The sequence below is a fragment of the Dunckerocampus dactyliophorus genome, chromosome 1 (genome assembly GCF_027744805.1).
Source record: "Dunckerocampus dactyliophorus isolate RoL2022-P2 chromosome 1, RoL_Ddac_1.1, whole genome shotgun sequence".
Taxonomy (NCBI): domain Eukaryota; kingdom Metazoa; phylum Chordata; class Actinopteri; order Syngnathiformes; family Syngnathidae; genus Dunckerocampus; species Dunckerocampus dactyliophorus.
Window position 1 is genome coordinate 37,958,594 of NC_072819.1, and position 144,179 is coordinate 38,102,772.

Below are 144,179 nucleotides of genomic sequence, written 5' to 3' on the forward strand. Positions count from 1 at the left end.
ATGAAGAGTTAATAGGCCTGCTTAATTCTACACCACCCACAGAACACTACCTCTTTTAGAAGAGTCTAACCACGACGACGATTTGTCCTTTTTTTCAATATCTCCTCCTCCAACTCCACCACAACGACGTATGCTCAACCACTTCTCTTCAAAGGTAAAAAACATTTATCATTACGTATTATTATATCATTTTTATTATTGTTTTTTCATTAATTATCCTCGTTTAATATTACTACTGAATTCAAACGCTTATTTACATACATACACTTACACTATACTGTATATGTATACACGTACATGTAGTACCTATATAATTGGTAGTATTACCTTTTCCCCGACTTAAGAACAATTTGATATAAGAACGGTCGTATGGAACCAATTGCGTTCGTAAGTTGGGGACCTAGTGTATATGTATAGATAATATATCATCTAAATCAGGGTTCTCAAACTCAATTTCACTGGGGGCCAGTGGAGGTAGAGTCTGGGTGAGGCTGGGCCGCATCAAGTACTGTATTGGGAGTAGGGCTGGGAATCTCAGGGTACCTCACACCAACTACATGAAGGTCAGCCATTTGACGCACTACTAATTTTTGTTATTGTTTCACAATGAAAAGAAATTCGGACCACCAGAAGTTATTAATCTGCAATGCACAACTGCAATGCACAACAAAACAATAAAAACGCACGTACAGTATTTTCATGGGCAGTAATTTGTGGGTTTGTTCTTTACATGTGGAAAAACAAAGAAACATCCTTATTTGTTTTTCAGAGTAAATTAGGAGATTAATACTTTTCATTAGACAAGGGAAATATCCCCAGAACAAATCTGCTGGAGAATTCGGAATTAGTTGTGCGTTATACACTCAAATTTGCATTGATTACCATGATGCATATTTACAGTACACCTAACAGACTGATGTGCTGCGTTTCGTTCGGTCACACAACCTGTGGATTTGGCTTTTTGAAGAGCTTTGCAGGAGCTACAACAGAACACCAGCATCATGTTTCCAGGGGAATAAAAGTGTCCCACAGGTCCAAGTTTAAGTCTTCTCTGATGACCACTGCAAGCAAGCCTCATGCTCTTGCTTTGTTCCTTGCGTATTCCGTATAGGCGTCAGTCGTCTGAATGATGTAACTCCTGACCGTTGACCTTCTGTCCTCTGAGTTTGAGGCAGCTGCGTCTGCAGTTTGAGGGTTAACTGCCGTGCCAGCCACACCGACATCCCGTTTGACACAAGTCTGTGCCAACAGTGCCACCATAATCTACTACTTGTCCTTCTCATGCCTCCAAGCTCCTGAATGAGACCACTGAAGTCCTGAGGTATGCAGTAGCGAGGAACATCTCGGAAGACCTTTGGGATGTCCCTGCTGTGGATGTGGCCCTGGAAGTACACAAATGCAGCTTCTTCACCTTTGCGCTCACGTAGCGCCCCCTCCAGGCAGTCAAGAGCGGCTGTGAACACTGGTTCTATCACTGCAGACGGCTCGTACTGCATTCCCCAGTCTATGTCCTTGCATGTTCTCACACAATCCTCTTTCTTCAGTTTTCCCAGTGGTCCTGCATTGTGTTTGGAGTCATCTTCCATCACCTCTGTCATGTTCTCACATCTCACCCCATCTTTGCAACGTCTTGTACGCTCCCGCCACTTCTTATACGTCCTCTCGGCCTCAGGACTCCAGATGATTAACACTTTTCCTTGTGCCTCGCACACTGCCTCCCACTGCCCGTACAGCCAAGGAAGCGGGCCCAGATCTGCCACAGTCGTCCCAGTGCCTGCATGTCTTTGTGAGCTTTGGGCACACAGGGCCATGTGGACCGTGGCACTCAGATCCTCCCGAAGCAGAGAAGCCAGGGCGCACACAGCAGATATGTGTGCCGAGTGATCCGATGAGCACACCAGCAACACTGGCTTCTGGACATACAGCCAATCTACAAATGTAAAAAGAGGGTGAGATTATACTACAAAACAATCACATTTACTATTAGACAAGTGAAAAGTAGAAATACAGTATACTTCAATTCAAGTAATTACGGATAAACCACTGATAACTTTATTTAGCTATAAAAACAAAACCTAATAGAAGTTATGTAAGCAAGGAGCAATTCAATCCAATAAGATAATGATAATAATGATTTCACCAACCTGTAGCTCCCCTCTTGGTGAGAGAGCGGATGAAAAGTCTCAAAAATGCAACAATGCCAAGAAGAATCAAAGCTGCCACAGCTTGCACACCCCATCGGATGCGATCATCTGCACGATTAAGAGGAGGAGGGTGCTTGCATTTATTTACATGAGATGATACAGTTACACATTCTTGTGGTTAGAATTTGAATCTTCAGCATACTCACAGCGTGGACAAAAAATTCTGCGTCCCCTGTGGGCGGGATCTGACTGCCACACCTACATCATTTTAATGAACGTGAAGAAGAAAACAGCACCATTGTCAAGAAATGATCTTTGCACAGCAGTAAGAGTTGATAAAAGCTACTGTACCTGCACACATGGTCTCTCAGCAATCACTTGAAGAGGAACGCTTATTTTGGTTTCCAAAGCTGCTTCCTGAGTGTTAAAACAGAAGTAAACAATGTTTCTTTTCTGTACCGTTAAGGCCCTGTCCACAAGGAAACAATCCTGGGATTTTTATTTTGGCGGGTTGAAAAAAATGTGCTTATACACTGTGCCAGATTAGTAAATAGTTGCAACCAGAAGGGAACGGATCACTGGACGAAAACAATGTAATACACAAGGCACACCAACATGTGGTGCTGTAAACAGACACGCAGACGGAACCACGTGACACACCAAACTACAGAAGAAGAAAAAACGCATAAGTCCGTCATCTTCCGCTTTCCAGGGCTCGTCTAGACCTATGACAAAGTGGGATTACTTCTGCGAGTCATTTTGGAGTATGAGACAACAAAAGATCAGGAGAATGTCGAGAGTAGTGAGTCATGCCAGTCGAAATATTTGGATATTACGTTAAAGTTCACTTCTGGTCATGTGACACTGACGGGTCGGTGAAGTCATTGTTTTCTGAAAGAAGCGGGTTGGTTGTCTACACAAAAATGACGAGCCGGCGTTTTCAGATTTTCAGAATAACATTTCAGCTCAGCAGAGAGCCATTTCAGTGTGGATGAAACGATAAAATACTTTGCAGTTTTGACCTGAAAACGTTTTCTTAATGAACCAAGTTGCTCGTTTGGTCAGCAATTACCGCTCTCGCTGAGCAGACATGGCCTCTGGGTGCACATTCCCTCTTGGTCAGGATGCAGAGCTGAGCTGAGAATGTGGCCGGGACAGTAGGATTGATATGCACAAACAGGGTGTGCTGGTGTGGTTCGATATAAGCCTGCCATGAGGACATATCTGCAACACAGGAAGGTATTCAAACTCATCATGGCGCAGCTTGTATCAACATCGAAGACCTTTGCGTTCAACTCACCAGCCTGGAAGGGGCAGGAGATGTTGTGGCTGCCTTTTAGAGAAAACTGCAAACATAAAAGTCAGTTATAATCAATGTGCAGGTTAGAGAGATGGCAGCCATTGCTCTTTGCTTGGGGGGGAGACAAAATGTAGGACTGGACATACAGACTATTTATTTAACTGAGAAACAAAACAATGCAGAAGATACATTTTGAAACATTTTATAACTCTGCATGCATGACCTAAGCATGATGCTTTTAACTGTTGAAGTTTTTCCAACAAATTGAAACAAAAACTAAAAATGCTAAAAGGTACACGGCACTTGTAGCTGCTACTACCAATCATTCATGTTGACGTGTCGTTATCAGTGATGGGCGGTACATTTGGTACTTGGGCCTTCAGTAGGGAATTGACCAGCCAGAATTTTTATTGGCAGACACTGTGAAGGCTAGTATTGCTAAATACTGATAATAATAATATATATTGTAATTTACCCTGGCTAGGATTGAAACCATTGTCCCCTGTGCCAAGTGCCGATGTTGTTACCCACTATGCCAATCAGACGATTTCAAAAATAAACTCTTATGTTATACGTAAGTGTCAGGTAGAATATGTAAGTTCCTTATTGGCTGAAGTCCAGCAGTAACGGTTCCAGTTTGTAGCTGAACAATGCCATCTCACTGCTTTTGCCTGATCTATTTGTCTTTGGCTATTTACGTGATATTTATAACAATTGGAAAAAAAAAACAACGTTATGCATATACAGTGGTGTGAAAAAGTTATTTGCCCCGTTTGTGATTTCTTATTTTTTTGCATGTTTGTCACACTTAAATGTTTGAGGCTTTTTTCAAAATTTTAATATTAGTCAATGACAACACAAGTGAACACAACATGCAGTTTTCAATGAAACTTTTTATGATTACGGGAGAAAAAAAATCCAAACCTCCATGGACCTTTGTGAAAAAGTGATCGCCCCCACAGTTAAAACATAACTGAGATTAATTGAGATCTATCAGTCTGAAAGTTACAAAACCATTTCTAAAGCTTTGGGAGTCCAGCAAACCACAGTGAGAGCCAATATCCACAAATGGTGAAAACATGGAAGGGTGGTGAACCTTCCCAGTGGCCAGAGTGGCCAGCCAACCAAAATTACCCCAAGAGCAGAGCAACAGCTATCCAGGAGGTCACAAAAGACCCCACAACAACATCCAAAGAACTGCAGGCCTCACTTAGCTCAGTTAAGGTCAATGTTCATGACTCCACCATAAGAAAGACACTGGGCAAAAACGGTCATCGAAGATGAAAACCACTGCTGAACAAAAACAACATTAAGGCTCATCTCAATTTTGCCAGAAAACATCTTGATGATCCCCAAGACCTTTGGGAAAATACTCTGTGGTCTGACGAGACAAAAGTTGAACTTTTTGGAAAGTGTGTGTCCCATTACATCTGGCATAAAAGAAACGCCGCATTTCAGAAAAAGAACATTATAACAACAGTAAAATGTGGTCGTGGTAGTGTGATTTGCTGCTTCAGGACCTAGAAGACTTAAAGACTATAAATGGAACCATGAATTCCAAAAAATCCTAAAGGAGAATGTCCGGCCATCTGTTTGTGACCTTAAGCTGAAACAAATTTGGATTCTGCAGCAGGACAATGATCCAAAACACACCAGCAAGTCCACGTCTGAATGGCTGAAGAAAAACAAAATGAAGACTTTGGAGTGTCCTAGTCAAATCTGACCTGAATCCTATTGAGATGCTGTGGCATGACCTTAAAAAGGCGCTTCATGCTTGAAAACCTTCCAATGTGGCTGAATGACAACAATTCTGCAAAGATGAGTGGGCCAAAATTCCTCCACAGCGCTGTAAGAGACTCAAATTATCGCAAACGCATATTTGCAGTTGGTGCTTTTAAGGGTAGCCCAGCCAGTTATTAGGTTTAGGCGGCAATCACGTTTTCACACAAAGCCATGTAGGTTGGATCTTTTTCCTCTCTTAAGAATAAAAAGTTTCATTTAAAAACTGCATTTTGTTTTCAGTTGTGTTGTCATTGACTAATATTTAAATTTGTTTGATGATCTGAAACATTTAAGTGTGACAAACATGCAAAAAAAACACTTTTTCACACCATTGTATTTAAAGACAAATCTTATCAACACGTATCGTATCAACACAGTATCGCTGGGATGTTGTTGATTTTATTTCTGCAATGACCCACGTTCCACAGATGGCCCCTGCGTCACAATTTGGACACCAATGTGTGTTTCCATCAAGAAGCGAGGTGCTGCCAGGCGACGCAGGAGTGTGTCAAAACTCTGCATTCTTGGCTCTGTCGTTGGTCAGGGGCTGGGTTGCATTGTGGAGTGTTTATGCAGCTTCAGACTGGCATTGCACTGTGGTACGGATGTGGCGATCCACTCCTGTTTGCTCGCGCAGTGGATACTTCGCCTTTACTGATCTCTTGCATTTAATTATCAAATAAATGCATGACGCAATAAACATGTCCTGTCTTTCACTTGTAATGCGCACTCCTACTCTCTAAATATAGCGTCCATGTTGCTAAATTGTCAACACAGATCTCTTACACATATCAGATGTGTTATGAAGCAGAGTTATGGTCCACAGTACCATTATAAATGAAGCAAGACACCCACGTAACCCTTTATCTTCCAATACATCGTCACTGATACGCCTGACTTTCATTTCTCCTCCTAACTTGGAGCACTAGTAACTAAGCGTCTGTGTAGGCTCTCAGTCGTACAGGAGTTGTCCATCGAGGGAAAGGCTTCTTGAGACGTCATCTGTACTTCTGTGAAGAAGGTGTCGGACGTTTCGCTCCTCATCCGAAGAGCTTCGTCAGCGACGAAGTACAGATGACGTCTCAAGAAGCCTTTCCCCCACTAGTAACTAACTTCCACTGGTGATCGCTGGTGCTTGTAAAGTTGGCACTCAGCCAAATGATCAAAAGTGCAGACAAGTTTGATCAGACAAATCTTAGGTAACTTTGATCAAATGTAGAATTAGTCCAGCTTCTGCTTGGTATTAACATGGCGAGAGCTGTTCAACTCCGATGGAAAAAACAGCCAGCCACACATCCCTCGTCGACGCTGGGAACACCGAGATAAATTGAATTGCTAGGCTTATAGTGTGCGTAAAGCACTTAATGTGTGGTTCCAATCCTGCCCGTGCACGGCCACTTACATATTACGTGCATTATTACTCATAGTAATGATGCCATAGTTCACAGTCTGATGGGCTTCTGGCTGCCCGGTTCTTGCGAGACAGCTCTTCTCTAAACAAAAAATCTTGTCACGTTTTAAGATCTTGTGACACCCCGAGTAGTTACACTAGGGAGGGCTTAGAAAGAATGTGTGTATTATAATAGATTCTGTGAATCGTTAGTAATTATTAGCAAAGAAGGCATGAGAAGCCAGGCTTCCCATGTACTTCATCACTCTGGACTTTGCTGAATCTTTTGTTATGACCATATATTCATTATTCATTAACGTCTTACACCACTACGTGGAATGAGTTTCTGCACATATCTTTGCATTTTCCTCTACTGGACCCTTACCTTCACACACATTTGAGGGTGTCTGTCCACATCAGATGTGTCAAATATCTGCAAGGACACGGAATCAGGTTATTGATTACATCATTAGACATATGTCCCCAACTGAGCTCTGTGAAAAGTACCAGTTTCTGCCCATCTTCGTTCCCTTCCAGTGTGGAGTTCGGTAAGGGGGAGCAGAGATGTTCGTGATGCCTCCAACAGAGGGAGGCAAAGAGCTTTAAGTCTCTAGCTGGACACGGAGCGCTCCAAGTGAAACTGGACTCAAACAACTGCACTTCAGAGGAGAGCCAAACATCTTGTGCATCTACTGGCGCATGTAAAGCATACAGTATGTTTGGATTACAATGAAGGAGACATGTTAACAAGATAATTGTACATGGATCTTTTTGTACATAAAATTGATAGAATGCACAAGAAGCAAATGAAGCATGATATGCATGTGTAACAGGGTAAATTAAGTCATCGTAAATATGCTACATAAATGTTTGATATAATTACACAAAATGTATGTTCAAGTAATACCTGATGTGTTTGTATTGTCATGTTATTCATGTGGAACGTCAATAACGTCTGTCGCTGTGTACCCCCTACTGCTCTAAATAGTGTGACACCTTTCATTATAAGTTAGAGCCACGCCTTTGTACTTCCCTTTTGGTTCGTGATCTCCAAGTGAAAGGTAGGCGTCCGTATGGCTCCCGAAATTTGTGTTTTAATTTAATTTAGAACTTAATTTCTTATCCTTTTCTTCTCTTGTGTTGTAATCTGTGTAGGGGGCACGTTATTCGGCCACATTGCGACTGCATATGTGTGTTTTACTTCTCAGGTATGCCATGTTTGACCTCGCTTTGTGTGTACGCCCTTTTTGTTCGTGATCTCGAATTGAGAGGGGGCACGTTATTCGGCCACATTGTGGCTGCATATGTGTGTTTTACTTCTCAGAGTAAAACGAAGTGCAACTCCGCAGCAACCCTGTGTCTGTCGTCACTCCATCAGCCACAACGCAGAGAGACAAACACCACCGGTTACACATGTCTATGTACAGTCGTCCCTCTCCACTTTGCGGTTCAAATTTTGTGGCTCCCCTCTATGAAATTTATTTAAGATAAATCAATTACACATTATCGCAGTTTCGTGGTTGACTGCAGCCTATTAGTAAAAGAAATATGCATGTTAACGCAAATTTTACGTATTGTTGGCCTAAACTAAACATTTTCAAGCATACAAATGGCTAAATAAATGAAAATACAAATATAAGGCATTCAGAAGACCCATTGAAAGACTTGATGTGTAGTATTCTACACCGGTCACTTGGTATCAGTAATGTTATATTGACGAGATAAAAGCCACAGCAGGACATATGCTGTTCAGAAAACTCTCCCAATGCTAACATGTGAGTCTATGTGATGTATGTAGTCTTATTTCCTGTTATTATGACTACTATATTGGGTAATATGTGTGTAAAGGTGACTATATGGGTGTTATTTCATGTATTAGAGGGCTCTAATAATGTTAAAACCTGTATTTAGAAGGTTGTAAACAGGTTTTCTAGGCTCTATGAAAATATTCCATTAATAAATAAGGATTTTTACTTTGTGGAAATTCACTTCTGGGTTCTGGGAACCAGTTAACTGCGATAAATGAGGGATTACTGTATATAATTTGGTACATAAATCACCATCCATCAGTGATCCAGTTAACCATGAAATATTGTGCCAGAACTATTCAACAGGGCTTTTTGGATTTGTGTTTAATAAAATATAAAAAATATGCAAAGTTCCCTAATTGGAGATGTCTCACTGAGCCTCTTACTCACCTGCCACAGTATTATTGTGAAAAGGGCACTCTGTTTTCCGCACAGCATCTGTGTGTGTGTAATATACCTGCCAACACAAGACAAGACATTCAGAAGCATGAAGAGCAGACTCACATATCACTACATTACCAAATATGTAAAGCATGACATACTTGTACACAGAGACATGGAAGCAGGTAAGGGAATTTTACAAGAGCAGAGTGGGATTGAGCTGGATCAATCTGAAAAAAAAAGACATACAGCATATAAAACAAATAATTTTTTGTAAGGATATGTGGAGAATTGTAATTGTGTCACGGACTCTTACAGTAGTTGGATTGGAACGTGACCCTTGACCGCAGAAGTATGCACTCAGATTATAGCACCAATTTGCATAGACTTTATCCTCAGATTTGACTGTTATAGCGAAGGATTTAGATGCATTGTCTATGGACCAATGAAAGTTTGGCACGGGAGCTAGAAAAAAATCACACAGAAGATTTAGGATATTTAAAAAACAGCAAAAAAAAAACCCAGGGGAGACACTTCTCATGGTTAGCAGACAGTATTAGAAGTAATTTTAAAAAAAGTCAGTCTTGCTACCTGGTATGGTGTAAGTGACGCTGCAGTTCATTAATGTTGTGCTGTAGGAAACAGTGATAGGATGTTGCACGTCAGCCTTCACACAGTCATAAACAAGCTCCCACTGGAACAAACCAAACATCTTTTTAACATTCAGCAACAATGATTAAAATGATTAAAGGTGTCTCTCAAACAGGCAAATGGAAATTATTATTATTTTTTATTTTTGCCCTGTCCAGCCTTTCGGGCAAGTAGTATTGTTGATCTACCAATGCCCTTCCCTGCTATACAGATTTGCTCTGCAAAGTGTAATATTTCTTTAAAATGTAATAGTTCTTCGGTTGCATAATTGGTGTTTAACTTTGATGTTTTAATATGCTTTGTATTAGGGGCAGCCGGACCAGGAGGGGATAGAGAAGGAGAGAAAAAGGAGACAGAGGGAGGATTGCGGGGACAAAAGCAACAAGAGATTCATGATGAGATCGAGAATCTTAGGGAGGAAAAGAGAGCACTTCATGGCACAGTAAAGGGATAACACTGCTCTGTCTGAAGCTCTCAAGGAAGATGAATAAGCATAGAAGATAAATCTTTGAGCAAATGAAGAATACAATCGATGGGATGGATCAGAACACAGAAATGAAGGATGTGATTGTGACTGGGCTCAGAATTCCACCAGGCCTTACGCCAGGGCAGTTGAAAGCCGAGGCGAACCAAATGAAATGGATGTCGCCTCAACGAAGCAACAAGTTGACAACTTTCCAGAAAATGTTCAATGTTCCTCACTGACATGACAGAAGAGGAAATTATTGATATTGTGAATATAATAAAAACTGTGAATAAATGCAAAAATGAAAATAGCAAAAGAAGTAGCAATCTACAAGACTGACGGACACCTGCTCATAAACTACAGACCAGTTTCCTTACTTCCTCAGTTTTCCAAAATCGTTGAAAAATGATTAATACCAGGTTAGAAAAATTTATAGATATAAGCCAACTACTCACAGACAGCCAATACCGATAGAGAACAAACATTTCAACATCAATGGCACTAATTGAAATAACTGAGGAAATTACCAATGCAGTGTGCACCCAAAGTATTTATGGATCTAACAAAAGCATTTGATACAATTAATCATAACATCTTAATTAACAAATTAGAACCCTATGGCATCAGAGGGTTGGTCTTGAACTGGGTGAAAAGCTACTTAACAAATACAAAGCAATATGTGAAGCTAGGAGAATATACGTACATCTGCATGCGGTCAACGATCAGGGCCGTTTCTAGCTTTGTGGGGGCCCAAAGCAAGATGCTGTTTGTAGGCCCCTAATTTGTCAATCTACAATGAAGAGATTCCTAACCCTTAGATGGTCCACTAAGATGCCATAACCTATGAATGTTTCAATGGAGTATTATCACTGCGGCTGTTGCTATTATCTTGTCATTTCCATTATGGTCTTTGTGGCAGTCTTGTTTTGTTATTGCCATTGTAATTGTTGCTGCTGATGTTGTTGTCTCTCTCTTTATTGTCCCCCTCTGGTCTCCGCACTCCCCCTCTGTCTTATTGTCTCTTCTTCTCCATCCCCTCCTGCTCCGGTTCGGCCGCTCCAAATTTGCATTACAATAAACATCAAAGAAGTCAAATAATTATCTACATAACAGAGGGAAGAGTATCTTACACTTTTCCCTTGCAGAGCAAACTTGTTTAGAATGTAAGGGCATTTAGATCAACAATACTATCTGCCCCAATGACTGGACAGGACAAAAAAGAAAAAAAAAAAAAGATGCCATAATCTATTAGACTTCATGGGCAAAACAGGCTGCAGTTCCAATGCAACATTTTAATTATAATACAATTGTAATACAATTAAAAACAACAATCCTTAATGAATATGAATCCTGCACAAATAAAACACATTTTCAGCATTCATAAATTTTTTTACTTTAAATAAAAAAATACTTGGGATGTGAACAATAAACTGATGTGACCGGATATCCGGTTTGAGGAGCGAACTTTAGATGAATTGACTGTGGAGACATGCACCAGGTATCGCGAGAGAAGCAATCGGTTGACAGTGTCTAATAAACAACGCGAGAGCCTGGGCTGCCGGCGAAAGGATTGTCGCGCACACTCCATAACTTGCCACGGCTAAGACGAGAATGCTAAACGTCTTTGAACGTCAAAGTTTGGAACGTCTTTGGATTAATTTCAAGAAGGGTGCAAAACTTGACCAGCCAGACCAACAGAGGCGTATGGTAACTTTTCTGCTTTGTAACCTGATTGCTTTGAAATGTTGTACCAGGAGAGTTGAAAGCACTATGCTCAATCTAAAATGTTGTCCGATTACCATTGTTATGACATTTTGAGATGTTCCAAGCTAACACAGCATTTTCATGGCACCCATGTGACAAATACTTCTATTTACTTATCTGTGCTTGGAAGAGATGTGTCATTACTTAAGGGGCTCTGCAATATTTATTTATTTTGTATTATTAATTGGACTGAAGGTTAAGACTTGTGTTTTTTCATTGTTATATTTTATATAGACAGATTGATGTTTATTGTCATTGCACACAGTATACGACAAAACTCAGTTTCATGGCTCCACTTCCATTTCTAGCTACTTTAAAACATGTTAAAACTTAAATGTTTCAAATCCAAAACAGGTATAAAAATATTGATATAAAATGTAGAATGTAAAATATTGATCCCATCAAAGAAAAAGATGCTCATTAAGCAAGTCTTTCTTTGGTCCGTGTCTAAGCATGCTTGGGGGTATGATGTTGTGCTACTGCCCATTGGCCTAGATTGCTTGTGTAAAAGAGATTTTTTTAAAGGTCAAATGGTGTGAAGGTGAGTGAAGTGAGAAATGAGAAGAAAGTGTGATGGGTGACTGGGAAACTGCAGGTCCGACACTGTGACCAGCAGTATGATCACAGTGTGCTCTCTCCTGTTCCGCTTACCCTGTGCACGTCCGACTTTCAGCACAATTCTGAGCTCTGCCATGTACAGATGCACGTGGGCGACACGGCCATCGTAGGATATATTAGGAATGGACAGGAGGAGTACAGAAAACTGATCCAGGACTTTGTCAACCGGTGCGACAAAAAACACCTGTACCTCAACACCACCAGGACCAGGGAAATGGTGGTTGAATTTAGGAAAAACAGGACACACCCAGAACCTGTTCTCATTAAAGGTGATCGTGTGGCGGTGGTTCACACCTATAAATACCTGGGAGTGCAACAGGATGACTGGACTGGCAACGTAGATGCTCTGTGGAAGAAAGGGCAGAGCCATCTGTACTCCCTCAGAAGGCTGCCGTCCTTCAACGTATGCAAGAAGCTGCTGCAGATCTACCTAACTGTGGTAGCTAGTGCCCTCCTGTATGCAGTAATGTGCTGGGGGAGCAGCCTCATGAAGGACGCCACACGCATGGACAAACTGGTGAGGAAGATGGACAGCCTGACATCTGTGGTGGAGCAAAGGACACTGAGGAGTCTCCTTTGCATCATGGACAACCACCATCATCCAATGCACAGCATCATCTCCCAACAGAAGAGCAGTTTCTGTGGCAGATTACTATCACTGCCCTGCACCAGTGAAAGACTGAGCAGATCATTCCTCCTCCATGCCATGCAGCTTTTCAACACAACAGAGGGGGAGCGAAAAATACACACACAGGACTGGACTTATTACATTATTCCGTATTATTATTATTATTATTATGTAATATTAATTATTATTAAGGCTGTCAAAAATAGCGCGTTAACAGCGGTAACAAATTTATTTCCTGAATTACTTACATTTTTTACTGTAATTAACGCATACGCCTTACGGCAAGCCACATCTGGCTGTTATGACGACAGACGGCAGCACAGTGTAGTTCCCCACAGAGTCTAAACGCTCTTTTATAACTTTAATGTAACCTGAACATATCAACAGCGGTGCAACATATATGCATTTCCAACTCACAAACGCGTCTTTTGTCCCTTTCGTCATCAGAACAACACTTCCTCATTGTCACTACACTACCGTGTATCCGAGCTACTGCAGTCTGAACGGTGAAGTCGCATATATCCGAGCTATAAGTCATCGAAAGGCGTGTTTTGTTGTGCTTACCGAGACTTGAATAATTGTACTCAATGTAGGCAAAAGTTATTCTTGTCATACGAAAATTATTTCAAATAAGTGTCAGTGAGGCCATCCAAAAAGAGTCGGCATGGCGAATACAAACAGATGGCGTAGACATGGACAGGGTAAACGAAAGGGGAATGATGACGGGCGGGCAGGGGCGCTGCACCTTGACACACCCCACCCGTGCATGCGATGGTATGGAAGTGTCTAAGCCACCAGAGAGATCTTACCAAGGTTAAGCTATTGTTGCTGCGTGGAAGATGGTTTTGGGTGACCTCATTACACGGGACTCGGATTTCACCATTCTTTTTAGCGCCCTACGACAGAGAGAAAACACAGATCATCTCATTGTTTATTGACACAAGAGTGGAAAAAAGTGGGGGTAAAAAAATCCAACACAAACCTGTTTTTTGTATTTCAAGACAGGCCGGATGATCTCTTTTCCCAACGAACGGACTTCAATGGTTGGAGCATGACTAAACACTGGAAGAATGGCAACTTTAATCACACAAGCAACACAAAAATGACTAAGATGATGACAAACTGAGTGAACATAAAATACATATTAAATAAAATGTCTAATTTGTACTTCACTTAAAAGGGCTTTAAAAAGGGCTCATGACATGAAAAAAAGTTTGAAAAAATACACACAAAAAAATGAAAGTACTCATTTAACCCTCCCGTTTTTGTCATACTACGGTCATAGATAAATGAACAACTATGAAATATGAGTAAAAGGAAGTTGTGATTTTGACACAGCCATGAACTTATAGCAAAGGCAAGGAAGTGACATATTCAGTAGAAAAAATTCTGTAGAAATTTTGAATGGGCCTGCTGACTGACCTCGACACTGGGATCGATTTCCCCACTGTATCGGTAATATCAGCATTGGGATCGTTTCACCCACCTCTTCCTATGGTTTGAAATGACTCCCTGCAGGATGGAAAATGGACCAAGTTCCTCATTACTTGTAATTACTCTATCAAAGTCATTTTATCGACAGACAGCATGACTGTAGCACCCTGCTAATTTTACTTCACTGTGTTCATTATAAAGTTCAATACTCAATGAGAAATAAGTTTGTTTCATTAAAAAATATTGTAGTGTATAAAAGGGGTCACCAACCACCGGGCCGGGGCCCAGTACTGGTTCATGGGTGGGGCCGAACTGGGCCGAGGAAACCTTTCAGGCACAATGATGTAAAAAAAAACACACACACATACATTTGTAAATAACTAAATACAATTTTAAGTAAATGCATATAAATTTTGGAAATGTGGGCCATTATTTTATATAAAAAAATAATATAGTTTGAAGTTTTTGCATATTTATGTTGTTTGTTGCGAGTGTCCCACTTTTTTTGACAGTCCTCGAACGCACCATTGTACGTGCGCTAGCCTTCTCCCACTCTGCACAGATTGTCAACTATACTGTATTTTTATCGTTTTTTTTCACTTCATATTTGCTCCCAAATGCTGATACTCTGTGGGAATATATACAGGTAAAGTATGATGACGTTATCAGGCTCCTAATAGCGCAGGCTCACAACAAAGAAGAATTTAACGCTAGAAGCTTCAGTATTCAGTATTGGCCAATTTATTATAAAATCCACTTCAGCATTTTTTCTGGTGGGTGGGCCTTGTTGCGTGGAGTAAAACAAAGAGATAAGATGAAAGAGATGATGTTTATTTCATGATGAAGTGAAGAAAAGGTTAAAGACTATAGTATGTGTGTTGTAAATTCCCCTCGTTATACTTTGACATTTAATGCAGGCACCGTTCAGGGTGGACTTCAAGTTGTTTACAGCAGGCACCTTGCAGGACAGCTAAGGGTTCTTAGATAGGACCAGTAGCCAGGACCAGATGTAGCTGTCTGGTGTCCGGTGGGTTGAATGCTCTGTTGAGCCGAGATAGCGTCTATTTCCCCTAATGCCGGTTAAGGCACATTCGCTATGGAGCCGGGTCCCTCTGGTGAACAGAGGCAGCCCAATGAATCACTGCAGCGCCCCGGCAGCCGTGGCTAATAAAATTGCTACTCGTATGGGTACATTTCTTACGTAACTTTTGAGTGTTGAAGGGATTGTTCGGATTTCTTCTGTTTATAACTAACAGAAATTCATCCAGAACTGGACCATAACAACTGAGAAAGCGTTGGGAGCCAGGGACAACTTCCGTGTAGCAACTTCTGGTGTAAACGTCACTTGGTCCTCTTCCTCCAGTCACGGAAGAAGTGCCAAAAAGCCATGACTTTCAATGTTATTTTTCACAGCGAAAATAATTTGATTAACATGTGTTGTTATGTCATGAGCCCTTTAAAGGGTAGTGTTCATTATTACTGCATGAGAGATTATTGTATTACTTAGAATTGTTAATTATTATATATAATTTCATATATATAATGTATAATACAATTTATATTAACCATCCATCCATTTTCTGTGCAGCTTGTCCCCACTAGGGTCAGTGAGGTATGCTGGAGCCTAATATATATTATTTATATCCATAATTAATATAATTTATATTAATGTTATATATATAATTCATATTTTTTTGGGTCACATGACAAAACAGTCTTTCACTGAGCAGTGAAATGAGATGATTTCACTTAATTGTGTGATGTCTATGTAGAAAAGTAATGCATATAAAAAAGTTGATCATGGAGAGCGCTACTACAACAAAGTTGTTCTGCCTCAACGGTAACATCAACAAAAAAGTAATACTGGATGAAAACAAGCTGCAAGCTTCTCGCCATTTTTGCATTAAATGTCATATTTTAAAATATGAGATTACTTTGCAACAAGTACGCCTTGTGTTGTGGGTGCAGTTTGACTCATACCTTCATCTTTTATCCCGACATGGACGATGACACATTTGGCATGAGAGTCCCGACGGGTGGTCTTCACAGGGCAGAAGTCCTTCCCATAAGCTGGGCACACAGAGAAAGTCATGTAAGGGGAGATCATCATCACCAGCATACAGTGGTATAATTAGCACACATCTTGAGCTAATTTGAAAAGACTCACCATTTTGATCTGCCCTCTAAAGTGGAGTTGGAGAAAAAGAAACAAAAAGAGGTTAGCCAAAGTGCTGCATTATTTTGACCAAAGGTTTAACTGCTGCATCGAGTACATTGTATATGACTCAAATATCACTACACCATGTAGGCATTAGTTCACATCACAGTGCTCATTGTTAACCACTTACTGTAGTGTAATTGACCATACCAGATTAGCGAACATATGCTACATGGTATGATTGGACATGCTTAACAAGTCACATTCAGAACCATCACGTGGTTACATTTGCATAGTTCAACAAGTCTGAAAAGGAGTAGGAAGAATCAGTGGAGCCCACGGATCACCCGGGGTACTCCAACCAATGGAAGAGACGTATGGCACACACCTCTAAAAATAGCATGGTACTTATCTAACGGGGTCAATTAAGTCATCGTAATATATATATATACACATATATATATACATATATATATATATGTATGTCAGAACGAGGACATGAAAATAAATGGTTTAGTGGCGTGCTAAACAACAAAAAGCGGCGTGATCCAGCCAGATGAAGGCATGTCAAAGTCCACTCTTGAGTGACACTTACCTGGCATGAGAAACTCCTTCCGTCCAGAAGAAGCGGTGACACCACCACCACGGCGACAATCCCCAGCCACAACGTGTACTTGGAAGTTTGCATTGTAAACCTTAAATAAATCAAACTAAGATGACGATGACGTCGCTTGGTCAATCTTGCTTGATCGTTGGTGTCTGCAATTCGAGATCGTAATCGTTATGGGGGAGAAGGGAGAAACGTGTTCGTTTCAGTAAATAGGTACCGCCTATCATGCCAACATGCACGCACACTCTAATCTGATTTTGGAACACACACGAAGTACCGCGCTCAGTGTTAATAAATACATACGTAAACCAACAAACACCTTTTATTTATTATACAAGTTGCTACATTTTGAAGATGTCTCATTATAGATCAATATTATATACAGATAATATTGCTAATGTATTTCTCAATCTCACAACATCACCAGGTTTATTTCACGTAATTAGCTAAATATTTTGTTTATGAGCATGCATAAGTGGTACAGTTATGTAGAGTTTAGAGTAGAAAGCCAAAACAGGCCATTAGGTCACTTCCTGTGTTGACCGGTTTTGTGCAGGAAACAAGCCTCACCAGCATGCACCACATTCCAGGCTGCAGGTATGTTTTGAAGTTTGCCATGTCAGTGAAAAATAAATAGATTTGGTAAATGTGTATGTGTAAAAACGTGTATTTAAACCAATGAAAATGTGGGGGGCAAAAACTGAAGTTATCCAAGCACACCATCAGGAAACGTGAACATGAAACGTTAAGTGTTGTGACAGTGGACCAACTTGTAAAACCAGTGTGTATAGTGAGTGTATTCTGATGAAAATACTGTACAGTGAGTAGAGTACAGTATGTCATTACCTGTTAACCTGAAGGCGGAACCAGGAAAAACACTGAAAAAGGTTGACTCACAAAGCAGACCACATGTTTAAAAAGTCATTCATTTATTGTTTTTTTATTAAACTTCTATTCTTATGCAATCTGTGTTCATATAAAAGTTCTAAAGTGATCAGCCCAGGACGAGGACATGGCGCATCTCAGTTTGGTCACTGACCTGTGCGACATTACAAAAGCCTAAAAACAGGAGGCGTCGTGATTACAAGTGACATCCATGATTACAAGTAACAGACAAAATAAAAAAACAACAGTAAGAAAGTGTTGAAGCCAGCTTGGGTCGGGGAGATGTTGTAAAAGGAACAGTACACAATAAATAACATGAAATTCACCCACAATTTAGGCTGCAATAGTCTCTTAGTTCTCTGCAAGGGACTGGACATTTAGCACCAGGCCTGTTTGTGGGATAGGAGGGTGATGAACGTGAACATGTGCTCGGGTGATGGCAGCTATTCCAGTGTGTGCACTTCTTGTACACTCTATGCATTTACTTTTCAACCATTTTTAACTCTGTTTTCTGTAAACCACTAGCTCATCTTTTTTTTTTTTTAATCAACATTTTGATCCACATTCATGGGTTACTGTCATTCATGATTCTGCATATTTTATCATTTTTCATGATTATTAGTTATTCTCTTAAATACATTTATTTCACATATCAGATTAAACACAGCTTGGTGATACTTGACACCAGCTCATGGGTTCCATGATGAAGTGGGGAATTCTAGTGGCACACGCACACGCACACACAGTCCACTCTACCGATCCTAGTCACTGTCGCTGGTCTCACTGCTTGGGTCTCCTTGTACTTTGCTGCGGTGTTGCATCGCCCGGTGGTAGGCAACCTGTACGGACTTGCGGATGTTTGATTTCCTGCCCTCTAGCATCTTCTCCTTATCCAGCTCCTGGTCCACCCCGAGTGGTACCAACTTGGAGCGCGGTAGCCACTGCCTGCATGCACACAAACACATATATGTATTAGAAATGTCAATTTCGGTTCATATTTGCAATATGCAATGTAAGTTATAGAAAAAGTGCCATATTACTCTAAATATGTTATCTGAACCAAAGTAATTTGAAAATCATGACCAACTAAAATAACATGTTCTCCTACTATCAACTGTAAGACAGGTTTGTCTTGAGAAATTAACAAGAAATAATCCAATTCAAGTATGGTGGCAATGATGCTATTTGGAAAGCTGCACATTTTGATGTGGCACAAACATCTGCATAAGAACAAAGTATGAAACTCTGGACTAATACATTTAGTGAGATTATAAACGGGCTCATCAGCACTGCCCTGCATATGGGTTGCGTGTGATACTGTATTGAAAAGAAAGCACTTTACTCCCCGCTTGCAGCACTTTATAGTCATTTCAAATTGGCATGTTTATAATCCGAAGGTGAAACTTGAGAAATAATTCCAAAATGTGCACGTACTGAGCTAGCAAGGTTGTAGCTATATCATGCTCTGCTCGGGAATGCACATGTTGGAATCCATGCATTTGCACTTTCAGTTTCGAGTTGCCATGAAAATCTGCAAGTAGGTGGACTGACAAGTTTTCAGCGAATCAGAGCTCCCCCTTTATAGATGCCTCCTGCAGCTGCCATTCCTATGCAGAGTTCACTTCAATTCAGTCAATGCTTCAAAACAAGCAGCAAGTACCACCACCAGTAAGGACGTTTTCCAGCGTGGCGTGTCCAGGTCAAAAGACATACAATCCCTGTATTTTAGCCATGCAAAAATCTAACACTGTGCGTGTGCGCTCAATTAGGAGAATCCATGGGGACGTCCGTAAAAAAGCTATTTTTTTTCCATTTGATCGGGTGTATTTTCATTCTTGTACAGAAAAGTTAAGTCCAACTTTAAGCCTTTCAAACTCATGGATCGGAGCTTCAGGACGAGATAAAATGTATGTAGGATATAAATGAACTTTAATATCTATCTGCAGATGAAATTTAATTAAAATCTGTTAATTTTCCCCCGGAATTACTGTGCACATGCAATTAGTAGTGTGGCGTGGAAACGAATACAGCATGCTCCTGCTGCATTATTATACTTGATTTTCTTCCCTGGACTTTTTGATGATCAAAAAAAATGTAAATGGCTACTCTGTTGGCTTTTAAAACAAATGTCACAGCCTAAGTTATGATATATTTTGTAGTACAATTGTACTTGCCAAGGTCCGTGGGTCGATCACAGCTTTTGTCTTAACTCAGTGTTAAAGCAATGGGGACCAAGGGCACTATTTTCCGGTATGAAATGTACTTTAACGTCTTTAATACTTGTGGTAGAGAAAATCAAATTAAAGTTCAAGTCATGTTTTATCAGACAGCAGTAATCACAGACTTGACTTTCCATATTTCTAAATTTTGTAACATTCCTCACATATGTGCACTGCAAAACAGTGTATTCTTGCTGGTTGCTGCACCATTCAACTCACGGCCCTTGCGGCACATAGGTTCAAAACAGATATATTTTGGCGGCCCTCTTGGGGGCACCCGCAACTCATTAGTTAGGAATCACTGCTCTAAAGTGTATCCAAGTTTCATTTAATAGTACTGTGATATAGATATGGATATAGATATAATGTAATAAAAATGGTTTCAGAACAAATTAAGTTTCCAGCAATCGGTCATTATGACAGGTTGGTTGTTCCCCCTCCTCTTCAGTTCCGAAAAACACCTTTGGCCTATTTCTGTGAAATGTTCTTTCATTATTTACTCAGTTTCCGTTGAACCACAGCCACAAAGTGAGACAAGTGTGCTCACTCAGGAAAATCACTACGCCAACTGAAAAGCACTTAATGAGGGCAGCGTGGCTCAGGTGCTAAGTTGGAAGATTGCTCGTTTGACTCCTGGTTCCTCATCAAGTCCTATACTGCAGTTAACTTCAGCGACATACTGATGCTGTGTGTGAATGAAAAGGTGAAATACAGTTAAAAATTAAGACACCACGTGTACAGTAACTCTTCTACTCCTCACAAAAAGGGTGAACATTTGTCAATACATGCATCCAGACTGTGTTGCCTGTGCTATGGTCCATCTATCCATTTTCTATGCCGGCTTTCCTCGCTAGGGTCGCGGGGGTGTGCTGGAGCCTATCCCAGCTGACTTTGGGTGCAAGGCGGGGTGCACCCTGGACTGGTCGCCAGCAAATTGCAGGGTAGAAATAGCAACCATTCACACTCACATTCATACCTATGGACAATTTAGAGTCTCCAATGAACCCAGTGCTTCTCAATTAGTGGGGCGGGTGAACTGTCAGGGGGGTACTTTCAATATTAGTGCAGACCTGCCAACATGTATGAATTCGTCGTAGTATGAGGGGTGGGGGGTATTTTTCTCCCTCATGACAGAAAATAATTGGGAACCACAGAATTATCCCAACTTGCATATTTTTGGAATGTGGGAGGAAACCGGAGTACTGGTGCTGTGCTTTTTCTGACTAACACATCACATGGCGGTTTATTAAACTCCAAAGTTTGACCTGAAAATTCATACGTCATATATATATATATATATACACACTGTACACATATACACACACACACACACACACACACGCGAGCACACACATATATACTTGCACACATATATAGTAGGAGGTAGATATTTGGGACATGGTCATTTTAAAAGTAGCTCGCAGGCTGAAAAAGTGTAAACACCCCTGAACTAGACCCTATACAGCAGGGGTCACAAACTCAATTTCATTGGGGGCCAGTGGAGGTAGAGTCTGGGTGAGGCTGGGCCGCATCAAGTATTCAGAGTAGGGCTGGGAATCTCAGCGTACCTCACGATACGATACAATTCACAATACATGACTCACAATGACGCTAAAGAGCCATCCCTCCCCCGGTCCATGTGATAACACCACTGTTAGTGCAGTGTTGGTGTTTATTTGCCCCTGTAAGTATGGAAGTAACACTGAGCTTGCCCAGATGTTGCGGGCTGCAGTTACACTACACTTTGATGTCCAGTCGCGGGCCGCAAGATACGATTTGGTGCGCCGCAAATGGTCCGCAGGCCACGAGTTTGAGACCCCTGTTAGAGTTTGCCTATAATAAGTAAAGAGGTGCTAATGATGCTGCACTGACTGTGCTCGAAGCAATCTCAGGGCAGCTTTCACTTGCTAAAGCATAAGCGAGGATTCTGTTTGTAGATTTCAGTGCATCTTTTAACTAAACGAGATTGCACATTTTTTATAAAGGCTGGTAGATTTAAATATTAAAAAGGGCCTGATGCTCTGGATCAGAGACTTTCTGTCTTGCCGTCCTCAAAGGGTTTGTGCTAACAACATCCTGTCGGGAGAGCTCGTCATAAGATCTGGCTGCGTTGGTAGTGTCTTTTCACCTTTGTTTTTTTCGCTCTTTACAAATGAATATTTACTAACTTACTTACTTAAAGATAATAATTTTAAACTGATTAAATACACGGACGACATGGCCTTAGTCGGCTAGCTACATAAATCAGAACTTTCTGGTAAGGCCTCCTATGTTTCCCATACAAAAGGCCCTTGAAACACGGTGTCTGGACAGACAGAAATTAATGTGTCGAAAACAAAGGAGCTTACGATTTACAAAATGCAAGAACTGACAACAGACCCAGTTTCGCTAGATGGCCAGCCTGGTGAAACACGAAGCGTTTAAAAAGATACAGTCGTTGATAGTCATGTGAGCTTCCCTGAAAACACACATTTTATCTTTAGGAAATACTCAAATGGTCTCAGCCTTCTGAGAAGATTAAGCAGTCTTGGTGTCAGACCACAGATTTCAGAGCTTGTGCATTCTGAACACAGAGTATATTCTATTCTATTCTATTGAGTCAGGTGGGACTTAGCAACTACTCCACTTATGTCACCATAAATACTGTATATTGAGAGAGACCATTCAACAAGAGACAAACACAGACAGTGTGTCAATGCAAACCACTAACCAGGTTCTTTTATTGTCAAAGAAGAGGACCAGGAACAAGTGCTCCCTGGCTTCCTGGGTCATTTGCTCGCCAAGTTTAAGAACATCCAATGGGGGGACAGGGATGGGGACACCCCGATGGAACACCCCCTCCCTGGGCATTTTCGGATCAATGATCTGCAAACAAACATCACACTGTTTAACCCACAGACCACCAAGTGTCAAATGTTCTATTTGATTGACCGTGGACTCACCAGAGCAGGATACGAAGGGTAACCTCTGCACTTGGCCCACACCAAGTCTAGAGCCTCCAAAGAAGAATAATCATCTGAGGTCATCCAGCATCCTGACCTGGCTCGGCCACGAACCACTGATCGCAAGGGACACAACAGCACGGTCACCACCAAGCCACCTTAAGATTTGTCTTTAACAATGGTTGTGTTCTCAAAACCAAACCGGTCGAACTCACAGTGTGAAACTCCCCGTGACCCTCCGACTGAGTATGACTCATTTTCAGTGCCGGACGTCTCCTCGCTGCTGTCCTCTTGGAAGGCGGAGCGAGAGAATGAGGCCTTTCCTCTGCCTTGCTTTGAGGGGGTCGTACTGTAAGGGAAAAGTATGAATGAGTGTTTAACTATATACATATGTTGTATGATATGTCTACAGTCATATTTACTTAGCCAATCAACATGTTATTAATCACTGTGTAACGTAACTGACCAGAGAGATAAGACATATCACCTGGTACGGTCAGAGGCAGCGCTGCTGCTGCTACTGGTGGTGGACTCTGAGTCTGAGCTGGAACGTGGAAGACGGGTGTCATTTCTATATACACGAAAGCTTTCAGTCACGGGCTGGTTTCGTCCGTCAAAACCGTTACTTGGCAAACCTGTGTATTACACACACATAGCAAGGTGAAGGAGTATGTAAAATTGGTGTTAATACATATGTATACTTCTGATCAACTTTTAACACCAGTTGAAAAATTGCAAGAACTTAAATTTTGCACTATTGCAGCTTAAGGAGGTTCTAAGTAGAGCTTCAAAATGCAAAAGGAAGAAATGGGAGATTTTGAGTAAGCAAGTTATTACATACAACCATTATACTGAAATAGGCTGTTCATCAGCTGATCAAAAGTTTAATACCATAGCTTTAAAAAATTGATAAACACGCACCGGAAGCGCCTGTCTGCCCTGTTGGCGCCTGCTGATTGTGTTTGCAGATAAAAGTGCGCCAACGGTCTTGTGTTGACTTTCACTGTGTTTCTTATTATCAAGAGAATGAAAAGTAAATGTGTAGTCATTTGATGACAGCTTGTCACATGCTAAGCCTATCTATGTGAGCGTCTGTGATCGCTCGCGTTTCAAACTCATTCGACTCTCTGGCATCTTTGTCAACACATTTTGCATGGCTCACTGCCTCTCTGGCGGGAACTAGCTAGCTCGTTTTTGTCTCATGAACGACCTACAAGTGGTTATCACGTTCATGCCAACTTACTTTTTGAAAGTGACGCTTAACAATCTTGCTCTCTTGTTGTCATTATAATGTGTGTCGAAGTTGTTCAGCATAAGCACACAAGTCCAACTTTAAGATAGCGATGCTATCATAGGGGTCTGCAACAGGTAGCTTGTATGCTAGCAGTAGTTCACCAGCTGATGAGTAGTTGATTAGTTCAAAGAATATTTGCTTCACCTCTTAGTATTTTTTTTTTATAAGTGTTCTATTCAGACAACACCTATATTGAATGACAAATGAGCACACTGAGTGAAGATGTGTTTTGTAAATAAAGTACAATTTAAATGTTGGCCGTCACATAAAACAAATAGCTAACGTCTACTTTCTGTTTGTCAAAGTAGCTTAAATAGTGCTGGAGGTTGGATACACCTGTGCTATCTATCATAACCTTGGGCTCTGAATATATACTGTTTATACAGGACACATTTCTATAACACAAATATTGAAACTGTCAATTTTGTTAAGTGTTATTTTGAACTAAAAATGTAATTTCCCCATGTATTCGTATTACTCTAAAACAGGCATCAAATGAACACTAGGTTTGTGTCAAATAGTACAAAATGTTGTACTTTCGTACTATTGGACTACATAGCTCGGGTAACAAAAAGAGGCTCACAATTTTAGACTCTCTAAGTCAGGGGTCAACAACCTGTCGATTGTGAGCTACTAGTCAATCTTTGGGACATTGCCAGTCGATCGCGAGAATATTAGAAAAAAAAGAGAGAGAGAGACAGTGCAGCAATGTGCCTGAGAACACAACAGCAATTATTGCACCTTAATATGGCTGAAAATCTGCCTTTGCTACCTTAAAATTAAGGCACAACTACAACTCCACAGACGTGCACCTCCAAAAAACCTTCGAGCTGCGGCTTGTTAGGCCTGATTATTGTAATGCATTGACCAGTCTCTCTCTCCTCAACCTTGATCACTCGCTCATGACACTGAGTCAACAAGCCGAGTTGTAGCTGTAGCTGACGCCACAAGCCCGAACCCCAACGAACAGCCAAAAAAGTAGGGGTGGCCAAAGTGTGGCTCGAGGGTCATCCGTGGCCCGTGGCTCAATTGTCATTGTATCAAAGAACAAACAAAATTTAAACAACGGCAAAAATGGTAAAAATAGAGCAAAAGGCACAATGAAAAAAGGCTGAAATGTTAATGCTAACAACCAATAATTAGCAATGTTACAAAACCCTTATTTTATCGATGAAAAAAAAATCTGACAGAGCGTGCGAGCTCTGTAAGGAGAGTCTGTGCGGAAGTTCTTAAAAATGCAATTTTTCAGATGATATCGGGTGTATTTTCATTCATATACATGTTTGTTAGGTAGATTACTTCTTCATCTTCAATTTTGTATCGGAGTGTTGGACCACATCTAGTCAAATTAGTTCTTGGAAAATTAAGTACAATTTTAAGCCTTTCAAACTCATGGGCCGGAGCTATAGAACAAGATAAAAAGGTACATGGGATATTAATTGACCTTAAGATCTATCTGCAGACAAACTTTTTGATGATCAAAAAAATGTAAATGGATACTCTGTTGACTTTTAAAAACAGATTTTCACAGCTTAAGTTATTATATATTTTGTAGTGCGGTTGTACTTGCCAAGGTCCGTGGGGACCAAAGGCAGTATTTGCCAGTACAAAATCTGCTCTAACTTCTTTAATGTTTGGGGTAGAGAAGTGAATGGGTTATCAAAGTAATGTTCAAGTCATGCTTTAGAAAACAGAATTAATCACAAACTTGATTTTACAAATTCAAGCCTATCCCAGCTGACTTCGGGCGAGAGGCGGTGTACACCCTGGACTGGTCGCCAGCCAATTGCAGTACATAATTTAAATATATATTGCAGAGACCAGGGATCGTAGGCTCAAAAAGGCTGGTGACCACCGCTCTAAGTGCTCTCAGCAACTTTGCTATTAAATTAACAATTTTTCAATGTTTTCAGTTCATGTTCTGCTGGTTGAAAAACGTTAAATAAATAAGTTAATACATGAATAAGTAATAAAAATTGTTACCGGTATTGGTCATATTAAAAAAAATTTGCAGACGCAGCAGTGGCATGACACAGCAGCAGCAATCCAATGCAGCCCACCGCCACAGCTTCAGAAAACCCCAAGGGAACCCTTGGAAGCTCAAGTTCAACCCATTTAAACATCCCAACAACCAGCTGAAATAAAAGATATGTAGGACGAATACCTATCTATTTATCAGTGCTCACGCAAAACTTTTACAAAATTTTTACCGTACAAAATACACATTTGTGAACCAGAATTGCTCACTTACTGTAAAATTAATTAACCAATTAATCATGCTCAATATTTAACGTTATTGAAGATTAAGTGTGCAGGAGCAGGGGGTACATGGCTTCAAGTCAAATGTCTAAAGCGGTATGCGACTGAAAGTTTGGGAACCACTGTTTTAGAAGTTTTAAATGTCCAACCACAGCAGCAATGGCTCGCTTGCGAGAGGACTTGTTTATGCAGCTCAGCAATAAGACTACGTTCAAAGGGAGAAAGCTTTTTTCCCTTTGTCATCAAGAGATCATTACAGTGTGAATACCTGACAGACAATGACATTCAGTCCACATTTTTGCAAAGATTTAGGATTTTAAATGCTGTGGTCTTAAACTTTTGATCAACTGATGAACAGCCTATTTCACTTTAATGGTTGTTTGCAAAAAATTGCTTACTCAGATTTGGTTTTTGTCTCAGTCCCATTTCTTCTTTTTGCATTTTGAAGCTCTACTTAAGATCCTCCTTAAGATCCAACAGTGCAAAATGCAAATTCTTGTACTGGTCTTAAAATTTTGAATCAGGAGTGTGTGTACAGTACCTGGCAGTAGGTCGTCGCTGTCACTGTCAGAGCTGGAGCTAGAGTGGGGGCTGCGCGGACGTTTCCTCTGTCTACTTGGTGACAGCATGGGCAACTGAGGCGGCCCGATCGGGCTGGGGGTTACTCCTGTTGTGGCGTAGCTAGTGTCTCGGTTTTTTGGAGGTCGCCCCGGCCTTTTTGGAGGTCCAGCCATTTTTGGGTTCTTCTTGGAGAAGAGAACAGATGTCCGGCGACCCACTTCTGGAGCCAAGGCAGACGAGGACACACTCAGATCTTAGGGGGTTAAAAAATAAAAACACAGACCTTTAATGATATATACTGAACACAGACACACAGGCACAAAAACAATTAAGTGCCATAGACTGACCTTTTCCACCAAGCTCCTGACTGCTGCTTTCTTCTCCTTCATCATGGTGTCCTGCAGATGTGTGATGGGAGTGGGAACCCCGATCACCTCCTCCTACTGATTCGCGGGACCCCAAGCCCTCTCGCTGGTGGGCCAGCTTCCTCTTAATGACGCTGAGCTCCTTCCTTAAAGCTTTGGCTCTGCGAGACTGGCCAATGCTGTGTTTCCCTGATATGACCTCCTCAAGACGCGCCTGCACGTAATGCAACTGCTCCTCCAATGGTAGGCGACGCCTGTTCTCTGGCAGGAGAAGTTCTGTGGGACACGCGGGGAAAGAAAACGCACAGTTAATGAAGCAAAAGTGATGTGATGTGTCTGTTGGAGGATCATAGCATTTTTTTCTTTGGCAACCAAAAAGTGAAAGACTCCACTCACCATCTTCATTCGACGACAATTGCCAGTCTGTCTCTCTTTCTCTGTTTCGCTCCCGTTCCCTGTCTTGTTCACGCCGAGTGTCTGGGCTTGGCTCTCGTGGAAGGTGCATACCAGTCTCGTAGTCAAAGCCGATACGCTCCGCTTGCCGCCTGGCAATTCTGATGACCGTTCCTCCCATTTCTCTGAGCCGCAGGGCAGCACGGTAGAAAACAGTGTCCTTGGCGTTGTACTTGAGGCAGTTGTTGACTATGAGGCCAAAGTCGGCCTCAAATGCCTCAAAAGTGAGGTAGCGGTGGGACTCTAGAAGGTTCCACATAGTCTGGAAGTCCATGGGAGTGTCAATATGGTCCAGGTAGTCTGGCACCTGCAGCCACCATGGATGAAAGTCACAAAGCAAATCACACTATTATTGACAAATTTGCATAAATAAAATGCAGGCACATCTTAGATTTAGTACTATTAGTATTAAACTGAAAAAAAAAAATGAAATTTACTTGTGACTTAAGTTCTAATGTGTGATTGGAGGTTAAAAGTCTACCTCTTAAGTTGTTTTCAATCAACTATTATACCTATACAGTATTCAGGCAAGTTTACATTTTTGCTTAGTGGGGTGAGACACTTTTTGGACGGGTGTTGGAATGGTCAGCTAAGGTTGAGGGGGATTGGTTAAGGAGGTGCAAATGTCATTCCTTCCCTGGGCTCTTACAATCAACAGTAAGCAATTAATTTTCAGTGGAAACTACACCTGCGCCGATTTCCTCTTTTTTTTTTTTTTTTTTTTAAAAACACATGAAACCAATTTTATCCCCCGATATGCTCTACCTCCAAAAAAGTCTGAAAGTCAGTCACCATCCCCTTCTGCTCTGCCAGACTGACGGCTAGCAATCGAGCTAAGGCTAAAGCTTAAGCTCGACGAAGAAGAGCCAGGCAGTGGCCCGCTGTTCGTCCTTATGAGCAGTGTTAAGTTAAGTGTTAAGGAGTTAAGCATCTACGGGGAAAATTATGGCGTTCAAGGCATCGGAAGACCAGACATTTTCGGTCACTGTGCACTTTATTTTTGGGATGAGGCTCAAATACGGTCTGCAATGCAACCGGTTGTGCAGGTTTTGTTTGTTTGTAAAATGTGAAAAATAAAAGACTAAAAGGAACTGATATAATTTAGTAGTTTGGGCAGGGGTTTTGTAAAACTTTTCATTCGTTCAAGTCATTGAACTTTGCATTGCTTCTGGGGTATTGTTTAATGCTTTTCAAATAATAAGAGGGGAACACTGAAATTTGATGCTGTCGGTTATTTAAAAAAATAATAAAAAATAAAAAATCCATATCAGCCAAAATCGGAATTAGCAGGTTAAGCTTTTTAAAGATCGGTCAAAAAAATTGTAATCGATGCACCTCTTATGGAAATCTATTTAGTTGTTTCATTTTCCAATAGACAGAAATATTGAGATGAATACGGACCATTACACAATGGTATAACATACAAAAATTTGTTTGAGTAGACAGTTCAGTGTACCTCTGCAAGGGGCACGGGCTCGGTGAAGAAGTTGTTAGTGTCTCTTTCCTGTAACTGCTCCAATGTACTCCTCAGAAGCACCAGAAGGGGCGTCAGCTGTATCTCTAGCGCCATCTGCTGCACTTTGATCTGAATACAGAGATTAATCCAAAAATGCTGCTATTTCTAGGCGTCTGTTAAAAGCACAAGAGGCATGCATGTCATATTCATACAATCCCACTAGAGTGGTTGTGTTGCAGTGTTAGGAATTGTGGTCTCAAACTTCTGTCTCACCGTTTCCCTCTTGAGTTTTTCTCTCTTGCGGATGAGTTCCACTAGCAGCCTGGCTCTCTCCAAGTCGTGTCTTAGTCTCTGCCATGCCTTCAGTTGCTCCTTCAAAGCACTTTGTTTCTCTTCACTGTCCCTCTGTAGCATCAGAATCAAGTGCAAACACATGAGGGGTCGTAATGACAGGAAAGACTGCAGTGAATAATGAAAATACTTCACCACTCTTCTACACAACATACCACAGGAACTTGGGCTGAAGGCTGCGGTGGGAGGGGGTCAACATGTCGTTGCGACTGCAAGTGGGTTTGAAGACGTCGGAGAAGAGGCACGCCATTGCGGCTTTGCCTCTTTAGTGTCCAGTAGCTGTGAAGTCGCTGCATAAACTGGCTCTTCCTGGGTACTGTTAAGTTACTGGTGATTTTGCTTAGCCTAAATGAAAAAAAAAACATAATTTAACTTAACTTAAATTTAATGTGAGGTGTAGGTCTATGCGTGTTACTGCAACATTTACCTATGGGGTGGTATACAGGGCACAGACACTACTGGAGCAGCCGCTCTCCTCTCAGCCAAGATCTTCCTCGCTCTCTTCATCTTCAGCCTGGACTTAGCCTTGGCCCTCTTGGCCCGCTCTGAGCTCCAGCCTCTGGAGTCCTCATCATGGCCGATGCTGGGCTCGTCGTCCTCCTCTAGTTCTCCTTCACTTTGAGATGACGCCATGCTAGCACCACCGACTCCTCCCAAAGGTCGGGCTGATCCTGGGGGAGTGTGGATGTCACAGTAAGCTGTCTTACGGACGCTGAATGAGGTTCCATTTGCCCCAGTCTCTCTGACAGGCTCCATTTTCATGTAGAGGCCCGCTTGCTGCGCGCACGTGACGTGGAAGGCGGTGTAACAGTTGGCTTTGTGACACTGAATGCAGGCCCCTGAGCCCCGCTGCTTGCAGATGTAGCAGGTTAGCTTCCAGCGTGCAGGAGGGATGTGCTCAATGCTGTCTATCGGCTCCAGAAAGACTGTGTTAGCAAAGCAGACCTGAGGAGCAGCAAAGTTAACTTTATTACTAGACTGTGATAAACAATAGAGGTTACTGCATTGAAACGAAGTATAGTGGTTGGGTATCACCTTCTGTAATTTATACATATGGCAAAGACAGCTGAGTGAGTAAAGCAACAACTAGTATTTTTCAGGGGTACAGTACTGTCTCAGCTCAGTTTGGGTGGTTTCCTTCAAAAAAGTACCACAGGAAAATACAAAAAGCACGCCACATTGAATGCATCAGTGGGGACAGAACACAATAACAAAAGAATGAGGGAATACTCTAGTCACTTCTGAGAGTATGGTTCTTAGTTACAAGAAGGAGATTCATTTGACTTGAGAGATTGAAGGTTACAAATAAAATGAGCGTTGCAGCAATGTGGCGCAACAGTGTACAGTATTCCCTCGCTCAATCGCGGTTCACCTTTCGCAGATTCGCTGTTTTGTCATTTTTTTAGTGCTTTTTTTTTTTTTTATTACAGTGTATGAACACTGTTACAGGCCGAGCCTGGCCTTTTAAGAAGAATTGCATTGTGGGAAGTTGAGTGTCTCTCTCTTCCCTCGCTCGTCTGCCTGCGCTGCCCATTGTTTTCTACGTCCTGATTCCCTGACAGTGGTCTACAGTCAATCTCCTTTGTGCCGCCCTGCATGTCTCCTGTGCCAGCACTAGCTTGTTAGCTTGTAAACGAATCTTTGGTTCGAAGGACTGCAGCAATATGTTTTGACAAGAATACAAAAATGCTACGTTGGCCACAGAGTCAGGAGATTGAGAAGCTCTGAAGATCTCTGGTTCAAATCTACATCGGGCATCTCTGTGTGGAGTTTGCATGTCCTCCCCGTGCCTGTGTAGGATTTCTCCGGGTACTCCGGTTTCCTCCCACATTCCAAAAACATGCATGTTAGGTTAACTGGAGAAAATAAAAACTTAAAATGCACTGTTCCTGTTAAAGCATTTCACTGGTTGTTAAGAACCAAAAATGGTCATTTGTTGAATTTGCAGCATGAGGAGGTCATATTTACTGAAAGGAAAAACTATTTCAATCACAAACATTTTAACTGGCCAAGTTACATGTTAACATACGACCCATTCTTTGATATAGCTTTCACAATTCTTACATTAAACTTGTGAGTTTTTGGAGCGTTTCTACTTGAATTTCTTTGCAAGATGTCAGAATAGCCTCCCACAGCTACAGTAGGTACGGTTCTTCATATCGTTGCATGGAAGAAAGTGGTCAGTCAGAAACTCTACATACTTTGCTGAGGTCATTTTCACACTTTCAATGACCATAAAAGGCATAATATATGCTCATCTGTCAACGGCATTTCACACGGGACTGTTTTGTAAACATGGGCCAATACGAAGCTGGACTACCTGCCAAACTGTTGTTGAAGTCCGATGCCTTTCCAACGTTACTTGGTCGTGTTGAAGAGTCAGAACAGCAAACTGTAAGTAACAATTTATCAGTGTTGTAACTGTGTTTATTTTGTGCAAGTAATCGGACAAAAGGGTTTCGGCGGCTGTCCGGAAGTCCTAAGGAACGCTTGGGAGTGTGACCAATCACAGCGAATGGGCTCGGCGGGAGGCATACCTCAAGGAGGGCTGGGGGTGGAGTAAATTACACAGACCGTTTGGACGGGAGGCAGGAAACACTGCAGGAAGAGGTGCAGATTCTTGAACATCTAGAAAGCTTTCTGTGCAGGTTATCGTGTGTAGCTGCTCTGTAGGAGTCCAGAACTTAATACAAAGGCCTGAAAATTTGTATAATAGGTCCCCTTTAAGTAGTTTTCTTTTAATTGGTCTTACCTGGCACTAATTATGACAGTTGTCCGAGATTGATATCAGTAATCCATCCATGAATTTCATTGTTTATGATACTAAAATCCTGTTTGCATAATAATTTGGGGTACAGTGTATGTATCGTGCACTTTTTGTACCATTACTGTATGATCCGTGTAGAAGAAAGAAGAAAAGTCTGAAAAAGACAGGTCATCTTATATGCGGGCTATAGATTTATGCAACCAAACCACCACATGATTTCTCCAGAAAGGAAGTCAAAGCTTTTCTCCTGGCATTCACTGCCCGAGTGACCTGGAGAGATGCGTCTCAACAGAGACCAAGTCAAAGAAAGGGTTTTAAAGGTGGACAATTTAGCAAACAACAGAAAGAGTTGCTAATTTATTATTATTTTTATGGTGATCAGTCAAGCAGAAGCATCAAACAACTGTCGAGCAAATAAAAAATATGAGATCCCTTTAATAGCAATCTACCTGCTGTTATTTTACGGATATTAAAATCAATACGGTTCTCATTCATGCATGCATGAACCTTAAATTCTTGAGACTATGTAAGCATCAATTAAATACGTCAGAGCTGCATCACAACACCATGCAGTTTAAACAACAAAAAGGGGTTGCTTTGCCGTGCTGGCACAACGCACAATTCAGATGACCGGCGTATTTCGGGTGGCAATTATATTGAGCTGTATCGAAGAGTGCAGCAGATGAACACAGCCCAAAACAGAACTGCAGATGGGAACAATATGTCCTTACCTCTGGAATCCAGAGGGCGCACACGACGTGAGCCCAGCGTGCGTCATCTGTCTGTTTGAACGCTCCTCCTTTGTTGGGGCAGAGAGCACAGTCCACCGCTCGACTTGGGGACTGCAGGCAGCGACGACATAACCACTGGCCCTCTGGGATGTATGGCACTCCATAGCACTCTTGGTGTACGGCCAGGTTACACATGTCACAAAAGAGGATCACATTGCTGTTCTGACACTCTCCATCATTACAGATGCAGCATACAGCGTCCTCATCAATAAGGGTACTGGGGTCTGCCTAGAAAGAGAAGAGTGGGATATTTTATTCATATATTACATTTTCTAATTCTAACTTACACTCTGTCACAATGTTTTAACAATAAGTACCTTGTTATGGCTCTCAAAGTAAGATTCTTTTTCTAGACGGTCCATGAGGTACTCAAAGACCTCCTGAGGGATGGGCGTCACGCCGTCAAGCCGCCGTTTGTCATTCATGATGTCGAGCCAGATGTAGTCCTCTTCATCGATGTCATACTCCACTTCCTCATCGAGCTCCTCTACAGACTTGTCGATGTACCTGGACAGGAGGAAATTATATACACATTAAACAAAAGTAATTCATTACAAGTGAGGGATTGTCGCGAGTCAATAACAGACGAGTAGAAACTGGGGTTCAAATCATTTCCTGCACAATGATGTATTCATTAAACTTCGGCTTCATTTATCTTTCCACTGTATTGATGATAACTGTATGAGCAGTGAGTGATTTTTTTTAATAACTTGAAGTTTTATGGAAGCACTTGGAAGACAAAATAAATATACTGATTCTGATCATTTGTATTTCTTTGTATGAAGATATAGGTTAGAATTCCAGACTAGGTCAATAAGCACAGCACCAATAGTCTAGTAAATACACACAATCCGTCTCACCTGTAGTAAGACGATGGCCGAGCAGGGGCATCGGGTCTCTCTTGGTCCAGTTCTCTAAACACTGCCTCAGGCAGTTTGACAGCAGGCCCTGACTGAGTGCTGTGTTGATGAGAAGAGCCATCCTTCTTCTTTTCTTTACTTTTATGCTTCCCAGACTTCGGTGTGGCTTTGCCCCCATTAGATGACGGCATATCGGGCCTGTCCTTGCCAGTACCTCCTACTTCGCTACCTCCAGCTCCGCCATCGCTACCGTTACACACCCCTCCAGCACTACCACCTGTGACAGAGGGTGGGCAATCCTCTGCATCACTGTCCTCCTCTGACACTACGTCAATGTTCTCAAAAATGCTAATACGGTGAATGCGTCCTTGAATCTCCAGCTCCACCATTCGCTGCGCCTGGGCATATGTCATTGTGTCCCTGCTAGGGGAATGTGAAAGCTCGGACCGATTGGGGCTACAAGGTGTATTTCCACCATGCCCCTGCCCTCCTCCGTTACCGCCACCATCGTCCATATCCATTGACCCAGCTAGTGATGCACGCGGAGGCCGTCCCTTACGTTTCTTCTGGGGCATGGCCTGTGCAGGAGGCGGGTTGTCGTGGTCATAGTGGTAAAGGTGGTACTCAATGCCACTGTAGCTCTTGTAGACCTTGCGACAGCTCTCCACAGGACACTCATAAGGTGGCTTGGTGGCCCGCAGGTTGTGACAGAAGGTCTTTACGTCAAAGTCCAGGCCCATATTGCCAACAGCCGAGGCTGGGTCAGATGCTGTTGTAGTTTACATCTGAAACAAGGGAAAATAAAGGATAAAGAATACAGAGAGAGTTCAAGCTTCTATGTGACAAGTCCTGTTTGCACACAGTGCACCTGCTATCGTGCAGTCACATGACTAACAAATTCCCCAAACAAAACAAAACGTTCTATACTGCACTGATGCCTGCTCATTTTATACCAGTGTTATAACATTTATCGACCACTAATCTAACTAGTTGAACCTCAGTTTCATACAGCGTAACAGCACTTTGGACAAAATATGCATACTGAAACTTCCCCAGCTAACCAAAACATTATAATGTAGCTAACGTTAGCTTAGCACCGTGCAGCTATTTCTACTCACAATGCAGCTAACACACACACAGCACAAATGTTAACCACCCCTCCAAAGTGCAACACTAGGGATGACAAAAAAGCGAGCTAACCACATAGCTTACTTATTTGATCATCGTGTAGGAGGCTCTCTGCCTGTAGCAAAGCGAAAGCTACACGCTAGCTGCATTGGCGATACATAAGTTAGCTAAAGAACAAGCTATCGCTGTAACGTTGCAGGTTATGTTACTACCTTTGATTTTAAGTCTGTTACTATAATCTACATTTGCTAAAGGCTCACTGCAAGTTGACGCTAGTTCAGCTGGTTATTAAACCCGACGCTTGTGTTTCCCTCCACAACGACCTCACCCTCTGAATCTGTCACTTAGCATGAAAATTACAACAATATGGGTTACTTGACTAATAAAGGCCTCTAATCAAATTGGGACAAATCTGTGGTCTTATGTGGTGAGGGGGGGAAATGCACCGACGAAAGGACGAAAACTGCTACACGCTTGTCTTGATATAGAGGTTGAAGATAAAGGTTCCTACTTTATGTTAGAATATATAAAAAGTGCAATACAATCAGCATAATAATGCCCATCCCTCTTTGCTTGCTAACTTGAGCCAATCTCCCCTAAAACGAGCCGTCAAACACCACATTACTGTACTAATAAACACTTACTACTCCACGTTCCTCAAGATTGGCCGCTTCGGAAGCCTCACATCGGATCGGAAGGGTCGCAAATCGACATGAATTGGTTAGATAGTCCCGGATGAAGCCATGTGAGGGGAGGAGACAGTGAATTGTTTTATTAAATATAATGCCCCGATTATTTCATTGTGGAATAATTCGGGCATTCGGTCGAACAAAAGGCGCTACCATAGCTATAAAGCTACGCCTTGAACGCGGGTTGGCACATTCGACACACAAAGAAGGAGCCTCCAGAGGTCGCGGCTTTGTTACTAAAATACGTCCTGCGTGTTCTTGAAACCAGTTTCGTAGATACGTATTGTTTTGCCTTTACGACTTTAATACATTTTTTTTAATTCTTTGAAAATATTTTCCTAATTTTAATTCCAAGCGAATCTGTCGCCGTGTTTACACAATTCGGCGTCTCGCTTATTTTTAAGGAATCGGTGCTTTTTTTGTCTTACATAAATGTCAAAATATGAATGTGTTCGGGAGACATAGATTTAAAATGAAAATAATGAAACCTGAAGATCAGACTGAAAATAATATTTATTTATCTCTCACACAGTCATACAGTGCAGCAGGGTGAGTGATGCAGTAGGGAAAGTGGCAGGCGAAGCAATCCCACTCACTTTCAATACAAGTTTCTCCACAATCTGAGCATAGTCACTGCAAGGGAATGTTGGTCAGAGACATGCAGGAAGGAAAAAAGTCAGAACTGGCACTTCAGCCTTTTGATCTCTGCCACCAAATGAATTGGTCAACAATAAGTACCCTTACTCTTCTCAAAACAACAAAACACCAGATACAAATGCCAGAGAACAGAAATCTCTTACAACTGGAATAATTTCCCCAAAGCAGAGGATTCTGCATAATGTACTATAAAAAGTTCAATTCAAACTGAATTGATGGTATACTATACATCAAACCAACCTCTCCACAATGCATACACAAAATATACAGTTTACACTTAACACAAACCTGTACAATTCACAGCTTGGAAGGACCAGGGTCCTGAAACCTTTCGTGTGTTGTGGAAATGTGATGCCACAATAAATTAACTGCTTGCTCTCGGTTTTGTCAAAAATCAAATGCTGACCACACTTTGGTGACTTAAAGAGATTACAGACAGTGAAAGCCACTGCATACACTCAAGAAAATACATCAACATAAAATACAATTATGGGACTCTACATGTTGTGCAAATCTCCCTTATTAGCTGTCATTTCAAACTTGCAATATCTGAAAATTGAAAAATGCTTTATGCAACTGAAACCCTTCCATCCATTTTCGCCAGCCGATCGCAGGGCACATACTGTATAAACAAACCATTCACACTCACATTCATCCCCATGGGCAATTTAGAGTCACCAATTAACCTAACATGCATATTTTTGGAATGTGGGAGGCAACCGGTGTACCCGGAGAAAGCCCACGCACGACGGGGAGAACATGCAAACTCCACACAGAGATGCCAAACGGAGAATCACGCCCAGAGTTTCCCGATCTCCTGACTGTGTGGCTAACATGCTAAGCACTAGGCCACTGTGCAGCCTGCAACTGAAACCAACTAACAAAACGTCAAAGGCAATTGTCCCTTGTGATTTCAATTTAAGGACTTTGTTTTTAGTACCATCTAACGGCAATAAAAGGCTTCAGTGTTCAGTGGTATCCCTCACACAATAGCAGCATCAAAAATCAAATAACTTAAAAACGTCCAGTTAACTGGTGATTGCACACTACACGTGACGCTGGGTACTAGATACATTTAGCAGTACGGAATTGAGAGTTTCATGTTAATACTTCATTCCAGCATTTCGCTTACTACTCCAGTTATGCACATTAGATAAGGCTTGTGGCAATGCCACAATCAAAGCTTTGTGAAAAGATTAAATTGCACTTTAAAGCCTCAAGCCTTCACATATTAATTGCTACATTCTGACCACAACTTAACCAGAGGCAGTTACTTAGAAAGAACTATGTACATCATTTATGGCTCTGGACACTGCCTTCTCTCACAACACAAGGCTACAACACTTCCTAATCTTGTGCTGTGTCCAACAGAACCATTTGACCTGAAAGAGGGGGTTTCATCTGCTGGCGTAATTCATCTTTCTTCTGTCATTAGTAACAAATGAACCATTTTCCTTTACAAGGCAACAGTGCATTTTGGAAAGTAAAAAAAAAAAAAAGTTAATTTTATTATGAGAATATGAGCATGTGTTAATAGTGCAGTGCTACAATGGCATAATTAAACCAAAAAGACGTCCGTGAGGCATAAAAAAAAAAAAAGACGACTCAAGCGACGCATCAAAAAAAAAAAAGAAAAAGAAAAAAGAGACGTGTATGCAGACAAGCTGTTTCACAGAAGAAAATGTTCAAGGCACTACATTCCATCAATGATAATACTGTTGTTCGGGTAAATGATTTGTTAGGGCCCAACTAGTATTTGAAATCCAAAGTAGTGTTTAAAGTGTACATTTGTGTTTAGTCTAAACAAATAAAAGTGCAGTAATGCTGAAAATGTTGTAATATAAGACAAATGACCAGATTTCAGTTGGTGAGCATTAGTCTTCATACATAACGTACGCACACAATCTTAAACCAAAATAAAGAATATCAGAATATCAAACTTCCTTTCCTTACCTACAAGCTCATAATAAGTGCATGTGCAGCTGTGGTGACTCAGCAAAAATACAAGTGGACTATCCATTCACAACAACTGCAGGTTTTAGGTAGTCCTGGTAAATTTTGGACAGAGGCCATTCTCAGTGTTGCACATCTCCAGAGGGGAGGCTTGGATTCCAGGTTTTGCTGTGGTGGCAAAGGGGCTCAGTGAAACAACAGAGCCTGGCACGCCAGGCCATTGCTGAGTGTAACGAGGACCAGGAACCGCCCCATCATACGAGCATGCTGGCAAAAAGTACCCAGGGGGCAACGCTAGAGGAGAATTGAGACCTTGGCTTGTTGTGGTACTTGGGTGCACAGCAGTTGTCAGGGGGAAGGCGAGAGGCAACCTGCTGGGACCAGGATGGCATTTCATCTAGAAATGAATTTTTCGACACGATAGATCATGAACCAGTGACTAAACATTGTATTAAATGACACACCCCAATTCCAAATACCTTATATTTAGCTGCTCCCATGGACACAGCTTTGCCTTTCAGGTCTTGTAAGCGCCTCTGTTGTTTGATCTGGTTCAAGGAAGGGGATGGCTGATGGGACGCCGCTATAGTCTCCTTTGCCCAGTCATCTACCAATTTGTGCAAGTCGTCTGTAAACGTGTTTCTCTTATTGTTGCTGTTGTTAGTCTGGACCTGAGCAAGCCGACCGATTGACTGAGGAGATGGTGATGTTGTGGCCGAGGCGTGTGACGGCTGTGTTGGAACTGTGGCAGCACTGAAAGAGGACCCTGAAAAGACAAAAAAAGGTCTGCTAAATCTGCTCGGTTGAAAACCTAAAGATCAATCATCTGGCTGATGTATGGCACAATTTGAGGGAGATTTAATCAGGACCAAAATGAAATTAAATTGGACTTATAGCCAATTCACAGTGATACAATTTGCCAACATATCAGCCAAAGGATTACAATATGACTGCGACAAGTTAGTATAAAATGTCTGATATGCAAGCAATGACAAATTAGAATTAGAAACACAGTCATGCAAAACAAATAACATCTGTCAAATGAACCATCTGGAGAGCACCAACTACTATCACATTTTGAAGTGCTGAGAAATAAAGAGAAACACAAGTGCACAAAATAACAAATGAAGACGGAAAGACTATAAGAAAGTAAATAAGATAGTTACTACTACTGCGCTCTTTGCCTAGACAAAGTCGTTTCAGAGTGGACCCTATAAAGAGGTAAAACAGCACAAGACACAAACAGTTAGGCCAAAGACACCGCACAGGGCATAAATGTGGACAAGCTGCTTCAACAGCACATTCAGCTATGAAAACAATCAGTGGGAGAAAGAGAAAGAGCAAAGGAAGGAAAGGTGTTTTTAAATTTGTAAGACTGGAGGGAAGGGCGGAAGTGTGTTTTTTGTTTTTTATTTGCATTAGCTACATTTTGGCGGGCAACTTACAAATCAAAGTGGTCTTTTGGATAAATAATGTAAAACGTGTTCACTATTGTCTGTATTTCCCTATGTAAGAGGGCCGTGTTGGACACTTTGTGCTCAGAAGAAAAAATATCAGTGTTCTCTCAGAAAGGAAGACTGGAGCCTTGGTGAGCCTGAATTCAAAACAATTTCTTTGTCAGTGTGACAATGCCTCTTCAACCAAAATCAATCAAATTTCAAAATGAAAGAGCACACGGATAACTACTTTGAACTCAAGGTAAAAACATGCAAGTAAATTAAGAGAAAAAAAGAAGAAACAAAGTGATACTGATGATACAGCCCTTCGTTTGGCGGTGCAAGTCTCCCACAGTGCCCTGCTTGGCGCCTGCATCATGCACATCTTCTCCGTCCAAACATGAGGGACAGAGAGGGTTCTCTTCTAACACAGCAAAGGGGAGGGCTGAGCTTTGTGTTAGTGTTCACATGATGACTGAACTGGGGGATGTTATATAATTCAAATTAAAAGTGAAAGGAAGTCCATAACGAATAAAAGCGAAGATAAAGATTGTGTCGATCTTTTGCTCACAAATACACACACACACACACACACACGCAATCTCGTTTGTTAAAAAATAGAACCAAAGCCCCATGTTTGGAGAGATCTAGCTGCACTGTGTTTGTTGGGTTACTTTTTTTTTTTTTTAAGCCAGAAGCACTGCATGAAGCATCCTTAGGTATGAGGATGGATGCTATACTCAGAAAAAGTATGGTGATGAACGTGACTGTGGTTGTGTGAAAAGTAAATGACTGGAAAAGGTAATAGCTAACAATAATTACTACCAGCCTGGGATTTTGTGGCCACACAAAGATTTGCACATCCTAGAAACGTTTCCTTTTCATTCTTTATGCTATCATTTACAACTGGATTATCTGGGCATGGAATAATGAATTGAATATGTACACTAAAATCAACTATACTATGTTTCTATTAGCAATGAATCCGAGCGCAGAAAGATTTTAGGCAAGTGAACTATTATTTCTCTCAAACCTTTTAGTATTATACTGTAGAAGAATAGCGCTAAATCATCATCATCATCGCTGGACACACATAGTGACTGGAAATTCTATCATATTGTTGCAATGTAACCAAATATAATTCTCACAACCCTGACGGAGAGTATTTGCATGGTGCAGAGAGATTGCTATCATATGCTATGATGTATTAGAACTAGCCTGACTTGGCAACAGCTAAATATTTAAACTTTACTCAAAACAGCAATTGTCCTTTTTCAGTAACATTCTCATTGCATGAGACGGGAGGGGGGAGCGGTCAAAACAATCATGATAGATTACGCATTTTGATGTAGTTTTAAGCATGTGAAATAGGACTAAAACAGTAATACAGTGGTGTGAAAAAGTGTTTGCCTTCTTTGTTATGTCTTTTTTTTTTTGCATATTTGTCACACTTGAATGTTTCAGGTCATCAAAGAAATCTCAATATTAGTCAATGACAACACAACTGAAGACAAAATTCATTTTTTAAATGAAACTTGTTCATATTAAGGGAGAAAAAAATCCAAACCTACATGGCCCTGTGTGAAAAAGTGATTGCCACTAAAACCTAATAACTGGTTGGGCCACCCTTAGCAGCAACAACTGCAATCAAGCGTTTGTGATAACTTGCAATGAGTCTCTTACAGAGCTGTGGAGGAATTTTGGCCCACTCATCTTTGCAGAATTGTTGTAATTCAGCCACATTGGAGGGTTTTCAAGCATGAACCGCCTTTTTAAGGTTATGCCACAGCATCTCAATAGGATTCAGGTCAGGACTTTGACTAGGCCACTACAAAGTCTTCATTTTGTTTTTCTTCAGCCATTCAGAGGTAGACTTGCTGGTGTGTTTTGGATCACTGTCCTGCTGTAGTCCCCAATTTCATTTCAGCTTGAGGTCACAAACAGATGGCTGGAGATTCTACTTCAGGATATTTTGGTAGACAGCAGCATTCATGGTTCCATTTATCACAGCAAGTCCTCCAGATCCTGAAGCAGCAAAACAGCCCCAGACCAACCCACTACCGCCACCATATTTTCTTAAATGCGGCATTACTTTAACGCCAGATGTAATGGGACAAAAAAGTCTAACTTTTGTCTCATCAGAGTATTTTCCCAAAGGTCTTGGGGATCATCAAGATGTTTTCTGGCAAAGTTAATGTTCTTTTTGTTTAGCAGTGGTTTTTGTTTGGGAGCTCTGCCATGCAGGCCGTTTTTGCCCAATGTCTGGTGGAGTCATGAACACTGACCTTAACTGAGGCAAGTGAGGCTGGCAGTACTTTGGATGTTGTTGTGGGGTCTTTTGTGACCTCTTGGATGAGTCGTCGCTGCGCTCTGGGGGTAATTTTCGCTGGCCAGCCACTCCTGGGAAGGTTCTCCACTGTTCCATGTTTTCGCCATTTGTGGATAATGGCTCTCACTGTGGTTTGCTGGAGTTCCAAATCTTAAAAAGTGGCTTTATAACCTTTTCCAGACTCATAGATCTCAATTACTTTCTCTCTGGCAGAGGGCAATCACTTTTTCACAAAGGGATATGTAGGTTTGGATTTCTTTTGTCCCTTAATAATAAAAGGTTTAATTTAAAAACTGCATTTTGTGTTCAGTTGTGTTGTCATTGACTGAATATTTTAATTTCTTCGATGATCTGACACATGTAATTGTGACAAATGTGCAAAAAATCAGGAAGGGGGCAAACACTTTCACACCACTGTATGTACTTTAAAATCAAATTAATTAATCAATAATAAGTTTCAAAGTGCCCCTGGAAATCAAAATCCTATTTGACCACTACTTTAAAATGAAAAGGAAACATTTTCTGGCGGCTGACTATAAATTCTGGGATATTTAGCTAATGTGATCTATGCAAAATAATTTGATTCTGGTGCATTACTGGTGTAAAAGACATAAACATCAATATGATTAAAAGGTCTGATAAAGGTCTGGCAATAGCAATGAAGATAATTTAACTATGTTAAAAGACACCTGGTTGACAGTGAGTCATGTTAAATAAAGATTATGACAATGACAGAGCGAGAAAATAGAAAGGAACAAATACAAACAGATGGACAGAGACACAGGTCCACTGAGGAATCTAGTGCGTGGTTTGCTACTAGATTTATAGGTGACTCTCTCTGATGTTTGGTGGTAAACCGTCCAGCCTGTAAAAATGAATATAGGAGGGAAGAAGAGAGAAGAGAAGAAACAAGAGTGACACTTTGAAAAAAAGGGCACAAAGATAAGAGATGAGAAACCCCCACAATTAAAAGCACTTGCAAATGCTGCCGACAAGGAATAAACAATAGTGATGAATGGAAACGACAACTACTAGCCTGAGTGATGTCCTTTGTGGCACAACTATATACAAGAAATTCATACAGCCTACTTTTCCCAGGAACACACATAAGTTCAAAACGCTTTGTGAAACATGTTGAAGTGCCCCAATTTATCAAATGACATCAGTGTGTAGACGTTATATTATGGGATGCATGCAAAACCTCAATTTAGTTACCACATGCAAACAAGGGTCGACACACTTTCAACTTAACTAACCACATTTTCTCTCATGCGCAATCAATAAGCTCTGTCATATAAAGAATTCATACTTTACTGTGCTTCCATGTGAAGCAGTGAACATGTCTGAACTTCTTTAAGTCAAGTCAGAACCGGCTGGCCCAGTAGGCAATATAGGCAAATGCTAACGGCGCCACATAATCAAGTAAAATGTAACCTTCAATATCATTACTGTATATTAAAACTAGTTATTACTATTAACTTTTAGTGTTAAAAAAAGTTTTTATTTATTTTTTGCATAGTAAATGAGTCTTAAGTGTTCAAGTTATTCTTTACAAGCTGTGGGTATTTAAATTGCTTGATGTTGATTGTGGTACTTAGAATGTACTAGTATTATACAGTATTATTATTATTATTTATTTACAGGATTTTTATTTTGAGGTAAGGGTATCTATATTGGATTTCTTTTTTTTTTTAATTTGTGATTTGTTAAGCATGTAAATTGGGTGACATGTTATCTCATAAATTAAATACAATGCTACTCGAGTTCTTATGTAGGCGTATGTAAATTGCTGATGGAGCGGAGCGCAATGCGTAATCTCGCCTGAGCGCCAGTTGGGTAGGGCCAGCTCTGAATCAAGTCCTCCTTAGATGCTCCTCCTCATAACATGTGGTCCTGGTATAGACAACGCTAAAGCTCTTTAATATTGCTCAGTGTTCTGCAGATGTTGCATATGTAAAGTTATACTGTAGTTATACAGTATGTAATCTGTGTAGGCTCTCAGTCGTACAGGAGTTGTCCATCGAGGGAAAGAGGTGTAAAGGAAGCTATTTTTGTCAAACAACAGAACCCATCATTGAATCGGAATGGTGGTTTGAGGTTTAATTTGGACCCTGTGTTCAGCAGGTTACTGAGACCAAAACCCACAGCTCTTAGTCTTGCAAATGAGGTGGAGCCAGGGCCGAGCCAGAACAATAGATGCTAACGAGCCAGTATCAGAGTCGTTCACACCCAACTCAGGGAGTGACACTTCCCTTTTATCGGAGGTGCTAATGGCAGGAGAGGATTAGACCACAACTCCTCCCAGGCTTAGTGTAAGGAACCAATAGGAGGAGGGTGTTGGCACACCAATTCCGCCCACTCTTACTGTATTTAAGGCCTAGGCTACCAGCACTTATTAGTTTGCTGACAAAGCTCTTTGGATGAGGAGCGAAACGTCCGACACCTTCTTCACAGAAGTACAGATGACGTCTCAAGAAGCCTTTCCCTCTACAGTATGTAATATTTTCTGTAGACATCACATATGCTCCTATAATGTGTACCTTGACTTGCCAAGTTTGTCATCCCGTCAATGTGTTGCCCAGTGCAAATGTTGTCCGAGGAGAAAGAGCCTTTCAAAGAACAGGGTTGCTGCGTGTGGACCTGCTCTGGGACTCTGCTGCGCAGTTTGCCAGAGCTGGAGCTGCCACTGGAGTGTGCAGAACCGTCAGACAGAATCGAACTTTTAGCGGGGGACCCAGACGAACTGCCAGTACTTTCACCTTGATGCAAAAAAATAAACTGATGACAAAAGTGTGCGACATAAAAATTACTGGGTAACATGATTGTGTTATCTCTGAACCTGATGCCAATGCAATGCACATGAATCATCACATGGACCCACGTATCATCACTGCTAAACCCACACACCTTTTCTCTCCACTGTGGTGGTGGTGTTGGTGAGATTGCTTTTGAGCTGCTGCACCATTGGATTGAGCAATTTTCCAGGCTTTAGTTTGTGTTTACTGGCTCTTCGTCTTCGTCCACTGGGAGGAGCAGCATGAAGTAGGCCAACATTGGGGGGCAGAGATTTTCCCAGCTCTTTGTACAGACGTTCAATTTCACTTCTCTGAAACGCTTGCAGTTCCGAGATCTCTTTCATGTGTCTAAAATGTAAAAACAGTTTGATATGAATTCACCATATTTCCATATGACAGAAATAACAGGTGTCAAAATTTCACATACAGTTTCTATTGTGATGCAATCAGACATGGGCTTGCATCTTGACAACCCAGATTATTAGCTTTTCTGTTCTGTCGTATGTACCAAGAACATTGACTACATTGATGTTGCTGTGGGTGAGTGCTTGTGTGTGTCAGTTACTTTACTTTTCTCTCAGCTTCTGTAGTTCTTTCCTCACGTCGGCATCCTCAAACTCAGAGTCATTGTCGCTACTCATGTAGGATGAATGGGCATGTCCTGTAGAAGGTGAAGGAGCGTGACCATTCATTTCCAGTGGCTGTCGGCTCGGTGATTCAGTACTCAGCTCGCTTTTGCTCCGACCAGAGCGTTTCAGAAAGGCTACCGCCCTCTTCATGAGGTCACTTCCATTGTGCTCGGAAAAAGCATGAGCTGGGGTTTTAACATGGGCTACGGGAGGAGCTTTGCTGCTGCTACTGTCCTCATCTGCAGAATCAGAGCAGAGGTGTGACGAGTGGTGGTAGTGATGATGGGTTGGGGTGCCTATGGTCATGGCCCGTGGTATATGTTGCGGTGTGACATCAGTGCTGGACACCGGTGTAGCCTGGAAGAGGTTTGGTGGGGCAGAGAAGCGGTTACTAATTTGGGGTCTGGAAGCACTAGTACTTTTATCGGTTGCAGCTGTCAAAGAGGATCTTCCGGCACTAACATAGTCTTTGTTATTTCTATCTGGTCCATGGCTGTGGGACCTTTGAGCACCACTAGAGTGCGTTGGGGAGAAGCAGGTGCTGCTGCTAGTCTTGCTTTTTTCCACATGGCAAATTACATTTGGTGATGTGGGTCTTACCTGGAAGAAAAAAAATTCCAAACCATCAGTACATTGTCAATGAACATGTTGAGCTAATGAAAGGTTCAACCAAACATAACGCTGCATTATAAATGAGCAGATATACTGTACTCATCAAGAGAGTTGAGATAAATGAATTCTTACTTCAAAACAGCTTTTGAAGTTATATGGACCAGAACTCACAGCCACATCTCTTCTGTTTGAATTAGAAGCTACAGAAGTAGAAAGAAACAATACATTGTAACAACATTGAGACATAAACCTATTACACAAAACATTCATGACCTACCTGCCAAAACGGAGTCACTTTGTGCACCCACACAGTCTGGGCTTTCAGGAATCTGAGGCTAAGAGAAACACAGATGTACATGTAAGCCCAAAGAAAGTCAAAAAGTGTCCCCTTGCAGTAGACAAACCAATCATTCCACAAGTCTGTAATGCCATCATACTCATACATAAATCACACAAAAAAATGCCCATATGTACACTAGGGCCCTGTCCACACGGGAACGTTCCTGGGATAATTTTTTTTTTTTTTTTTAGCAGATATCACATATCATATCATATCACATTTTTATGCCAATATCGAGTCGATAATTATTGGTGGCCGATACTATCGGACATTCCCTCATGAAAAACGTGTACAGTACACAAGCAGAGCTGTTTTAAAGTCTATTCTCTGAGCGACAGGTAGCCAGTGCGAGACCTGAGTACTGGAATAATATGGTCATCTAGACTTACGACGAAGTGGAATTACTTCTACGAGACACCAAAATACCCAGAGAATGTTGACTGGGGTGAGTCATGTCTGTCAAAATATTCAGATATGTTGGTTTGTCGACAAAGCTCACGTCTGGTCACATGATGGCGACAGATCGATGACATCATCGTTTCTGAAAAACAGCAGTTCGGCCATCTACACAAAAACAAGAAGCCGGTGTTTTCAGATTTTCCCACTCCGGAGGCCGTTTAAAAAAAAAAATGTTTCAGGGCATCCAGAACGGCATTTCTGTGGATGAGAGGCTAAAACAATAAAATACTTTGCCATTTTGACCTGAAAACGTTTCTGTGTGGATAGCCCCTAACACACTCACAATTTCAGTGTTTACCAATGGTTCCCCCTGTTTCTTGGCAAGTGACCCCTCACTGCTCTGGCCATCTGAGACAGATGTTGAGCTGATCGCTTCTGTGCTGGAAGTATGAGGGTCAGACAGCGCACTAGAAGGCTGGGAGGGAGCGTGTTCCTGGTACAATAGGTTCCTCAGCTTCTCATCCAAAGTCTTAATGGTGCGATCAACAAACTCCACCCGGCGTGGTCCCTCACTGTCTGACTCTCCAGGCCCCGCACCTGCTGGCTGTGGATGGCCTAATGAGCCAACCTGATGCGCTGGACTCTGGGGTTGGGAGGTGACTGACGCCGGTGCTATGGGTGTGGGATAGGGTTGCTGGAGGACCACAGACTGATGAGTGGTCAGCTGTAAGGGTAGGTCACCAGTAGGACTGGACTGATTGCCATGACCAGTGTGTGTGGCCAAAACAGCTACTTTATCAATAGCAGTCACATCCGGAGAGACTGGTGGCACAAAAGCACAGCATGGGATGTCAGTTACTATAGACACAGCAGAGATGCAAGGTTCATCAACAGGAAGGGTGTCACTTTGGCTAACAGCCACAGCACTGGGTTTTGTTTTAATGGCAGTGGACTCTGGCGGAAGGACTTGGGCTACGCCAGTGTTTTGGTCTTGAAGCTGCACTGACGTGGACAGAGGGCCTTGTGAAGATAAAGACTTATGAGCAGTAGAACATGGAGGTGTGTTGCTGATCGGTTTTCCAGACAGTGTGGCAGACTTTCCAGATTCTGTAAAATGTAAAAACCAACAGTTAATCAAGAACTGAAAAGATTGGGAGCAGTTAAGGCCATAGAAAAGTGGAACTGAATCCTTTGTGCTCGTCAGTATTACATCATTTCTTGTCTTCACCCATAAAGCTCTCTCAGCTAGAGTATAAAGCTTGTCTTCTTTATTGCCATGAACCACTGCAGAGGCTCTCTATTATATAACTGACCTCCCCAGAAGAAACACAAAATTGCCGCATCTGTCCTCTAACAGGAAGAACAATAGAGCACACATTGCTTCAATTTGTAGAACCGATGACGAGATCTCACGAGATTAAAACGTGACGAGATTTCTCGTTCGGAGAAAAGCTGTAGCGTGACAACAGGGCAGCCAGAATCCAAGCGAGACTCAACTATGGCATCGATACTATAAATGATAATATAGTAATATGGAAGTGTCAGTGTGCAAGGCATTATTGGACGCGCACACTAACTCATTCAATACTAAAGACGTAGATATACGTTTTTATAAACCCAAAGGCCCAATCCCAACATCGTATTTATACGTGTTTTACGTTTTTTTTGCGCGAGAGGCTGATGTAGGTGATAATGCAACTCCCCACCAATGTATTATGCGTCATAGCAATTTAAATGCCATAAACACAGCCACTAGGTTTGATAAGAGCTTGGCAGGGACCAGGAGAAGGACAAGACAAACACATGACAGGAAGAGCAAGTCAGAGCGTGTGGATTAGTGTAGTGTGCAGAAGGTTACGCATTGTAGGTAAAGTTTAAGGCATGCACGCACACACATAGTTCATGTACAAATGTGAAAATTGTACATATTTCATGGTGTTATATTTGTAAATTGCTATTTTGACGTTTACAAAAAACAATTTTTTGTATTGTTTATGTTGTAGTATAGTTGTTTAGATATTTGAGCAGTCATAAAAGCAAAAAATATTTGAGTCAAAGTGAAAGTTGTGCTTGAAATGTATATTTTCACAAAAAGCTTGTTTTCTCCTTTTTCTAGTCGGCAGCTGATATTTTCCTGAACCTTGCCCATGTTCTACTGCTGATTACAAAAGAACAGAAAAAGGTAGAAACAAACCTTTTTTTTCCTGATGAAAGACGGAAGTCTAATCTTTCTTTTGGTAGGTTCCATTTTTATATAGCCATAGAACACAATATTCTGTGTGCCTTGAAAGATCAGTCAAAATAGTCTAAAATGGCCAGTACTGAAGGAGTTTGAAAAATGGCTGGGATTTAATTATTATAAGTGTTTTAGGCACACCTTGCAATCCAACCAACCTATGTGTTTCAGCGTCAACATCAGCGAGCGATGAGTGGCTGTTTTTTTCCATCTGAGTTACACAGCTGCTTGCTACTTGTTGATGTTCAAGGAGAAGCTGTAGTAATTCTACATTTGATCAAATTTTAATTCAGATTTGTCAGATCAACCCACGTAGATGTTTGGACTTGTCTGCATCTTTAATCTCAGAGCAGCTCTATTGACAATCATTGCATTTGGGTCAACTCCAACTTTCTAGTACCGGCACTCACCGGTTCTGTTTCATAACGCACCTCATACATAGAAGAGATCCGTGTTGACAATTTAGCAACATAGTCACTGTATTCTACCAGTAAGGTTGCGCATATAAGTGTTTATTGCGTCATGCATTTATTCGGTAATCAGATACAAGCCATCAACAAAGGTGAAGAATCTGCCGAGCAGGCGAGTAAGCGTGAGCTCCACCTTCCGTAACACCGAGAAACGCACGTCTGAAAGCTGTAAAAAAACCAAACAAAAACAAAACCAAAAAAAAAAAAAAAAAAAAACTCCAGAATGCAACAAAGCCCTTGACAAACAGTGCCACGAAAGTAGAGTTTGGACACAATCCTCCGTTGCCTTGCTGCACCACGCCTTCCTGGCAAAACACAAATGGGTGTCCAAAGGGTGCCGCAGGGCCAATCAAGGAATGTGGCTCATTGCAGAAATTACAAAAAAAAAAAGTGGAAAAATAGAGCAAAAATGCATACTATAACTAAAAAACCTAAAATGTTGATAGAAATAACAAATATTTGTCTTTAAATGCATGCATGTATAATGTATGTATATGGTTTTTTTATTATATATATATTTTTTCCATTATAAATGTCAAAGTACAGCTGGACAGCCCTGATGTAAATAGACAGAGACAAGTAGATAAGAGAAAAACAGTCATCTGTACTATTACTATTGTTTATTATTATTACTATTATACTATTATTAGAGTATGTTATAACAGCGGTTTATTTGGCCTAAAAAAATGTTGACTAATTTTTAATCTTTGAGCCTCAATTTATGGGACAATAAACATTTCTAAATGCACCTGCACTGTTTTGTGACTCAGTTAAATAAAAAAGTTCATTGTACTTTTCTTAAAATTATGGTAATGTTAAAATCTCGTCTCATCTCGTGCATCGTCTCGACTCGTGAGTTGGGTGTCTCGTGACACCCATAACAGATGATAAAAAATAATCTCCCAAAATCAGTAGAATGAATTATTGAGATTGAAAATGTTTTTTAAACTATATCATATGAGCATCAAGGCGAGAATGAATATTTCTCAGTGTTCAGTATGTGTCAGGCCAGTGTCCTAAACATACCCATGTCTGCTGAGTTGAGAGGAGGAGTTTTCTCTTGGTCTTGGATTGGCATTTCAGCAACTGGGCAGATGATAAACCAGCGCTTGCCAGTGTGAAGGACTGCCAAGGACAGAATGGAATAATTTAAGATTAAGATTCATCACAGGCAAAGGGACTCACCCACCACTTAACCAACAAAAATTGGAATTTCAAAATATTATTTCGAATACTATACCAGACTACAGTATTCAGTATGTAGTAGTATATAGGACTCATGAAAGTGTACATTTATGTAAGACCTCAGTAAATTATTTTGGAGCAAACACATACAGTGTGTTCCAAGAGGTAAACTGCTTTACCATTTTGTTGGTAGACCTGCTGTGGGGTGCTTGGGACACAAGACTTAATTCCCTAATAAAAATAGAGAGGGTTACTAGAAACAGATTGTGCACTCTCACTAGAATTATGGCAAAAATAATCCTCTCTCGCCTCCATTGCCAGTGTGCCAGCTCCATCACTTGCAGGACTGCTTGCTTGGTCAGAGTTCCTCTCACCCTCAGTGTCTTCGCTCAACAGGTCCTCAGCCTTATCTACGATGTCCTTCAGCTGTTCAATGAACACTTCTTTCTCTAAGGGTAAGATAAAATCGTTCTCCACCTGAGGAGAAGGTTATTAAAAAAAAAAGTTTTTTCTACAACAATGCAAACACTGGCCCAGGCAAATTTGAGAGAAGAAAATATTTAATAATTCCACATACAGTACCTAAAAAATACTTAAATATACGAAAATTGATATGCTGATGTGTAATTATGATGCGTATCCCTAACTTTTGTGGCAGTGTTTTTCCTACATACCATATATGTAGCAATCTCTTCGGGTGCATCTCCATCCAGGTCAAATTTAAACGTGACCATTTTATGATTGTGCGTTTCCAGTTGGCACTCCACCATCTTGTCCCCTGTGTTACATACCTGCAATCAGATAACACACTGCTGATACTGTTGAAATGGAGGACAAAACATTGCACTTTTGGAAGATACGTTTGGCAACGCACGTTTAACATGCTGAGCTTTGGCCTGCTAATCTTTTCCTGGCGAGACCGAGTGCGTGTTGACCTGCGGTGGTGTTTGCGGACTTTCACCTCCCCTTTACCACCATGTGGCCCCTCATAACCATCACTCATCTCCTTGCCTGATGTAGCATCAGAGTTGACACTGTTTAGGGAGAAAGAAAATTATAGGTCAGTATTATTGTTTTTATTATAACTTAACTACCAACAACCAGCTTTAATTTTAGGTGAGTTATTGTTTTTTTATTGAAGAAAAATGCAATAAGACATGCAATAGTGCAGACATGAAAATGGATTTGGCAAAATTATATGGCCTATGACCAGTAAATATAGCTTAAGAATAAAACCTTATTAGTACCTGTCATAGCTTTGTCCACCAGTGTGTTTTTCTGCAGTCTGATCCTACAAAGAGAAAAATTGAAAAAGCAGAAATAAACTCATGTTTAATAGAATGAAGAATGAATGTATCAATATACTGTAATATATTTCTGATAGTGACTTTCGGCTGACAGCAGAAATTACATTATCTCCTATTTGAGGGCTTTTTGCCAATTATTTGAGCAGTTGCCCAATACTTTTTGTATTGCCAGCCATAATGTTCGATGAGGTATACCCCATATGTCTTGGGGATCAAAATTCAGTGCATGTCTTAATAACTTTGGTCAGTGCATGTCTTAATAACTTGGGACACATGCCGAGAGTTTCCAGAGGGTATGTCCACATGCATGTGTGAAACTTCAAAATACAGACAGTTGACCCCCAGCCAAGTCAGTGCAGGCCTCGTGAAAAATGTCGATATTCACCTCTCCGTTGGCCTCAGTTGGACCACTGTGCTGTGGCTGTGTCAGGCTGGAAACCGCGGACCCAGACGATGTTCTCTGAGACTCAGAGGAATGGAGAGGGGGAACCTGGTTCTGAACTTGACTTTGGTTTTGCTTTTCCAAATGACCACAGGTAGCAGGTGTGCCCTGGTCTGACATATGCTGCACAGGTGTGAAGAAGACAGTAGGCTGTGTGAGAAGGTTTGGCTGGACAAGGGTGGGATGTTTGACCATTGTCTGCTTCCAAAGACAAAGTAAAAATTCTAACTGCAGTTTACGTATTTGTTTTAAAACATTTGCTAACTAAAACTAAACGGGGCCCACACATTCATACATCGAAAACATTTCTCAGTTCACAGCTGCACAGTGAAATCTGGCACTTAGTTGCAGGCATCATATTTACCTGTGTAAGAGCACTGTCGTTTGTGGGCGGGTGTGTGCTCAGAGACGGGCCAGAGTGTGTGTATAAGGGATGTGTGGTTTGAGCTGATACAAATGAAGGTTCTGAGTAATAGACATCGTCTCTGACACCTTGCTGCAGAGCAGCTGTGCCCTGCTCATTTGGAGATGTGGGTGTTGGCATTTTACCCAGCATAGGTGAAGGTTGAGGTTTCAACAACACGTCATTGTGAATAGGAGAAAGTGGAGAGACAGCGGGAGTTATAGGGAAAGTATATCCAGGGGAAAGGAAGACATGGTTAAGAGAAGATGCTGAAGAGTGAGGGGCAGTGTGTGAATGATGGTTGGAGGCTTGACAGTCAGGAACAGCTGCCATCACCCGGACAGTGGGATGCTGTGAAGAAAACTGAAGGGGAAAAGAAAGAAATGGAAGAAAAGAGGAAATCATATTGTCTAAACAAAGATTACTTCGTTTTCAGTCAACATTATAATCCAGTCCAAAAATATTACCAAGGCAGAAATAAGCTTAAGATTAAAGTAAATGGGGGAAGAACTACAACTTAATAGAACAGGTAGTATTTGTAGCATTGCACATTGACAGTACCTGGCATGAGTGTGCTGGTTCTGGTGGTGATGAAATCTGCAGTGGTTGCAGTTGCTGACGGACAGCTGTTTCAGCTAGCAGCTGCTGATCAGATATTGTCTGGGCTGTGAAACTGCACGCTGAGTGGGGGAGATTTTGTCCATGGTTCAATCCATCTTGCTCAACCAATGTAATGCTCTGACCACCAGACATGTCCTACAGGACATTAATAAACCAAGAAAGAGAAGACAGTCGGAAGGAATTCAGTGCAATGCGCAGTTTTACAGTTAAATACAGAACATGTACATGGACAGAACATGAACAGAACATGGACATACTGTCCAACTCACATAATTATAATGGTACTGTCTAAAACTGGGTAGACTGAAAAGTAAAACAAAGTCACGTTTTTATTCACCTGGGCAGCTTGGATATGTTGTGAGGAGACTGGAAGGCTCTGATGAGTCAGCACCTGGGGAACTCGTCCATAGACCTGTGGTGTACCAGATGACTGTGCAGCTCGGTACTGACTCTGAACAGGAACCGCCTGTTGCTGCACTGCTCTAAGGGCAGAATGTGTATAACTCTGAGAGCCCACATCAGATAAACTGGTCGTAGAATAGTGTTGGTTTGTGGCTGCAGCCTGGTCTGGTGAGACTGTAGACTGGGATATGTCCTGGCTTGATTGTGGTACTGTTATTGGCATGGGGTTCTGGTTTTGCTGCTGAAGGGTTGGGTTGTGTACTTCTTGTTGACAAGACGATTGAAGAGTCTGAGAATGGTGAAGAGGCTGTGACATTTTCTGTATATTATGCATTTGTTGTTGTATACTGTGCATTGTGTCTGGGCCACACTGAAGTTGTGTCTGAATGCAAGCCTGTCTACTATTTTGGGTTTTCTGCATACTGCCTTGAGCGTTTTGCATTAAAGACTGTTGGCTATAAAGTGCTGTTGCAGAGGAGCTCAGGCCAATCTGCTGATTTGACAGTTTAACCACAGTTTGAACCTGCTGCAATGCACTAGGAGTGTTTGCCAAATGACACTGGGCCATTGCTACCATATTTGAGGACGCACATGTAAGAGAGCAACTTTGTTCTGACTGCTGCGCTGGTAGAGAAGTTGTAGTGACTGTAGTTTGTTGCTGAACTGAGCTGGGACAACTTGACACAGCATAGGTCTGTTGCTGGATTGAAGCAACACAGTTCAAAGCTGCTTGCTGTGCTTGGTGACATTGTGTCTGGTAGCACTGTGCAACATGTTGTGGCCCAGCTGATGCTGAAATACTTAATGCTGACTGCTGTTGCACACTTGGAGGTGTGTAACAACCACCGGTTACATGATGGAGATTGCCTGAGCATGAACCAGCTGGACTTGGTGTTGCAGCACCGGGTTGGCAAGCATAGAGAGCAGAAGGGTAACTTTGTCCAGGCTGGAGGCATTGGTGAGATGTGAGCTCTGATGATTGATTCTGGTGTCCCACAGAATTGGCCTAAAAGCATAAAAGAAGGGATATTTACATACATAATTAGGATTTAAAATATTGGACACTGGTAAAGTTTTTTGAACCGTTATTGACATTTAATGTGAGTACACAAAGACAGATGTAAGTAAGCTAAAATCTAGACATTAGGCAAAAAACAAAAGCGGATCACACTTTCTTCAGGAAAAGGTGATCTGCACAAGAGTTAAAGAGGGATGGAGCTGTTGCATTGGACCAATAAAGAAATGTGTTATCATCTATGTTCATTGAAGAGAAAAGCAGTGACAAGTTAATCAGCAGGGAGATACTGACTGTTAGACAATTAACAACAATTTTTTGCCGCAATTAGCTGGCTTATGATTTTGAAGATTGTGGTTAGCTTTGGGAGCCTAGGCAGGAAACAAGACTCAGCAAGTAAATAGGAGATCATATATCCTCCAAACAAAATTATGCTGGGCATTGTAAAGCCAGGCAGAAATCAGCTAGTCTAGTTTCGACCTACCACTCCTACAGCACCGGCAATTTGCTGCTCTCCTGCAAAGAATCTATCCTCGCTGACATGAGGAGGCTCTTTATCCCCAAATAAGCTGCCACTCAGGAGCTGACTCTTCAGGTTGCAAACTTGAGCAACACAGGGTGTTCTGTGGGAAGCTGATGAAGTTGATGCAGTACGACACGGTGTTCCTTTTTGATTGATTATATTGAACAGGGACTTCTGCAGCAGTAAGAAATCTGAACAATCACTTGAACTTTTAAGGTTTCCCAAACCTGTGCTTGGCAATGTTCCCATTGAGGAGAGGGAGTATTTTGAATCAGAGGATGGGTGGTGCTGGATCACTCCCTGTGACCCCAGATGAAGCAGGGAAAGCGAAGCCTGCCACAAATGACCTCTTTGCTTTGCGAAATGGTTGCTACGATGACAGGTTAGATTGCTAATGTCAGAGTGTCTACGGCCACTTGTCACAGGTAGTGTCATATTCCCACTGGCAGCTTCTGAGTGATGTTCCCGTTGGTTTTCTATCACTACAGGGGTGGGACTAACTGATCTCCAAGACTGTTTTAGAGCATGGAGTTGAGCAATGCGTTCTGCGTGGTGAGTATCAATGACAGGAGCACTTCCTCTGCGGGCTGCAGCTCCAAAACGAGTACTAAGCTCTGGGCTTAGCACCCCCCCCAATACTTCACCTGTTTCACAGGAGTGAGGTCGATCTGTCTGAAAAGGTATACTTCGGTGGCACTGATTGAGAAGCAACCCAAAAGGCAAAACACACATTCATAATTAGCAAGTCACAATCTATGAATGAAATCAAAAGCATGTATGTAGACCTTGTGACAATTTGGACATGATTGCGCATATTCTCCTCTGCACCAACACTTTTGTGCATTTTTACAAATCTGAACTTACAGGGTCAACATGGGTCTGCATGCTCTGAATACAAACCTGTTGTGTTGCCATAGTGATGGGCTCCAGTAGGGACTGATAGAGGACACTCTGCTGGCTGCTGTGGGAATCCGAGTACACAGTGGAGCCCTTGCCACTGTCAAAAGTGCTGTCTGCTACAAAGACACAAATGAGGCAATCATAAAGAGTCAAAGATTACGCTTTAGCTCATTTTAACAGATAGCTCACTCTACTGCTGCATCGAGGGTTCTTTTGACTGACAACAATGAAGTGTCATACATTAATTACTCCCCAAAACAGGCTGTATGTGAGGGGCTTACATGTGACTGAGGTGACACTAGCTGGCGGGGTATGTTGTCGGCTGTGCTGCTCAGAGTCTGGCTCTGGTTCCAGCAAAGGAGGCTGTCTCGCATGTGCAATACCCTGAGAAGGTGCCACTTGGAACCCGTTTGCCCCATCAATTTGATTAGCGGCTGATACAGTTCTCTCTCTTCTCCATTTGATCAGTGCCACACGGTCCCTAATAGATTTTCCAACAGTCTTAGCGTCACTTTCATGAAAGAATCCAGACTCAACCTGAAAAAAGAAAGATTATGACTCCTAGGCTATGTAAAAGTGAAATCTAACCAGTCTCATTTTCACATACCATCTCTTGCGCCACCACTTCTGGGACTTCTTTTTCCAGGTCAAACATGAACTCAATGGCTCCACTTTCCTTATACTTTCCTTTCAATTTCTTATGGTCCTCCACCCACAATTTCAGGGCTATTGAGGTCTTTTTCCCATCATCCTCCTCAGCGAGCTCCACCCTCACTCCTGTGTCCTCAGCAAAGAAGGCATGGTTCAGGAGGTCTTTGATGGTATACCTGTTAGAATGTACAATGAAGTTTCAAGTCTGGTGCCCAATACAGGGTAACTAAAAAGTAACTCCATATTTCTAAATACTTGGAATGTAATTTTTCTCTGTTTTGCACGTATATTCTTTAATGCATCAAAATTTAATCTGTACTTTTTTTCAGATTATTTTTTTTCAAATTGGGAGGCTGGCTGAACGTCCAGCGAGCAGCACGTTACTTAGTGTGGAGATCTGTTGCTTGAGTACATAGATCAGTGGTCCTCGGTAGGCGGCCAATTAAGTGACTCTGGCCCTGTCCAAACGTTCTTGGGATTTTTTTTTTTTTGCGGGTTGAAAAAAAGTTGCCGGATTAGTAAATAATTGCATCCACACGGGGACAGATAACTGAGTGAAAATGATGTAATACACAAGGCACACCTACGTGTGGTGCTGTGAACAGATACGCGGACAAAACCACTTGACACACTAAAGCACAGAAGAAGAAAGAACGCATGCGCATAAGTCCGTCATCTTCCTCTTTCCAAGGCTCATCTAGACTTACAACAAAGTGAAATTCAATGTGCGTCATTTTGCAAGTATAAGACAAGAAAATACCGGGAGAATGTTAGCTGCGGCGAAACCTTCAGATATTGTCATCAAAGTCCGCTTGACGTGACGGAGATGTGGCCGTGGCGTTATCGTTTTTAAAAAATTGTAGCAGATTTGCTAGTTCATACAGAAACAGCGAGCCAGCGTTTTCAGATTTTCCCACTCTGGAAGCAGTTTTCAAAAAATACAGTTTCAGGTCACCCAGAACGCCTTTCCCGTGTGGATGTGAGACTGAAACGATAAAAAAAAGATAAAAGCTGTTTGCCAGCCTTGTGGTCCTGGACCTCAAACTCCTGATCATCTGATACAGGATGTAAATTCACTATCACTGTGACAGAATTGAACCACTAAATTGCTACTCACTTTTGTACTGAAAAGTGATATGAGTTATGCTTATAGTAACGAAAGCATAAGACACAACATAAAACCTTGATAGGACTTACCTCTCCTCTCTCTTTTGGCAGATGCACTCCCCAATAATCTCCTTGATTTCTGGATCCATGACCTTGTTGTAACTGGCTGGCTTGACTCCCTAAAGGAAAATAAATGGAAACATTAAATATTGACATGTCACATGCCAACAAGGAACAGTGCAGTGGAACCTCAGTTAGCGTACACCCCAATTAGCGTGTTTTTCGGTTAACATCAAAAATGTGCCAAACTTCTGCCTTGGTTTGCATACACTTTCCGGTTAGCATATAATGCGTTATTTTGAAATATCCTTACTGAAAAGAAAAAAAACTACTTTTTTGACCAGTTATTTTTAAACAATATAATAGAACATGATGGAAGTGGAACATATGTATGCGTGTATAAATAACAAAAAATAACTGATTTAATTCAAAATAAATAATGCAGATCTTACTTCAGTCTAATGTGGCTAATCCTGCAACTCATGCCACAAGATCATAAATTCCTAGTTAAAAAAGCAAAACTTAAAAAAGCAAAACGCTAATAAATGTAATCAGTGGCTCAAAAAGGTCACAATGATGTTACATTATTTCATAGCATGGTTAATGTGAAGGTCACAACTTGTCCACAAGTGTTTTGGAGTTGTTGGATTATGTATTTGCCACTCAGATGCTGGTCAGGCAATAAGTGAAAATAAAAAAAAAGACTTCTATTAGTTTCCACCTGTGGCTAATCTCAAAGTGGAGGATGATGAATATTCATCATTAAAAAGGAAAACTGCACTTTTTTGGAATTTTTCCCATCATCCACAACCCTTATGAGAGACATGAACACACGTCTTTCCCTTTTCTTTGAGTTCTGAATTGTGGAAAACTGCTGGAACGGGGAAGCTAACCATGCACGTATTTTGAAAATTCATAAAAGGTGTAGTTTTCCTTTAAACTAGAAATGCTTAAGAGTCTAAAAACCGTCTAAAACCCAACCTGCTTTGCTATTCCCCTTGGCAGAATGCAAGAATCCATTAAAAAAGCAAAATAAAACAAATACCGGGGGATGAGGTGGGAAAAAAAGAGGGGCACCAGATGCTATACATTGGAAAGGTGTCAACAAAGACGAAGAAAACTATGTTGTTTGCAGTAACACAGCCACAAACACGCAGCCACAATAGCTCATGATATGCTGTGATGTAGCCAAAACAAAACAAAAAAAAATTCTGAAAAGTGGTATACTTTATTTAGAAGAGCACGGGAAGAAGCAGTCGTGCAATGCTGTGCAGAAAGACTTTGCCGCTAAATTTCTGAATCTGGGACCACAGAGGAAGGTATGGCAAGTAAGGTTTTACTGATAATGTGCTTTCTGTTGTTTCTACAAACTGGAAATCATGTATAGAAGTTGGACTCACACTTGTGACTTTACGGTAAATCTGTGCAGCATTCTGACATTCCGAATAGGGGTATTCCGAGGTGGCCATTTCTAGCATACACATGCCAAAGGCGTAGACATCCACAGCTTCATCATAGTGCTCTTCATACATCTCTGGAGCCATAAACTCTGGAGTGCCTGAAAAGAGAGTTTGGGTAATATACATGTGATTTGCCTCTTTGCTGTGATCACCATAATTAAATCCAGCTAAAGGCCGCAGTGCCATACCTATGACACTTTTTGCAAAAGAGGCTGCTTTCAGTGTCGCTAGTCCTAAATCGCCAATCTTGACAGACCCCGTAGGTCCAGTGATGAATATGTTATCACATTTCAGGTCCCTATGAATTATTGGAGGAGTTCTTGTGTGGAGAAAGTGAAGGCCTTTCAGGATCTGTCTGCACCAGCTCCTTAGCACCTTGGGCTTCATTACCTTAAACCGCTTCAGATAGCTGCAGAAGGGAGAGAGAGCACATTTTCAGACACCGAGTTTCACATCTTCAGTAAGTAAGACAGATTGAACTTATTTTGTACAATTGTGTGGTGTGTCTCCCAACGTATATTTGAAGCAGTTATAAACTCTTTCCTTATTACTCACGTTTTTAGTGTCCCTGATGTCATAAGCTCTGTTACTAGAACAATGCACTTCTTCCCTTTGAGCGGAGACTCCCAAAAGTCATAAAAGCGGACAATGTTTGGATGTTGAAGACCTTTTAACATTTCAGCCTCTTCCTTGAAGCGCTGACGTTCCACTTTTGACAGCTTACGATCCTGAGGAAAAAGGACAGTTTCTATTAAGGAAAAAATAGATATCATGAATGAGTGATGACAGACATGTGAACTTACATTGAAAAGGCAATCATCATTGCACAGAGAAAGTGAGAAATTCGTCTTTAAATGACATCCCTAGCTGGCTTGTGTCTAATATGCATTTATGAGGAAAAACCCAGCAAGGCTGTTGTGCTTAAAAAAATATATTTCTGTGGCTACCGAAATATCACAAAAAGACTCAATGTGAGTGACATATAATAATCATTTATTTTTTACCAACACATTTGTATCTGCATTATATCCATAGTCGATGCAACTGAATGAGACATTGAAGGGTGTGTATGTTCCGGTGCTTATTCATCACGGTGGTCACACCCTCTCTACACTGCAGCGAGAGGCTTCGTGTCATCTCTTCCATCTTTCTCCATTTTCTTCAATATCTTGTCATCTCATCTACCACCTTAAGCATCCCCCTCCCCCATAGCTGCAACCTGTCTGCCGCTCTACACCCCTCAAACCAACCACTCCCTTCTAGATCAGCAACAATGCCCCACACACAAACAACAGAAGCCTATCTAGTGGAAACAGCACTATGTCCCATTCCCTGCAAGGCTGCTGCAAGGAGCAAATTGCTCTAGGGAGTGCCAAATGTTGCTTTGCTGCATGTTCATTTTTGCCCCTCATAGCAGCAGTGACTTACATAATGCACAACCCCACCCTCACAGAGGTGGTAGACAAATTTGAAAGCTATAAGACATTCAATTATTTACCCACAATAAACTCCAGCGAGATAAAACAGCACAAGGTTACATTGAAATGAAAATAATTTCAAAATGAATCATCATGTGCTCTACTGCTGTGTGAAACGATGTGTAAGCGTGAACCTGGCATATCAGGTTTTGTGTGTGGAAATACGGGATGAGGATTTTCACTGCACTCTTCTGAAGAGTCATGAATAATTCACCTCTGCAGAAACCCTTTTTCTACCGAGGCAAGCTGAGCAGTGGAGGGTTGGGTCCGCCCAAGTTGGCCTGGGTTATGCCCAAAGCACTGCACAGACCGCAGCAGTTACTATAGTTGGACCACATACCTTTTTAAAAGGAGGCATAGGGATAGCCTGCATCAAGCAAAAAAAAAAAAAAAAAAAGCAAGCAAGCGCTGCAGTTTTTCTTTTCCTTTCTAGCACATATTTAGAGTCTACCTTTCATCATCTCTGCTCTCATCTTACAGAAAAATTTCTTCTGGCCTCCCAAATGCCCAATTGTAGTCACGACACACATCTCCGTTTGTCTTCCGGCACAGCAGACAGTGGGGCTTTTACATAATTCAGACTCCACATGCAGGCACCGAGGTGTTGTACACAGCAGGGTGAGACGCTGAGCCAGTGCAAATGTCGCATAGGCATACATATGTGCTCTCACATTCATGCGCACGCACACTAGACAAAGGAGCATCAATACAAGACACTTGCTCATTCATTATATTAAAATTCCAAATGGGGCTGAAAGTAGATCATCGATGCATGCATGCAGGTTTTCTCAATTTTAGCAGGCCAATGTTTAGGCAGAAATGCAAAAGTGACTAAGCAGAAGCGGAGTGAAGACGCAGTAAGTTCTGCTCAGAGAAGGAAGCAACCTTTAAAGCATAAAATTCCGCCAGCCACTATTTAAAGGGTCCATAACCTGTTATATATTGTTTGTAATTATCTTCTACATTGTTCGATTTTTGAACGCAAACGGTAAATTTGAAAAAATTACATTTATAGTTCATGGCGCCACCCATGACGAGCTCTCGCTGTTCAGTCTCGTTTCGGGAAGTGACGCAATTGGGTACTACCAGTCAGCTACACAAACATAGCAGTGTACGAGACAGAGGAGGTTAACAGTGATTATAGCGAAGATTTGAGCGATGTGTCAATAGTTTTCGAGGAGAAAGAAGGAAAAAACATTTGGAGATGAAATAGAGAACTTACAGAACATTGACTTAAGACATGGAGATGAAGACTGGTCATCTTCAAAACACAGAATGGTGTGTTTAAATTACTCTGGAGTTATTATCCTTCAATTATTGTTTTAAATTGGCTTCTTAGTGTAAAGAGGTCTTTATAGTTTTTTTAATATTTTGCCGCCGTCACAGCCACCGCCCCCACCTCCCACCGTCAACATATTGCTGTGAAAAGATGTTTATATAACATGTATAATGCTTTGCAGCCATGTCGCTATGGTGGAATAGTGATTAGAATACAATATGTAAACAAGACATGACTTACTCTGTTCTGTGGCAACTTTGACGCTGTGGTCGTTCTTATCTTGTTTTTTTCCTGTGTACAAGTATGGGCCAGTACTATTCTGCCGGCAGAATAGCATTCTTTTTCAAAATGCGTTTATACCGTACTTTCAAGCCAAATGCTTCTTGTAAAAGTGTTCTTTCATAGCTGTCATCAGTGAAATGAACACTGCAAAAAAAAAAAAAAAAAAAGGTGAGGTTCTATCCGTCTCTCGTTTTCTGCACTTGCTTCATCCATTTTTATCTTAAACCGCCCTCTTTTGAAAAGAAAACAAATTTACAGTATCATTCAGATACTGTAAACATCCAGCAGAAACACAACATTTTGGCACGACTACTATTTTGAGGAAAAATATACTGAACCAAGTCGGCGATCTACCTCGAGAAGAGTTTGCTTAGTCTGCTTTAGTTGAGAGGTGTAAACCTGCTGACGTCACTTCCGGATTATTATTTTTTTGAGCAATATACAGTATTTAAGCAAAGGTGATCATGTCAGGGACCCTTTAAACAACTAGGATTGTACAATGTAAAACATCAGGTTTCTCATATCAGGTAACATATTGAAGAAGAAAGCTTTCATATTACAGAGGCAGCTATCTGCTATTAATTCATATTGTGCTGGGCAGCCGAGCCTGAAATATATGTACCAGATGACCATGTGGCTAAGTGCAAGCCAACTTGGTTTGACGTATATTCGCGGCTATTTCGAATTAAGACACTGATATTGTCATCTATCAGTGGGGTTTCTCTTCCAATATATTGATCATTGTAAGTTTTCTGTATTGTGATAACTAACAAAAAATATTGTGATGCTGAACTCCATGGACCAGCGAGAAATGCACTGGGATTTATTACTGAGAGCAGTCTTGCTAAATGTGAGGTCCTATTTGGATTAAGACATTAAAACTACCCATGAACCCTTTTTTTTGTCAAACTAAATGCTAATGCTTACAAATACTTCTTTGACCTGAACATTTCTAATTACTGTGCATACTTGCTACCTCAGTTGCTAATACTGATAAGCAATGGCCATAACTGCAGAGTGAGGGTAAGATTTCTTGTTAGCAACAATGTGTGCCTCAGCCAGAAGCAATGCACATATCTGAGTTACATAATACATAAAACTATGTAGTTTTGTCCCCCAACATACAGTATATACATGAGATACAGTAGAACGTCAGTTTTGGTCGTTAATCCGTTCCAAAATGGTTGACAAAAACCAAAACAGACGAAATCTGATCAACTCAAATACATTTTTGTCATAAGAAAAAATACAATTGATCATTGATAATCCAATTGATCTGTTCCAGACACCCAAAAATATGGTATGTGTTTCTGTTAAACCATTACCCCTGTTAACTAATGAACCTTTCCAATACAATCCTATTCTAACAGATGTTACTTTCATACTTGCCTATGAATTCTTTCTTGAATTCAACAGTTTTACTTCTTTATCAAAGTGCTGGCACTTGCAACTTTATTTTGCAGCCCTCATATAATAATTAAAAAAAGCACCGATTTCTCTAACACTCAGAAATATACAGTGCGCTTGAACGCCTCATCAGCGCACGGCTCAGTGCTTGAAGGAGACAGATACGCATGGTTCATTATTCTGTGTGCGTTTTATGTACAAATAAACCACCTACATACACATAATGACAATCATTAAAGGACTGGCCGGAATTTGTCTATCGTGTCCCAACTCTAAAAAGAACCACTATCCATTCTTCACATAGACTGAGCAGGGTTTCCCCTATGATTTTTTGAAGCTGTCGTGGTGGGCTACATGGGAGGGCGGACTTCCACCACTGTGTCATGCCGCTGCTGCCGTCTGCAATTAAAAAAAAAATAAAGACAAATAGCAAACAACTAGCAGAACATGAACTGTTATTTTAATGGCAAAGTTGCTGAGAGCACTGCCAACATTTAAATGGCACTTTATTTATAAAGCACATCTCCACTCAGTGTGCTCATTTGTCATTATATATAGATATATATAGATACAGGTGTCATGTTTGAATATAACACTTATAAAAATACTAAGAGGTGAAGCAAATATTCTTTGGTGAACTACTCAACATCAACTGATAAGCGACTGCTCGCTTACGTGCTACCTGTTGGAGACCCCTGTGATAGCGTCACTGTCTAAAGCTGTACACGCTACGTATTTATGTAGAACAACTTCGACACACAACTAGTGTTTTCAAGTCAAGCCATAAGTATTACACTCAACAAAAATATGAACGCAACTCTTTTGTTTTTGCTTCCATTTTTTATGAGATGAACTCGTGTACGAATGAGATTAAATGTGAGCGATCATAAACTCAGCATCGATAGTCTAAGCATGTGACAAGCTGTAGTCAATTGACTACACATTTTACAGGCTATTGTTCATTCTTCCGATAATAAAAAACAAAGTGAAAGTCAACACAAGACATGTTGCGTATCTGGTCACTAGTCAAGTGCCAGCAAGGCAGACAAGCAATTCCGGTGCATGCTTATCAAAATAAATAAATATAAATATTTTAGATTGTTTTCAAAACTATTTTGGTCATTTTGTGAGTAAATAATAAGTTTTATGTGGACAGTCATGGAAAAAAATATTAGACCACCCTTGTTTCTTCAGTTTCTTGTTCATTTTAATGCCTGATACAACTAAAGGTACCTTTGTTTGGACAAATATAACAATGACAACAAAAATAGCTCATAAGAGTTACATTTTTTGGCAGTACAATGCTATAGCTATTCATGTAAGAACTTAAGTGATTATGGTTATTATCAAGAAAACCATGGAAGTTGATAGATATTAGCTCTTTAATGTAACTCTTATGAGCTATATTTGTTATTCATCATTATATTTGTGTCATTTTCCGCAGGACAGGAGTGAGCACTTCCTGTCCTGCGCTCTTATTTTGGAGTGCTGCACTTCCTGCTGGGGCGGGGAAATTGCAGCTGCTTCACCCCAGTGGTATTGTGCACAGCTGGTCATAATCACAATTAGAGGGGTTTAAAAACCCAGCGTCGTCGCAGGGAAGGTGCTGGTTCATTGACTTGTTTCTCCTCGCCTGTGCTGTCACCTGAACTACTCACGAACCTGTTACCATTTCCAGTTCTTTGTTGTCACAGAGCCTTTTCTCTGTCACCTTTTGTTTTTCTATCTTGCCCTACTGTGAGTGGTGTATTTTTTTGTTATTAAAATATTTTTATGTACACACTTCTGCCTTCTGTCTCTGCATACCAGGGGTCAAGCACTCGACAGCTCCTCGCACCGTGACAATTTGTCCAAACAAATGTACCTTTAGTTGTACCAGGCATTAAAATGGATCATTAACTGAAGAAACACAGGTGGTCTAATATTTTTTTCCATGACTGTATCTATATAACATACTGTATATGACTTCTCATATCTTCAAAGAAAGGCTTTTAAAAGTCTATGTTAATACACAGTAAGTATTTATCAACAAAATAGGGGAAATCAAATCAGCAATTAATCTTTCTATTTTTTTTTATTGACAAATTGTATTATAGCTCAATATGAAAGGAGGATCTTTAAAAAAAAATCTGCGGAAAGGGGCTGTATTTGTGCAGCATAATCATATTTATGCAGAATAGTCCATTTTCATTACTCAGCAGCAACGTATCATGTGGCCAAAAGAAGCAGAATTCCAGTAACCAGCAGAACCTAAGGAATAACAGCTGGTGTTGATGTCATTAACACACAAACGCACACACACAAAACTATATAATTAGCAATGAATAGCTGTGGTGCTGCGATACAGAGGGTGGTAATCTCACCCATCTGCTCTGATGATGACACCAATTCTCTCAAAGATACTCCTTGTGTAAACAGCCAACATGGAGTTGTGCAGGCTAGTGATGTGAACCAGGGACTGTTTTGCACAGGTAACCAAAGCCACCTGCCCCTGCACCATACCCCAAATTTAACTGAGTGTTGATTCTGACATAACCATTGAATTGAAGCCACACTCGTTTGTTTTCCTCTTATTATTACATGAATAGCTTAGTGACAAGGAGGTCAACTAAAGTGACCCATTATTTCATAACAGAGCTTAAGCAGGAGGCCCTCACAGGAAACAGCATTGCTTAAATACGATTACAGAAATGACTTAATTCACAAAGGGATTCCTCGTAGCCTACTCATGAGGTATTGTGACACCTAATTGCTTATTGCGCCATCTGACCAAATGACAGAACCAATTTTTGTTTGACACACAGTAACACTGATGTGAATGCTATAAGGGAACTAACGATGAGCTTGTCAACTCATCGGAAATCGCAGGAGGTCGTTCATTACTCAATATAACTGACTCACGGTGTTACCTTAAAAGGCTAAAAAAAACATCACACAGCAACTTGAAAAGATAGCCAAGATATATGTAGGGGTGCAACGATTCCTCAAATAATTAGTGTACCTTGATTACAAAATATAATCGAAGATTTTTTTCTGCCTCGAGGAATTGCTTATGTCACTGACGCGCTTACATCACCAAGCAGAGGACGAAGATGGAAGCAAAGATTTGAAGGCACGGGACAATGCGACAAGGCAACGTAAGAGAAGAAAAACAAAATGTAAAAAACAGACAGAAAATGTGGCTCAACAGCAAGTTGAACACCGTGTCGTGCATCAGTTGTAACGCAACACTTACTATACATAACACAACAGCACATCTTATATGCATCATCTCCTCCCAAATGGAGCGGAAGATCCGAGACAAGGTAACATCGACATAGCGCAAATCAGTGAGATTAAGGTTAATGTACCTCACTAGCTTTAACGTTAGCCTTGTGGAGGGCTAGCTTTCTTTTAATTATGACGGTCGAATGTGTGGCAGTTTATTGCGATGGTAACATGACTTCATATAGAGTTTATTTCACTGAAAGGAAGAGAGAGTGACAGAGCACAGGGATGTGCCTGCTCACGCAACAGTAATTATTGCATGTAAATGTGGTTGAAAATCTGTGTTTGCTACCTCAAAATTAAGGCACAAATACAACTCAATAGATGTGCACCTCCAAAAAACGCTGCTTGTTAGGACTGACTGTTGCAACGCAGCCCCTCAAACATCATCGCTCGCCTACGCCAACAAGCCAAAAAGAGTTGTAGTTTGCTCATAGAGCAACGCCACTAGCCCGACCCCGACAAACACCCACAAGAGTAGGGAGCCCAAAGTGCGGCCCAGGGACCATCTGCAGACCATGGCTCATCTGTCATTGCATCACTGCAGAAACAAAAGCCAATTAAAAAAAAAAAGAAAAATTTAAAAAGCTGAAATGTTGACGCCAACAACCAACGCAAAGCTTTGTATTTAAAGACAAAAGGTTTAAATATCTATCACTTTTTAATTCACTTAAAAAAAAAAAAAAACCTTTCTACAAAATAAATAAATGGAACTTTTCAATAGCTAGCTTCAATTTAATTAAAGTTCCACTAAAGGTCCACTTCAAGAGGGCTCAACATAATACCACTGCCATGATGTCATTGCCAGCATCACAAGCCAATAACCTGATTCTGAAATCCAGGATAAAGACTAAGCTGAGCTCAACCAACCCAAAGCAAGAGCGTATAGGCTTAATTGGTTACACAAAGCCCAAGCCAGGATAAGAAGACACTGATTAATCAAGCCAGGTGAAACTAATCCCGGATCAGTGAGTGTATGCGGCTTCCTTAAATAGACCCCGACTATCGATCACAGAGTCACTGATTCACCATGGCAACGAGAGCGACATACTTTTCCCCGACTGAGGCTTACGAGAAGGCCAAAGAGCAAATACCTGTACAAAAGGAAAGGCAACACCACCACAGTCATAAAACAAAGAGAGAAAATGTGTTGCAGAAACAATCTACAATACTTTGTGCGTAGGTAGTACAGAAATACACACTCAATGCTCCGCTGAAACCATCATAATTACAATCCAAATAGTTAATTAATGTTATGTTTGTTGCTTGTTCAACAGTGTGTAAACTTCCGGTTTCCCCTTGGACCTTGGCGTGTGGGTAATGTAGTACACATCCGCAACCAACACAATTAACATCTCCGAAAAAGTAGTTATGTGGTTATGAATCCGTTTAAATTGCAGGTGAAATTGACTGCAGATGTGAGTGAAATTGTGTAAATATAACTCCATCAGACTGTATAATTCCTTTATCTTCTAGATGTGTGTTTGTATTTATACGGGGTGTGTATTTTATATAAAGTACTATGTGTAGATTATCTAATACATGAACTAATGATTGCAACATCATCTAGAACCCTTTATGTACAAGGATTGAAATGAATGATGACAAATGTTAATGACAGTGGTTGGAGTTGAATGTGATAACAATGTGTAATGGGCAGTGGATTAATTATTGGTTTCCATTTATGGTGACTAGAGAGATAATAATAAATTGAGCCAGGATAACCAAGATATCCCGGCTTAATCCCTTATCCTGGTTTTGTGCAATAGGTCCCAGGTTGCATCTACAGCACAACAACTTAACGACCAAAGACCACAGAAATGTTTGGACAACGCAAGAAGAAATGTCTGATGAAAATAAACTCACAAAAATACAGTAAAAGTCACACAAATGGGACTAGCAATGTAGCAGTCCCCATCTGCATATGTAAACACTGTGGAACACACACATCGGACTGGTAAAAGGGCGTAGTGACACAAACAGAAAGGAAATAACGCTGAGCGACTGAGAAGTCTGACCTTTTTGTTCGCAACGGTTTTTGTGATGCAAATGTATTACTCTTTTGAACGCATGTTGTTTTGAGAAGCCAAACTGTTTACTTAAGTGACCCCAGCAACTAACCGGAACTACGTTCCTCCTCACCGAAATCCGAATAGAACTCCGCTTACGGAACAAAGTTGGTGGTAAGTCACTGTTGTTGCACTACACTGCTGATGGGGATGTCATACAACTTCATGTCAAAAAATCAGAACAATCCCTTTAAGGAGGTTTAAATCCCTATGACAGAAAATACAGCATTATGCATTGATATCAAGATTACACAAGGGGAAATCAAAGCACTATTGGTAGATAATGCTGATAAATGCTGCCTTGCGTGCTGCTCTTAAGGAGGTTAAAAACCCTTTGGAAGAAAATAGAGCATTATGCAATGATATCCAAGTTGTACAGAGTGATATCAAGGCACTATTATAAGATAATGAGGAAGAGAAAGAAGCAAAGGAAAAAATATCATTGAGCAAATGAAAAATAGAATTGATGAGATGGATCACAGGGCTCCGAATTACACCCACATCAAAAAACAGGGCAGTCCAAAACAGAGGAGAACCAGATGAATTGGATGTTCCTTCAGCAAAGCAACAAATTGCCAACTTCCTACAATCAAAGGAGGTGGATGTAGACAGACACAATCGATACTTGTGTCCCACTCTAAAAACACCACGCCAGTCATCATCGTTAAGTTCACACTAAGTTCGCACTGCTGAAACAGGGAAAGAAGCTGAAATGTCTACATCAGGGGTCAGGAACCTTTTTGGCTAAGAGAGCCATGAAGGGCACATATTTTATAAAATGTATTTCCGTGAGAGCCATATAATATACAGTATTTTATTTTTAAGCAAAAACAACAATTTTAGAATATAATAACTCTCTGAATTTATTCTTTTTATTAACATTGTTATATTGAAACTATCCAACCATAAATCAAATACTTCTTACCATTAATGTGCCTTCTGGTGCTGTATGGTTTTGCACCGTACTTTGCATCGTTCTTTCTTTTTGTCAAGAGTTTGAATGAACATCTGACAAAACGCAACAATGACATCGACAAGAAAGCATGAGACTTGAGGAAGCAAAGATACAAAGCACTTGGAGCATCAACGGCAAAATCTCCATCAAGCTAAATGGAGGACCAGGAGAAGCAAAATTGCTTGTTGTCAAAGATATCAACAATCTGGATAAATATTAACTCATTGACTGCCAGCCATGTTCACAGCAGAGAGCTCCATACTGCCTACATACTAGAGTTTTGGGGCATTTTTGCTGAACTTCCAAGACCCACAGAATATTGAGTTTTAGGACTACATAAACACTGAAACTATCTAAAGAAACGTTAGATTCTCTTCTTTCATCAGAAAAAAAGTTTGTTTGTAGCCTTTTTGGTCTTTAGATATTGGCGGTAGAACATAGGGTAGTTTCAGCAAAAACACTTCATTTTGACCAAAAAACAGAGAAAACAAGGTTTTTTTGCATAGAAGCAAATTCAAGCAGAGTGACGGTGGGGTCTGCTGGATGTGGGGATGAATCCCTGCTGCTGACCGATCCAGACGGCAGCCACTCGTCAGAAGAACCAGAGCCGGGTTCTGAGTCACCCGACTCTGAACTGCTTCCGGTGTCAGGCTACGGTGTCGCGCCACATGGCTCAACAACGCTAACCACTACCTTGTTGCTTCGGCTGCCACTGTCAACTACATTTTTGTCTACGTCACCTACTGTACGTCGCCCATGTCACCTCTATCTTTCGCGATCGCATCACTACTAAAGGCAGATCCACCGCCAGACAAGCTCTGTAACAGTGGTGGCTGCCTGTATTTTTTGTCTCCGCTCAATTTCACGTGTTTCGCCATTTTCCTCTCTCAACTCACAATCCATCTTCTCCATAAACAATCTTGTCGCTGTCGGTTGGAGGAAAAGAGAACTGTTGCCCCCTACTGGGACCGAAATACATTGCCTACAAGTCAGAAATTCACACACAAGATGAATAAGACTTTGATCTGTAGCTCCTGTGAAAAAAAAGCAAAGTCTTTGATATTTGATATCATAGTTGCAAGGACCTGCTCCACAAAGTACTAGAATTCGGAACCCATGTTACTACATTCAATGACACACACTACGACAGGGGTCACCAACGTGGTGCCTGCGGGCACCAGGTAGCCCCCCACGACCACATGAGGTGCCCGCAAGCCTGCTTTTCATTCAGGTTTTCAGTTAATAATGAAAGAACAGTAAAAAGAAATGCATTCTGAAATACAAAATGTGAGTTGTGGACACCAGCATTTTGTTCATGTTCTGGTAAAACAAGCATATTCGCTTTGTTTGGGTTTAAAATAAGCTCTGAAAATAAATGTTACAAAAATGAGTAGCTCTTGGCCATTTTCATTTTGTAAAAGTAGCTCTCACAAGGAAAAACGTTGGTGACCTCTGCACTACAATACAAAAGTCAGCAGAACAGGAAGACTTGGAAGTAGATCAGCATGGAAAAAAGGAGGAACGTTTTGTTTTCTTTAGTTGAAAAAATAAATAAATAATACCTATTATAATAACTGCTTTCATTGGATGGAAGAATAATGCAAATAGTGAATTAGTGCATGTTGTATAAAGGAAGTGAACTTATGTATTAGCTACGGATGTGATATGGAGAGGGGGTAGGATTAAATAAACTCCGCTTCTTCCTACTCCTTTTCGGACATGTGGAATTGTGAATTGTAATATGAAGCATTCAATGTAAAATGCACGCATGTTCGAAATAAATTAAACCATAACCAAGCTCCTAAGTAGCAGGACTTGGACAGAACAGTTATGTTTTGTGATGAACCCCATTATCGACTGTCCACTAGAGGGAGTTTTAGTATGTGCCACAAGGGAGGAATAAAATACAGCAAATTGCTTCCTGCACCACATCCTATATTCTAGAGATAGCAGTGGGATTGCACATGATCACTCTGCATGACATCACCACCCAAATGAAGTCATCCATAGAGGTTGCCTGAGCTCAGAAGCAGTACAAAAATGCTGAAAGAATAACACTTAGTGCAGGTTTTCTGTCTTTGAAAGGACCAGTCATGGGAGGGGGAGGGTGAGAGAGGGAAGACTAGTGATAATCCCAATGGTAGCCAACGGTATCCCCCAATGACTGAAATAATTATTACTTAATACTGTACCCTTACACATGCTTAACGGGTGATTTTGCTGTCTGAGCAATGCAACAGTATGCAGTTTCCTCTACATTTAGTGCTGCTAATGTCTATTGTTGAGGACTTTTTCTGTGAATACAACTTAAATTTGATCATTTGCAAGAATGCCTGTGTCCACATGGGAGGGGAGGATAATTAGATATTATGACAGAGTAGAGCTCCTTGAAATGCATGCTGATATTTGAGAAAGCTTTGTGTCAACTTTCAACAGCTACTGTTAGGGATGCTCCGATCAGGGTTTTATTCTGCCGAGTCAGATACCGATCATTCATGAGTGAGATTGGCCAACAAAGATCACATGGATCGATTTTTCAATTTATGTGGAACAGTGTTCCCTTGCTCTATCGCAGTTCACCTTTCGCAGATTCACTGTTTCATGGGGTTTTTTTGTGCTTTTTTTTATGATTACAGCCTATGAACGCCTTGCCCTTTAAAAACTGAATTGTGGGAAGTTGAGTGTCTATCTCGTCCCTCTCTCGTCTGTCTACACCGGCCATTGTTTTCTGCGTCCTGACTGGCTGTAGACCTTTGTCAATCAAGCTCCGTCCTGCCACGTGTCCTGTGTCATCACTAGCTTGCTACCTTGTAAATGGATCTTCGGTTTGTCTGCAGCAATATGTTTTCGCAAGGATATAAAAACGCTACAGTACAGCAGAATGGCGCCAGGACAAAAAGGCATGGCCACAGGAGTGAAATACGTGTCAGTGACTTAATTTCTTGTGTTGCTCATTAAGGTTGATCACTAAAATTCAAAAGAAGGTTTGAACTTTTTGAGAGGGTTTAAGCAAAAGAGAAATGTGAGAAAATGTTAGTGCCTGGCTGAGAAAAGTGTATAAAGTGTATGTTGAGGGGTTTTACTTGAATTTAATTTGATGTTTTGGAGTACTGTAACACAAATACATGGGAAATAAATTGTTAATTTCTTTTTTTTTAGTTCAAGATAACAAAATTTACAGAATAAAATAATAGAAATAATATATTCATTAAATAGAAATCTATCCTGCTTAAGTTAAAACAGAATAAACTGAGTGTCCAAGGTGCAAGGGTGTCCAACTTTCATCACTACTACATGTGTTCTATTTGTGACTGGCAACATTTAAAATTGTTTACTACTTTATTTACTAAGCACATGTCCACTTAAACAGTGTGACCATCGTCTTTATGCTATTTTCTTCTAGAATAGAATAGAATAGAATAAAAAACTTCTGAGAGTTTAAGCAAATATTCTCTGATCTTTTGGTGAGCTACTCAAAATCTGTTGGTGAGATAGGAGAGCCGTGTGACAGTATCACCATCATAAGGCTGGACACACTACAGTGTATGTGTTTGTGTTCACTGAACAACCACACACAAACAGTGTTTTGAGGACAAGACATAATTAGTACAAGGCAACAAGAGAGCTAAATGGTTCAGCGACACTTGAAAAAGTTAGTACGTACCCCATGAATGTGATATTCACTTCCCCATGGGACAAAAACAAGCTCCGAACTAACCGCATTGCTTGCTTGTTTTACAAACAAAATGTCACTGTGGTAAAAAGTAACATTTGGAGTCTGAAGATGAAAAGCTAGGCGGATAACTAGCTCGCGGCCGTCACTGAGAGCTAGGCAAAGCGTGTACACAAAGATGCAAGATAAGTCGATCGGCAATACGTTTGATATGGGAGTGATCAAAAACGCTGGGATTCATTGGCGTAGCCTGTGCCAAGCTGTCAAACTGAATCCATGAGGTTTTACAGACTAATTTTGATTCTTACTGCAATGCGGGGCAAAGTGTGTCCGTTTTCGGCTCAATATGGGTGTTTACAAACCTACGTGACACAGCGTACATCTAGTGTTTGCTGCCGCACGCCAATCAGATTTTGTGATCGGCTTTGAATGCCATTTATCGGCACATGCCGATCATGCTATATTCCACGGAAATCGGCCAATATTGATTGGTGGCCGATCAATTGGAGCATCCCTATCTGCTATACATTGTCACACGAAAGACAGTTTTTGTCTACTTTACCTGCAGCTCACACCAAGCAACCTCCACCCAGGTTTCTGTATCCAGGCCCTTATAGACAGTCTTAAAGGACCCTCTCCCGAGCTCAATGTCAAATTTGAGGAAGCGTCCTCCTGGAGATGTAGAAACAGCCTTCATCTCTGCCTCTTCCTCCGTCTCCTCGCTGGCTGGCTTGACAGTGGTTTTGCCCCCATCGCCGCAGGTGGCATTTGATACATTTCTCCCACTTTTCCCCCTTTCTTCATCAGCGCTGGCACTTTCTGTAGCACTGTCTTTTTGTCCACCTTGACTCTCAGTGCTGGAGTCCTCATGTATACCAACACTAGCCCCTCGAGTCCTGCCTACAATTGTTCGCAGGTTTATATTAAGGAGCCTGTGATCACATTCAGATGCCTCAAAGGACTGCTCATCTGTGTCGGAGAACCACAGACTCCTCCTGATGAATCTCTGATGCACAATCTTCTGATAACTGAACGAAGGGTCGCTGCCACCTCTCACCACTGAGTCCACATGGCTTCCGCCATCCATGGCTCCAGACATAGTTTGCAGTTCATATTGTGATTGACAATACAGTCCTGGGTGGTCCTCTGAGTTTGAATTAGCTTCCGGTTCCATGCTGATTCAAGAGTTATGTCACTTTGGCTTGCAGGTCATAGGTGCCATGAGTAGATTTCGCAATATGCAGCTTACAGATGAATACCTGCAGCTTCCACTCGGTGACGCAGTTGCCCAACAGACACCACCAACAACACTTGCATGGATAACACAGGCGAGATGTATCCAATATGAAGAACTGCAGAAGAAATGATGCCAGAGTGTGAGAAAAACAGTTAGTATTACTTTTATTCGCTCACAAACTTTATACAACACAATAAGTGTAAAGCAAGTAAATAAATTAAGAGCACTTCAGCAGAACCCATAATGTGCAGGCTGAAGCACGAATTAGCAATAGCGCTGTTTTAAAACGACGCCACAATTACCATTTTCACACACATTATATTTGGATTAAATGATATAGGCACGACTTACCTTGGTAAAAAAAAAAAAAGTAAAGAAGCATACAACACCACTCCAACAACCTGCCTTTAACTGATGCTAACGATGGGCGGCATCGTCAAAGATGGCTCAAGGTAAATTAGCCATTAATCCACGACGAAATGTGGATTATCTGCATATCATTCTCATTTCCTCAGCGGCTACTCGACGTCTGCTGATGAAGTACGCTTGAATCCCGTTTTCGGAAACGGATCCAAAAAACATGCCGACTGAAAAGAAATGGTAATATTGCTTGTATGTATCTGCTTTCCCTCTTGTCGCATTCCGCCCCAGCGTCGCTTGCTGTCGTGCCGCTTTACACCACTGAGGACAATGATAGTCCACCCAACAAATACACTATTTTCATCGTCTGTCTCCGCTGAGATTCGGCAGCACCGGCACGGCACACAAATGTCCCCCCCATTCAGTTCGCTTTGATCCACGCCCCTGGTAACTGGCTGATGGGCGGTCCAATCACACTGAACCAGAGCTGGACTAGACGCAGCACCGCATGGATATACATTTGAATTCACCGCAAATGCACAAAAAATAGTCCCAGTAATTCCAGGGCACTGTTATTGACTTTAAGCCCTCTCATCAAAGCTGATGAGCTCAGCAAAGCCCAATTCTTTCAAAGTCAAATTCTCATCTTGTGCTTCAAGATGCTTCACATTGACTGATATGCTGTGGAGACTAGTTTCAGAGCAGATGTACAGTGATGTAGTGCTGTATCCTCTGTCAATGGTACTCAAATGGGGTACTGGTACCCCTGAGAGTACTTCAAGGCATTGTAGGGGGGTACTTATTTAAACAAATATATAAATAACATATATATAAATAGCATAATTCTGGGGCAGGTATCAAATACTAGCTTATTTTCCACACTGTATATACAGTACCTGTATATCCATCCATCTATTTCCTACGCGGCTTATCCTCACAGGGGTATGCTGGAGCCTATCCCAGCTGACAAAAGGCAATGTACACCCTGGACTGGTCGCCAGTCAATCGCACACAGTAACTGTATATCCATCCATCCATTTTCTATTCCGCTTCTCCTCATGAGGGTTGCGGGGGCATGCTGGAGCCTATCGCAGGGCACATATAGACCAACAACCATTCACACTCACATTCATACCTATGGACAATTTAGTGTCGCCAATTAACCTAACATGCATGTTTTTGGAATGTGGGAGGAAACCGGAGTACCCGGAAAAAACCCACGCAAGCACGGGGAGAACATGCAAACTCCACACGGAGATGCCCAAGGGCGCGTGGGTTTTCTCCGGGCACTCCGGCTTCCTCCCACATTCCAAAAACATGCAGGTGAGGTTAATTGGCGACTCTAAATTGTCCATAGGTGTGAATGTGAGTGTGAATGGTTGTTTGTCTATATGTGCCCTGCGATTGGCTGGCGACCAGTCCAGGGTGTACCCCGCCTGTCGCCCGAAGTCAGCTGGGATAGGCTCCAGCATGCCCCTGCGACCCTAATGAGGAAGAAGCGGTATAGAAAATGGATGGATGGATGGAGTACCAACAGTGCTCACAATGGACTTAAGAGCGCCATAGAAATCACGGAGGTGTTACCATTCCACGTACCATGCTTACTCACGATGTCTTTAAAGAAAGAAGAAGCCATTAGAATCCATTTACAATAACAGTACAACAAAGCACGCTGGGAAACAGGACGTGCTGTTGTCTAAACCATATGCGTGCTGACGCCGCCATATTGGATGTGGCAAGGCTGCACTGTAAGTGAATACAAATAAATGCACTTACTTTTATAAAGCGCCTTTCTATGAAGAAATTTAATTAATGCCTCTCGTTTATACATTCACACACGCACTATTATACTTGGGAAACAGTTAGGCACCAAAAACAATACATTTGATCTTCTCAGATGGCTAAGAATTTTATTGATTCCACGCAGTAGTAATTCACATTACATCAGCTATAGAGCACAAAGTAGTGCCGAAAAGTACTTTTAATGAGTAGTAGTTTTAATGGAATAAAAGAAAAATATAAAATAAGAACATGAAAGTTATCAATCAAAATAATAACCAGCAAATTAATGTATTTTAAACAATTCCACTTTAACAAAAAATACATTTAATCTTTCCAAAAATAACATAAATCAAGGCACAAGAAACACAAATGTATTCTTATGTAAAATATGTAATACATTCATTTTCTACTCAGAGACGGGTGGAGTAGCCAACAAAACAACTATTCCTTTAAGAGTATTGTTGCTTTAGATGAATTTTACTCAAGAAAAAGATATGTGATGTCACACATATCGGTATCGGTTGATATCGGAATAGAGAGTTGGACAATATCAGCATATCGGTTATCGGCAAAAAAGCCAATATTGGACATCCCTAGTTTAAAGTTAAACACACACATCATTTTCAATTCTTTATTAACACAAATTGGGATGATTTTTTTTATCATAATACGCAATTTATAACAAAAACAAAGACATTGTATGTAAAATGTATGCTCAGTAGCAGCCGTGGGCACCCCCATGTAGTCAGAAAGGTACAATCTTGATCACATGACATTTTCATACAATTCGACAGTGAAGTTGATCAAATCAGACTCCTAATCAGGCTCCTCGTATCATCCAATAGTGAAATATTGTAAGACACCCATAATATTTATAGACAATACATTGGTCCCTCGCTACATTGTGGTTCGAACATCACTCCCTCATTCTATCACGGTTTTTCGAAAATTAATAAATGGCCGCTGTTTCTTGGTCGACTATCTACTATTGTTAGTCAAAAAATATTGAAAAACAAGTTATACGTAGTATTCTGGCCAGTAGGCATCAGTAATGTTACATGACATTAGATTACCTTCACACTGCATGTAGTCGGCCATAGCGTAGTCTGACATGGCATAGTGCTCCTCCCAGTTCTCCTCCCATTCCATGTGGAAGTGGTAAGATTTTGGCTTCTTACTTTGTCCTTTTTCCCCACTTCATTTGAAACACTTTCTGAAGTTTGGAATAAGTAAATTGGAGAGGCTAAATAGTTTGCTAGGTAGCTTGCTATGCTAACGGCGGCCGTCTCTTGCAGTGGTAGTTCTGACTTGAATCACGCCCTGGGCGGACAGACGCTGTGGCACCCCCTGCGCCTGCACCACACCCACCACAAATTACTCTACATGGAGTTTGCATGTTCTCCGCGTGTGTGGGGGGGGGTTTTCTCCAGGTACTCTGGCTTTTTCCCACATTCCAAAAACATGCAACACATTTGAGACTCTTGGTCTGCAATATAATTAATATAATTAATTATAAATTATATTATTATTAATTATAATTAATATCATATAATGTTAAGAATTAAATATGTTTTATTTTTGAGCAATTACTATTGTAAATTCCTTTTTTTATACCTTATAATTAACCTGAGGGCTGAGGCCCAGCCGTGAACTCACCCGCCTCACTACTCGCTTTTGTTTGATCCATGTCACGGGGTGGGCGATGAGCGCTGAACACTAAAAAATAGGATTTTATTTCTTTCCCCTCATCCTTCCCGCCCTGTAGAGCAGTGATCCCCAACCCCCGGGCCGCATGTGTCATTCGGTACTGGGCCGCACAGAAAGAAAAAATAATTTCCATTATTTCATTTTTTTTGTTTTATTTTGAAAAGTGTCCGGATTCTGTCTGTTACATCCGTCTCACTTGACGCTTGTCCATTGTGCGTGTGCTAACTTTATCTCATGCCGCACAGATAGACTACTACTGTATTTTTACCATTTTTCTTTCACCTCATATTTGGTGTCAAATGCTGATACTATGTGGGAATGCATAAAGGTAAGTTTTGATGACTTATTGAGTGCTAATGTGCACATTTGTCTCAAGTTAATTCATGCTAGCGCACCGCCTTTTACCACACACGTCAAACAGCGATGTAATAATCTCTCTGGAAAAACTTGGCTTGAAGTTGAACTGGTGGATGGTGGGTCGTCATTAATTTTGTGGTTTTAATTTGATGTTATTCATGTCTTAGTTTTACACAATACATAATAAAGAAGATAAATTAGATCGCTATAATTCACTTATCACGGTCAGGTCTGGAAAAAATTATCCACGATACGTGAGGGACGACCGTACTTTGTTTGTATTGTGATTTTGACAAGACATACAGTACATATAAGACGATTCATTACTGTAGGAGCCATCTTATGCTGCTTTTGGGTTTAGTTCACCTGGTTTGTTTTGGGGTAATTGTGAAAGCAGCCCTGTTTCCTAACGACTGCATGCCCACATAAGAACAAGTCAATGATAGAGGTGTTCAGAAATAATCAGACTGGCTCGGATGACAGTCTGTTTCAGCTGAGCAGTAAAGTAATAGTTGACACCTGAGTGACCTTATAAATAATAGATTCTCTACTTTGTTTTCACTTGGCCGGGTAAAATGCACACTTTGTATAATGTCATACAACAACTGTTGTGTTTTACGTGTCAGTTGAAGTTGCCATTTGAATGGTGATAATAAATGCATCTGGGTTTTACAGGGATGGGAAATGGGCCATAGCAATATACATCACATTAAAAGCACCATTTATTTTCCAACGGCTGTGTTGGAGTTAGAAAGGAGGAGACAGAGATGCTCCAGTAGTCTTAATTCATTGTAATGGTCACAGCTCAGCCAACAGATGCGAAATGTGAATCTCTTACGCTCAATAAAATGAGCAATTGGTCTCATCTACAGTGTATCTCCTCCAAACTCCAAAGTCCAGCGCAGTGAATATTTGACTGTGCAGACTTGGCCCTCAATGGACTGAAAAGTGTTTTTCTGTTACACAGAAATCATTACATATTTCAACTTATGTTATATGTTTTTATATTAACAACTTCATCTGGAATGTGCCAGTGTTTCATTTTCCGAGAGCCATAGTAGGATAGAGCAAGCATGTTTGCCTTGCTCTGCGTAAGGTTGTAAAACTAAAAGCCCTACTGAGAATCATGGAAATTAGATTTACACTTGGGTCGATGCGTATCTGGAATAGGGCCAGCGTTTGAGGTGAGTGAGAGGTGACTTCTCATTGGACATGACGGACGGAAAGCATAGTGCTGACGTTTTCAAAAAAAAATTGAATAAAAAGAATCCCCCCCATTATGTTACAGTGTGAGGTAATTTGCTTTGCTTTTCAATCCAGTTAAGAGACAGCAAGTTTAACTAGGTAAATAATAAATGCCTTCTCCCACCATGTCTTAAGTGGTGTCTTGTAAAGTGCTTTCCCCATGTCAGACACTCATCATACAGATACCGTCCATGTCACGTGGGAATGTACCCCTACAACCGTACGTTTCTGATGATTTTGAGTGACACAGGGCCAGTTATTAGCACTGTCCCCAACATCAAAAAGGTTCCCGGTAGTAATGTGCAAAACCATTGATTTTCTTTTAAATCTGATACTGGTTGGTATTGATGATACCAATGCCATTCTGATACTTTGTGCAAATACACCTAATGTGTCTAGTCAAATTCTAAAAAGTAGTTTATTTCAAATCCTAGCATAGCTCATTGCATAGAGAATACTAGACATTGGAGTTTATTATTTGAAACTCCACTTCCAGTTCTTCCTGTCCTGCCGTCTTTCGTGTTGCACTGTGAGTGTCATTGAATGCAGATACACGGGTTCCTAATTCCAGTACTTTGTTGAGCAAGCCCTTGCAACGATGATACCAAATGTCGTTTTCGTGTAGTGATCCATTCCCGTTTGGATGCAACTATTGACTAATCCGCCACCGTGCGGATGCACATTTTTTTCACCCCATACATACATAGTGTACGTAGTGTGCCTTTTTTTATACATAGCTGGGAGTTACCAACCGTAATGTCGCTGTGTGGAAACACAGTGGCAATAAAGATTCTTGATTCTTGAAGGATTTGTGCCCTGCAAAAAAATAATTTTCCATTCTTTTTGTGCTTATTTTTTCTGCCTATTTATTATTGTATTTTTTTTTTATTTTTTAACGTAACATACCAGTAGTTTTTACAAAAAAAAAATTGCCTTTGTAAAGAAAAACTAGGTGTGTGAATTTGTGGTGGGTGGGGCGCCACAGCGTCGGTCAGTCCAGGGCGTCATTCAAGGCAGAACCGCCGCTGGTCTTGTGGCTTTTACTTTTGTCTTCATTAAGTGATTACTCAATGAGTTTGCCTTCAGAAAGTCTTGAGTTGCTTTTGCAGTATGTTTTGGATCTTTATACAGCAGCACTGTGAAACACTGGCCCATCAGATTTGTATCATTTGAATGTGAGCCCTTTTTGTTAACTGTGTCAACAGCTACATCAGCAATAAACACCAGTGAGCATGTTCCATTAGCAGCCATACATGCCCATACCTTTACACAGCCTCCTCCATTCTATTTGACACATGGTGTGGTATTCTTTATATCAAGCTGTTCCTTTCCATCTCCATACATTTATTTTCCACAATCTACAATTATATTCTATTCTTTTTTGGTGTTACTGTTTGCCGGAGAAAAATCTATACTGCTCACTGTAGCTTAAGTGGCAGCTGATAAGATTCTGCAGACAGCATTAGGTTAGTTAATATTGTTAGAATCTATCTGCTTTTCCGCTGCGATCCCGTTGTATTCCCTCTCATCGACGTCCTCCTATTTCTTTCTGCTCAGCATCCCCTTGAGTCTGTTTCAGATGAGGAATGTAGTGTGAATTATTCATCATAAAATAACACTGAAACCTTGTACAGAGCAATTGAATTAACGAGATGCTTTTATATCAGATTGTTTAAGACGCCACTGCGCCGGTAATGGCTTAGTACTGACAGGGCCTGTCTATTTGTCGGGGGAAACCCAAAGTCGGTGTTAATCCAAGATTCAAGATTCAAGATTCAAGAGTTATGCAAATGTGAACTATTGAAGAAAAAGTGTGTATCTCATCTAGTAATTGATTGAATTCAATGTTAGGTTTTTTGTACTTCTCTAATGATTTGTCTGTGACAGTAATGTAGCACACAACCAGCATTATCTCAATGTGCTGTGTTGACTGGATGATAAAGGACTGATACTCCTAAAATTTCTTCAAGGTTGGCAGGTCTGTGTGTTATAGTTTTTGCACGTTTTAAGGAATAATCTAATTGATTTACCACAAGGCATTATACAAGACCATAAACTTCATCTTGGAACAGCGATCAGAAAACTAGCAATAACGGCTAGCAAACATGTGACTCCTTGAAAAAACATTGCCATTCATCTGTGTTTTCTCTCTACTTGTCTCTATCCCATGAAAGAGAAGAAACACAGCTCAAATCACCTCACTGGTTTGGCTGATCCACAGCTGCAGGTGTGTGTTGTGGGAAAAAATGAGACGCTCCAGTAGTGAGGGAGAGATTGCTCATTGTTTTGTGCTCACAGAAGATTGTGAGCCTGCAGATTTTGGCCTTCAAACCAACAAAACTTGTTGTCATCCAAAGAGCTCTGCAGAACAATGTTTGAAAGGCAAAAGGCTTGAAAAAAAAAGCGAAAATGTTCTACTGTGCACATTTGTCTCTTTGCAGAGCAGAGATAGTGTTGTAACACACACAAAAGACCTATTTCAACAAGAATAAATAGTTCAAAGAATACAATGTAATGAATGATAAGTATTTTTCTTTACACTTACATATTTTGGTAGTGAATCTACTGTCAGTAAAATCCAAAATACAAGCTGCTTCAAAATCATCAGATGTGGTTGTTGAAATGAGATTTAGCTGCGTCTGATTTTCTGTCAAAAAAGTGATCCACACGATCAGATCAAATTAACACATACAACATTGTCCTGCTGTGAACATTTGACTCCATGTGCAGCCTTAGACCCTTTGCATAGTGGCTTGTTGAAATGTTTTACTGTCCATCTTCCCTTTGCTGCCCTAATGGATCAGTTTTCAAAGGTCACTTCTGTATAATGGGCTGTTGTGCTAATTGACTCCGGATGCTAACCAGATGTTAAAAGAATCCTCACGTCTGTATCAGTGCAAATGTCTGTTCCAGTTACTTCTCTCTCTCCATAGTCTCTTTCCACCAGGCGTTCCATCCAGAGGTGAATCAAATATGAATCACTATGCCTGCAAGAAGAGTGTAGCTGATGAGGCTGCTCTGGCAGTGCAGGAGCAGGCACCTCAATCCTCCATCATTGCCTTAATCAGCATCTGGCTGTGTCTACTGCTTAGGTGACCGCCAGTTCTTTGTGTTTCAGTGAGTTTGAAGCTGTCACACGCCACCATTTGGTTTACACCAATCCCCCTCCATCACCAATGTCAAGTCCATTGACTCCTGTCAAACAACCCATTACCAACGATGCATCTATAACCATGACAACCAGGCCTGACACCAGGTCGGAGGTTTAGTGCTGTTGTCAGCTCTCATGGGAATAAATGGAGGCCTAAATGTGTCAATAAGTGTCAGTGTACGTTCCTGTGCATAGCCTGACATAAATAAACTGTGCAAAAAAAAAACATCCCGGTAAAGTGAGGATTTGTGTTTTAAAATCAGCCCTAAAGGTCCATGGAGCCCAGTGAGATGTTACAGCGAGATGTTTAGATTTTTTGACATGAAGTTAGTTGTCAGCAGTGTAGTCCATCAACAGTGACTTACCCCCATAGTTGGTCCGTGAGCCCAGTTCTGGTCAGATTTCGGTGATGAGAAACGCGCATTTATACGACGTCAGCCAAAGTGAAGAGGTCTGATTTTTTCGAGGAGGCATTTCTGTCATGCAAATGTATTACTCTTTGGAATGCGCATTGTTTTGAGACGTCGAACTTAAGTAACCCCAATAACTAAGTGGAACTATGTTTCTCATCACTGAAATCTGACCAGAGCTGGGCTCACGGGACGAAGTGGGAAGTAAGTCACTGTTGATGCACTACACTGCTGATGGGGATGTCATACAACTTCATGTCAAAAAAGTGTAGTTTTGGGTGCATTTCACTTTTCTCAAAGCAAGAAACAGGAGTGAATGAATGTAATTTTTTCTGCAATGATCATATGCAAGTTGTAATTGCTTGTTGTTCATCAGTCATCATAGGCCTCTTAGCTTTGCATTTCAAAGGACCACGTGTCAGAAAAGAGGTCAGTCAGCATGTGAGATCAGTCAGCATGTGAGAGTCATTAAATGCCTGGACCTTTTGATTCTACTGCCCTCCCATTCCCCCCACCCCGTCACCCCTAGCCCCCAGCAGTCCCCCTCATCTCCACCAATATATCAAACACTGGCTGCATTCTTCCACTCTCATTTCCATTGGCTATTTTGAACCCCATTGCTCCATTCCATACCCTGTCATTCCCTTTCTGTTCTGTGGATCCACCTCAGTCAAATGGAGCCAGTGGTGCGTGATCCCACTGGCCTACATACACAAACCCCCCCTGAGCCCACTTGCCTCGGGCAGATCAGACACAAACACATCCAGGCAGGGTCCGTATACCGTTTAACCTTTGTTAATTATGCACACACACACACGCACACAACCTTCCTGTTTCAATCACCTTGTTGCTCAATAATTTAAGCCACCAAAACATTCAATAATAAACATTCAAACTAGTAATTTATTTGGATTGGTCAGACTCCTTGTCAACTGATAACAATCATTTCTAAAACTGTTGCTTGCTTGTTTGTAAGTAAGCAAGAAGTAAGACATGGTTTTATAAAAACATATTGTCCTTGAATTTAAAGGGATAGTTTGGATTTTTTGACATGAAGTTGTAAGACATATGCAGCAGCATTGTAGTCCATTAACAGCGAGAAGCCAAAGTCTTTACTTAATTGTCCCGAGCAACTAAGTGGAACTACGTTCTTCATCACGGAAATCTGACCAGAACTGGAATAATCTACAGGTATTGTCTTTCACATTTTACATATAAAATACATTAAACATGTAATTAAACATGTAATCGGTCTCCGGGGTTATGGACAGACCACCACCAAAAGCATCAAGTATTAAGTGATTTTAAATCAACTAATTTACAATTGGTGCAGATACATTGGTAGTAAAATTGACCTTTAAACCCCTTTGGCGCATTCTGGGTCAATAATTGTGAAGTTTTGACTGAACTAGAGTGGACAATTTCTATGCCTCCACTACGGTTGTGAACGATAAACCGTTGCAACCGGATATCCGGTTTGGCAAGAGGTAACAGTGTCCTGGATCGATAAGAATCAGACATAAATCCTGAGATTAATCGATTGTAGAGACATGCACTGGGTAGGGCAAGGCTAGCAACCGGTTGACAGTGCGTCTTTTAAACAACACGAGAGCCTGGCCTGCCGGTGAAAGGATTGTCGCTCATTCACCGGAGCTTACCGTGAACAGATGTAAATAGTAGCAGTGCGTACATTATAGCGACCTAATTTATCATGTATTATGTATTGTGTAAAACTAAGACAGGACAACATCAAATTAAAAGCACTCAGTGAATACAGAGCCAACATCCACCAATACAAGCCTGGAGTTTTTTTGCAGAGAGAGGATTATACGTCGCTGTTTGCTTGCGTGAATTAACTTGAGGTTGTGCACAAATCCAACAAACAAATATTCACATCAGCACTCAATAACGGCACCAAATCTTACCTTTATGCATTCCCACATAGTATCAGCATTTGGGAACAAATATGAGGTGGAAGAAAAACGGGGAAAATACAGTATAGTAGTCTATCTCTGCAGTGTGGGAGAAAGTTAGATGGTGCGTTCAAAGACCGCCGAACAAATTGGGACAGGTCGCCGCTCGCAACGAACAAACATAAACATGCAAAACTGGGGAATTTGTAACCATATATTATTTTTTGAATGAAATAAGGCCCCATATTTCCAAAATTCTGATCCATTTACATAAAACGTGATGTAGTTATTTTTTCACAATTTTTTTTCAGTGGTTTTTTTTTGTGTTTGGACGGTACTGTAATACTGTAATACAGCATGCTACTGTAATACTGTAAGAATGACACTTTTATAGAATTGTCTCCTTTATTTTATAATGTAAGATTAATGTCTACATCAACAAAAGTAACCGTAGAATCGTATCCAATCGAATCATATCGAATGTATTGTTTGTACACTGTATGAAATCGTTCTCTTTTTAAAATATTGTGTATCATTTTTGAAACGCCTGTGTATCTAGATTCGAATGGAATTGTCTATCACAGAAAGATTTACATCCCTAGCCTCCACCTGATGACATATTACTATTTTATCTTTTAATGCCCTTTGTAAAATGACTTAGCACAAGTGCATGTATGATTGATAGTAAACCTTTCATGATGACTTGGCTCAAGTCCCAGAACAAAGTGGATTTTACATTAGTTCTTCACTGAATGTGTCTCAATGGATACACTAATGATGATAATGGAAAAATTTGTCCATTCGCCTTTTTGCAATGGTGAACTTTTTGATCACAAGCTGGAGTCTATTTGACTGAATAAAGGCACAAAAACATTCTTGTAGTTTTGTTTTTTTTTGTATGTCACCTTTATTTCCCAGCTTCCCTCACTCTATACAAACAGGTATTTTCTCTCCCGCCTCACTGTGCCCTGTTCCACCACAGACATCCATGAAGTCAGCAGGTTTTCGGTCGTGTCCTGATTTGACCTTTACAATCCCCTACCTGACCTACAAACACACTGACCACTCCAGGCTCTCACAGAAGGTTCCACCGGAAAACAAGTCACACACAAAAACAAAACAATCGCGGCTTATTTACTCAAACATCATTGTCCTGCAGTGTTGCAGGCATAGGGAGAAAACAAGGGTGACGAGAGCGCCCATGACAAAGAGGTCTGATGCATAAACAACACAATATTTGTTCCCAATGGACAAACAGGAATGTGGGGAGAACAACAGTCGGGCACATGTGACCTTGTAGTGTCTCCTGCATTGCTCCAGTGACCTCTACAATCGTAGTCTGCTGAACCATAATGTCTCTCTCTTACACAAACACACACACCGGACAGGTTTAAATTTTTAATTGTGCTGATATCACGTTTTTTTCCACACTGCTTGGACTGGTGGCTCTTGTGGGTATGACAAGGATGTTGTGTACCCTGCCTAACCAGCCTAACCCTGTCTCGTAACAATGATTGATGATTTTTGTGTGCCTGTGGTTGTGTGTTCCACCAGCGAGTCAGAGCCCACACAGCAAAGACCCAGCTGCACACCACAGCATGTTAAAACAAACTTAAGCTATAATTAGTTTCACCAGTGTAACCGAAAGCCTAATTAGTGCCCAAGAAAATGCTCATTTTCACCACACCAGTGGCTTAGCACACAAGGATAAAAGACAGTTTTAAAATCACACTGCCTGCACAACCTCATCTCTCTTCTTCAACATATTTTTTTTATGAATAACCTCTCAGATGGCAAACCCACATTGTAGCCCTTTCCTCCTCCACAACTATCACTGGTAACCATAGAGATGACCAGACAAGCAAAGAACTAAATTCATGACACACAGCTCCATTCAGGGCAGATCTGTATAGACTGATGTATAAATAAAGATGCGTCATGCACGCATGTGGTTCCTACACTTTGACTGAGACTTTACCAGGCTCTGTGGTCAAACACCGTGGTGGTTATGATCAACAGTTTTAGGATTTCTGAAATATAGCTATTATTAGCAATATTTTCCCCCTGAATCATCACAGTGGTGACTTCCAAAATTTATAGTTTCATCACTGGAGAAATGTCAGAGGCCGAAGTGCTCTTCATCTCAGTGGATGAGACACCTGAGCTCTCTCCCACAACAACATTATGATGCAGCACTTTTTTCAGCTGATTTATCATTCAAACTAACAGGCTACCTGGCAATAAATGGAATCAATCCTCCTGCACATGCATCTTTCATAAAAAATTATTGTAGCATTTCATTTGTTGGCTTCATTCATTCAACCAGTTGAACTGGCATCATTAATTCATATAGTCTGTTATTGTCCACTATCGCTGTCAGAGAGAGCCAGAACATACTCCAATAGCCGTCATGTACAGTAGGCGGACAGAAAGAGAGTAGTGCCCTCTGGTGCATCATTCAGCGTTCAACCAATAAAACACACATTTTAAAGTCTTTGTTAAATAATTGTGTTGTAGTATTTGCATGAAACACAATGATAACCTCTCCTGTCTTTCTTTAAAGGAAAACTGCACTTTATGAGAAATTTTGCCCATGATCCACAATCCTTATGTGAGACACGAATACATACTGTATGTCTTTTTCTTTTGTGTGTTCTTCTAAAGGGATAAAAACAGATATGCACGTATGGGATCCACTTATTCCGCCTATAAAGCCTTCTGAAAAAGAAACCGCCAACAATGCTCCGTTTACATACAATGTGACGTGCATATTAACCAAGCTCTAGTGATATTGTTATTATTATTATCAACATTGTTACGCCGATCGAACTATGTTACTAGCGCATATACACTTAGCCAGAACACACCGGCTAGCTCCCAGCCGGCTAGTGACTGGCTTCACCACAGACTCACCCGCAATGCCCCAGACCACTACAAAAAAGGTAAGGCTACATATTTGAACTGACACCACACGTGCTGTGTTTTATTTGAGTTTGTAAAAGTTAACGCTCGGCGTAGGCATTCGTTTCTATATTGATATGTGAAATCAATGCGTCGAGGAAGGAAGTTCTGGTAATGCTTAAAATGGACAAAATATGTAAAATACCGTATGAATTAATGTACTTGTCACAGCATGTATATAAAACCATAAAACCTTGTTGGAGGTTGTTGGAGGTGTTTTAATAGCAGTCTTTGCAGGCGGCACAGGTGTATCCCATTACATGCAGTAATGAGCTTTCTTTTTATCTGTTTTTATGTCCTTAGAACAGATAGAAATGAGAAAGGCTTGTTTGTTCATGTCTCACATAAGGATTGTGGATGATGGGCAAAATAAAAAAAAAACCCTGCAGTTTTGCTTTAATACCGGCATTCAGGAGTGATGACAATTCTAAGGTCCCATGTCTGAAAGGGGCCAAAGAAAGTAGGAAAATATCAGTACTGTACATTTTTCACAGGTCTCGAAACGTTTCCTGTTCCCACTATGCCCACTGTTACCTCTGTTTATTACTACTCTCTTCTCTTCTCATTGTTGCAAACTTCATAAACACACGTAGCAAAACTGGGCCTGGTGATCTCTGTTGACCCTCAAGGTGTTTAACAGGGTTGAGTTCAGGGCTCGTATGTCCGTTGGAACATCTCTGTGTGGAGTTTCCATGCTCTCCCTGTGTGTGCATGGGTTCTCCTCTCACATTGCAAAAATATGCATGCTAGGTTAATCAGAGACTCCAAATTGTCCATAGTTGTGAATGTGAGTGTGAATGGTTGCTTTTCTATATGTGCCCTGCGAATGGCTGGCAACCAGTCCGGGGTGTATCCTGACTCTCACCCAAAGACAGCTGGAATAGGCTCCAGCATACCCACGACCCTAGTTAGGACAAGCGGTAGAGAAAATGGATGGATGGATGGAGTTGAAGGCTCTCAGGTTCTTCCCATAACAAACCCATCGACGCACGCCTTTCTGGACCTTTCTTTGTCCACTGGAGCACAGTCATGTTTGAGCAGACAAGAGCCTTGCTCAAACTGTTGGACGCACCGATTCGTCCGATTGAGGTTGACCGCTGACTGATGAAATTCATCTAGTTTTAAGTTAAATACTTTTAGCTATATATCTATTGAGGGGAGCACATGGAAGTGTCTCAGTCGGAATCCCTGAAAGCATTAACTAAACACAAGTTATTTCACGGCATGACAGATGACCCAGTTTGAAGCCAAAATACCTTTGACCCACCGGGTGCACTGCGGACTGTTCAAAGGAAGCCATTGTGATTGGGGGTTTACATGTCAGCTTTAACTGACCCACAAAGGCAGAGCTTGGGTGTAATGAGACGATGAATGGCTAACTTTGAACGGCTTTGTGATGTTCTGGCTTTAAAAGGCCCAGCTGACTGCTACGATAGCTGAAGAGAGGTCTTAGGTGAGTTTAAGGGCTTATCACGACATCACAGAGAAACACCCTGACATAGATTCATATGGAAGGTTGAAAACACATGAAGAGTGTTGGTTGTGTAGTGGCTCAATTAGCCCACTTTTAAGCATTACACTATCACACTGCTATTGACAGTCAGTTGGGTTAGGTTCCAGCCCCTGCAATGACCCCGAACTGGATAAGTCACGTACATTCTTCACTAATGTATCTCATAAATATTGGGTTCAAATGTATTTTTTATACCTTCTCCAGGTTCAAATTGTACAGTAAATTTCCAAACTGTAAAAGGCACAAAACTAAGTTATATTTTACAGTAGTAGCATCATCCCATTTGAGTGGTTGACTTGTGATCAGTCCAGAGTGTACCCCACGTCTCCCACTTTCATGAGGGATGAGAGAATTAGTGATAATAGGTGGACCGGAAGGAGTATGGTTACATCAACGGTACTAGGATTCACTCATCATAATCATCGTGTTCACAGGGTTTTATTTTTAATTGAAACTGGAAAGCCACTTGCACATCTCCTCTCATGAGATGAAGCAACTACAGGACTTTGCACGCAATGTTCAGTTTTGTAGAGGCGACAGGGACCTCTACTGTTCCATTTGAGGATTGCAGAATTGCAGGGCTTGACGGTTGAGAAGATCTGGGCCGGTATTCACAAAGCATTCTAACGCTAAAAAGATTTTTCTTAGAATTTGTACTTGCTAAGATAAAAGTTATTCACACAGCGTCGTAGGTCTTAAGACAGCTCCGACAAAAGGCGACAAAATGGAAGAAGTGGCGAGGAGGACTTTTAAGAAGCCCAAGAGTGGCGTAAACAGACAAGATGGCGAAAAGACGAAGAGAAAGGACAGATATTTTCCGTATGCTAAATGACAGTGATTTAATAACACGCTACCTGCGCAATCGTGCAGGGATAATGTTTGTGGTGGAGCTTATTAGTCCCACCCAGCATAGTAACACTATAACGCCTGAGATGAAAGTCATCACAACATTACAATACCTGGCCACAGGTAAAATGCAACAATGCAGCAGTAATGACTTGGAATTTGTCACAACACTCTGTCAGCAGAGTGACCAGCCAGACCATTAAGGCACTTTCACAGCCTCATATCGTTAGCAATCACAGGAATGGCTGACAGCTGAGTCTGCGCCCACCATTAATATCAAATGCATTCAGTAGTAAAATTACCAGCATGGACAGTAAACATAAAAATAAGCAAATTAGTATAATGCGCATGTGAATGAGGTACATTCAAACATTATGCTGAGATTCATCATCATGACATTATCAGTTATCGGTTGATTTTACTTTCCATTCATTGGAACGCATTTCTTTCTTTTTTGGCCTTTCCCCCTTTTTGTAACAAACAATCGCAGATCTTAGAAGACTGCGTCAAACCTGGCAACGGGGCCAACCACACCTCCTCACTAAGATACACGTTTCTGTCCCCTCCTTGCTCAGTTGCTCTCAGGAACTTCCTTCATCACTCTTAAGATTCCTTGCTAGGAATTTTTAGGCTAAGTTAGGAGCTTTCTGAGAGGACTCTGAGAAGCTTTGTGAATACGAGCCAAGGTTAGCCTAAAAGGTCCTAGCATGGAATCTTAGCTTAAGAGTGATGAAGGAAGTTCCTGAGAACAACTCTGAGCAAGTCTTCTAAGACCAAAAAATAAATAAAGAAAAAACGTGCTCTGCTTGATATGCTTATTTTTATGTTTATTGTCCTTGCTGGTACTTTTACTACTTAAGGCATTTGATATTAATGGTGGATTCAGACTCAGCTGCCAGCCATTCCTGTGATTGCTGACTCGTAGGCTTCTTAAAAGTCCTCCTCCCCACTCCTAACATTTTGCTGCCTTAGGAATTCTCTTAAGGCCTAACACACTTTGTGAATAACTTTTATCTAAGCAAGTAAAAATTCTAAGAAAAATCTTTGAATCCGAGGAATTTAAAGATTTTTCTAAGAGTGACACCACTAAGAGCTATTTTTAGCCTTAGGACGCTCTGTGAATACAGGCCCAGGTCATTATACCAGGCTATAATGAGTTAGTCCCGACTCAGAGTAACCTATCATGTTAAGTCTTTATAGATTTATTACCCGTAGATGTATTAGTTCATTCAAAACAACAAATGATACAAGGAAGTAAGCAATAATTCTTGAGACAAATATTTCTCCACTTAATCTTATCTGAACATTTCATCACGTTCAGGTTATCTCAATATTTCATGGATGAAGACACAGTAAACCATAATTGCTGAGTTAGAATGGCGACACTGTCATATAAACCAGACACCGCAATTACTTTAAATGAATCTGTGTAAAACGTATGTGAATGCTGGCTAATACATCACAGCATATCACAGCATATCACAGCAATCCAACATACTATGCAAACAGGCCACGCAAGTAGGGTTGGGCATTGTTTCAATTTGAACGATTCCGGTTCCAATTCCTCGTTTCGATTCCGGTTCCTGACGATTCGAGTAATCGTCATAAAAGTTTGTATGGTTTAAACAGAATTCTTTTTTTGGATTAAATGTCTGAAGTTCTCCATGATTTCTTTCATCATATGAACTTTTTTTTTTTAAATCAACTTTATTATGAATTTCTCACAAGGCAATTTTCAACAAGTATGAATTCAACTTGAATATCAATTTTATGAAGTTTCTTTCTACAGGAGTACACTTTCACAAAAGATGTTTTTTGAAAAGCTAATGAAAAAACATTTTCACATATGCTGTTATGTGTCAGAGTGTGTGATGCTGCAGTAAGCTATTTTTTATGACACCCTTATTTTGTTGTAAGTAAACAGGATGTAGCCAACGGAGCTCTTATTTTGAAGGTCGGAAGTGTGTTGTGTGGGCTGAGAAGGTGTTTTGACTGTTACTAGCTGTGCACATGAATAAATTGACCTCCTAGAGCCATTAGTTCCCGTCCTTAGCATCCTTGTTATTTCCACACTATGAATCCGGAGGTGTTTAATCATGTTGATCATCCTTTGCATGATACTCTTCTTCGTTGGTGTTCGCGACTATTTGTGAAGTGAGCATCGAACCTAGGAATCGAAATAAAAAAATGTGAACGAGAATTGCAATGTTAGTCCCGATTCCCGTTGATGCCTAACCCTACACAGAAGCGCCCAGTGGGTTATTTACTGTGTGTGTGTGTGTGTGTGTGTGTGTGTGTGTGTGTATCAGTTCAGCAGTAAAACCGTCCTTATCAGCCTCTGGTGGAGTTTCCTTTTGGACAGGAAGTGGACTTCCTTGACTTCCTGTCCGCTCCTCCTTGTGTGTGTGTGTATGTGTGCGTGTGTCCCAACAATAGAGCACAAAACAATCAGTGTCGAGAGGCAAAGAACGAGAATTCAGACGCTGAAGTAAAGATGAATATAAAACTACTACAAACTTGAATAAATGATCAAACTGGGTGGTAATACTGTGACAGGACTTAGCTGACCAAGGACCAGAACAGCACAGCAAGACCACAATGGATTATGAACCTAAAAAGTCCAAGAAGGTAATTCTGCATTTCATTCTAATTGTTTAGGCATTAAAATTATTTTCCAGTAAGATTTAAAGGTCGATCACATAAAATGATTTTTAAAATGATGAAATTTAATATAGTAATACATTTTAATGTAATTCAGTAAAATGTCACTCCAAAACAATTCAGTCCTTTGTCGACAATAACTGAAAATTGTTGCTGCAACTCATAACTCCTCCTGTCCACTCAAAGTTGCACTGGTACAGAGGAATCACAAAAAGAAAAAAATGCATGTATATCCAATCTAATCCAACTTTAGTTGTACTTTAAAAACAACGGCAGTGCCTCAAAGTGCTGTACAGAAAAACATAAAAACACAAATGGCAACATGGCATCTCTACAACATCTAAAATAAGATTATAAAAAATATATAAGAAAAATGTAGAAAAGTAACAGCCATGATACATGACCATAAAAACAGACTTAAAAAATACAACAAATAACATCAACAACCCAAATAGTGTAAAAGGCCAAAGAAAAGAAGTGGGTTTTCAGCAAGGATTTGAAAACAGACAGGGAAACGGCTTGTTTAATTTACAACAGCAGATCATTCCACTGTTTCGGGCCCACCACAGCAAAAGCACGGTCCCCTCTGAGCTTCTGTTTTATGTTTGGGACAGTCAGGAACAGCTGATCAGCTAACCTGAGTGAGCAGTGCAATGTACGGAGTAGTAGCAGCTCAGAGAGGTAGGGCGGGGCTAGGCCATTGAGGAATTTAAAAACAAATACACTTTTAAAAACATGAATCCTAAAATGTCTGGGCAATCAGTGGAGTAAAGCTAAAATGGGAGAAATATTTACAGGTGCCAGTTAAAGAAAAACTGCACCTTTTTTAAAAAATTTGCCCATCATCCTCAATCCTTATGTGAGACATGAACACACGTATTTCTCTTTTCTGTGCGTTTTAAAGATATTAAAACAGATAAAAAGAGCCAGCTCATTATTGCACATATGGGACATACTTATTCCTCCTCTAAAGTCGTCTGAAAAAGTCTCCAAAAAGCGCCAACAACGCTCCATTACATATAATGCGGCATGCTATAGCGACATTGTTATTATTATTATTATTATTGTTAACATTGTTAACGCCGATCGAACTACTTTGCTGGCGTATTGACACTTAGCCATAACACACTAGTTAGCTACTAGCTACTAGCCGGCTAGCGACTAGCTTCACCACAGACTTGCCCGTAGCGCGTCAACGCATCTGACACTACTAAAAGGTAAGTCTACATATTCAAGATGCTGTTTTCTGAGTTTGGAAAAGTTAACGCTACGTGTGGGCATTCGTTTCTATGACGTTGATGTGTGAAATCAATGCACTGAGCAAGGAAGTTCCGGTAATGCTTAGAATGGCCGAAATATACAAAATGCTGTAAGTATTACATGTTATCATGAATGTACCTGCTACTACATGCTCACAGCATGGATATAAACCCCTGAAAGTTTGTTGGAGGTTTTCGGAGGTGTTTTAATAGCGGTCTGTGTCGGCATAGGTGCACCCCATTACGTGCAGTACTGAGCTGTTGCTTTTTATCGGTTTTAATATGGTTAAAACACAGAAAAGAGAAAGACATACAGTACGTGTTCAAGTTTCACAGAAGGATTGTGGATGATGGGCAATTTTGAAGTGCACTTTTCCTTTAAAATACGTGCAGCAGCGTTTTGCACCGACTGAAGACACACGCAATGGACGTCCCACTTACCCCCACATAAAGTGCATTACAGTAATCCAGCCGATAAGGTGACAAAGGCATGGATTACTGTTTCACAGTGTTTGTGTGCTGCCTCAATAGAAAAAAGCTTGATTTTACGACGGCTCTGATCTGACTGTCCAACTTCAGCTCTGACTCTGTTTTAACTCCCATGTTTGTGATGCCCGGCTTTCTATACTGGGCCAAAGGACCCAAATTTACAGGGGGGGGGGATCCCAGAGGTGCCACCACAAAACATGACTTCAGTTTTATTTTCACCAAACATTAAAAATTTCAGAGCCATCCAGGCCTTTATGTCATCAAGACACCTCAGAAACGGCTATATGGAATGAGCATTCTTCCTTCCAAGTGGGACAGAAAGCTAACAATCATCTGCATAACAGTGGAATAAAATGTCATGTTTCATCAGTATAAAACCAAGTAGGCTAGACAGGAAGAAGAGAAGAGGGCCTCAAACTGAGCCGTGAAGAATTCCACACAAGAGGAGGATACAGAGTCACCAAGGCCTCAATCCTCAGGTTTATACAGTAACTAACATCATGTGAATTATTACTTGTGATCATGCATGACAAAACTTGTGAAATAGTACTAGAAATTGCAGTGACCCTTCTCCTGGAAACTGGTATGGGATATTTTGGTATATCACAGACTTAAAGTCCATAAAATCTGAGTAAATAATCTCATGTTCCCTAAATATTATGAAAATTTTGCTCTTATTTTTTCTGTCCTTATCTTTTTTTAACAGATGACCTCATCATGAACTATCAGTGCACTCACAACGAGCTTGTCAACCCTTTGGACATCACAGGAGGTCATTATATATAACAGTATAAAAACATAACAATCTGACTCACGGTGTCATTTCACAAAGAACACAAAACTCATCACACAGCAACTAAACACTCAAAAGGTACATCTGAGAAATGTAGACATGTAGCAATACGACTGCGACTGGCTGGCGACCAGTTCAGGGTGTACCCCGCATCTTGCCCAAAGTCAGGTGGATAGGCTCCAGCATACCCCCGCGACCCTAATGAGGATAAGCAGCAGAAAAAATGGATGGATGGATGTACCAATACGAGCTTAAAATAAAAAAAAAAAACTCTTTTAAAGCAACGCATTTACTGGTGCCTGCTTCAATGACGTCAGTCTCCCTCTGGGCTCCCTCTGGTGGACAGAGGCAGCATTGTAGCGCCATTCATCCATTTTCTATGCCGCTTGTCCTCCAATAAAATGCTTTGCTCTGACGAAATGCATTATGGGAAAACTTTTAATACATTTTTTTCTATTTTCAACGCATTTGTATACCTTTTGAGTATTAATTTGCTGTGTGATGAGTTTAGTGTTCATTGTAGATTGTTATATTGTTATACTGTTATATATAATGACCTCCTGCGATTTCCAGTGGGCTGACAAGCTCATTGTGAGTGCAGTGATAGCTCATGATTGACTTCTGCCAAAGAAAGAGCTACCGTTTCCTCACTGACTCGAGGGCGCAACAGCATTTAAACAATTAGTAGTAGTTCTGAAGTAAAGGAGATGTCACAAGATTAGCATTTAGCCATAAATTAGCTGCACCGCTGTATAAGCCACAATGTTCAAAGTTTAAGAAAAAAGCAGCGGCTTATACACCAGAAATGACGTTAATACACCCTTTGGAAAGGAAGGTTAGTTCCAGCAAACTATTGGTGGCAGTGCTGTATTACAAGCTATAAATTGTGTCAAAAAGGTGAAATTGATTCTAGCAGTGTGTTCAAATGCTCACATACTATAGATTACTGTATCAGAGGTTGGACTTGCCACATCGTACATTGCGGTTTGAATATCGATCCCTCGCTCGATCGCAGTTTTAACAAATTAATTAATTAATAGATGATCTCTTGTTCGTGGTTGACTACAGCCTATGATTAGTCAAAAATATGCATATTTAAGCAAATTTTACATATTCTTCGCCTAAAAGCATTTTGAAGCATAAAAATGGCCAAATGAATGAAAATGCGAGGCCTGGGTACCACATATAACAGAGATGTGATGACTTCATACAAGACACACTATTGGCCAATACTGAGACCAAACCAATCAGCGTGTTGTTCAGTATCCTCTGCACTGATTGGCTCGCATCCTGTCCCACATGTTGTTTCTCTAATGTGTACTTTGGCATTCTTATGTGAGCACTGACATTATTGCTCGTTAAGGCAGGCACGTCTGCATTTGAAAGTTTAGTCTGGGAACAAATACATGGCTACAGTTACCAAATGTAATTATTTCAAGGAATGAACTACTAATAGTGACAACCAATGTATCAACCGAATTTACATTTGAGATGCGTTTTTTGGATAAATTAGTTTGTCTAATCCACAGCGTCGGCAAGATGCATGAATACCTGAGCAGCCTGACAATTACTTCCTTACAAACGTGACTTTGGAGTTACCGTGAGAACGCAGCTGTTTTCAGTGTAGCCTCTCTACCTCTACTACCTCTGCTACCTCTCTTAACAGGGTCCTAGAGCCCTACCTGTTACAATGGGATGAAAACATCATGCCGTTACTGACTTAAAAACATTTGTGGAAAGTGTTCTTATTTTTCAGTGATGAATACCATTTGTCATTTATCATAGACAGGCTACAGCATACGCCCGCAGCGCTAGTGAGGATAAGCGGAATAGAAAATGGATGGATTTATCATAAACACCATTACGCATGAGTATATAGTATCCGGAGTAAAAGATACATGAAAAACACAATGCAGCACTTGAATATTTTATCATTGTATTTTATAATCATGATAATATTATGTGTTAGATTAATATTAATGAATTAGATTAATATTAATTAATATTATTCATTATTAGTACTGATCTCCATTTTTTAAAATTCTTTTTATTCAACTTTCCAGAAGTTGACTTGCTGTAAATCTTTTATTCTCATTTTGGATGTTGCAAATTGGAGATGTGCACCAACTCTGTACTGAATTGACCTACGGTGTCTATGCATGCCTGTCTATTTGTGCAGGTATACCGGAAAACAAGGCAAAATGAGAATCCCCTAAAGCTTGTGTTGGCTTGTTTTGGCTCTAAATATTGCTTTATAATCATATTTTTACAACTGAGTCGAAAACTACCAACAACACTAAAGTTATAATTTCAACTTTTAAATTGAGTGAAATGTTTTTTTTTTAAATTTGGTTGATTTGGTTTGAGATTCCTGACAAAGTTAAAAAGCCATGGGGATACCTGAGCCTGCACAAGAGGAACATTAGTTGAAAGGCCAACATTTTACATTAGACAGTACGACTTGCCTGTGAGAAAATACATGCCACAAACGGCAATTCCACAACTTTACAGATTGAAAGATGACATATTAAAGAAAATATTGCATATTGTATACCATCATAACAGTGGTTTATTTGGTCTCAAAAATGTAGACAATATAATTTAGTGTCAATCTGTGGGACAGAAAACATTTCAACACGCACCTGCATTGTTTTGTGACTCGGTTAAATAAAAAAGTTTATTTGTCCAATCATATTTTTTTCTTAAAATGAATATTAAAACCTAATATCGTTCGACCCACTATCATGTATCGTCTCGTGACACCTCAAATTACGACTCATTCTGCTGTGTTTGCTGTCTGTTGTTAGGACAAATAATTGAACATTTGTTTTCATCTTTCTATTAGTAAAACCTGATTATTTATTCTATGTGACACCAACAGTATCTTTCGTAATATTTTTCTTTGTATGTTATCTCTCTCCAAAGGGTTTTGTCTCCCCCATTAAGCGTCTGGTCTGGTCCAAAGCCAGTCGCAGGCCTGTGGAACGAGGCAGCATTTACCGACGTCCATTGCACACTGTCCCCCTATACCCTCCTGACTTCCTCATCCACCCTGAGAGACTCATCTTCGACTACCTGGAAAAGGAGGTCAAGGTAGCAAAAACTAGAAAATCAAATAAAACAGAGTGACCGAACAGTGAAATATAGTATAGTACACTTCTGATCACCAGTCGCTTATCCTTTCCAATTAGTTCCTTGGTCACCTGACCTGGGTGTCAGTTTCTCTGAACCCGTCCAGCCGAGATGAACTGCTGCAACTGCTTGACACAGCCAGGGTCAGTAGTCAAACTTTCATATCACTAATCACCAGTGATTTGTTATTATCTAAAACCACCGGCCTGGACTGAATTCCTGATCAATCCCCCATTAACTCTGCCCTCTGACCTCATAGGTCAGCTGGGTTAAGCTCCAGCTCCCCGGAAAATCAATACTGAACAACATTTATAGGCTTCATAATCATTTTTGTGGTTGATAACCAATAACCAATAATGTGTGGTAGGTCTGTGGTGCGTTCAATGTGAAATTGTCATGTGTCGACAGGGAAATGTGCCGTTTAATGAATTTAGTTCTGTTGGTCAGCAGCAGTTGAGGGTGCTGCCTTTAAAGACCAGCATGGACCAGGATTGTATCCTGAGTCTGTCCGCTCGCTGCTTGCTGCTGACGTGGCGAGACAATGAGAAGCTGCTGATGAGAATTCCCACACATGAGATTGCTGCAGCCTCATATCTGAGAGATGACGCGCTGCACCTACTAGTCCTCAAGACAGGTGAGGACTGATCAGCCAGCCAAGCTCAGCAGTGCATGATAAAAGCCTCTCTCTCAGGTCTAAATGTGGACACTGTGGTTGCCGGGGACAACAGTCTGGATCGAAAGAAGCCAACAGGCGTCGATGGACGACGTCAAACCATGAGCTGCAATGTTGACCCACGACCTTCAGGGGGTACCATGGAACGACGACACACCATTTGTGGAGTCGACTGGAGGCCGTCTCTATCCAGGAGTAACCATGACAAGAACCAGAATTTGGACAGAGGAAGTGGGTGTGACAGAGGAGAAGGGGGAAGTTTAGAAAGGAAGCAAGCAGGAGGGAGCTGGGAGAGGAGGCAACCGACACGTAAGACAGGTGGAAGCTGGGAGAGCCGCCGGCCGAGGCCCTTGAATGGTGTGGGGCCCGGGGGGGGAGGAAGCTGGGAGAAGCGGCATGGAGGAAGTGGAGGAGGAAGCTGGGAGAGGCGGCACGGGACAGGTGGTGGGGGAAGCTGGGAACGACGGCAGGCTTGTACAGGGAGCTGGGAGAGGGGGAAGAGCTACGGCAGCTGGGAGAGAAGGAACCACAACCCACTGGAGCCAACTCTCTGCCCTGATGCATACTGCAACCTGGTCATCCTGGCTGTGGAGAACCGGGTGGGGCACCTTACTCTCACACTAGTCATACATATCTCATTTACTCATTTTAATCTGTGTTCATGTGAATGTGTGTAGGATGCTGCAGAGGAGTACTGTTCCCTCATCTGCCAGATGTTCCAAATCATTTATGGCCATCAGACCATTGAGTGTGTTGACAGAGCTGGGTTCCATCACACCATGCCGGACCGCTATTGGCTGCAGAGGAGTGAGTTGTCTTTAAATGTAATGTAGAACATTTCTGTCCTTCATAGGGACACGGTGAAATGCATCTATCCCTCCCTGTCCTGGACGCTGGAGTCTGTCCTGGCTCACTTAGACATGGGGATACTCTCAAGAGAGGTAGAAGATAACATTTTGGTCCAAATGTGAATTATGACACCAAAAGTCATAGGGCCATATTTCATAGATCAGAATTCATAAATCACGACCATGTGACAACCCCTCCCTTTTTCCTCCCATTTCTCTTCTGGGCGTTTGAGTGTGCATGTGCGTGTGTGTTTGTGTGTGTGAGTTTTCCCCCCCTACTCTTGCCCCCTACCTTTCTCTTCTTGTCTCTATGCTCTTTATACATTAAAATCAATATAATATACTAGCGACAGGTACTAGGTTCAAATTGTTAAAAACGGAAGGTGGCTATTTATGAATGTTGTGTTTAAAATGAAAAATTCATGCAATATGATAATTACCTTTTAGCGCTCCGTTCATCAGGTTTGTTTTTCCATGAACTGAGAGCAAACTAGCAGTGCATGTCTAAAACATCTAGGTCCACCACAGCCAGGCCAAAAAAACAGAAGCGTCAGCTTGACCCAGGGGTGACCTCATCCCGCAGAGGGGTTCAAATCAGCACACTCCAGATTTAAGATAATTACCTTTACGAATGAAAACAATCTTTATATGGAATGTGACTTTTCAACCTTTGGGTCATCAAATTTTGATGACCCGATCTTCTACCTCTCTCTCTCTCTCTGATATTCACACCACTAAAAATGAACCAAACATACAGTATCAAATTTGCGTTGTCAGCTTTTTGTCTGTTGTCATTGTCTGTGCATAGTACATACATCTAAGCTGCCATACAAGCTGTACACTAACTGGTGTAGGTTTCCTTCCGATGGTAGTCTCTTGATGGCTTGGTTGCTGAATTGAGAGGAGTGTATTCAGTTTTGTGAGACACTGTGCATGGAATGGACTATGGACGAAAACTGAAGCACTTGGAAGAAACCTACACACAGAAAGGTCTGCCATTCGAACCCGCATCGCAGCCTGAACCTTCTTGCTGTGGGGCCAAAGTGCTAAACACATGCAAGTGTAATGTTTGCGGTCTGCTTACATGACCACATACTGTATGATATGATGTCTGTCTTGAGTTTATTTTCTTAGTAAAGTAAATAAAAATGACGTACTGTGTAAAAGTATGTATGAAAATTTGAAAGGTAAATCCCATAGGTGGGAGAAAGCCAGTGTTTTGCATGTCTCAAGTAAGTTTCAAGTCTTTAATCTCAAGCCTCGAGACAAGTCTCAAGTAAAGCTGTGGAAGTCCAAGTCAAGTCTCAATTCAAGACAAAACATGTCGATTCAAGTCCGAAGTCATCGGGTTGATGAAATTTTTTAGTCCTTACCAGTCATAAGCACTGTTTAGTGTCTCCCAAATAAAATGTGATTTTAGCAATGTAACAATCTATTACATTTGACAGATAGAATGAATGCATTTTTAAAAGTTTTATTTTATTTTTTATACAATAAGACCAATATGACAAGATTTAGTTACAGTAAAAGAGTGCCGACAGACTAATCAGATTAAAGTCCTGCATTCTGCTTTTGCAAGACATTCTTAGCACTGTGTAGCTAGACTGAGACTTAACAGCATGAAGGAAGGAAGCTCCAAATGTTTTGTTGAGGATTGATGCTCCTTCTTTTGGATTATGTGTTTACACTTTTTCCTCACTTTTTAGTCTGTAAGACTGCAAATATAAACATAAACTAAACATTACAAACAAGTATAACATCCATTGTGAGATTTAGAAAAATATTATTAAAAGTTCAGTGTTGTGACCATATCAACACATTAACACAATAAACTACAGCTGCTCTTCACATGCAGATATCAACCACATTCTCAGCATAATTTGTCATACAAACGTGACTGAACAGACAAGAATCGTAGTTAAGGCGTGACTCTGTCGACCTCTGCTGGACGAATGGAACGTTACACTTTGCCAGCAAGCTTCCCCACGAGAATAATTTAATTAGAACAACAAGGTCACGAATAATAGAATGCAAAACTAAATATGCAAATACAATGCAGTACATTACAAAATGCTTCCATGTATTTACTCACATGTGACTGTCTGCGTTGTTGCTGCTTGTCTGATATGTCCGTCACTCTAATGTCCGACTAGATACAATGACTGAACTACGCAGAGCGGAACATGAGTCATTGACGTCACAGTCGAAGTCGAGTTGCAAGTCCATCCAGCTATGCTGCGTCTTCTTCTTCTTCTTCTATGCCGCTTATCCTCACCAGGGTCGCGGGTATGCTGGAGCCGATCCCAGCTGACTTTGGGCGAGAAGCGGTGTACACCCTGGACTGGTCGCCAGTCAATCACAGGGCACAACAAACAAACATTCACACTCACATTCATACCTATGGACAATTTAGAGTCGCCAATTAACCTAACATGCTTGTTTTTGTGTGAGGAAACCGAAGTACACTTACAAAAAAAAAAAACACGCATGAGAACATGTAAACTCTACAGAGATGTCCAATGGAGATTCAAACGCAAATCTTCCGAATCTCCTGACTGTGTTACCTGACCTCTGCTGAATTCTCTTTTTGTATCTACGTAGGTGACAGCTGTCTGACAGACACGTCCTACAGTTATGATCCAGAGTACAGCTGCTGCAGTTTATAGTAAGTCACATTTTGTCCCCGCCATAGACTGTATAAAATGTCCACACGGTCTGTAGGCCATAGTTCTGTGGACAGCTACCAGTTACACATTTACAGCAGCTGAATGTGAACTGCTGAGCCTTTTTAGCAAAGGCCCACCAACCCTTTCATGGAGTTTCTAGAGTAAGTTCATGTATGCGCATTATATACTGTATGTTGTCGTTGTTAGCTAATGATAATGATTTGGCAAAGTTTAGCTACTAACATTAGCACAGCAGAATTCCAGACGAAAACCACTGCTGAACAAAAAGAACATTAAGGCTCGTCTCAATTTTGCCAGAAAACATCTTGATGATTCCCTTTGGGAAAATAGTCTGTGGTCTAACAAGAACTTTTGTATACCAAAAAATCCTGAAGGAGAATGTCCGGCCATCTGTTCATGACCTCAAACTGAAATGAAATTGGGGTCTACAGCAGGACAATGATCCAAAACATACCAGCAAGTCCACCTCTTAATGGCTGAAGAAAAACAAAATGAAGACTTGTGGTGGCCTAGTCAAAGTCCTGACCTGAATCCTATTGAGATGCTGTGGCATCTAATATTTTTGTGGTTGAAATAAGTGTAGTAAGGAGCCGAAGAGGGACAGCACCTTTTAGTTAGATAGGGGATATTATGAAACGCTTTGGTAGAAAATCAACTCTGTATAAATAATTAGGCTGCTAGGGTTCCAGTCATTTGTGTATTATTGTCTTTTTATTGTGTGATGTGTAATTTTATACCACGCCTCTGTCTTTTTTAGTGATGGATCCCAGGACGCGTTTGAGCTCTACTACAGTGAGACTTATAGCGAGAGTTCATCCCTGTCTCTGCAGGAATCCCACCGCAGTCTGGGATCAGCCAACGATGTGGGGGAGAGCAACCCCACCCTGCTGCTCATGCAGGAGTACATGATCACTGTGTGTGCCTGTTACACTCCTTTGCCGGTTGATGTGAAAACTTGTTTCCTGAGAATCCATTCATAGTTACAGTACATGTGCGATTCCATTTGAGAATGTAGCATAGATTTATAGTGAGTGTGTTCGTGTGTTTTCCTACATGTATGCAGCTGAGGAACAAGCTGAATGCTGTGGAGTTGCAGCAGTTTGCAGTCTTGCTGCGAGAATACAGGCTGGAGTCAAACATAGAACATTTCTGCTCTGAGCTGCTGCAGTTGTATGGAGACAACCGCAAGTTTCTGCTGCTGGGTGAGAGAGGCAGACTTATTTTACAGCTGTTAAACTATTATTATGCGTGTGCATACTTGCGTAAAAAGTTCAGCAACAATGTGCAAAATCATCAGTTGTATAGCTACTGTGGCTGCTTATATCTGGGAGAGTCCAATGATACAACACCAACCCAAAGTAATCCACCTGCTCTTATTCCAGGAATGCGGCCGTTTATCCCAGATAAGGACGTCGGAGTATTTGAAAGCTTCCTGGAAAGTATTGGAATCCGCGAGGGTGGAATTTTAACTGACAGCTTTGGACGCATCAAACGCAGCATGAGCAACACATCAGCCACCGCCATGAGAGGGTACAATTGTCTATATTGGGGTGGGCGACACAAATGACAGCTTTAAAGTTCCCCTATTATAGACTTTATACTGACTTAATTAATGATGTTATAACAGTAATATGTGTCCCTCGAGCCTATGACCACTAAACATGAGAAAAATGTATCGTCTTCCTCACTTACCTCCATTTTTTAAAGAAGATGCGCTCAAAAGTTTGGAAGTTGCGGGTTTTCATTACGTTAAATCGTGCATGAGGCCACCACATCACGATGGACGGCTTTGTAAAAAACAATTTTTTTTAAAGGCTTTGCTACACATCTTCAAATGAAGCCTAGAGCTCTGCCACATATCTATTAGTCAGCATAGTGTTGTGTTTGTGTCCTCCTTCTCCACTACTTCATGTTACAATGTTGTATCTAATGTATAGCATCTATTTCTTTGGACCAGTACATACTCACATACTGTGTGTATGTAAAACGTGGATAAAATGCATAATCACACTTTTCGGCGCCACAGGTGGAGACAGACATGGACAAGCACAGCTGATTAGCATTGAAGCTACTGACACAGAAAACGCAGTGTTCCCTTGTAGGGCTTTACTAAAAGTGTGTCTAAATTCCATCATCAAGGCTACATTTTTTTTTTTTACATACTTCCAACACACTATTGTGGGACCTGTGAGACTTACTTAGAATTGTTGAAAAATAGTATAATATGGGGACTTTCAAGTATGCAAGACAACCAGACTGTGCAACCAGGGTACAATAAATGTGTCCCCAAAGCTAAGAGCAAGTTTTTTATTATTTGCCAAACATTAGGGGATTGGTGCACCATTTTGTACAATACAGTCAAATACCTCTCCTACATCACACATTGTGTGTGTTATTATGTGTGAAAGCATTATGTGTGAAAGAAAATTTGTACTGTACATGAGACTGTCTGAGATGAGATGACTGCACAGGCTGTGTTTAGATTAACTGCTTATTTTCCCAGCAGGTACGACAGCTGCTCCTTGGCCTCAGGATCTCAGGAGTTCAACCGCCGCATCAGTGACATCACACATGACATCCAGGCACTCGGCTTTGAGGGCACACATGAGGACATCGAGGAGGAGGACTACTACCTCTAAGTAATGTAGTTTCCTGTCATATTATGAGACTTGAAACTCCACGTCATCAAATTCTCAAGTATTTCTTTAACTACAATGTCTCATTACAACTTTTACATTACGGTATAAACATATAATAAATGTGATTCTACAACTTGCGACACCGTTGATGTTTTCTTCTATTTTAAATTCTATCCATGAAGTTAAAACTAGTGATAACAAAAAATATGCTTTTTAGGGGACGTTGTAGTACCACAGAGTCACCAGACAGAGGCAGTATCCGTCTTATGCAGTTATTTGTATGAAACGGAACCCTTTTTCTGTGATGGAAAGAAATGGTCAAAACTGCATTGTCTGATAAATGACTGAAAATGAAGAGGAAAAGAAGTCAATGCAAGAATCAAGATAAAATGCAGCTATGTGCCTTTTTTTCCTCTCTTTTCTCTTTTTTTCTGCATTGACCCATTATCCAGGCCAGAGTTTCATGACCTTCCCATGGTGCACTGCTTCCCTGCCCCTGGCCTTCTCCTCTGCCAGCCTCACTGAACATCAGCAAGAGTCAGTGCACTCACAGAGTCAGAGTCTCTTCACTGTTGTGATGTAGATGAACACTTTATATGTTTGCTGTTATCTGTTTGTCAACAGCGGGATTGAACGTGAGGTCACCAGTACATGACAGTAGTGGTGCTTAATGTAACCTCATGAGATCTGACTGATTATGTAAAAGTGATGCTCATCAGCGGATCAGAACGCTGTAATAATCTTTATATTCATCCATGTGGTGGGATTTACTGTAACATCATACCATCAACCCACTGACATATATAAACACATGCCAGGCTTAAATTGTTTTCTCCTGTGTTATTCACATAGTCTAAAAACTGTGTGTGCAAAGAAAACTGAAAAAAACGAGCAGTGCCTGTTACCCCACGTACTCATTTGAATACTGAATCATTTTGCAGGCCCCCCAGTGCAGACTACTAGCGCTGAAGCGTATTTACGGGGTACAAATTTGAACCATCTTTCTGTTTTGGGGCTCCAACAAAAAGATGAATCTTTCCTTTTTGATAAATATGCAGGTTCCAGCCAGTTTAGGCTTGGCCTCGACTCATTCCTTAAATATGTTAACTTGTTTTCAGATTAGGACTGTCGTCCACTATATTTGTTCACATTCACAGTAGTAGTAGTGGTGGTGTCCACGATAGTTAACACTGCTTCACTTCGTAATAGTGGGAGAGTGTGGCTCTGCTGTAGGTATTGTCTTGCTAAAACATCACTGAGTACTGCTCACGGGACGTTTATGGGTCTTATCTGAGAAGTGTCCTGAAATCACTGTTATAGGAGCTTTATGAATAATACCTGCATTTTAGACATTTGTTGTCAAAAAGCCAACAATATGGGATGACTGGAGCCGACACGCAGGCCAAGGACTCTGCATGTTACCCCATCACCCAACACTGGCCACCCTGGGGTTACTGCAAGGCCCTACCAACTAAGATTGTTAAAAATATATCACTCTGACATCACACAAATGAGACCATGTTTCATTAATGTAATGATAATACAGGAAATGGCATAATAATGCGAGTAAGACGTATCAAAAGTAATAAACTTGAATTTCTCAACAGTATTTAACAATGTCAGGAATGTCAGGAGATTTTAAATAAAATAAATTCAGCAAACAAAAAAAGACCCCAATGAAAATAAAGTGGACTCAGAGTCTCCTTTAGGAATAATTGCACTTAAATCAAAATCACAATCAATCACAATATTTCTGACTTTGACTCAGTGTCACTTTCATTATTGTCTGAATATTAACAAAAAACAAAGAATTAACACGGAAATACTCTGGTGTTCACATTGTGTGTCAATGCAGACGTCAGCTCATTTGCATTGTGTAGGGAATACGCTGTTTATGTTTAATGAGGTGTAATGTTTTGTCAGAGTTTGGACAAAGTACATGTTTTGGATGCAGCCAAATGCGTTTGGTGGACAATGAAGTGTTATACTTCGGGACTCACAGCAGCTGAAACGTGATTTCCACCCTTTTGTATTATTTAGTTAATTGTCTTTGTCACAAACTTTTTCATGTCCCAAAATTACAGTTCGCAAAGGCCTGAAATTGACATCGGATTGTGTTCGTGACAGGAAGAAAACATTCAACATTGTTTCTCCTGTTTATTCAATATGTTTGCAGTATATTTTCACACGGCTGTGGCTTCAAATCACTGTAGTCTGTGCGTCATGACCCTCAAAGTAACTGCACTGTCCCCGGTACCCCTTTCAGGAAAATCACCCATTTGCGTTTGCTTGCTTGTTACTCCTCATGACGCTCACTTGCAGCAGTCTGTGTGTGCACCTAGTAGCGCCCCGGCTCCCCCCACTAGGACAAAGAGACTGAATGACTGACGGAAGGGTTCACTAACTACATTAATTCCACTATAGAACCAACACGCTCAGGTGTTGAGACAAGTGAACTCTCTTGTCATTCAGCCTGTTTGCTAGAGAGAGGAAAACAAACACCCACGCACGTGTCAATATTTCGAGGCCGGCGAAATTATCGAGGTTGTTTTTATTTATCGTGTGGTTAGTTTATTTATTGATTATCGTGACTTGGCCTACACAAATATAACCCGAACCCTAACCCATCTTTGGAATCTGCCTGTCATTTCGCCAAAGCCAGAAGGTTATTTGGAGTTCATTTGTCATGTTTGATGTGTGATGTGTGGGATCAGACAGCATGTGTATGATAACAAACTCCCATCATGCAAAGGATTACAGGGTGGCGTTTTCTCCCCCTGGCTATATTTAGCAGGCTGCAATTCATTCTACACTGCATGGCGGACCAGGCTCAGCGATGGTGTCACTGCAAGGATCAGTGGCGAGAAAATCCAGTGAGGTTTCATAACAAAGTGACAACAGCCAATAAAAGCTGCTGTCAGGCAGAGGTGCAGTGACAGTGTAATGCCCTCAGCAGACTGATCCATAGATGTGCAGCAGGCACTGACGACAACAATATTCAGGTATTTGAAAGGAAATACAGTTCTATCCGTCAGAAATAATGTTCCATTTTAAAATACAGATTTATTTGTATTTAGTATAATAGTTTCTATGTTTACTTTGCATGTCATATTTGTTATTGTTGTTTTCTCTACTGTGAGCCTTGCCTCAGAGTATAACACAGGTGGGTCCTCCCCTACCAGTGGCGGTTCTAGCTATGGGCCACATGGGCAATTGCCTAGGGTGGCATTCTCTGGGGGGGCACTGCAGGGGTAGAGAATGCTCAGCGCTTATATCCTCATCAAGTCAGCACATATGTGTGGCAGATGGGCACCCTCTATAGGCGGGATACTCGCGCCCCCATGCTGCTCAAAGGTGATCAAACGTCCACCACCTGATGTGGATCAAACCAAAGGGGTAGCGAGGGGGCAGGTGCCGGTCAGGTTAATTATAAGGTAAAAAACATAAATTACAACAGTAATTGCTCAAAAATAAAAAATATCGGAGACCAAGAGTCTCAAACATGTTATTTCACTATGAAAATGTGAAATAATAAGGAGGGAATTGTGAGTCGATATGAGTTGGTTTATGCTTGACTGCTAGTTGGGTGACAGGTGGGAGATGATGATAAAAGGACCATTAATTTGTGTCAACAAAACATGGAAAAGAGAAAGTCAAAGCCATCAGGTGCACGAATTACAAAGAAGAGGAAAAAAGAAGCGAAGAAACGGGTCAAAGATAAAGGTGTGGAGCTATAGCATCACTTTATGTATGCCACATTATGGAATGTATTTGATCAAATAAGCTAACGTTACTTGTTGGCTTTAAAACAGTGGTTCCCAAACTTTATTTAGTCGCGTACCCCTTCAGACATGTGACTTGAAGCCATGTATCCCCTACTGCTTCACACACGCTTAAAAAACATAAAAACATTTTTACATTGAATTAAATTCTAGTGCTGCACACATTTAAAAAACAAAAAAACATGTTTACATATAATTAAATGGAAATATTAAACATGATTAATTGGTTAATTAAGTTTATAGTAAGTCATTCTGGTTCAAACATTTTTATTGCGTGGTCAAATTTTAATACAGTTTTACATGAGCACTGATACATACGATGTGAATTTCTCTTGGAGATGAATCAAGTCAGTATTTGTCTACATATATTTTATTTCAGCCGACTCCAGCTTCACTTTTGTCCAATCGCAATCGCTATGATTTAAATCTGCATATTAATTTGATGCCAAATTGAAAGGGAAAGTTGAACAAACATGATAAAGCAGTATCCAAAGTACAAAAATACCTAACCTCATTTTCAGGGGGATCTCCATTCTCTCATCCTGACACGCACATACATTGACAGGTTTTCACATTGAGAGGATTGGAACACCAGTATCAGTTAAACCTTCAAGTTAAAACAGTCTTAGTACACAACATAATCATCAAACTTACTTACTTTACCTATTCATGTAACTCACCCAGCGCACTGAAGAACTTCGTGCCGTGTCTCCTTCCTTCTTTCTGCTATGACCGTGAGCTCTGTGCTGTGAGGCGTTCATTTGCACTCGTAATTGTGAATGTTACGCGCTAATTGTTTGTCATTTTTATTCACGTACCCCCAATGACAATTGGCGTACCCCTGGGGGTACGCGTACCCCACTTTGGGAACATAGGATATAGACTAACTGATGTTTGTTTTCTTTCTGACTGAGAGTTTCAATTGTGTAAATGTGGATTTAAGTCAAATGCAATTTAAGGGGAGCTTGTGAACTATTTTGCAGCACTTTTCTGTAGTTAACATCTGTTAACAACAGTTATGGGACTGTGTTGAAGTGGAGAGAAGGGGGGCTGGGAGGGTTTGTACTTGAAGGATTTGTGCACTTCAAAAAAATAATTTTTCATTCTAATTGTGTTGTGTTTAATTTATTTTTATTAATGTATTTTGTAGGCTTTTGTGGCAATGTATAATGTAATATATATATACATATTTTTTTTACATCTATTGTAATAAAACATGGGCGGCGGAGGGTGGCACAGCTTCGGTCCCAGGGTGTCATTCAAGCCAGAACCGCCAGGGCGTGACAGTATAATTCTGAGTACAACATTATGTATATTGTTAAGTCGTTGTTAATTAAAAAAAAGTTTCATCTTTTAAGAAAACATAATTAACTTGCATTATTATTATTGGTTATTGGTTATTGGTTTAAATAAAGGTAAATTCAATATACATTGAAATATTATTGTATAAGACAACTGTAATCTTAGAGAAATTACGTTGTTTTATATCTTTAAGAAATATATGAACAGCTTAATAATTATTGATATTCAGCCTTAAAAAGTAACTTTATAAAACTTTATTTTATTGTTAATAATCGAGGACACGGTACAACCAAATGGTAGCGTCCTCTCCTCCCGGAAAACTCCGCAACGCAACATAATGACGTAACCAGATTTTAGCCAATGGGAGCACAGGAGGGCTTAAAGCCGTCTCGCGCCGGGTAAAAGGGATTTGACAGTTGCGAGTGTTAACTGCTTCTCCACTTGTCTTCCACCGTGGGACACGCACCATGGCGGCAGCCGCGGCTGCTGCCTGCAGCCAGCACAGCACCGTGATATCGGCCTCGAAGAAAACACAGACAAGGGAGCAAATCCGGAGGAACCGCGAGAATTCAAACCGGAGACAAGCTGCTCTTTTGTTCCTGAGTAACATCTCCTTGGACGGGCGGCCGGTTCAGAGCAGCTCAGCCGAGAATGGAGGGAATCAACAGCACAAAGAGACTGACCAGGAGGTTGTCGGACTCGGTCCGACGGCGACAGGACACTTTCCAGAGCCTTGTAACAAAAATGATAGCTACGGGACATTCTCGAGTTTGTCAGCTTCTGTCAGTTGCGTGGACATGAAAACATCCACGTCACAGCGGGCAGGCGCGGGGCTCCTCACTGTGCCGCCTATCCTGGTCCTGCCCTCCGACACAGGGAGTGCGGAGCTGCTGCTCGGCCACCGCAGAGACTCCTTCGCTTTGCCCGCCAACAGCAACCTGCTCTCGCCTTCAGCGTCCAACAGCAGCCTTCTGCCTTCGCCTGTGGGACCGCGGAAGTCTTCCACGCTGTTGTCGGTCGAGAGCTGTAACTCTGTGTCCTCCGAGCTGAGGCAAAGGTGAGTGGGAACACATATGTTTGCCTTTCTTTGTTTTAGCGTATGCCAAAGCTGCCTGCTCGAACTTCATCTCAAAAGTTTCAAGATTGGATCTTAAAGTTTGTGGGGTTGTAGCGTTCTTCCTGATGTTTCCCTGATTGGAACATCCATCCATTCATTTTGTATACCGCTTGTCCTCATGAGCTGGAGCCTATCCCAGTTGACTTTGGGTGAGAAGCGGGCTACACCTTACGCTGGTCACGAGTCACAATACACACAAATGACCATTCAATCTCATATTCAAACCTATGGGCAATTAGTCTCCAGTTTGCATGGCATGTTTTTTGGATGTGGGAGGAAGCCAGAGTACCAGGAAAAAAACCTGCATGAGGTGAACATGCAAAGTGCACATAGATGTTTCGACGTCAGTTCAAACCAGGATTTCCAGACTGTGCAGCTGACATGCTAACCACATGCTTCACCGTGCAGCCAGACAACAATGGTAGAAATACCAGTCATGGCTAATTGCACTCCACTTCTACCCAGCCACTGATTTGACATTTGACCTCAGCTATTTCATTCATCTTGTGTCAACTATGAATCAACGGTTTAAAGGTCCTTGTTTTTGATCAAGGCACATTTTATTGTCATGTATATGGCATTCCAGGGTTTCTCCTAGAATTTTTTGAAGCTGTGGTGGTGGGCTGTATGGGGCGTCGCTGTGTCATGCCGCTGCTTCATCTGCAATTTTTTTTATGACAAATGGCAATTTTTTTTAATGAGTTATTTATTATTTACCTTTTTTCAACAACTTGCCGAACATGAACCGAGAACATTGCAAAACTGTTAATTTAATGGCAAAGTTGCTGAGAGCACTGCCAATGTTTAAATGGCACTTTATTTACAAAGCACATCTCCACTCAGTGTGCTCATTTGTCATTAAATACAGGTGTATTATTTGAATAGAACACTTTAAAATTACGAAGAGGCGAAGCAAAGCCTTCAACACCATCCAGCCGGCACTACTCAGAGTGAAGATGGAGAGTGTGGGAGTAGACCAACACCTGACTGCATGGGTTATAGACTACCTCACCAACAGACCACAGTATGTGAGGCTCCGTCACTGTGTGTCTGACATGGTACTCTGCAGCACAGGTGCCCCTCAGGGTACGGTGCTCTCCCCTTTCCTCTTCACCCTCTACACCTCGGACTTCACACACAACTCCACACAGTGTCACATCCAGAAGTTCTCCGACGACACAGCCATTGTTGGTTGTGTTTCAGAGGGGAATGATCTGGAATACAGGACGGTCATCAGGGACTTTGTCAGCTGGAGTGAGCTTAACCAGCTGCAGCTCAACACCAGCAAGACAAAGGAGATGATCATTAACTTCCAGAGGAAAACATCTCACTTTACACCGGTGAACATCCAGGGAGCGGACATAGAGTTAGTAGACAGCTACAAATTCCTGGGTGTTCACCTTAACAACAAGCTGGACTGGTCCGTCAACACCCACGCCCTCTACAAGAAGGGCCAGAGTTGCCTTCACCTGCTGAGGAGACTGAGGTCCTTTGGTGTGTGCAGGACTCTTTTACGGACCTTTTATGACTCTGTGGTGGCCTCAGCCATCTTCTATGCTGTGGGCTGCTGGAGAGGGGGCAGCACGGACAGGGACAGGAGCAGGATAAATAGACTGATCAGGCGAGCTAGCTCTGTCCTGGACGGTCCTCTGGACTCCGTGGAGGAAGTGGGGGAGAGAAGGATGTTGGCTAAGCTGACATCCATCATGAACAACACCTCTCACCCGCTATATGACACTGTTGTTTCCCTGAGCAGCTCCTTCAGCACCAGACTGTTACACCCACGGTGTAAGAAGGAGAGGTTCCGCAGGTCCTTCATACCGACCGCTGTCAGGCTCTACAACACCTGCACCACCTGAACCATGTTGTAGACACTATGCTTTCTTTACACTGTTCTCTTTACTTGTCTTGCTGCTGTAACAAGTAAATTTCCCCGCTGTGGGATAAATAAAGTACATAAAGTACATACAAATATTCTTTGGTGAACTACTCAACATCAGCTGGTGAGCTACTGCTAGCTTACGTGCTACCTGTTGGAGACCCCTGTGATAGCGTTCCTGTTTAAAGCTGTACACAGTACGTGTTTCAGGTGCACAACTTAGACACGCAACTAGTGTTTTGAAGACAAGCCATAAGTATTATAATGATGTCGAGAGAGAAAGATTGTTAAGTGAACCTGGGGGTGGTTAAAAACCGCACACACACAACATGATGTCAATGTTTTGTGGCACACAAGTGCAGAATATTTGGGTTGTCTTTGCTCACTCAAATGGTGCAAATGCAAACACACAGCAGTAAGAATAAGATATGAGAATATGAGGGTAAACTTAGTGAATCTGTTCACCATATAAGGACGTATGCGCAGGCATGTGTGGCTCAGATGTGCTGTCCCAGTGCAAGAGCTGAAGGATCAGTTTTGTCACCATTTTGGCTGCGTATCAACCCTGGGGCGCTAAACACCGCTTAACCTATTTATGCATAACACGATGCTCTGAAAATTAGCTTTGCATAACAGCTCAGCAGTCAAATGGCTAAATGTTCCACCAGCTGTCATCTATTTTGCTTGTTTGCATAGCTGTTGCTAATTACTTTGTCATGCATGCATATAAACATGTACAATGCATGATGTAGGATGAAACTAATAGCTTTTGAGTATGTAAATGTGTTAAACTTGTTAAACACGACTCAAAGACACACAATCATTTTGGGTAAGTAATAAATAATATATGACTTTCTCTGGGCGCTACCACCAGAAAGTAGGGTAAAGAGGTAGAAATGAGCTGTTGAGTTTCCTGTGCCGACTGCCAGCTGGCTGAATTTAAAAACAGACGTCTTTCCTCACCTACACACTTCCTGGTTTGACACAAGTTGGCTGTCGGCAGATACAATCGTCAGTCATGCTCTGTTTGTAAGAGGCCTCCCATTCAGCTAAGACATGAGCAAAGCATCCCCTTTAGCCTTTTTAATCAACTTGCATACACTCGGTCCCCAGTTTTGTGTCACTTTCACACTGTATATAAACCCAAGAACATCTGGCTTTTGTGTTGAGCTGGAAATGGCACAATCAGCATTGATTCGCGGGCCAAATGATGCTGCTATTGTTGCAGCAGAGTTCCACATTTGACCCATATTTCACATCTGCTGAACAGCAATGTTGCTCGATGAGGTTGGTCATGTTAAACTTCCCCGGTTCTGTGCCACCACAGGAAACTTTTGCATGACACAAGTTTTGTACTCAACTGCAACATCTTTTTCTGACTTTAATGGAAAAAAAGTGTCACACACATCACTCCTACTCCTTGCTACTTTGTTAGCATGTTAACACATGCTGTTGTTGTGATCCTGTGGCTCTATGTGGGCGCTGCTGGATAGAATTGCTGGAGCGGGGTCTGGAATGGACTGCTTGTGCTTATATCGGAGATTTTAGATGCAGGCCGATATAATCCAATGCTTGTTTTTATGCTGATTAATTTGGATCAGGACAGTATCATTATTATTCAACTCTTGCAGTTACAGATACACACACACACACACACACACACACACATTGAGCTGTATGTGTATGTGCATAGTCTGTGTTGATATCATTAATGAATATGTTGCCTACATCAGAAAATCTAAAATTCAGCAGAATGGCTGAGTGGGTTAAACACACGCTCCTGACAACAACACACGCATACACATGTAACAATGAGAAGCAACTTGGAGAGGATGGAATCTGGCTGACATCATCTGTATGTCTTGGTGTGTCTAAACATGCATACCCCTCCAGTGAAAACAAAACTGAATTCCCCTCCACACCCTTAATACACACACACACACACACACACACACCATACACACACGCACACTCTGTTATATTAGTCTCCATTTAAGGAGTATTTCCTTAATATAGTTGAGCAAAATACACTTACTATCTGCCCTGCTATCTGAATTATGCCCAAAAAACACTGAATTGGACAGCAATGCCCTAAGTCAAATGTCCCTGCAAAACGATGGTCTTACAAGGGATTGGACCCCAGTTCATTGGACCCTATGAGTTATTTTATCCACTGCCCTGATTGCAATTCTCAACTAATCTTCTTTAAACCAGATCATCCTTCTGTCTTTTATTTGATTACTTCATGTAGCAACATGGGTAAAATAAAGCAATAAAACACTTCTCAGTGTGATGCAGGTGAAGTTGTACACATCACCAAACCACACAAGTATTGTTAAATTCATGCATCTCTGTCAGTGTTGGTCAGAAGTAGGGATGTAAATCTCTTTGTGGTATCGATAACGTGAGCGATCCCACACGCTGGCATAGATAGGCTTTGCATGTGACAAACTGTCCTCAATTAACTACACATTTTACGTACTATTTATTTGCACAGTAATAAGGAACACAGTGAACGTCAATGCCGACACTGCAGACTGCCGCTTCCGGTGTATTTTTATCAAAATAAAGCGCAGTGAAATGATATTTTAAATTGTTTTCAAACTAATTGTGGTCAGTATGTGTGTAAATAATAATCTATATATGTATCTATGCAGCATAGCATATACAGTATATAGATTCATACAATTTATTTCTTAACATTGAACACCCCATGGAACTTTCTCCCGCGCTGCACAGATAGACTACGATACTGTAGTTTTCCCGTTTCCCATACTATGTGGGAATGCATAAAGGTAAGATTTGATGACATTATTGAGTGCTAATGTGCATATTTGTTGGTGCACCTCTCTGAAAACAAACTCCAGGCTTGTACTGGTGGATGGTGGGTCTGTATTTCATAGTGCTTTTAATTTGATGTTGTTCCTGTCTTAGTTTTACATCCATAATAAATAAGAAAAATTTGATTACTATTATGCACGTTTGTTTTGCTGATGTGTTGAAAATCTTTACCGGTGACTAGCTTGCGCTGCTAATGCTATTTAGATCCATTCTTGTCTTCAATCATGGTAAACTACCGAGCATGCGAGACAATTGTTTCGCTGGCAGCCCAGGCACTTGCCTTGTTTAACAGACACACTGTCAACCGGTTGCAAGTCTTGCAATACCCAGTGCATGTCTCTACAAACGAGTAATCTTAGGATTTATGGCTGATTCTTATCGATCCAGGAGGCTGCTACGATGCAACCGCATCTCTCGCTTGTCAAACCGGATATCCGGTCAGAAATGAGCATTATTATTTTACACAGTACATCGTTTACCTCTTTAGATTGTATAGGTGTACCTAATGTTGAGGTTGGATTCCAATTTACTGTCACAAATTAATTTAGAGTGGAGGCCTGTGGTTGCTGTTTACATAGTTGATGATCACGCAATAGAGAGATGTGTCAAAAGAAAAAACAAAGATGAGAAATATAGGGGGTGAATATTTTTGGTATTGTCAAGATGAACGAGACAGTTTAATCTGGTGATGTAAAACGCACGACATGACTAAATGTGCATGTGTGTGTAATATGTGTGTGTGTGTGTGTTGGGTTAAGGGATTTAAGCAACAGGACATTTAATCTAAGATTGGTGGTTGGGCAGTATGGATCTGTGGTAAGGATTTAGTTTGAGGGTATTTAAATAAGACTTTGATCCTTCTCTCTCGTTCTCTCTCTCTCTCTCACACAGACACACACACACACACACACACACACACACACACACACAATTTGCACTATTGCAAATATTACAGAGACTCACAGTAGGCATTACACTGTAATTTATTGTGGTTGTATTGAGAAATCTTTTCTGGAAGCTGACTTAATTTTGTGTTCATGGTGTCAGCAGCTATCCACCTTAACCTTGACAATTTCACAGCCGAACCTTCAATACATGCTTGGCATCATCACTGATCCAATGATCAGCCATCTCACATATAACATAAAAATAATAGTCAGCATGAATCACATCAAGCTTAAATTTGGCGCAGAATCTGTGTCCAAGAAAAAGGTTGTTCTTGTTTGCAATTCTAACTTAATATAGATCATATACAGTGTAGTCATGTGAAAAATTTGGGCACCCCATGGGTGTATGTATACTGTATGTACAGTGGGGAAAATAAATCCCCTGCTGATTTTGTAAGTTTACCACCTTACTGTACGTGAACAGTCCAAACTGAACTTTTGTGGTAGGTTTATCGTAACAGAGAGAGACAGAATGTAAAAAAACACACAAAAAACATGAAATAAACGTAAAAAATTAAATCGCATTTGCTTGAGAGAAATAAGTATTTGATTCCTCACCAACCAGCAAACATTTTGACCCCACAGACCGGTTGTGTGACCCTGAAGCACACAAATTTGTCCTGTTCCTTTAGGAATGTACTAAGAACAACTCCATGTGGATAAACACACTTGTCACAGAAACACTCTCTCTTCAATTCAAACCTTTCCACTACAATGGGCAACACCGAAGAGCTGTAATGTCATGTGGTCAGATGAGCCCAAAATTTAGATCTTTGGCATCAAGACGATTCAACGTGTTTGGAGCCAGAGAAATGCTGACTATGACCCTCAACAACACTATCCCTAGTGTCAAACATGGTGGTGGAAACAAGCTGTTTTTCTACAAAGGGCACCTCCTGTACTAAGCCACATTTTGCATTGGTATCAAATACTTATTTCCCTCAATAAAATACCAATTAGTTTACAAAATTTATTTAATGATAATTTTTTCTGGATTCTTTTAAGTCTGTTTTTCCCTACATAAACCTACCATATAATTATCAACTGTTCTTATTTTTGTAAGGGGGTAAACCCACAAAATCAGATCTGTATTTCTTTGTGTAAACTTTTCTACTCCTGAACAGCTGCACACAAATACTGTAGATAAAACTTTCTCACTACAAGCACCCCTACAGTGTTGCCTGTAGTATTATTTTTCTGACAAATACACAACACGATGGCACTGTTATTAAACCCCAAAGTTTGACCGTATAAGTCAGATTGATCTGAAATTTGTCACGCAGCTCATTGCACTCTACAAAACATCCACTGCATCTTCAGGGGATGGACAAGCACAGGTCTATAAATTTTGAGTAAGGTTGGTTGGAATAACACAGTCGCCATCAACCAAAACAATACATAGCTACTTTCCTCATAAGTCATTGACCATATGACTAATGATTATCAAGGTTTGAGGATATCAGTATTACATGTAAGCTAGCATGTCTTCCAAAGCATTTTGAACACAACTCATTGTGGGCGTCCCCAAGTGGGGTATCTGAATTTATTCACGTCTAATTTCTTCACGTCACATGTTGAGATGAGGCAATGTTATGTCAAAGCTCTTGGTACACATTTTGAATGTTAAATTTTACATTGACTAAATTTACTAAAAAACAGATGTTGCTGTTGTATATGCAGTATTGTTGTATAATGGCTACCTTATAAGAGAGACACAACCCTTATTACCAAAGGTGACAGGGCTCTTTATAGTAGCCCTGCTTACCTAATAGTGAAGGTAAGTTGGAGGGTCACTCTCATGAAAGGGGGTGACACAGTGTGACAAGCAAGCAAAATTGAAAGGTACAGCCCTGACTGGTCGCCAGTCACATATAGACAAACAACCATACACACTCACATTCATATAATTTAGAGTCGCCAGTTAACCTAACATGCATGTTTTTTGGAATGTGGGAGGAAACCGGAGTACCCGGAGAAAACCCACGCACGCACAAGGAGAACATGCAAACTCCACACAGAGATGCCCAAGAGAGATTTCTTCCCGATCTCCTGACTGTGTGGCCAACATGCTAACCACTAGGCCACCGTGCGGCCCGTATCACTTTTATATATACATATATGAAAGTCGCTATATCATCTATATCTATCACTATAAATGCTTTACTTACCTTTAATTGTCACAAACATGCTCCAAAATGGCAACGTATTTTGCATGTAACATGGAGCTCGTGGATTGATCCCGCTTCAAACTCTGTGCGAGACTCAACACTGTGTTCTTTAAAACATTGTTCGTTTTCACTGCATTAACACACTTCACCTTGCGTCTCCAACTTTCATCACTATTAGACCTGTCAGCTATTTGTGTTTTATTTATTTATGGCAACATTTAAATTGTGTACTACTTTGTTTACCGAGCAGATCTCCACTCAAACAGCGTGGTCATTGTCTTTATGCTATTTTGCAGGGGTGCAGCGATTCCTCGAATAATTTGAGTACAGAACCACAGTGAGAGCCATTATCTACAAATGGCAAAAACATGGAACAGTGGGGAACATTCCCAGGAGTGGCTGGCCAACTGATCAGAAACATTTAAGTGTGACAAAAGTGCAACAAAAAACCCCCCAAAAACAAACAAACAAAAATACATATGACGTACATGTAGATGTTTAAAAAAAAACAAGAGCAGCAGTATGGAAGAAACGTTTTGCTTCTTTATTTGACTTTTTCCTTCCTTACAGTGTTACCAACGCTTAACAATCAAAATAATAACAAATCATAATAATTGTAATGAATAAAATAAATAAAAATAAAATTGTAATCATATTTTTTCTTCCTTACAATGTTACTAAGGCTTAACAAGCAACATTATTATTACAATATATTATTGAGTATGTATATAATTAAACAATAATATAAAAAAATAACTTGCAAGTGTGGGTAGGACCACACATGGCATCATTCGTTATCATTCCACTAATCCATTCATTACCATTCCAGTAAGTTGATTTTAAAAAAATCTGGACATCTTTTCAATATCCATAAGGAACAACAGAAATTTGATTTAAAAGTACTATAACTATTATACGTAGGGTTGTCCGATAATATTGGCCACCGACAATTGGCGGAAAAATGTAATGTCGGCCAACATCGGTATAGTTTTTTCCCTACATAGAAAGCTGATATAGAGCTTTTAGCACCAACGTCGCAAAATTGCAACATTGCTGAATCATGTAGTTGGACATTAAGCTAACGGGTTCATTTCCTTGACACACAGACTGGCTAGGCTCCAAAATAAACAGGTCACATATTGACACCATTTTCATTTGCCTCTCTTCTCATCTTTCTCTCTTTTCTTTCTCTCTTTCCTCTCGTTCCTTGTGTGCCCTTTCTCTCCCAGACATTATTTTACTAGGCACTGGCAGCTTAGTTTCACTTTGCTCTCGCAACTGCCGACTGGCAGGAAACACGCTGCAGCTAGAAGCATGGTGAAGGTAGTAGTGGACCAAACCATTTCATGTAGCTACAGAGGGGTGCTCAGTCATTGTAGAAGTTTACTTTTGCTCAATGTGGATATTTAACTGTTGCTACCAAATACAAGAGTTTGTTTTAATCATTTTTTTACTATATTAAAAAAAAAAATCACAACCAGATAGCAAAATTAGTTTGCGTATTTACTGGTATACACTGGTTGCTTCTTTCGGCCGCTTCAGAGACAGATCTTATTGTCTGTCGCAGAGCCTGTCCATGAATGCCACTGTCTTTTATAAGCCTGATGGTAGAAGAAGCCACAAAACCTCTGCATCCTACTTCAGCTGGATAGACCTTAGTCTTCCATCCTCACTGTTGTGCATCTGCTCCCAGATCTGTGTAGCGCAGTTTCTTTCGTTTGTAGGCCTCTTCGGTGGAATCCTCCCATGGGGCCGTGAGCTGTATGATGTAGACCACCTTTAGTGAAGGGGACCACAGCACAAAGTCGGGCCCGAGGGCGGTGGTTGCAACCTCTGGGGGAAAGATTAGTTGCTTGCCAATATCAACTAGCATCTTCCAATCTAGATGTCCAGTTTCTGGTTTGGCCGATTTCCTTGAAGAAGCATTCAACGACGTTCACAAAAGCCGATCACCTCTGGCTCACATTATTGCAGCATGCAATCTATAGCAAGTGTTTTTTGTTCTCTTGAAAAATTAAATCAAATGTCTAAATGTTAATGTCTAAATGAAGGTGATTTTATGGTTTCCTTTTTCATAATATACAGCCGTTAGCAGAGGTGCAACCAAGAAACCTGGGCCCCATGAAAAAAAAAAATCACTTTTTATTTTCTAATAATTGCCTATTTTTGGGGCACCCAGGGAGTCAGGGGACCTTGGAATTGTCTTAACTTTTCCCCCTTGTACGGAGCCACTGGCCAATAGTACTCATCATAAATAAATGTAAGAATTTACAATTAATTTATGTGATTGGTATCAGTTTTGGCCGATTTCACTCATGGATGATTGTATGTCGTAGCTTACCAGTTTGAGCCAGAATGCATCATCCAAGCTCTCAAGATCCTTGGAGATATTTGTGTACATGTTGCCAGTTTGTGTCTTTATCAAAACAACAGTCCTCCTCCTCAGCAGCAGCCGCAGAGATTTTTCCATTCTCACAGAACTTTCCACAACATCCCGGAGAAATGAAGGCAGTTGGTTCTCATGAAAGAGGGCTGCTGCCGGTCATGCTGATTAGAATGTGGCTACAGATCTGCCGCTCAGATACCGGGACAGATTTAGACAGAAGCCATCACATGCTCAGACACTTCTTGTAGTTTATAACCCCCGGAGCTAAACCAAAGTAATGTAGAGATCAACATTACTATTGATCTGTGAGAGCAGATTTATCTACAGCTTGAATGGTTCTCAGTAGAACCCTGACACCCTCATAGAAACTCACATTACTGACAAACATAATGTGGCATGAGTGGATGAGGTCAAACTTTTCAAATAGCTTTTCAAACTTGCTTGTAGTTCTACAGTATATGGAACCGAAAACACTATTGAATGAAAGAACCCCCATACGCTATACTTAACCCACCAGAGGTCAAGTATCCTGTTGAAAGGTCACACACTGTCACACACACACACACTAATTGTAACAAAGGCCATGCTTAACTGCTTTCTTGACACTGTGCTGTTGAAGCTTGTCGTGTTACTGGATTTCATTGATGGTAACTCACTAGTATTAACACAGATCTGGCGAGTCACATTTGAATTCCAAGTATGATCATATTTTGCAGTAATTCTACTTATTCTTTTATTATAGTAAATCATATTTTGGTAGACAAACTCAAAACACAGGCTGGTGTGCGTTCTAAGAAAAATGCTCCATTTTTCTAGTAACTTAAGTGGAACATTCCTGAGCCTCCTCTGGAATGATGATTGATTCCCGTGGAAATATAATGTGTGAGAAAACTTTGTCATGTGACTAGGGTTACAGGAAACGGCAAACATAGAATCCTCAAAAATAGAGTTTTGGGTCTCTTAAAGGGAGAAGTGACTGCTGAGACAGCAAGCAGCCGTAATAACTGTTATTTAAAAGCCATGTGGTGCACAATCTCTCGATCAGCTACAGAAAACAGTGACAGATGCTGTTGTTGTGTGTGTGCGTGTGTACGTGCGTGCGTTCGTGTATGCGCAAGAGGATGCGTGTGAGTGATCACTCTTAGTTGTGTAACAGTTGTAGCAGAAGGTCATGCACTTCCCTCTGGTGCCTCTGGACTCTTTGATTTTCTGATAATTGTTTATTATTTTGGCTTCATAAAATGCTGCAAAAATATGTATTCTCTTAGGTATCTTAATAATTATAATACTTGTCATCTAAAGGTCACTCCAACAGTAGTCGATACGCATTGGTGGAATATATACTTAAATCAACTTAAATCATTTACTTAAATCAACAATAGTGATCTATGGGGAAATAAAAGCGAAACATACGTACGTTTCAGCATACATAAGTGTGATGCTTAAAGTTCAAGATGTTTTGAATGAGTCCTATATTATTTTATAGTCCTATCTTAATTTAAGAGCACATACCATATTCTGTGTATGCCATGCAGTTTCATTCAATGCAGGTGCTGTTTGTTTGTGTACGCGTGTGTGTGTGTCTGTGTATGTTGCGCTGATGTCAGGAATGTTATATAACTGCCGTGATGTCACTGAGCCGATCTCCTTGGCCTGATTTTGTGTCAAGTTCTGTTTTAATCCATGAGGTCAACACTGTGATAAACTGTGGCTAGCAGTGTGACCTTCAGCAGTCACTTTTAGTCATAGAGGAGAATGACACAGCAATATTATATACTGCGTGTGTGTGTGTGTGTGTGTGTGTGTGTGTGTGTGTGTGTGTGTGTATATATATATATAGTATTATTTAGTTTATTGGCAATACAAAACAATAGGGTTGTCACGAGACACCCAACTCACGAGATTGGGTCCATAAGAATGAGACGAGATGACTTTTTAACATTAATTTTAAGAAAAGTACAATGGAAAAAGTATGAGCGGACAAACAACCTTTTTTATTTAACTGAGTCACAAAACAATGCAGGTGCTTTTTCAAATTTTATTGTTCCACAAATTGACACACATATGTAGATATTATTGTCGAAATTTTGGAGACCCGATAAACCACTGGTATGATAATATATAATAATAATACTAATAAATAATAAAAATACTTTCTCTTGGCTACTTGTCTTGTCTATCTACATCAGGGCTACCCAAGTGTTCTTTGATAGTTATAATAAAAAAAACAAACATTATACTTGTACATATATTTAAAGACAAATCTTTGTGTTTTTATTAGTTATTAGTGTCAACATTTTTGTTTTTTCCACTCTTGCTGAGTTTTTGCTGGTTTATTTTATTCCTGGAATGGGCCTAAAGGTCCCTGCACCATACTTTGGACACCAGGAAGATGAGTGTGTCCAAGCTCAGCCTTCTTGGCAATGTTGGTCAAGGGCTGGGTTGCATTGTGGAGGGGTTGTTAGAGCTTTCAGACATTCATTGCACGGCGTTACGGAGGTGGAGCTCACTCCCGCCCGCCTGCTCGGCAGCTCTTCACCTTTGTCGATTGCTTGTGTTTAATTACCAAATAAAGGCATGACGCATGAAACACTTAAATGCGCACCCTTACTAGCTAAATATAGTGACCATGTCACTAAAAACAGATCTCTTCTTTGTATGAGGTGTGTTATGAAGCAGATGACTGGTGCTTGAAAGTTGCCGCTTAGCCAAATGCAATGAGCCGCTCAATAGAACCGCTCTATGATTAAGGGTGCAGACAAGTCCGAACATCTACGTCGGTTGATGTGACAAATCCTAAGAAAAATTGATCATTCATTCTTTTACTCTAGGACTCGTAACCTGTCAGGCGGTTCTCCCAGACCACGGAACACCAAGAAGATCCACTTCATCAAAAACATGAAACAGTACGACACAAGGGGCAGCAGGTGAGACACACACACACACACACACACATACAAACACACACACACACACACTTGCACAGCCGGACAGGCTGGCATCCATTACATATGTATATATACAGTGCAGTGGATGAGCTGAGTGTAATAAACACTTATCTAAAACCTATTTGGACAGATGCCATCCTCAAAACACAAATCTCACTGTCAAGGCAGCCAATATGCTGGTCTAGTAATGCCATGGGCTGCCTGTGGACATTAAAGAAAGTGAAGAAAACCCTTCCAATGCGGTTACCATACTGGTTAAGTTAACAACAACTGTACAACAAAGCGGGGTACAGCTATGAACTTGACCTTGTGAAGCCAGTTTGATCAGGCGACTGAAAAAAATAGACCAAAAATATGCAAATACCGTATTATGCTTGTTTGAAGATCTGAAGCATTGCTTTGTCTACTTTTGCCATTATGTTCAGCTTAACTCTTCTTCCACTGTATTCTATTCTTGTCCTTCCTTGCAGAGAGAACAAATCAGACCTCTGGGTCAGCCGAACAAGAATTACCCGTTCGATAATAATAGACTGAGGGCTGATTGTTCTAAAATAGATTCAGCAATGAGCAGCAGAGCTGTTGTGGATCAGTTGTCATTACGTAGTCACAAAGTGGAGAGAATAATGCATACGAAAGACACTAAAAGTGGCACACACTTGTGACAACACTAATGTGTCAGCAGTGAAAAGCCTTGGTACCAGGGATGTAACGATCCACACAGTTCGATACGTACCTCAGTATTAAGGCCATGGTTCAGTTAATTTTCAGTAAGGGAACAAAATGCAAAACTTAAAACCTCTTCATTTGGTGTTTGATGTCTAAAATGAAGCATGAAAATGCAATTGCAATCAACTGGCAGGTAATTCTCCAATAAATACAATTATCGAATAAAAAAAATGAAAATATAGCCAAAATGTAGTCCACTTTTAGTCACACTACCCACACTCCCTTACTTGAAATGGGTACAGAGTGGGAAATCGGTACAGTGCTTCCAGTTTAGTACGGCTGCGTACCGATTTGATCAGAATACGAGTACTTGTATTTGTTCACCCCTAATTGTTATTTGAAATGAGTGCAAACAGATGATGATTGCATAAAACAAAGAATAGTTCAAGTGTATGATCACTCTTAGAGACAGAATCCATGCAGCATTTTAAATTACAGTGTTCCCTCGTTTATCGCGGGGGATAGGTTCCCAAAATAGCCTGCAATTAGTGAAATCTGCGAAGTAGCCAACTTAATTTTTTTTACAATTATTGTAGATGTTTTAAGGCTGTAAAACCCCTCACCATACACTTTCTACACTTTTCTCAGACATACATGAAGATTTTCTCAAATTTCTCTCTTGTTTAAACACTCTCAAAGAAGTTCACACCTTTGTTTGAATTTTAATGATCAACCTGCAGGTAGGACACAAGAAATTATTAAGTCACTCAAGCGTATTTCACTCCTCTGGTCGTGCCTGTCCATCCTGGCGTTTTTGTATCGTTGTTAAAACATATTGTTGCTGTATACTCGTTGTCCTCCTCCACCTCCAACCGAAGATTCATGAACAGTATTCCGTAATGGCGCCCTCCAGCCACGTAACGTCTAGCTTCCTTCAGCATGTCCACAAGTCCAACTTTTTGTTAGGCGTTAGCATCTTCCTCTGCCTTTTACCATGAAACTGCGAGTCCACAAAAGGTGAATCGCGATGATGTGGTTCACACTGTATATGTGTGCCAAGTCAATGTGCAATGCGTTATGCAAAATAAACCAAACCCAGAGCAAAGATTAATTGTATCTATTTGTTAATTAAAAAGTGTGTCAGAATACTTCTATTTAGTGTATAACCAATACACGTACGGTATGTACAGTGGTATGCAAAAATTTGGGCACCCCCTACAATTTCCATCATTTTCATTTATAAATCATTGGGTGTTTACAAATCTGCAATTTCATTTGAATGTATCAAATAACTGATGGACAGAACAATATTTCAGGAGTGAAATGAGGTTTATTGGATGAACAGAAATTGTGCAATATGCATCACCACAGCACTTTATTCCAAAATGAAGCTTGCTTGTCCAAATGATCTTTTGCATACCTCAGGCGACGAAGCAGAAGTTGATGTCATAGTTCTTTTCTTTGACTTTGCCTCTGATATTTTTGCTGGCCTACCAACCTTAACAACTGTGTTTGTGGTCTTCCATTTCCTCATTATGTTCCTCACAGTGGAAACAGATAGCTTTTTGTAGCTTTCGCATAAACCATGATGTTGAACAATCTTCATTTTCAGGTCATTTGACAGCTGTTTTGAGGACCCCATGTTGCCTGTCTTCACAGGAGAGTCACAGAGGATAAACAACTTGCAAATGGCCACCTTAAATACCTTTTTGATCTATGAAACCCATTTTCTGTTCCAGTTAAGCAGTGCAAGGTAGATAGAGAAAGTGTACAGCATTTACTGACTGTATAAAGAATTATCCGTTTCACTGCTCAGCTAGTTTTCTTCAGATAACATAATCTGTGGATAATCAACTAGAAGTTTACCTTTGATATATAAGCTGGAAGGAAGATCATGTCGCATTGCGGGGAGGACATAATTACGTCCAAAAATTTACACCAGAAAAGTTAAAGACAGTACTCAAACAATGGAAGTCACTCAGCTACTGTGTGCATATGAATGCATGACCGTGTGTGTGTTGTGTAGTTCCTAGGATTAGATTGTTATTCTTCAGTGTTATTATAGCCTAAAATGTCCCCAGTGTCACATAAGTTGGACTAACATGACTGTATGGATGGACAGCATCCAAGTCATCCAAGTCACATTTCCACTCATCTCCCCACAGACTGCTTCCTCTTGACTTTCCCATGCATCATGGGAACTAAGTGCTTCTGTGTGTGCTTGTGTGCGTGCGTACGCATGTGTGTGTGCGTGGGGGGGGGGCGTGTGTGTGCGCGCCAGGTATTGCTCATGCTCATGTTGGGACATAAATCTTCTCGTGTGACATAAATCTTCTCGTGTGGCTCTCACTCAGCCAAACAACCTCTATAAATGTGGAGTATGGAACGATGTTGTACGATAAACGTAAACGTGGGAAAGGTTATCCATCATAAAGATGATCCTGTGTTTGTTTTCACGCACTATTTGGATTGTGAACAGAACATAGTGACTGTAAACATTTTTTCTTCAATGAGACAAACCCAGCAACCAACACACGACGGCACTCTCCAGTGACGAGAGAACACACTCTGTTCATGTTTTGCCCTGAGAGCTACTCTCATTGTTGGTGGAATATATTTTTCAGAATTGTTGGTTCATATTGACATCACATATTGCACTACATATCCGGGAAACAAAATACTGTACATAACATTTCTTTTTCCATGTTAATGTAAAATACATACCTGCATAATTCATTTGAGAAAAGTGATAAATAATTTAGGAGAAAGCAAACAATTAAAATATCTTTTTACTTTAATGACGGCATTTAAAATTCCAGTTAATATTGACAACATGAAGGAAGATTGAGGAACTGCTAATGTGCATTTTGTTTATTTCAGGATTGTGCTGATATGCGCTAAACGGTCTCTCTGTGCTGCCTTCTCTGTTCTGCCGTATGGAGAGAGTTTTTACCTCAGGTAGACACACACACACACACACACACTTTCACCAGACATGAGGCTAAAGGAAATCTTGTCCACACTGTATGTATGATAAATACCTGGTATTTAAATATTTCGAAATTGCCCTCTTATGTTATGAAACACATCATTCATCAGGTTAATGGAATTAAATATATTAAGGATACATTTTAGGGTAAAAGTAAGCAGAAGTATGAGGCAGCCCACACACACCTGGAGTTTATGTATCACCTCTACAAGGGCCACGGCCACCATGCGAGGAGGACAAATGATGCTCATTTGGCCTTGGGACCTTCAAAAGTGGAAGCACCCCACAGAGCTGGTGGAAACTGCAGAGGTTGTTACATTGACTCCTTTGGCTCAAGCCTTCAAGATATGATTCATCACAGTCTGAATCACTGAATTGTCTTTCATTAACATTCCTGATGGTGCAGGCAGGTTGAAACCTGCAGAAGATGATGTTTAAAGAATGTCAAATATCATTTTGAGAATGGACTCAGTTATCATTACAATCTTTAAAGGAAGAGGCGAGAGTTATTATAACAATGAGGTTCATTAAGTTGAAATTAACTAATATTCAAACAACACTACAGCACACTGCACACTTCAAAGAGAATTTGCCCTTGAGGATCATCAGCTTGTTTACATCAAAGTACAGTCATCCAGGACACCTTCACACCTCCCTGTGTAGAAAGTGCTATCATGTGACAGGTTGTGAATGTTTCTTTTGACACAATACATGTGTCAGCATGTTAATTTAGAATGAAATACTTGTTTATGTCTCCTTTTTTTAAAGGAAGGCTGTAAAAATCGACTACATGCTCTGCAGTCAGCTGAATGTTTTTGTTTGCTTTCTGTCTCTAGTGACCCAATGTTGAACCACCCCAGGAGGAGACACTCATCTGGGAATATTTCCACCTCCTTGGAGATGGGACTGGAGGGTTTCCACTTGGATACCTATGGCAGGGTACATCAACACCCAACACAAACATGCCTGCTGATGTCGGAATAACCAATTGATCTATCACTCCCTCTTTGTGCCCCAGTCTGTGTCATATGCCCAGTTCTTGTACCCCACTAACGCCCTGGTGAGGCAGAAGCCGTCTTCCACCAGCGACCTGACGCTACAAATTACCCTATCCAGGAGCGCTCATAGCATGCCGGGCAGGAGCTTTCCCCCGAGTAGGTTGAACAGCGCTGTGGGATTGGACCTAGGTAAAAACACAAACAATGTCTACATAACCATTTTATTTTGCATGCAGAACAAAATGACTATCTGTGACACACTAGAGGGGAAGATAAATATATACACACAATGGTGTGAAAAAGTGTTTGCCCCTTCCTCATTTTTGTTTGTCACTTAAATGTTTCAGATCATTAAACTAATGTAAATATTAGTCAATGACAACACAACTGAACACAGAATGCAGTTGTTAAATGAAAATTTGTATTATTAAGGTAGAACACAATCCAAATCTATATGGCTCTGTGTGAAAAAGCGATTGCCCCCTAAACCTAATAACTGGATGGGCCACCCTTAGCAGCAGTGTGGCGCCCATTACTTTTAGGCCAGATGTAATGGGACACACACCTTCCAAAAAGTTCAACTTTTGTCTTGTCAGACTACAGAGTATTTTCACAAAGCTCTTGGGGATCATCAAGGTGTTTTCAGGTAAAACTGAGACGAGCCGTAATGTTGTTTTTCTTCAGCAGTGGTTTTTGTCTTGAAACTGCCATGCAGGCCGTTTTTGCCCAGTGTCTTTCTTATGGTGAAGTCATGAACACTGACCTTAACTGGGGCAAGTGAGGCCTGCAGTTCTTTGGATGTATTTGTGGGGGTTTTTGTGACCTCTTGGATGTGTCGTCACTGCGATCTTGTGGTAATTTTCGTTGGCCGGCCAAACCTTCCTGGGAAGGTTTACCACTGTTCCATGTTTTTGTCATTTGTGGATAATGGCTCTCACTGTGGTTCGCTGGACAGATGTAACCCGCCCTGCTTCTCACTGGCCGCAACGGGGCTCGAACACAGGACCTTGGTAATGGAGGGCGAGAGTGCTGACCACACGTCCAAAAGCCCAGGCTGTCGACCGCGTGTTCAGCCCAGCTCTCACGGTAGAGGCAGTGAGGTTTACCAACGTACACTTGTGCAGCCTCACAGGCTGGCATCCGTTACACAGATCTCAATTAATCTCAGTTAAGTTGTGTTTTAACAGAGGGGGGGCAATCACTTTTTCACACAGGGCCATGTAGGTTTAGATTTTCTTTTCCCTTTAATAATAAAACGTTTCATTTATCAATTGTTTTGTCAGTGACTAATATTTAAATTTGTTTGATGATCTGAAACATTTAAGTATGACAAACATGCAAAAAAAAAAAAAAAAGAAATCAGGAAGTGGGGCAAACACTTTCTCACACCACTGTATACGAACACACATGCACACCACAAACACACACACAGTATCACAACGCATCTTACATAGACCTTCCGGGCAATCTTGGCATGTTTTTTAGTTTGTGTGAACAGTTTTGGGAATACCCTTCACTGTTCCAGCATCAATGTAACCTAGTGCACAAAGCAAGGTCTGCGAAGCCATGCTTGGATAGGTTTGGTGTGGAAGATCTTTCACAGAACACTCATCTGAACCCCATCTAAAACCTGTGGGATGAATTACAACAGAGATGTTTAGTCGCAGGTCCAACATCAGTGACCACTGACCTCACAAATGTGCTGCTGGAAGAATGATCCCCATAGACACTCTCTAACATCTTCATCAGAAAGTATACCCAGAAGAATGGAAAGTGCAAATGTCGCACAAACTCTTTTCCTCCATTTTTTCGTCCTGTAGGTGCATTGATCACATGGCCAAATACTTTTGTTTATAGTGTATTGTTGCAATAATTTCCTCCCACTGACCACAATGAGACATTTAAGCAAATGCAAATTTTGAATGAACAAATCAGTTTGTCGTTTGATTCCACCAAAGGCACTGTGTGATAATTGTGTGAAAACAGAATGGAGGGATGAAGAGAAAGTATTGCTGCAGCTGTGCTGGGGCGTAAACGCACCACATGTCTCATTTGGTACATGCAAACACAACCACAGTGGCAGAGTCTTGCATTAGTCACAAGTCCAGAAACCTTCATTAACACATCACAGCTGCGTGCACGTCCTGCCTCATTCTACATGTGTACTCTGAGGCACAGCGTTGCTTCCATTAGATGTCTGCTATGTTGATAACTGGTTACATTGAAATATATATGACTTTGTGGAGTAATGAACAAGAGTCAGATATTACCTTACAGTATAATGTTACTGTAACTATTACTAGAGGTACTGTGAAGTACATTAGTTTTTATCCATTGGTTTGGTTAATTTCTTGAAACGGAAATGACATTCTCAAAACTCTAAGCTCATTTGGCCAAACAGTCTTATAGTTCAGCACAACACTGCAGCTCACTTGCAAAAGCTCATATCCCAAAACTGTTCACTCATGCTTCAAAGCTAATTCCTTTCCCATATGACTAGTCAGTACCACCAAAATGCAAAGGGCCTTCCCTGTAGGAGCCAAATGTGCAGTATTTAGTGTAGTACAGCACAGTAGTAGTGACGCAATCTGAGGAAAGAGACGGTGAGTGACTCTGATAAGGTTGAGCAGCACGACAATGTTGACAATAAAAGACATAAACTAAACACACGTCTCTTGATTGAATAATACAACAATGAGCATTTGAATAGGAAAATCAACATTTCTCTTACGAGGCACCGGAAGCGTAGTGACGAACGAGGCAGCTTTGTCGTGCCGCCTATGTGTCGTATTTTCCTACATTGTCTCATCCACGCTTGTCATTTAAACTATGCTAGTGCATGTTTCAGTTAAAGTTCACTGCGTGAGTCCACCCTCGTGCAGCATTTATTTGTTGTTTGTTCTTCTGCTTTCTTTTCTTCTTCTTCTGTGATTTTTGCCCAATTTTCGGGTGCTCTCGCGAGGAGCGCCTCCCGGGTGACATGTAAAATGATGACTCGCTGCGAGGAACGGTGGAAGATGTTAACAGCAGCTCTGTTTTAATAATAATGTAAAAAGCGATACACAACGAGAGTGGCTCGATAAGTCATCCTAGGGTTAAATATCGCAAATACCCCTACTGCTAGTAACTTAGAGCATTTCCTAACTGATTTCCACCAGTAATCGGAACTCAACTTGGCGCTCAGCCTAGTAATGAGGGTAAATGGAGCGGCTCACAGATTAAGGGTTCAGATAACTCCAAACATCTACACTAGAACATCATCTGGAGCAGTTCAGAATCCAATATTTATCTAATAACATGACAAAAATATAAAACATTTTAAATAAATTGTGCCCATTGTGGGCGTAACTTAGCTTCGCTCTAATCAACCAATCTTAGGATGGAAAAATGCTGATCCTGAATCTGAAATCTGGTTAGAAAAAGAGCCCCATTATTAATAGTGTGTATGTTACATGGACCAGCACTCCTGATTATGAAGGCCCTGGGTAGATTACATTGACATAGCAACACATAGAAAGTGAAATCTGATTGGACAAAAAAATCTAACATAGACATAAACTACTTGAAGCAGTGCAGCCAAGAGACATGTTACTAAATAATGATAACTCACTGTTGGGAATAAATTAATGTAATTCCATGGAACAAATACTAGAATAGAAGTTGTAAATGTTGGTCAGTCCTTCTGATAGTGTTTAGGCCAGCAGAGAAGGCCTTGCTGGCCCTGACTGCACACCACTGAATAATAGTATAATTTTACAGAAATTCAGCACATCTCATTATCAATGTAGCTGACAAAACTATAATAAATAAACTATGATAACTTAAAAAAAAAAATTTAAAAATGATGAAAACACAGAAATCAAGACTAGGATTTACTCACAGCATTCTGCTGTTCGTTTTACAGGGCTGGAGAATCTTTAACGATACTTCTTTCTTGACTTTTAATGACTGGGTTGCTATGGGATTAGTGGTTGTCAAAATGTTGGCAGGGGCATTTTTTTTTTTTACTGTATTGATAATGTACATTTTATACATGTGTCCAGTAAGTGTAGCAATTACGTGATGCAAGCAGTACTTTGCTATACTGTTGACCTTTTCACGTACATTGAACTAAATTATGATCAATCCTCTAATGTTTCTCTCAAAACAAAGCAGACTTATTTTTTAATATCAGTCTGTGTGTGTGCATGTGCATGTGTGTGTGTGCTTGTGCATGTTTGTCTTCCAGGACTAGAGGATGTGACTGACTACGACCCTAATATTCTCAGTGACCCCCAGTGGCCTTGTGGGAAACACAAGCGGGTGCTGATCTTTGCCTCCTACATGGTAAGAATCCTGTATTCCAATATGCTGCTAATGGAATGCAGGTTCATCCACTGGAGCTGCTCATACACCATGCCAGTTGGGTTTGTGGTGCATTTCACAACAATACAGCATCGGTAGTTCTCAGTGTGACTTGCAAACAATCTTCTCAGTTACTACTGAGTGCATTCTATATACTGTATGCAGTATAGTAAAATGTGATTGGGTGTGACTGTTTAGCAGGGGCCGCTGATAAGTGAACTCAGCTACAAACCACACAGTACAGTCAAACCTCGGTTTTCGCCCCATTTTTTTATATGATCCGTTTTATATGATTGTCACTGTCTTGGTTTTCTTACAATATTGCACTTAAAAAAAACTGGTCTGTTGGCCCTGCACTGTGTCGCTCCGCAATATTGAGTGCCCAAACAAAGCACCCTACACGTTGCAGTCTCATTGTCCATGCATTTTTTTATTACGTGTGACTGGAGATCTCGTCAGGATGCCGACTAGCAACTAGCTTCACCACACACACACGGCCACAGCGTGTCAGCGTGTACCATTCATTTCTATGTTGCTATGTGAAATCAATGCGCACAGGAAAAGGACCAAAATATTGTAAGTATTACATGTTATCATGAATGTTACTACGTAGTTACAGCATGTATATAAAAGCATAAAACCTTTCTGGAGGTTTTTGGAGTTTTAATAGCAGCCTTTGTAGGCGGCATACGTGTGTCCCATTACGTGCAGTAATGAGCTGTCTCTTTTTATCTCCTTTTATATTTTTAGAACACGCCGAAAAGAGAAAGACGTGTGTTCATGTCTTACATAAGGATTGTGGATGATGGGCAAAATTCCCCCCAAAAAAGTGCAGTTTTTCTTTAAGTGCCCGATAGGCAGCAGATTAGTATGAGCTGTGGAATGAATTCAAATGTACGAACACACACACACACACACACGTATTCATCATAGAGGATTTTTACTCAAGTGGGCTCTGTTGCCACTGATCTTTGTTGTGCTTGTTCTCATGTGCATGTTTGGAATATTCAAGGGGCTCCTAGAGGGCTGCACATAATCGTTCTCTCTCCAAATCTGTGGAGATGCACAAATTCAACATTTGTGATGCAGCGCTCAAATCTTCTATGCTTTATACTGTAGTCAGTAGGCACAAATAAATGTACTCAAATGTGTGTACTTTATGTGGACAGATGTGTTTAATGGCTCACTCTCTGCCTCCATGTGATGCTCAATTGGCTGTGAAATGATGCCGAAAACCTTTACACCACAGTAAGTCTGCTTCGTCACGCTGCTCCTTTTCATGATCTCTCCTCTTTAATCTCTCAGACGACCGTCATAGAATACGTGAAGCCTTCAGACCTGAAGAAAGACATGAACGAGACTTTCAAGGAGAAGTTTCCTCACATCAAACTCACCCTCAGTAAGATTCGCAGGTATCTAAACTGAATCTGCCTCGGTAACTGAACTTCACAACTCGCACATGATCTCATCCATCTGGTGAATCTGTTGAAAAACTGCAAGGCGGTCCTGTTGGAAGTGACCCTTATGCTTCTCTGTGTGTCAGTCTGAAGAGAGAGATGCAATCAGTTGGTGAGGACTGTGGGCTGCAGCCCGCCACCATCGCCATGGCGTTTGTCTACTTTGAGAAGCTGGTGCTGCAGGGGCGACTCAATAAGCAAAACAGGTACTTACAAGCGTATTTTTTAGAATGTAAGAATGTTTAATAGGAATATAGTAATAGGATAGTATTTGTTTAGTAAGTAGGTGAGTGTGTTTGCTGTAGTCATGACTAGGGGTGTCACGAGACACTCGGCTCACAAGAAGAGACGATATAGGAGATTGGGTCCACGAGAACCAGATGAGATTTTAACATTACTTTTAAGAAACGTACAATGAAAAAATATTTTTAAAAATATTGCAATCTGCTAATTTAATTTGAACTACGTTACACTCTTCTACACTCAGTGTGTATGCTAGCAGCCCCACCTACACCCATTGAGACAAAGAGACTGTATGAATGACAAAAAAGCTCACTCTGTTCATGCCGAGTGAACTCTCTTCATGCCTGTTTGGAGGCAAGAGACAAGGAAAACAAACACACATGCACATGGCAATATTAAGTCATTTATTATGTGATTCATTCATTCATTTATTATCGTCCCAGGCCAAGTGCCCACGATAGTTTTTTTTTCTGAATAAGAAATCTTGACACGTTTTGATCTCTTGTGACAACCCCAGTCACCCTTTTATATTGGCTTATTATATTAAAAATAGAGGAAGCAGAAATCAACCCAATACATTTTTCTATCAACGAAGTATGCACGAAAATTATGAGTCACTGGCCAATCAATTTTAGGTTACCAAAAAGTGTATTTTTTATCTGGTGAATCATTGTCGCCCTCTAGTGTTGGGATGCTGTAATAGAAACGCCTGCTTTTTTTTCCTCCCCGGGATTTCTGGAATTATTCAGGAAAATAATACAGTATTCATGTAACCCGCCCTGTTTCGTACAGCCCGCACCGGGGCTCGAACACGAGACATTTGTAATGGGAGGTGAGGCCGCTGACCACACGACTAAATGCCCGGACACAGTCCGTGTGCTCAACGCAGTTCTTGAGGCAGAGGGAGTGAGGTTTACCAACGTACACTCGCACAGCCTCACAGGCTGGCATCCGTTACATTCAGAAAATCTATGAAACCCAACACCTGTGTGGAAACCACTAAAGCAGGAATGAATTAACTTCTTTATCATGAAATAAACATTTGCTTTTGTGTTTTTCTTTTTAAATAGGAAGCTGGTGTCAGCTGCCTGCATCCTATTGGCTGCTAAGATTAGCAGCGATCTTAAGAAACAGGAGGTCAAACACCTGATTGATGTAAGACACACACTTTTTTATTTTGAAAGTCCTGTTGCACCTCTATATCACCATTTACATTTTTGCTTTATTTAAAAGAAGATATGGACAATTTACAGCCAGGAGAAAACTAGTTGCGTATATGTGTTGAAATAAAGAGTAAAGTAGTGTGTTACATGTGCATATGCCCTCGTAATCATGTCTCCTCATCTGCTGTGTCTCGAGTAGAAGCTGGAGGAGCGCTTCAGGATCAGCAGGCGGGAGCTGATAACGTTTGAGTTCACCATCCTGGTCGCCCTGGAGATGGCGCTCTACCTCCCTGAGAGTAAAGTCATGCCACATTACAGACGGCTGGTGCAGCAGCAACAGTTATAGCTTCATGGGCACGTCGACATCTTACATTTACTGCTGATGTTGTCAACAAGTTCTCTTTCTTGTACGCCTGTGGACAGCCGAGTAGCATTCTGGATAGAATTAATTTGGTCACCCTGAGTCACATGATCTTCATCAACAAACGGAGACATGTAAAATGCTCAAACTTCCTCGTAATCGTGTGAGGTGACAGAATCAAACCCGTGCATGGAAGCCGCTGTGGAGGACAAGTGCCTCATTTCATGCCGCAGTTTCTTTATCAGGCTGCTGGAGGTGATAAGCATGCAGGAAATCAGACCATCATGTAATCTTCATGTCCCCTACGGGAAATATCACTGTGTGAGGTCCTGAACCTGAACCAGCAATACAAAGCCTCCAAAGATTCCAGAGGATTCCTGTGAAATGTTTTTGTATTTGATGTAGTTCTCCTGGTGTGAGTGCAGTCAAACCGAGCCACTGAGAGGGACTTTCTACACTGTTGACACTTTCCTTTTTGAGGTGGAAAAAACTAGTGGTGATGAGGGCCAGGTACGTTCAGACAGATTCCAGACAGAACCAGTTTGGTCATTTGCAACTTGACTTTAAAGCAGTGGTTCTCAATTATTTTCAGTCTGCACTGGGGGACAGAAATGTTTTGGCGCACTACTGCGAAACGGATCATATCTATTTATTTATCTGCACTGTACAGATTGGACTCGAAACTCAAACCATCAAAATGCAACTAAATAGAGAGCACTGAAGCATACAAACGTATTGAAGAGTCCAATTGCACGCTGAGTACGACTGATTCATACATGTTGGTCCTCCCTGCCTCTGGCGCCCCACTATTTGAGAAGCACTGCTCTAAAGGGACACTGTGCCATCTGAACAAACTGGTTCTGCATATTTTTGCACTCTGAACCAGTAGGGGGCAGCAGATTACAGCAGAGTTTTTTGCTCTAAAGCCGGGGAAGGGAACCAGATGTGGCTCTTATGACGATTGCATTGACATTTCTTAACACGATGAAATTACTTTATTTATTTTACTGAAATTTTAAAGTAAAACTTTACGGAAATCAGTGTTAAAAAGAACTTTCACGATATAAAACTTTCTTATGCATTTTAAGAGCCGACACCAGCGGACCTTTTGATATTTTCCTGAGTCAGACACCAAAACTTGATTATGACTGGATAATGCAGTAGACTACACAGGTCACTGAGAGGTCAAGAAGTAAACTTCCCTCCTTGAATCAAATAGTCGGCTAGCTAATGCTGCTGAACCAACCCTTTTGATGAAGAAGATGGCGACAAGAAAAGAGCACGTTGCAAAACCATGCAGCACCAGAAGTCGCATTAACGGTAAAAAGTATTTTATTATTGATTAGCTTCAGTATGATAATGTTATTAAAAAGAATACATTCAGAGACTTATTATATTCTGAAATGGTTGGTCTTGCTGAAACATGCACACATTTAGTTGTATTCAACATTAAAAAACATGATATGGCTCTTACGGAAATACATTTTCAAATATGTGGCTTTCATGACTCTCTTAGCCAAAAAGGTTCCCGACCCCTGGTTTAAAGAATGGCCGTCTAAAGGACGTTGGTCTGGTGCCCCCTCACACCAAAGCTGTCTCATTGGCCCCAGCTCCATGGAAATAGGTAACCAACCTGTTTGATTTAAAGAGCGTTGACCAGCAGTCATGTTTGAGGAGAGACGACAGGTCTCTGCTGTTTCTGCACTTTGCTTCATTGTCCTGCATCACAAACTAACAAAGGCGATGCTATTTTTCTATGATGTAGTTTTTTATACTGCGATACTGTGCTCGCAGAGGTTTATTATTTATTCCCCCAGGGAAACGCCAAACTTGCAGATGACGTTTGTAGGTTAAAGTGTCTTTAGTATTTTAGTGGAAAAATGTTGTCTTCTCTACATTAGAGACTTGATTCTATGCAGCCTTCCCCTCTTATTTAAGACTCACCCTGTGTTTTCTATTGGAAGCTATTGCACACTTGGTTATTTACTCTGTCTTCCATTTATTTATTACTATTTTTACATTTAAGGTAATTCTAAGATACATTTCTTTTTTTTCTTTTTTCTTTTTTTTTACTGACAATGTGCTTAACAAGCCTGCAGCAGTTTCCTTTGTTATGTTTAGATCCAAACCTTCATTAAATTCCCTATGTCTGGAACGGAATCTGACAATGCAGTATGATAAATACAGTGGAGTGACAAAGTGTCTGCCCCCTTCCTGATTTCTTATTTCAAACCCACATGGCCCTGTGTGGAAAAAGCAACGCCGCATTTCAGAAAAAGAACATCACACAAACAGTAAAATATGGTGGTGGTAGTGTGATGGTCTGGGGCTGTTTTGCAGCTTCAGGACCTGGAAGACTTGCTGTGATAAATGGAATCATGAATTATGCTGTCTACCAAAAAATCCTGAAGGAGAATGTCCGGCCATCTGTTTGTGACCTCAAGCTGAAACCAACTTGCATTCTGCAGCAGGACAATGATCCAAAACACACCAGCAAGTCCACCTTTGAATGGCTGAAGAAAAACAAAATGAAGACTTTGGAGTGGTCTAGTCAAAGTCCTGAGCTGAATCCTATTGAGATGCTTTGGCATGACCTTAAAAAGGCGCTTCAGGCTGAATGTGGCTGAATTACAACAATTCTGCAAAAATGAGTGGGCCAAAATTCCTCCACAGTGCTGTAAGAGACTCATTGCAAGTTATTGCAAACACTTGATTGCAGTTGTTGCTGCTCAGGGTGACCCTACCATTTATAAGGTTTAGGGGGCAATCACTTTTTCACACAGGGCCATGTAGGCTTGGATTTTATTTCTCCTTTAGTAATAAAAAGCTTCCAAAATTGTATTTTGTGTTCAGTTGTGTTGTCATTTGCGATTATATAAATTTGTTTGGTGACCTGAAACATTTAAGTGTGACAAAGATGCAAAAAAAAAAAAAAAAGACTGGAAGGTGGCAAACACTTTTTCACAAAACTGTATGCTTTTTTGTTCCACAGTGTTAACGTTGATACGTGTGGGAATGTTCTGTATTCACCTTAGAAAATGTATAATTTATATTTTGTTAAAAATGAAGACCACCTGCTGAAAACAACTGCCAATGTTTGTTGTTTTTTTTTAATTAAAAATGTGACTTGCTGTGTCTTGAGATACATTTTCTTTCACATTAACGGATGAAAAATGTTCCTGTAAAGCTGTGATACCACTTTTACTGTCAGTGAGACGACTCATATCCGGACACGAAAAGACCCGTCCTCTTTCACTTCCTTCTCATTTTTTCTTGATGTAAATGGAAGCAGTAGTTACCAAGACTGAAAGAAAAGCAGCATTCAGATAACTAGTCATGACTGGTAGATTATTCCGCTGTCACCTCTTAAACATAATTGTTTCACTAACGGTTTTGATTCTGAATGTCATCCTACCCATTATGGCATAGGTGACAGGTGAAAGGTCACATCGGTTTCCTGTTTGGCGTTGTCATCACTCTAGTACAAAATATATCCAAAAATATGTTCAACCTTTGATTTGTTGAGATTTCAAAATGGGAAATAATCAAAAAGACAAGTCATGTCTCTGAACTCTGGTAGTTAAGGTTCAGGCTTAAAAAATGGCAAAAAGTGAAGGAGGCGTTCCATGGAAAATTAGGATATTTATAGATGTTGACCAAGAGAGTTGGGCAATTCTTTTCCAGCAAATTCAAGATGAACACACAACGTCTTCTTTTCTGCTTTTGTTCAGGTGAAATCTCTAAATGTACCCACGTTTTCCTTTTTTTTCATTTTCTATAAAACAGTTGTTTTTTTTCCATGTGCTGAAAGTGCTTGGACTGCGTGAATGAGCATTCATCTCTGATGTTTACATTTCTTTGTGTTTGACCTGACAATCCCACAATACTTCTCTTTAAATCTACACGAAACAAAGATCAAATGGCTTTTTAATGTTTTTTTTTCTCTGTTTCAGCAGTACTTTTCAATGGAACCCTTGGTATAACCGTAACTTACGATAAAATGGCAGGTGAAGACTTCAGAATTCCACTTGGCTTCAGAATGCCACCAAACAGCAACGTACTTTTTTGTAAGAATTCCTGCACAAAGGATGGCATCCTCATTGACACTAAATCGGGCAAAGGTCCAGGTGGCAGGTACATCTTGAATTATGATGGTAAGATGAACATCATCATCAGCCAACTGACCCCCGCTGACACAGGACATTACCAGCTCACCGTAAGCAACGCCTATAATCACTCCGAGGAGCGGAACTTTAAGCTCTTCATCAGAGGTGAGTTGACATGACTCTTATTATAATAATAATAATAAATATCAGCCGAGACACTAAATTACAGTATGTTTTTTTAATTATTATTTATTGTAAGACAACTTAAGTAATACTTTGGAATATGGAGAGATCTCGACATGAAACGTTGCATTTTTATTCACTCCCGCCCCCCCGTCACGACCCGATTGGATGCTTTTAGTCACTTTTGGATTTTTAAGATTTCTATAAAAACTTTCCTGAAGCAATCACTGTTTAGTAACCAATAGAGACCTCAGGAAGCGCGGATCTATTAAACCAGGGCCCATGGCTGTTTATTTATTGGTACATTCTAAAAATATAATTTGAATTGAGTTGAGCTTAAGTTTATTCCAAACATGTCAAAGCAAAGTATCATTTTAAAAAATGAGATACATCAATAAAATAAACAGTAATGTGCCAAAAAAAAAAAGGGGCAAAAAAACAAAAGCAAATTTCAGTACCCCAAACCTGTCCGAAAAGGAGAAGGAAGAAGTAAAGCCTTTTCTTTGTTTAATTAATAGTCAGTGGTGTGAACATTTTCTTACAAATGTTCTTCTCGTAATTAGGACTTTATTGTCATCATATTTTGAATTTATTCTCGTAACATTAGAACGTTTTCTGCAACCTAATTTTCCAACAATTAGAACATTATTTGTTGTTTTTTTGTTTCTCATAATATTACAACTGTTAAAAAATAGCATCTTTTTTCTTCAGTATTTCAATTTTATGCTACTAAAATGTTACTGTTTTTTGACATTATTCTCGTAAAATTACAACTTTTCTTGTTACAATACGTTCTTATAGACATCAAGAAGGTGACACTGGCTTATGTAAATGGATATAGTTTTGATAACAATTATGTACAATGGTGTGAAAAAGTGTTTGCCGCCTTCCTGATTTCTTTTTTTTTTTTTTGCATGTTTGCCACACTTAAATGTTTCAGATCATCAAACAAACCTATTAAATTAATTAAATTCTCTATAGATTCCCAATGTTATTAGCAAACACAGAAACTCTGAACACACTAAATGTACGTCTGGAAAGGAATCAACTCATCCAAGAGGTCGCAAAAGACCCCACAACAACATCCAAAGAACTGCAGGCCTCACTTGCCTCAGTTAAATTCAGTGTTCATGAGTCCAC

General features: G+C 40.8%; 6 protein-coding genes and 1 long non-coding RNA gene across 18 annotated transcripts in view; 4 read left to right on the top strand and 3 right to left on the bottom strand.

Annotated features, from left to right (window-relative positions):
• Positions 1-572: 572 nt before the first annotated feature.
• On the bottom strand, positions 573-17,324 carry LOC129193484 (interleukin-17 receptor E). Of its 6 annotated transcripts, none has more exons than XM_054797809.1 (17): positions 17,120-17,324; positions 16,534-16,549; positions 16,347-16,436; positions 13,915-13,994; positions 13,742-13,828; positions 9,397-9,499; positions 9,122-9,270; positions 8,967-9,035; positions 8,815-8,881; positions 7,124-7,308; positions 7,002-7,049; positions 3,445-3,490; positions 3,217-3,368; positions 2,496-2,561; positions 2,351-2,402; positions 2,145-2,252; positions 573-1,930 (listed from the first exon to the last, which is right to left on the bottom strand). In XM_054797809.1, exons 1-17 carry the CDS (start codon positions 17,210-17,212, stop codon positions 1,041-1,043), a joined length of 2,301 nt encoding a protein of 766 aa, XP_054653784.1. In that variant the 5' UTR covers positions 17,213-17,324; the 3' UTR covers positions 573-1,040. The 6 variants fall into 6 exon arrangements, with proteins under 6 accessions (XP_054653784.1, XP_054653783.1, XP_054653782.1 ...); XM_054797808.1 differs by having other exon boundaries at positions 7,124-7,305; positions 13,915-14,009; XM_054797807.1 differs by having other exon boundaries at positions 13,915-14,009.
• LOC129193550 (uncharacterized) lies at positions 7,458-12,080 on the top strand. The gene is made up of 3 exons (XR_008573559.1): positions 7,458-7,677; positions 7,772-7,824; positions 9,765-12,080. It is a non-coding gene; the product is annotated as an uncharacterized LOC129193550 (long non-coding RNA).
• Positions 17,325-18,046: 722 nt separating the features above from the next.
• brpf1 (bromodomain and PHD finger containing, 1) lies at positions 18,047-36,363 on the bottom strand. 2 transcript variants are annotated; one of them, XM_054793139.1, is made up of 16 exons: positions 36,110-36,363; positions 34,338-35,122; positions 33,795-33,984; positions 33,418-33,705; positions 30,347-30,864; positions 30,075-30,264; positions 29,842-29,973; positions 29,569-29,697; positions 28,056-28,419; positions 27,642-27,935; positions 27,275-27,547; positions 23,668-23,815; positions 23,396-23,529; positions 23,181-23,296; positions 22,949-23,103; positions 18,047-18,964 (listed from the first exon to the last, which is right to left on the bottom strand). In XM_054793139.1, the coding sequence occupies exons 2-16, from the start codon at positions 35,075-35,077 to the stop codon at positions 18,781-18,783; spliced, it is 3,855 nt and encodes a 1,284-aa protein (XP_054649114.1). In that variant the 5' UTR covers positions 35,078-35,122; positions 36,110-36,363; the 3' UTR covers positions 18,047-18,780. The 2 variants fall into 2 exon arrangements, with proteins under 2 accessions (XP_054649114.1, XP_054649115.1); XM_054793140.1 differs by lacking the exon at positions 36,110-36,363 and adding an exon at positions 35,550-35,899.
• A 286-nt stretch (positions 36,364-36,649) lies between these two features.
• LOC129185081 (serine/threonine-protein kinase WNK2) lies at positions 36,650-76,584 on the bottom strand. Its single transcript, XM_054781768.1, has 30 exons — positions 76,085-76,584; positions 75,059-75,848; positions 60,642-60,814; positions 60,275-60,495; positions 60,027-60,184; positions 58,657-58,745; positions 57,416-57,635; positions 57,090-57,345; positions 56,809-56,924; positions 55,870-56,604; positions 54,306-55,376; positions 53,909-54,103; positions 53,309-53,710; positions 52,888-53,067; positions 52,443-52,486; positions 52,070-52,229; positions 51,870-51,986; positions 51,505-51,672; positions 51,375-51,426; positions 51,037-51,135; positions 47,648-48,411; positions 46,843-46,900; positions 46,698-46,765; positions 45,895-46,553; positions 45,437-45,672; positions 45,070-45,288; positions 43,296-43,394; positions 39,931-39,975; positions 39,244-39,530; positions 36,650-39,161 (listed from the first exon to the last, which is right to left on the bottom strand). Exons 2-30 carry the CDS (start codon positions 75,668-75,670, stop codon positions 38,850-38,852), a joined length of 7,815 nt encoding a protein of 2,604 aa, XP_054637743.1. The 5' UTR covers positions 75,671-75,848; positions 76,085-76,584; the 3' UTR covers positions 36,650-38,849.
• Positions 76,585-94,436: 17,852 nt separating this feature from the next.
• On the top strand, positions 94,437-109,965 carry ccm2l (CCM2 like scaffold protein). 3 transcript variants are annotated; one of them, XM_054798344.1, is made up of 12 exons: positions 94,437-94,606; positions 100,106-100,273; positions 100,372-100,455; positions 100,763-100,946; positions 101,004-101,584; positions 101,663-101,792; positions 104,435-104,498; positions 105,278-105,434; positions 105,584-105,722; positions 105,903-106,050; positions 107,027-107,159; positions 107,612-109,962. In XM_054798344.1, exons 1-11 carry the CDS (start codon positions 94,577-94,579, stop codon positions 107,157-107,159), a joined length of 1,818 nt encoding a protein of 605 aa, XP_054654319.1. In that variant the 5' UTR covers positions 94,437-94,576; the 3' UTR covers positions 107,612-109,962. The 3 variants fall into 3 exon arrangements, with proteins under 3 accessions (XP_054654319.1, XP_054654328.1, XP_054654336.1); XM_054798361.1 differs by lacking the exon at positions 94,437-94,606 and adding an exon at positions 95,890-96,866 and having other exon boundaries at positions 107,027-109,965; XM_054798353.1 differs by lacking the exon at positions 100,372-100,455 and having other exon boundaries at positions 107,027-109,964.
• A 2,543-nt stretch (positions 109,966-112,508) lies between these two features.
• cables2b (Cdk5 and Abl enzyme substrate 2b) lies at positions 112,509-141,886 on the top strand. Its single transcript, XM_054783822.1, has 10 exons — positions 112,509-113,300; positions 126,413-126,508; positions 130,076-130,153; positions 131,021-131,123; positions 131,203-131,371; positions 135,411-135,508; positions 136,832-136,938; positions 137,070-137,189; positions 138,297-138,381; positions 138,589-141,886. The coding sequence occupies exons 1-10, from the start codon at positions 112,711-112,713 to the stop codon at positions 138,733-138,735; spliced, it is 1,593 nt and encodes a 530-aa protein (XP_054639797.1). The 5' UTR covers positions 112,509-112,710; the 3' UTR covers positions 138,736-141,886.
• Positions 141,887-141,921: 35 nt separating this feature from the next.
• The window catches only part of LOC129186032 (uncharacterized), a 7,571-nt gene continuing 5,313 nt past the window's right edge, over positions 141,922-144,179 (top strand). For 2 of the 4 annotated variants that reach the window (XM_054783836.1, XM_054783852.1), the window contains exons 1-2: positions 141,922-142,481; positions 142,704-143,021. In XM_054783836.1, the coding sequence (XP_054639811.1) occupies positions 142,400-142,481; positions 142,704-143,021 (400 nt within the window). In that variant the 5' untranslated portion in view covers positions 141,922-142,399. Of the gene's footprint in view, positions 142,482-142,577; positions 143,022-144,179 lie in introns of those variants that run through there. The other 2 variants (XM_054783845.1, XM_054783862.1) reach the window with 2 other exon arrangements.

What these genes read in the sequence shown, in the direction of transcription:
- cables2b (XM_054783822.1), top strand. Translation starts at nt 112,711, where the DNA reads ATGGCGGCAGCCGCGGCTGCTGCCTGCAGCCAGCACAGCACCGTGATA. An exon ending in GGAGAGAGTTTTTACCTCAG is followed by an intron (nt 130,154 to 131,020) that starts GTAGACACACAC and finishes TTCTGTCTCTAG; the next exon opens with TGACCCAATGTTGAACCACC. An exon ending in CGACTCAATAAGCAAAACAG is followed by an intron (nt 137,190 to 138,296) that starts GTACTTACAAGC and finishes CTTTTTAAATAG; the next exon opens with GAAGCTGGTGTCAGCTGCCT.
- LOC129193484 (XM_054797807.1), bottom strand. Translation starts at nt 17,212, where the DNA reads ATGCAAACTTCCAAGTACACGTTGTGGCTGGGGATTGTCGCCGTGGTG. An exon ending in TCTTGAAATACAAAAAACAG is followed by an intron (nt 13,829 to 13,914) that starts GTTTGTGTTGGA and finishes TCTCTGTCGTAG; the next exon opens with GGCGCTAAAAAGAATGGTGA. An exon ending in ACGAAGATGGGCAGAAACTG is followed by an intron (nt 7,050 to 7,123) that starts GTACTTTTCACA and finishes GTGTCCTTGCAG; the next exon opens with ATATTTGACACATCTGATGT.
- ccm2l (XM_054798344.1), top strand. Translation starts at nt 94,577, where the DNA reads ATGGATTATGAACCTAAAAAGTCCAAGAAG. An exon ending in AACTGCTTGACACAGCCAGG is followed by an intron (nt 100,456 to 100,762) that starts GTCAGTAGTCAA and finishes GTTGGTCAGCAG; the next exon opens with CAGTTGAGGGTGCTGCCTTT. An exon ending in TCCTGGCTGTGGAGAACCGG is followed by an intron (nt 101,585 to 101,662) that starts GTGGGGCACCTT and finishes GAATGTGTGTAG; the next exon opens with GATGCTGCAGAGGAGTACTG.
- LOC129185081 (XM_054781768.1), bottom strand. Translation starts at nt 75,670, where the DNA reads ATGGAACCGGAAGCTAATTCAAACTCAGAGGACCACCCAGGACTGTAT. An exon ending in AAGTGGTGGCGCAAGAGATG is followed by an intron (nt 57,346 to 57,415) that starts GTATGTGAAAAT and finishes TTCTTTTTTCAG; the next exon opens with GTTGAGTCTGGATTCTTTCA. An exon ending in CAACTGAGGCCAACGGAGAG is followed by an intron (nt 52,487 to 52,887) that starts GTGAATATCGAC and finishes TTCTCTTTGTAG; the next exon opens with GATCAGACTGCAGAAAAACA.
- brpf1 (XM_054793139.1), bottom strand. Translation starts at nt 35,077, where the DNA reads ATGGGCCTGGACTTTGACGTAAAGACCTTCTGTCACAACCTGCGGGCC. An exon ending in GCGCCCTCTGGATTCCAGAG is followed by an intron (nt 30,865 to 33,417) that starts GTAAGGACATAT and finishes GCTGCTCCTCAG; the next exon opens with GTCTGCTTTGCTAACACAGT. An exon ending in AAAAACTCAAGAGGGAAACG is followed by an intron (nt 29,698 to 29,841) that starts GTGAGACAGAAG and finishes CTCTGTATTCAG; the next exon opens with ATCAAAGTGCAGCAGATGGC.